The 144,179-nt window shown below is 36.4% G+C and overlaps 1 long non-coding RNA gene across 1 annotated transcript; it reads right to left on the bottom strand.

Moving 5' to 3' along the window:
* Positions 1–27,726: 27,726 nt before the first annotated feature.
* Positions 27,727–98,968, bottom strand: LOC107308483. The gene is made up of 3 exons (XR_001552817.2): positions 98,917–98,968; positions 42,962–43,032; positions 27,727–29,546 (listed from the first exon to the last, which is right to left on the bottom strand). It is a non-coding gene; the product is annotated as an uncharacterized LOC107308483 (long non-coding RNA).
* Positions 98,969–144,179: the final 45,211 nt, after the last annotated feature.

Below are 144,179 nucleotides of genomic sequence, written 5' to 3'. Positions count from 1 at the left end.
AACAAATATCCACATTCCATGAAAATGCATAAATTGTCATCATTCCTATAAAATACTTCTAGGATTCTTTTCTCCAATGCTTTTCCTTCTCTAAGTGAAGACTGCTTTAAAGGAAATGATAAGTATGAGAGTAACAAATGTAGTATCACATTTAGCAAATCGACAGGACTAAACATCTATCTTAAGGACTTTATTGTATTTGATAATGAAATGCTCAGCTTATAATATTTTTGTGCAAATGTGAAACAGACATCTCATTAAAGGACAAATAAATAACCCTTTACCACATGCATTCCATCTCTACACTGAATAATGGTTACTTATAGAAAAGTTGTAGGAAAAACACTGAAATTGAAAAGTATTATGGATACACAGTAATCACTAGAGTAGCTGCAATGCTCGTTAATTTAAACCGGTGTTCAAATCTAGATGGAAGATCACTTAAGACAGAGAGATATATATGATGAAATATAACAGGGGAAATGCTTCAGTTTTGTTATTTGCAGTGTATCATAGACATATTATATGAGAACAAACATGATGGCTTAGCGATATGGGAATTAGGGAAAGGAAAGGTCTGAAATCAACACCAATTTTTCTGTCTCAGTTACTCTCATCTCCCTGAAAGAGATCACATAAGTAGTTCATTCTTTCTTTTGTCTCCATCGTTTGTCAGATCAAGAGTTTTGTTGCTCTGCATGGTGTTGAAATTAAAAAACAAAAACAAGAACATATAGTTATAAAATTATATTCACAGGTCTTTTGTTGATGCAGTAACATCTATCACAAATCATAATAAGAAAGCTGAAACTAATGAACAACAGCATATTTATTCTAGTACATTTCCTAGTTTATGCAGATGTCATATCGGACCACAGAAACATATCACTTTGGTTGAAATGATGTAATCACTTAAAAAAATCTAATTATTTTGATTCTCAATTTAATATGTCACAACTTTGTATAAAGATATTAAAAAGATATGTGATGCAACATATTAGAAATTCACTCTCTCATTCTACATCACTCAGAATCGACAGATCAGAAATTCATACCAGTACTCAGCAGCAGAAGTATCCAGATAAGAATATCATCCCATCCGAGATGGATTCAGTTATTATGTACAAGTAATGAATTCATTCATTCTGTGATTCTGTGATTATCATACAGAGAGCCCCTTCTGGTGTCTTCAAAAGGTATTCACAGCCACTTCTCCAGGCCTATCTTTTTCCTTTTCCCAATGATCTTCTACTTACCACTATTTTCATTTGTATGGCCAAGCTTAGCTTTTTCTCACACCTCTTACTGTGTTGGGAGTATGACATCCTATTATACATTTGTTTGTGAAATTTCATGAATTCTATTTTTTACAGTTTGAATGATTCTACATCAATAGTTAGCATTAACCTCTGGGAACTACTGGTTCTGTTAGTACAGTTCTTATGGAAAACATATTAGAATCATAGAATCCAAGAATCCTAGTATCGCAAGGTTGGAAAGGACCTACAAGATCATCCAGTCCAATCATCCTCCCATTACCAGTGCTACCACAAGCCACTAAACCATATCTCATAGCTCCTCATCCAGACGCCTCTTGAACACTGCCAGGGACGGTGACTCCACCCAACTCCACCACCTCCCTGAGCAGCCGTTCCAGTGCCTGGCCACTCTCTGAGAGAAACGGTTTTTCCCTATGTCTAATCTAAATCTCCTCTGTTACAACTTGATGCCATTTCCTCAGGTCCTGTTTGTTGCCTGGGAGAAGAGGCCAAAACCTTCAGGAAGTTGTAGAGTGCAATGAGGTCTATTCTCAAGGCAATCCCAAGCACAGATACAGGTTGGACAGAGAATGGCTTGAGAGCAGCCCTGAGAAGAAAGATTTGGGGGTGTCAGTTGATGAACAACTCAACGTGGGCCAGCAACATGTGCCTACAGTCCAGAAGGCCAACCAACAATCAGAGAACTGGAGCAGTTCCCCTCTGGGGAAAGCCCGAGAGAGCGAGGGCTCTTGGCATGGTGAAGATAAGACTCCGAAGAGACCTTAAAGTGGACTTTCAGTAACTGAAGAGATTATGGAAAAAAGCTGGGGAGGAATGTTTTAACAGGACATGTAACAACAGAATGAGGAAGAGCATTTAAATTGCCTAAATTTGTCTTGAGAGTGTCCAGCAAATTCCATCTTCCCTTCATTTCTAGTACCTGTGCTTGAATCACCTCAGATTCAAGGAGGTGATTCTGAGGGAGCAGATGCTACAGTTATAACAAGGTCTTGATCTTTCTTCCTCCTTTTCTCTGTTCCGGATAAATAATTTTTTTCTCCTTTTGGGGTATGCCATAACCCACAAGCCCTATGGGAACAGAACAGAATTGAGACATTTGTAAGATCCTAGGCATGTCTTTTACAGGCTGCTGAATTCTGCTTTATGGTTTAGAATTTAAGTTTAATATTTCCAGAGTTATACCATGTTTTCTACTGATTAATAAAAATACATGAAGTCTTTCCTTTTGGCTGAGTGTAACACTCTCTCTGTGAAGGGTCTAAGCAAAGGTTTTGTGGGGAGCAACTGAAGGAAATGGAATTGTTTAGTTTGGAGAGGAGGAGGCTCAGGGCAGACCTTATTGCTCTCTATAACTCCATGAGGTGGTGAGGGGGGTGTTGGCCTTTTTTCCTAACTATCAGCAACAGGACAAGAGGGAATGGAAGTTTGGTGGCCCTGCCAGGCAGGGGGTTTGGAGTTTCATGATCCTTGAGGTCCCTTCCAACCTGGGTTATTCTGTGATTCTGTGATCATTCTGTATGAATGGCCTCAGGTTGTGCCAAGGCAGTTTCATGATGGATGTTAGGAAAAATTTCTTCTCCGAAACAGTGGTGAGGCAGTAGAACAGGCTTCTCAGGTAGGTGGAGTCACTGTTCCCTGGGGGTGTTTATGGAAAGAATAGGTGTAGTATTAGGAACATGGTTTAGTGGACATGGTGGGGTTGACTGTTGGCCTAGATGATCTTAGAGGTCTCTTCCAACCTTAAGGACTATATGATTCTACCTTTCTAAAACATAATAATAAGGATTTTACATAGCGTAGCTGTGAGATTTAGTGTTGTATTTCTTTTTGAAAATTTGTAACAGAAGAAAATCTTGTTTGCACAAAAATTTAAAGGCAGTACTGGATATGTTGAACCTGAAGTATTTGACCAGTCCATCTTTGTCTCAGCATATTCTTAGACCCAAACAGCAAACACTTGCAGCCCCAATTAAAACAGTGCAATACAGTAGGGCTCTTCGTAATGCATATAATCCTGCATAACTTTTACCTTCATCAGAACACATCGTTTAACTCCGTTCTTTTACCCCCTTCTGTCCCACTCTGCAGGTGATGTGGAGGTTAATAGAAAGATGAGTCAGTTGCGTCTGATGCTCAAAAAAAAACAGCTTTGGTTGGTTGTTTTTTTCATTATCTCAGTGAGTTCTAAAACCACTTTGCAGGATTGCTAATAGTAGTGCCAGATAAATGGATGAAAGATACACCCAAAAGAGAGTGAATGGAAAAGGTTTAGAAGAAACACCTCTGAAGTGCAGCAGAGTTAGTATATACAAATTTACCCCCCAATTGATGTTCATCAGAAGCTAACCCGTGGAGGGCAGAGCCAGAGCCCTGCAGAACTATATATCCACTTGTCCTCATATGCCTTCCTACACTATCTTTGGCTTCTTTGAACAGTCATGTTTTCTTTCCTCTTTATGTATTCCCAGTTTGAGATGAATTGAGCCATCAGCATTCAAAATCTGCATTCACAGGCAGCTTATGATATGTCACATTATGTTAGTCACCCAGAAACTCAATTGTGAGTCACTGCTGTGGAGCTTGGTGTTACTGGCTTTTAAGCTGTTTCCCTTTTGTGGTAGTAAAGAGACTCCAGTGATAAGAAGCAAAACCTAATCTTTTGCATAATACACCCTGCCAATGACCTCAAAAAAGGAACATGCACTTTTTTTGCATTTTTATTTTTTCTTTCTATTTGGTAGTTATCTTGCTGTCTTCTACAGCTTTTTCACCTTGTACTGTGTGAGATGGATCCTAGTTCTATGCTAAAACTTGCAGTTGTGGTCTTAAACAAGATGATGAAACATGAGCAGTTAAGCAGTTTTCAGACTCTCTGAGTACTTTGTTCCTATGCTCTGTGATCCTCAAAATATGTAGATACTCTGAAAATAATGCTTCCTTTTTAATGGAAATGGAGTTCTCTCCATTGTGGAAAAGTTGTTCTCTCACATAATGAGCATCTTCATCACCCCATCTTGGTATTCTGTCTTTCCTAAAAAGCACATGACCACCATGATAGAATTCCAGTAATGAGAGCCATCCCACCCTGCCTCTGTGATCACAATGAGATCACGGCCCTTTGACTGCACACTAATCTTTAGTTCTTATTTATTTCCCATACTGTGTGCATTGATGTACAAGCACTTCAGAGAAGAAAAGGGAGCAGAAGATGTAGGTTTGCCTATAGGGATGTAGAAAGGTACCCCACAACTATACACACCTGGTTTTCTGGCTCATGTCATAGGAGGTGTGTAAGGAGATCTTAATAATTGAGCAATGCTGGTTAAGACCATTTTTCTCTGAAGGTAAAGGCCTTATTTCTCTGTCTGTAAACACAGAAGGATCATAATGCTGGAAGATCGGAAATGTTAACGCAAAGCAAAAATTGTGTTGGCGTGAAATTTGAAAGCATTGTATTTCAGTTTAGTTACTTTGCCTGCAGCTCTACTTATGTCTCCCACATAAGGACTCAGGAGTAAAGCAAACCCAGAGGAGCCAGACTGCCTTGAAATTCTGTCTGCTTGACATCAAGGTCTTGCATTCAGCTTCAATAATCATTAGCAGAATTTGCCCGTGATTCCCTGAACTAATTGCTAATAGATAACAGTAGATTTTTACATATAAAGAACTTAAGAGAAAGATTGATTTTTTCAGAGAATACTAAAACAAAGGGTTTAAATGTAAGTCAGGATGAATCAGGACAAGGCAGGGCACAACAAGCTGAGGAAGGAGAATTTTCCCTAACCCATTTGTATAAAATACCCTTACTATGTCATGCAAACTGGAGCTTTCTTACAGATATCCCTGCAAGGATGGGCCCAAATCTGTTTTCTTCTTACTGCTAAATTTAAATCTATATTAAACCTTAAATTAAAATTATTATTTTTAAAAAAAAAAAAAAAGATCAATTTATTGCAATAAAAAAAAATGCAATAGTTGATATACTAAAAGTACATTTTGACGGACATTTCATGATTCAGTGACTGACGTGGACTGCAGAAAAACTCATGTCTGTTTCTACATCTTTATGAAGAGATCTGATATACTGCTATCTCCTGAATCCCTAAATATAAGTATGGAGGAGCAAGCTAGCCTTTCAGAAAGGATAAGGGTGCACAATTTCAGACATAATCTGACAGCAATGTTAGATTAGTTCAGAATATAGAAGTTCATACATAGATACTTTAGCACAGCCTTCAAGGCTTCTACCTCTATCTTCAAGCATCCAAGCAGCTGTAATAATCAGACACCTGCCACCAATATTTCCCCACTAAACCATGTCTCATAGTACCATTTCTTTGTGTTTCCTGAAATCCTCCAGGGACAGTGACATCACCTCCCTAGGCACCCTGTTCTAATACATGACCACTCTGTCTGAGAAGAAATTATTCCTAATATTTAATCTGAACCTCCCTTGGCAGAAATTGAGGCCATTCCTTCTAGAACAATTGTGAGAAAAAGCTGACATAGACCCCACCACAACCTCCTTTCAGATAGTTGTAAGAGAATTCTAAGGTTTACCCTGAGATTCCTCTTCTCCAAGCTGAACAATTCCAGTTCCCTGAATCGCTCCCCATAAGATTTGTGGTCCAGTCCTTTCATCATCTTCACTGCTCATCTCTGGACATGGCCCAGGGTCTCTGTCTTTCGTACAGTGAAAGACATAAAACTGAATACAGTACAGATGGCATTCTTAGTATTTCTGAAGAAGAAAAATAACAATAACATTTTTCTAACTTTTCATATACATTAGTAGCAAGCAAAAAGAGAACTATGTTATGTGTAGATGGAAATACAAATTTGTTGCCAGCAGCAGTGAGGACAAATGATGTAGAAAGGTTAGATGTCTAAGCAAGAAACCTCAGAATGAAATGTAATGAGGAAACACAGAATTGTAGGGATTGGAAGGTACCTATGGAGATAATCAAGCCCAATCCTCTGCTAAAGCATGTTACCTAGAGTAGGAAGGCATCCAAATGGGTCTTGAATATCTCCAGAGAAAACTGCATGATCAACCTGAATGGAATGTTCTTTCTCATGTTTGTGTGGAACTTCCTGTGTTCCACTTTGTGCCCTTGTTCTGTCACTGAGGACTACTGAGCAAGTTAAATGCAAAAGAGAAATAAAATAATAATGAAAAAAGGAGTAAATTTACTCAAAAGGGGTAAATTTCAGAGTGGTAGAGCTATGGGTGACTATTAGAAGACAGGAATCAGCCAATAAGACCTGAAATAGCAGTGTGATTGTAGTGTGCAATACAAGATCTGCGAAGGTTTTTGTCTCTGAAAGACAGCTATTCTTCAGTATCATCACATGAAGATGTGATCATATTTCTCTCTATGACACAGGAAAATCTGCAACAGCAGAACTTCCCTTAAAAGAATGAGGGAAATGATAGGGTATTTTTTTTTTGTTGTTTGGTTGTTTTGGTTGTTTTTTTTTTGTTTTTTTTTTTTGTAGTGAAGATTTTAAGATTTCATTTGATATACATGCTCTGTATTATTATGCCCTTCAAAAAGGAATAGTCTATTATATCTGAAGAATAGCTTTTTTATCCAGGAAGAGCAGAACACTAGTCAATAACTGCAGAGAACTACAAGAACTCATTCATTTCATATTGCCACTGGCCCAAGTACATTGGGAATAACCTTGATGAGCATTAGTCTCAAGAATTCTATGGAAACTTGATGCTCCATAAGGCTTGTATGAATGACCATACATCCTACTGAAATATCATATGAGAATTACTTTTTGGAAATTCCCTTCCTTGAATTTTTGGAATGGAATGAATAATCTTTATCCCACAGACTTAGTTTCATGATCCTTAGTGACTGAGTTGGAGGACAGAGGAAATAGCTGATTCTTTAATATCCTACTTATGTCGAACACGTTTTTGTAGAGCTCTGCATCTCCCTGGATCGGTTCCTTTTCATGTTGAAGAGAGCAGGGTTTACTTCAGCATCACTTGTATGAACAGCATGAAAGCTTTGATCATCTTTGCTTCTCTTCCCTGAACATTTTCCAGTTCAAATGCATCAGGTTTTTTTTTCTTATATCAGGGAATAATAAAAGCCACACAGTGTTCAGTGTTTGGCAAAACATGATTCTATATAGCTATCTTTTGTTCTGTTCTCTGTTCCTTTCTCTCAGAGTCCTAAGACTTTATGTTAACTTGTGTAGATTAAAAACTGATACTTTATTTATCCCAGAATCAAGGTTTCATTCCCCAGTGACTGGAGTTAGTTCAGAGTCCATCATTTTGGATGTGAATCAGTGATTGCTTATTCATACCACGTGTACCTTTTTTTACAGTTATCTACTTTTAACTTCAATTGATATTTTCTTTTCCAGCCTCTGAGTCTTCTGGTCCATTTGGTCTTTCCAGTTTCTCACAACAGGCACTCTTTTTACCTTCTTTTGTATGCAACTTTCAGATTTTTGGTTGATCTTTGCTCATAAATAAATAAATGAATACTTGTTTTTCTTCTTAGCAGTTTCTACTTTCTCCCACTTACATCATGATAGGTGGTGCACACAGGCAATACATTTTCCATGAAGTCTGTATGTTACGCGCTAAAAGTTTTAATTTTCATCTTCATCATTTTTACTTTCTTTATTATGAAGTGCCTCATTTTTATATAAAAGCATTTTTGTGGTTTATTTGGGAAGTCCCAATGGTCCTCCAATACTTTTTTTTTTTTTTTTTCCCCTAGAAAATAAGATAAGATAGCACTTTATTAACAATAATAAGTAGAATTACTTGGTTAGAATACAGGGAGATGTGAAAGCTACAGACCTTAGCAAGCTGAGTAGAGAAGTGGAGCAGTTAAAAAGTCCAACAGGTTAAAAAGTACACAAGCTGCAGGCAAAGGAGACCCTTGCCACACTCTTTGACCCAGAGAATAAGTAAAACCGGAGTCCTACCCTTCAAACCATCTTGAAAGCAGCTATTTCAATAGGACAGCTTATAAAAAGAGTGAAAAGAGTCCTGTTGAAATGAGACCCTGTTGTCTCACAGGAGCCACCATTCAGTCTTTTCTTTTCACAGAGAAGTAGTCTATTTTTAACACTGCCAAATCTACAGACTTTTTATGTTGATTAATATTCTATTCATGAGTTAGTTAATTTTCAGGTACAGAAAAAATCTTGACTCCACGCCATTTATATATCCCCAGAAAAGTCCTTCTATTTGAATATAAGGAAAACAAATATTATTCAAAAAATCTATGTTACCATAATACACAATCATAACATTAAGTTATCATTCTTCCTACGTTTGGTAAGTCAAAATCATTTATATTCATGATGTGTTCCCTTTTGAAAAAATACAATGGGCTCCAATTTCAGCTGATCCTGTTACTGTGGATATAAACTCCTTTTAAGTAGCCCAAAATAAAAATCAAAACACAGAGTAAAAAAATATATAATTGTTGGGCCTTAAAGTAATTTTCTCTTTTTGAAAAGACCCATACTGAACAAACAAAAGCAACAATATCTGTTGATGGAACATTTATCACTCAAATCAGCAATGTTGCAATGATCAATGAAAATATACTTACCAGTGCAGTCTTAATACAGATGTCATTTGAGGAACAGTAAAATATGGAAACCTGAATACAATTTTAATGCATTATACTCTTTTGACAACAGCTGCACCCTGTTATAATTCTAGTTGAAATGAAAATATTAATGTAAGGACCAAAAACAGTTCTGAAAGAATATTCTTTCCCAAATAATAATTAAAAAATAAAAAATATTGGGGATTAAGCAACATTATGTTTTCATGACATTCAGCAATTCCTGTGCTGTGACAAAACAACAGCTTCTTTGAATACTTCGAATACTAACTTTAATTTTACACAATCAAAAATGAATCAGCACTTACTAAAGAATAAGAAACTGCTGAAGGACACATTCAGTTCCTGATTCTCCATGGTAGATAAGCCTCAACAAACTCTTCAATTATTTTCTTCTGTACTTCAAACACCTTTTCCAGAGGAGATAAGTGCACATTCATTTATTTCTATTGCTTTTACAACCATTATCGAATATGTGGATACATACATAGTCAAGGTGTGAAGAGGAAATGTCAGTTTTGCCTCAACTTATTTTGAAGTATCGGAGGCAAGTTTTTTTTACAAATCTGCATTAGCAATTGGGGTTATTTTATCAGCTGAACTGCTGATAGTCTTAAAGCTGGTATCTGGTGAGAGCAAGAGGGGATAAAGCTGTGAATGAGAAATTGAACCTGCTCTGAGTAATATTTATTGTTTTTGTTTTCCAGCAATAAACAGATTTTTTCATTATTTTTTTTACTGAAATCCTGCTATCTTGAATTACACCTATACTTAAATGACCCATCTAAATTGTTATCTTCTGTCTCAAGTTGTCACTTTTCCCACCTTTGTGTCATGCAATCATTGTGCTTTTTATCTCTTAAATATATATATATATAATTAAATGTATATATATATATATAATTAAATTTATATTAATGTATATATATAATTAAATAATTAAATAATATATATATATAGTTATATATACATAACTATAGAGAAAATTTGGCTGCAGATTTGACTTTCAATCTTAGGTCACAAGTCGAAAACATTGAGGCAGCTTCATTGGAAGTACACAGAGGTGCTAACTGAGAAAATATGTTCTCTGTGCAGGAATTACTGATGCTTTCCAGCTGTAAGGCTGAATGACCCATCATTTCAAGCAAGACCCAAAGGCACCATTGCAAAGACATCAGCCTAGAGATCAGGGATTTTTTAATCTGAGAACAATTTAGGATATCTCATGTTTTCTTCCTAGTTACAGTAAGACAGCAATTTATTGCTGAATTTCACTAGCAGAAAACTGTTTTCCAGTTTTATTATTACTAATGATTATACCATTGAACCCAGGGATCTGGAGCCAGGGATTTGGTCATACTGCTGCCTCTTCTTGTTTTCATTTCAAATAAAGAGTAAGGATGCTTCTATGCTTGTCAAGCGAAGACCCAAGATTCACAAAGGTTTTCTGAGTTCTAATTCTCACTGGTATTGTTGACAGAAGTTTTTCTTCAGTCAAAGGCAAGCGTTCAAGTATCCAAAAAGCAATTCAGCTTACCTATAGATTGTTACTTTAACCATTATTGAAAAAGTTATGACTACCAGTCAAAATGCCATCTCAGTCCAAAGGATTTGAAACAATTTCATATCTGCTACAACAGAAATATTCATTCTGCCCATAATTACATTTAATATTTTTCTTTTTCTCTAATAATTGTATCTATATTTTGTCATCTCTCTTTGAGTGAATATTTTTTGAGTTTTTCAAGGATATTTTCATCTTGTAATAGTTGCATAACCTTAATCTTCAAATATTTTTCCTTTTTCTTCCAGATAATACCAAAATCTAATATTTGACCTTACATGGATTGTACAGACATGATTAATTTCCTATAAAAAATAGTGAGAGTAGGATGGCCTTATTCTGACTTCAGTTGGTTTCTTACAAATTTTCTCTAACAAAAAACCTAAAATTGGCTTCATACACTTTAATTACATGAAAATACACTAATAACTATATCGCTATAGACATGGTGGATTTGCATTTATGTATATAGTCTTTGCAGTCCTCCTGAGGAGCACCATTCTGGAGGGGTAACTTATGAAAGGATAAAAACTCTCTTAAATGTACACACAAAGTCTGTACTATAGTATGTTCTTTATCCCTCAGATCCTTAAGCCTGAACTAGAAACCTACCCATACATTCTGCCTTAGTTGTATACATGGCATGAATAAAGAAAATAGACTGTCATGGAACATACAGGCCTACAGCAAACAATGATATTGTTAAATATATATATCTTTAATATATATTATTCAATATATATTATATATTAGTAAAGATACATGTATATAGAGAGATATAAAGATTATATATAAGATATATATATATATAAACATGCATATATGAAAAACTTTGTTTGTTTTTTTTCTATATTTGTGATTCCATTTCCAGCTGACATAAATTCATTACATCTAATAAAAAATTCATGGTGTCCCTTTATTAGACTCTATAAGGTATCATAAGATCTGTTTTACCAAGAAAAAAATATATAGCTCTCTTCACAGTCATACCTTATTCATGTCATCAATTCTGGCAGCATGTCCCTTTGTGAACAACTGTTTTCAAGGATGAAGAACAGGAAGAGCATAACTTCATCAAAATCTCTAACAACCAACTTGAGAATGCGCTAAAAATTGCAACCACTTTCACTGAACTGGGCATTGGTGCATTAGTTTCATAAAAACATCTGAAGAATCCAAGCTCAGTCAATAGAATGTAGTAAATGTTTCTGTAGAGAAGCACATGGCAATGAAGAAAGAATCGACTTACTGGACCAGTCTTTGAGCAAGCTCTCAGCAGCACACTTCTAAGTCAATTCATGGAAAGGAATTCTTAGAGTGTATCAAAACACATATACATGAAGGATAAGTAGTCATTTAATGATCCACAGTAGTGACATTATTTCATCCTCCTTCCTGAGCTCCAATGCAGATTTAGCAGTCACTGCATTGGAGAACGTTATCAAAGTATCAGGCATTTCATGCTGTACACTTCACTGCTGAGGAAGCAGTAGCTTCCCTCAGTTCTCCCTTGATCTTAGATGTCTGAAGAAAGAACATTTTATAAATCCCTGAACAGGGATTAAAATTGAGCTTTTTTTAAAAAAAAAATTAAAAAAAAAATGGTAGTTTTGTTCTGAGAGGAAAAAAAAAATGCATGTGAAGACTGAATAGAATTTGTTCCAAATCCCAAATTTTAGTTTTAATTTTCATTTCCAAATGACAAATTTGTAGTATTTCTGAAGAGTGAAATTCACTTTTAAGCTGAATTGACTGACTGCACCCAATGCAAAGAGAAAAAAAAAAAAAAATTTATTTGTGCTTTGATCATTTAAACTGAAGGCAAAAATCATTTGTGGTCAACTGGAAATTAAATTCTTTAGTGCTTCCTCACATTGTTCCTTAAAAAGTAGAAAAGTGAGTTTACACTAATTCTTCCTCTTCTTCAAGATTCATCCCTTTTGCTGCTTTTCTTGACTTCCCTCACATACCACTGCAGCTTTTTGAATGCAGACAGCAACTAAGCAATGTCTCAATTCAGTCTAATCTAGATATCAGGAAAAATGGTCTGTCTACTCCTTCAAGCACTTCATTGCTGCTGCTGTACAATTACATTATGTAACTGCATTAGTAAAAAAGCAGTTAACACTAGAAGTTTCTGAAAAGTAACAGATACAGAACGACATTGTACTGACAGATCCTGGTTGAAAGGATGAGAGAGGTCTTTTCATTAAGGGAAAACATGAAAGCATGAAAGCTAGTGAGGATGGCAGTGTTAATAATAACATAAGGCTGAGTTTCAAGCCCTCTGAATTTTGGAAATGATAAAAAAAATATACTGTCACAGAATTTTATAATATATATATATTCGTGAAACATTTAATCTAATTAACTGCTTACTTCTCAAAAGAAGTTGTATTAAAGCTTTATTCAGTCTATTTTCACCTGCTTTACTGAAGTAATAGAATATCCTGGAGAAAAGAGGGGCAGAAGAAAGCCAGTCAATCTGGCTTCAAAAATCTAAGCAGATCTTCCTACCAGACCTCAGAAGAGACCTAACAAATATCTAGAATCCCAAATCAAGACTGCTTTAGAATGCTTTAAAAAGCATTATAAAGCATAAAGAACATACATTTAAGCATGTATGTTCTTTATGTAGATATGTGCACACATTACAAAAAGCACTACGTAAACGAGCATCGTGACTCTGATCACTCATATACTTACATTTACATGAAAACTGTTGACTCTGTGTACTCTCATCTGCTGATGATAGGGGGAAAAAAAATAAAAATGTTTAGCTGCTGGAAAAGTGCCATTCTTACACTTCCTAAATTAAATATTCCGATTTTTCAAGATGAGGCAACACTTCATTTCTATATTGAGCTAGTTTTAAACAAACAAATGATAAATTGGATGCCCTCTGCATCTTATTGATAAATTTTACTCACATCTGCCCACAATTTATGCATAGTATTATTTCTGTCATAGTATGATTACATTGCGCTATAATAAATACTGTCCTAGGCTGATTGTAGGAACACCGGGTTCAACTCTTAGCTCTACTCCTATCAGGATGGGTAGGTACATTATTCCTTTCTGTCTTGGTTTCCCCTTTCCCAGTTAAGAGCACACTCCTGAAATTGCAGGTTAATTCTCAGTATGTATTTGAATAACAGCTGTCACTAAAATAGCTTACTTTACTGATACTAATAGACCCATTAATTTCTGATATCCTCATAATAATACTGAATATTCCAAACCTCCAAAAGAGAGCTATCAACAATAAGGCTCCAAGTATTTATTTCATAAATGAAAATTATATGATAAGTAAAGAGCTTACAACAAATACACTCATCTCTGCTTCCCTCCTTCCTCAACAACAAAAGAGAGGAGAAAATATTGCCTTCACAATATGCTCAGAGTGCCAATAAATCTAAGTAGTGTGAATCCAGCTGGGGTCTGAATTACAAACCTGAAAAGGCCCTTCCAACAGCTGCATCTTGTTAGAATTGATGGAGCACCAACATTTCCTTGATCATCATTGGTCCATCGTGTAACTACAGCTGGATATCTGTCCTGCTGTGACACTTTCAATTACACTTACAGAACCTGCTTGAGTTAGGTACAGCCTCCCATTATTCTTCAGAGAAACTAAAAGCAAATGCAAGAGAAATTTGTTTGAAACTTGGCATGTAGGCTGGATCTGGTGCTATGTGTCAGTGCTCAGAGGTTCTCAGCATTCAAGTTCTACCCTCAAAATGTTTTGGAGCACATTTGAAGCTCAGCCCTCCTCCTGGGACAGCTAATGATGTCTCTGAAGGCATACAGGGAACAATCTACAAGCCAAGGTCAGGAGTTCTTCTCTCTAGCAATACCTAAGTCTATCAGTTAGCTTCAATAGGCAACCCAGACTTGATTTTAGGAAAAAATTCTTCTCAGAAAGAATGGTGAGGTATTGGAACAGGTCTGCCCAGGGGGGTGGTGGAGTACCTGAAAGTGTTCAGGAGCTGTGAAGATGCGGCACTGAATAACATGGTTAGTGGGCACTGTGGGAATATGTTCGTGGTTAGAGTATATGATCCTAGAGGTCTTTCCAAACTTAATGATTCCAAGATTATATGATCGATGTGGTAGTGTAGCTGCTCCATTCCTCACACATATAGATTTTCAGTGCTCTTTGCAGGATTTTCATTAATAAAAGTTTTACACATTTATATGAATTAATTATTTGGGACCTGCACTGTGACCATAACAACCCCAGGCAATGCTACAGGTTTGGGACAGAGTGGCTGGAAAACTGTGCATAGGAAATGGACCTGGGGGTATTGATTGATGCTGAGCTGAACTTGAGAGAGGGGTGTGCCCAGGTGGCCATAAGGCCATTGGCATCCTGGCTTGTATCAGCAGTAATGCAGCCAGCAAAAGCAGGGATGTGATTGTCCCCCGTACTCAGCCTTTGTGAGGCCACATCTCAAATGCTATGTTCACTTTTGGGCCTCTCACTACAAGAAAGACATCAAGGCCCTAGAGTGTGTCCAGAGAAGAGAAACAGCTGTGAGGGGTCTGAAACACAAATCTTACAAGTAGTGTCTGAGGGAACTAGGACTGTTAAGTTTGGAGAAGAGAAGGCTCAGGGGAGACCTTATCACTCTCTACAGCTCCCTGAAAGGAGGCTGTGGTGAGGTGAGAGTCAGCCTCTTCTCCCAGGTAACAGCAATAGGATGAGAAGGAGTGGTCTCAAGTTGTGTCTAGGGAGCTTCACGTTGGATGTTAGGAAATTCCTATTTTCCAAGAGAGTGATCTGGCACTGGAACAGGCTGCCCAGGGTGGTGATGGAGTCACCATCCCTGGAGGTGTTCAAGAGATGTTTAGAGGTCATATTGAGGAACATGGTTTAGTGCAGAAATATTGGTGAAAGCTGGATGGTTGGGCTGGATGATCTTAGAGGTCTTTTCCAACCTTGGTGATTCTATGATTTTATGATTTCAATCACAAGATAGAAATAAGAAGATTAGAGGTGACTCACTTCTATTCAAAAGTGATCACAATCTTGGGTGTTCTTGAGGTGGCCCTGCTTGAACAGAGAGGTTTGATAAGCTGATCACCAGAGGTCACTTCCAACTTCAATTATTCTGATTCTGTAAAGAAAAGAAAGACTAAGTTTATTTTCTGCACGCTGAAGTATACATACTACAGGAATAGAGTCAGTCTCTCTTATATCTTGTCCTGCATCCCGGAATTGCTAGCTGCAATTCTTCAGCATTAAAAAACCACACATCTAACCCAAACAACTTACATTGTTAGTAGTTCAGGATTTAACTGTGTTGGAAGGGACCTCAAGGATCATGAAGCTCCAACCACCCTGCCTGGCAGAAAAGATGCGAAGGGACTCTTTATCAGGGACTATATTAATACCAGAAGGAGTAATATATTTAAACTGAAAAATAATAGATTTTCATTTAATATAAGGAATAAATTCTTCATTTTGTGGGTGGTGGCAACCAGTCCATTGCAGGGTGATTGTAACCAGATGATCATTATGGTCCCTTCCATCCTATGCTATCATATGATTTTGTGACTCAATGATACTATACAGTTTTCTCTCTCTTCTTATTTGGGAAATTACCAAAATCAAGGAAGGAAAAAATATCACAAATATTCACCTCCTCCATGTTGCAATGATATCACCATTAGCTCCCTCTCTTGTGAGCATTTCAGGGCTCAACTGGCAGCAAACAATTAATAGCTACTGATATTAATAGAGCTACTGTTTCTAATTAGGATCTTGAAGTTCCTCCAGGAACTTTTCCTAAGTTCCTGGCAATTAATTTGTTACTGTCTAATAAATCTGGGATGAAAGAAAAGCAAATATACAGAATGTTTTTGGAACTTACCTCATTGAGCTCTCCGCTCTTATCAAAATTTTGCTTCATTTATTCAGGTTCATAGACTTCCCAGTATAGAGAGTCAGAGGGCTGTGATGGTGGCTCCCAAACTCAAAGGATTAAGTGTATTAGAATCTTCCAGAATGGCTAACCATTTTGACTATAAAACACAGTTGTTTCCTTAGAATGAGTTTAACTGAACCAGCATAAGTTGTGGGAGAAGACTATTGCACAGAATGGCATAGCTAGGAATTTTTACTCTTCTGTATCTGATCCAATTCTCATTCAGAAGGAGTCCTTTCAATTAGTTTAACAGAAGATGGGTTGGACCCACAGGGCAGATCCAAATCGAAATGAAGTGCCAGGAAATTTTTTTCTACATTCTGTAAGCAGTAAATAAGCTTCTTATTTAGCATTTAAAAAATTGATCCTGAAATGACTCGAAGTGGTGGACAGATTCTTTGCTCATCTGTGGAGAAAAATTAATTCTCTTCTAGATTTCTTTCTAGGCTGATAAGAGTTACATGAAAATGAGTACGATTGTTTAGATATCAATTTCTTTTTGTAGCAAACCCCAGCAATATAGATATGTTTTTATTGGAAAGAAAATTTATTTTCCAATTTGAAAGAAAAAATCCAATAATTGATGAAAATGCAAATGGAAAAAGTTTAGTGATCTTTCCCTTACATAGCCATCAGTTTAAAATTAATTAGGAAACTACTTTTTTCCTTTCTATTTTGGAATAACTAACAGATACATAAAAGAGGATAAGGCTGGTTGGAAGGGTCAGTGGACAGTGAGGTGGACTCTGAGCTCATCCTTGTCTTTGACACATTTTGACACTGAGCAATAAGTAGTCTGTAACAGGCTTAGATGTCTACATTAGTTGTGCCTTCAAGGAGAAGTCTGAGGTACTCAACAATGTTTTGCCTTGGTCTTCTTTGGTAACTATTTATCACACAGCCTTCAAATGATTGGTTTGGAAGAATTATCTTCTTTACTAGAAGAGTGGTTAGGTCCTGGAACAGGCTGCCCAGTGAGGTTGTGGATGCCCCGTCCTTGGAGGTGTTCAAGGCCAGGTTGGACGGGGCCCTGGGCAACCTGATCTAGTAAAGGTGTATGTTTGGTGGCCCTGCTAGGCAGGGGGGTTGGAACTACATGATCCTTGAGGTCCCTTCCAACCCGGGTAATTCTGTGATTCTGTGATTCTGTGATCTGTGAAGAAGGAGACTGGGGAATGAGCGTGCTGTCTGCTGTAAGCAAAGATTGAGTTAGTAACTACCTGAGGAACCTGAACATCCACAAGTCTATGTGTGCTGATGAGAGGCACCTCAGAGTCCTGAGGGAAATGGCTGATGTGGTCTGCAAGACACTCTCAATGATATTTGAAAAGCCATGGTAATCAGGTGAATTCCCCAGTGACCGAGAAAAAGGTAACATCATGCCCATTGTTAGGAAGGGTAAAAAGGATGATGCTAAGAACAGCCTAGCTGTAAGTCTCACCCCTGTGCTGGGAAAGATCATGGAGCAGATACTCCTGGACACTATATTAAGGCACATGGAAGCCATGGAGCTGTTATGGGAGAACCAGCATGGCTTCATCAAGGGCAACTCCTGCTTGATCAACCTTGCAGCCTACTGTGATGATGTCACTGCAACAGTTAACATGGGAAGACATATTGATGTTCAGACACCGGAACAGGTTGTTCAGAGATGTTGTGGATGCCCTGTCCCTGGAGACCAGGCCAGGCTGGATGGGTCTCTGAGCCACCTGATCTAGCTGCTGATGTCTCTGTTCATTGCAGGAGAGTTGGACTGGATGACTTGTAAAGGGCCTTTCCATCTCTAAGGATGTTATGATTCTGTGATTCTATGCTTTTGGTCCCCAAGACTTTACCAAAATAGTTCCAGTAATCTTTTGGCTGTCTTGCAGTAAAAGACTTTGCTGATCATTATAGCTGAATCAGTGATATTGCCTACGAATTAGAGCTGGCAATTACAAAGACTGTGTTTTCTTCTGTTGTATATATAATTAACTGTTACAGGGGAAGGAAGGAGGTGTTCTTATATCTCCTTTTCTGTCAAAACATTTTATAGGAACATAATTTATTTGTTCAGACTCTTTCACACCACATCAGATTAAGCCTCCCCTGACCACCTAATAGATCTTTTTCACCTCTAAGATTTATTTATTTGCCTATAGCAAAGGAGGAGCAAAAGAGTAAGACTGTTAAGCATTGTATTTCGATGCTGGTCATGTTTGAGCATTTTATTGCTGTGTAGTAATAACTTTTTATGAATGTTTGGAGATAACATATGTCTCATCACCTTGCTTCTGAGAGGGTGGAACTGTAAACAAAATATTTTATATGAGTGCTTGCTATAAAATTTTAAATAAATCAAGTTCTCCTCACTCTGGTTAAACATACCCTTGCCAAAGGTTGATTCTGGTGCTCCAGGACTAAGATCCCATATCACTGCCAGTTCCATAAGCTTCACACTCAGTCTTACCTCTTAGACTGTACATGAGGAGAGGTCTTAAAGCCACTAAAAGTTTCCTTGGTAAGCAAAGCTTATTAAAACAGGATCAGAAATGTTCTAATATACAGCTCTTGCACAGGAGTGGGCAAAAGAGCTCTTATCTGTTTGCACTTGTCTGAGTAGCCATCTGTGATCAGAATTCATTTTCTGGCCTGGCTATCAGGAAGTGCAGTGAAGCAAAGCAAATTCCATACCAAGTCAATTATAACGTTCCAGTGTAGCCAAAAGATCTGAATACAAAGCTCTTTGAAGTCCAAATTCAGCGTCCCTCAGCTTTGATGACATCTTAATCAAAGCTCTAAGAATTTCACTGCATTTACTTATACTGAGTCCCCTCAGATCCTCTGTTTAATTCTATGAAAATGGACACAAATGTATAATTCATCTCTAACAGTACAAACTCTTCCTGTTTCCTTCTTAAAAAGAAATATAAATTTTGACTCCTTTCAGCTGAAAGGATAAAGAGTTGACTTTGAGAGCTACCACATGAGCCCTAGAACCAAGACATTAGTCAGTGGATATCAGTCAGTATTCAGGATGCTTTTGCTCTGAAGGAGCCCAACAGCGGCCTGAAGAAAAATAAATAAACAAATAAAAGTGTTCCTGACTTAATTCTTTCTGCCCTGCTCTCCTATATTGTAAACTGAACTGTCAATAATGAAAGATGAAGTGCATCATTGTAACACACACATTGTCTGAGAATGAATCCTGTAGAGAAGAGGAAGGTAGGATTCCATGGCTACAATTCATAGTGAGATCAGTAGAACAATCTAACACTGATTTTTTTGTTTAGTTGTGATACGTTTTCTTTTCTTTTTTTCTTTTTTTCTTTTTTTTTAATGAGATATCTTTCAAATTTGAAATGTTCTGCCACTGTTTCATTTTATTTTCTCTCTTGCCGGGAGCTGTATGCATCTGCTGAGAGAATCCTCCTGTCAATTTGGTCAAAAGGATTTCTGTATCCAAAGAAACATTTCTGTTGTTCCTGACTCCCACTTGGGGAATTAACAAGAGTAAGAAAATGGATTTCTATGTATGCATAATGCCATTCTTCTTATAAAAATGCATTTATGGTACACTGCTTCTAGCTCTCCAACAGCTGCAAAATATTTCAACACTGATATCCTAATATATTCTCAGAATTTTTCACCAGTTCTCAACAAGCTATGACCCAGACTGATGTTGTTATGCTTTCATCTCTGCTGGGAGCAAAGATGTAAGGCCTCTGTTCTGTCTGTTTCCACATTAAAATCCCATTCCAACACTGTCAAAAATCTAAGAAAATTATGGATAGCTGTATACTGAAAGATGGGCAATTCAAGGCCAGGGAGTATGGAGAAACATTTTTGTGAACTTCATTTTTAGCTGTGTTCCTTAATCACATCTAGAATTGTGATGTTTGTAATGTTGTAATATTGTAAATCACTTACTCATAGGAAATTCAAGACCAGGTATATCAGGGTAAGAATATGTGCATATGCTCTTTATTTAAGTCTCAGTGCAATCTGGAATCCATAGCATATTAAAAAAAAATTTAAAAAAATTAGTTCAGTACAGATGGCAAAATCTGCATCTTATTTTCTTTTCTCACTAGATACCGTACCATAAAGCCAGGAAAGTTGGAATGAGGAAAAACTGAAGAGGTTCTCCCATGTTATTTCTCATGACATCCTGCATTCACTAAAGGTTTCTGAAGCCACCATGCTCTGTGCATCTAAACATACAGTCTCATGCCTGTCACAGGTAAGCTAATCTATGGGCCAATAAATCCTCTCCCTGTACATGTTATCACTGTCCTGGATAACACAGAATTATAGAATCATAGAATCACAAAGTTGGAAAGGATCTACATGATCATCTAGTCCAACAGTCCTGCCATTACCATTTCTGCTACAAGCCACTAAATCAGACCTCATAGCTGCTCATCCAGACACCTCTTGAACACTGCCAGGGATAGCAACTCCACCATCTCCCTGGGCAGGCCATTGCAGTGCCTGATCACTGTCTGACAGAAACAGTTTTTCCTTGTGTCTAATCTAAACCTCTTCCGGTACAACATGAAGCCATTTCCTTGGGTCTTGTTTATTGCCCTGGGAGAAGTGGCCAAACCCCTCCTCATCACAGCCTCCCTTCAGGAAGTTGTAGAGTGCAATGAGGTCTCCCTTGAGCCTCCTCTTCTCCAGGCTAAACAATCCCAGCTCCCTCAGCCTCTCCTCATAAGACTTGTTCTCCAGACCCCTCACCAGTTTTGCTGCCCTTCTATGGACACACCCCAGGGCCTCAATATTTTTCTTGTATTGAGGGGCCCAAAACTGAACACAGTACTTGAGATGCGGCCTCAGTAGTGCTGGGTACAGGGGGATGATTACTTCCCTGCTCCTGCTGGCCACACTATTTCTCATACAGTCCAGGATGCTTTTGGCCCTCTTGGCCACCTGGGCACACTGTTGGCTCATGTTCAGCTGAGCACCAACCAACACCCTCAGGTCCCTTTCCTCTTCACAGTCATCCAGCCACTCAACCCCAAGCCTATAGTGCTGCATGGGGTTATTGTGGCCAAAGTGCAGAATCCAGCACTTAGCCTTGTTATACCTCATCCAGTTAACCTCAGCCCAGCAATCCAGCCCATCCTGATCCCTCTGAAGGGCCTCGCTGCCCTCAGGCAGATCAACACCACCTCCCAACTTGGTGTCATCTGCAAACTTACTGAAGGTACACTCAATCCCCTCATCTAAGTCATCAGTGAAGAAATTAAAAAACATGGGCCCCAGTACCAACCCCTGTGGGACACCACTTGTAACTGATCACCAACTGTGCTTAACTTTGTTAATCACTACCCACTGGACATGGCCCTCTAGCCAGTTCCTTATCCAATGGAGGGTATACCTGTCCAGGCCATGTGCAGCCAGTTTCCCCAGGAGAATACAGTGAGAGACAGTGTCAAAGGCTTTGATGAATTCTAGGTAGACTACATCAACAGCCTTTCCCTCGCCTATTAGTCTGGTCACCCATTCATAGAAGGAGATGAGGTTGGTCAAGCATGACCTGCATTTTATGAACCCATGCTGGTTTGTCTGATCCCTTGGATACCGTGCATGTGCTGTGTGAACTCACCCAAGACAATTTGCTCCATAACTTTCCCTGGTACTGAGGTCAGGCTGACAGGCCTGTAGTTCCCCAGATCCTCCTTATGGCCCTTCTTGTAGATGGGAGTCACATCAGCAAGCCTCCAATCCTCTGGGACCTCTCCAGTTAACCAGGAGTACTCAGCAATCACCCCCACCAGCTCCCTCAGCACCCAAGGGTGGATCCCATCTGGTCCCATGGGCTTGTGGCAGTCCAGGTGGAGGAGGATCTCTCTAACTGTCTCCACCTGAGTCACCAGGGGTGTATTCTGAGTACCATCCCAGACTTCCAGATCAGGGTGTAAAGTGTTCTGAGGATCACTGATCTTCCCATTAAAGGCATATGTAAAGAAGGCACTGAGGACCTCAGCTTTATCCTCAGTGGTCATATTCCCTGCTGCATCAAGTAAATGATGGAAATTCTCCTTGGTTCTTCTCTTACCACTGATATATTTGTAAAACGATTCCTCATTCTCTTTTACTGCGGTGACCAATCTGAGTTTGATTTGGGCTTTTACCTTCCTAACTTCCTCTCTGAATACTTTAACAACTTCCTTGTAATCTCCTCAAACAGCCTGTCCCTTCTTCCAGAGGACACATACTCTCTTTTTCTTCCGGAGTCTCAACAATTCCCGGTTCATCCACACTGGCCTTCTTCCCCTACAGCTCGCCTTACAGAATTCACGAACAACCTGTTCTCGTGCCTTTAAGATTTCCATCTTGAGGAGCACCCAGGCTTCCTTGGACCCCTTTACCCTCAAGAAGCGAGTGCCTAGGGATCCCCACAACAAGTGTTCTGAATAGGTCAAATCCACCCCCTTGAAGTTCAAGATAGCAGATTTGCTAGTCACCCTTCTGACATCTCTAAGAGCAGAGAATTCTACAATTTCATGATCTCTTTGCTCAGGACATTCCCCAACCTTCACATCTCCCACCAGTCCTTCTCTGTTAGTGAAGAGCAGGTCTAGCAGGGCACCACCCCTGGTAGGCTCTCTTACTAGCAAATCAAACATCTGAGGTGTCCTGAGGACTTTTGCATTTCCCCTAGTGAATTCTTTAATTTGTCCAAAGTTTCTCTGTTTTTACTTTCACCTAATTATTATAATAAAGATAGCTGCAGTGGAAGACATGTATTCTACATTTGCGTAAGACATTTACCCCATTTCTCCCCAAAGTTTTGATTTTATGCTTCACATAATGGGCGTCATCATCTCTTCATTATGCAGGTGAGCATACTTTATTGGGTGCAGAAGTACACTGGCAGCACAGCTGTGCTGGTTTATATCAACTAAAGAATTGGACCAATAAGTCCAATCATGACACAAATTTCATGAGGCTAATACAATACATGCCTTGTACAACAACAGTTCCGGTCTTCCAGCATATGCATATATATTGCAGTTTTTCTTGTTTGCACAACAATCATAATAACTCACGGTACTTCATCAGACTTTATTACTTGATGCATTTGAAAGTATATGTAGTACGTTTTCATTAGAAACAATTGATGATTCTGTTCAGGTTTTCTATTTCCAACAGCACTGCAAGGGAAAAGACAGAAAAATCAACAGAGCTTATGTCAGAAAGAAACAAAAATATCTCTACTGCTGAATAAACTATTCTTATGTGAGCTGTCTGGTAAAGCTGAAGAAGCTTATAAGCGATTGTAATGAGCAACCTTTGTTGCTAGAATTTTCTATCGAAGTCAAACAGGATTTGTGAAGCTTACAGTTTTCATACTATTCCATCCGCTGTTGGATGAACAGTGTAAATGACCTTTCAGGGAGACTAGTATGATTCTGTGACAATCACACCAGCCAGAGAACATTTCTCCTGTATATGAGTTGAGCAATATCAAGTTACCTCTAATCCTGACCTGTCATTAATCACCGCAGAGCCAGCCACAGAAAAAAAAAATAAAAAAATAAAAAAAAATTAGCAATTGGATAGAAAGGTCTGGAAAGAAAGAGGCTCCATTGCTTTACAGAAGCAGAAGTAAGTGCTCTGGCAGGCTGTTCAGATCTGGAAAACCCTCATTGTCTAGCCATGCTCTCACAGCAAAGAGGATCAATAGAAAAAAATCAAATGCATTATCTTTGTTTACATCCTAGGCACAACAGTGTGAAAATCCTCACCAGGCTAAGGAGCCTGACGGAGTGTGATGGATGCTCTGTTTAAATGATGCCTTTGAAAGCTTTCACAATGCTCTGGCAGAGGACTCACTGGAGAATAAATGACTTTCCTCTAAGTTACAAGAGCCTAGGTTGAGAGACAGACAGTGTGAATGTCACACTATAAATTCAATATATTCAACTGCTTCTGGTGCTAAAGCGCAATTGCTAGTGGTGAAAATACATCCAAGATTGTCTTTGACCCAACAAAGTTGTGGCTAACAGAAATGAGAAAGTCATGATTTATTTTTTTTAAAATATATATTTTTTCTTCTACTTACAGAATATGCTTACAGTAAACAAAAAGGAATGTACTTTAGGCTTGAATTTGCTATGCTGGCAATTCATACAGAAATAATTCATAAAAATCCAACGGAAGCACTTAAGTGTACATTGAGTATTATTTTTAAGTGTATACTGACAGTGTAGCAGTATAGATACTTGGTATATTAAAACTGTTATGAAGCCTTGGAATAAGTTGTAAAATATCTGGACATGTTAGCACATAAACAAAACCTTTGTTTAGATGAAGTATCTATGTTTCCTGCAAAAATGTCTAATCATATTGATAAAAAAAGTGTTCTATCTTTGTCTAATGTAGGTACACTTTTCTGTATATTCTCTTCCCTGAGTTAAGAATAAGGAAAACTTAGCTGGGACAGAGTAGTTGGACTGGCACAAACATGTTTTTGTCTCCATTGGATAAGTAAACTAAAACAGTGTCATTCTTCTCCACACAGGACATAGATGCTCACATATTCAGACAACCCAATGCCAGATATGGAAAACACATCTTAAGAGACCTCAACTACTACGTGCACGTAAAAATAAATAGACTATTTAGCAGAGAAGCCATAAATCCAAAGCATTTGGCATCATATTTATGCTTCCTGGTGAGATCTCATACATCTTAAAGACTATGCTGAATAGAGTGGAAACAATGCCTTTTGCTACAGTAGGATTCCAAAGACCAGGCTCTGTGAAAGACTGGTGAGAACCTCATCAAGAAGAAGACAGCAAGTCAGACGGAATTCACTTGTCTTCAGGATTATCCAAACTCTCCAGGAGTTCTAAAGAGTTTTATTCTTATGTTTGGTTGGTTTTGTTGCTTTTACATTTAGGAAAATCCATATATTCAAATTCCTACAGAGATTTGCTAAAAGTAGCTCAGTGGTAGGTTGTCAAACTGAAAGATATAAAGGTTCTCCTAGAGAACCATAATCCATGAAATGAATATCCAGTTGCCATACCTGTCATGTATCACCCAGGTTGCTACTTTATATAACAGGAACTGGGGAGCAAAGAATGACACTGAGAACCTGTGAATATTTCAAGAAAATGGGGAATACTACCTTCAAACATGAAACAGAAATGAAATATATCTGTGGATATACAAAGTCATTCATCACCAGTGTGAATTTATACTCTGGTAACCTTCTAGGAAAGGGAGCAATACAATTACTTGAAATTGATTTAGTGACAAATTGCAATTTCCAAATCCAGATTTCTCTTTTCTCTTTTTGTTGGATTTTCTCTGATTTCCCACATGAGTTTCTCTGTGTCACCACAGAAAATTGTCAGACAGGAAACACCCCCCCCCCCCCCCCCCCCCCCCCCCCCCCCCAAAAAAAAAAAAAAAAAAAAAAAAAAAAAAAAAAGGAGAAAAAACTGTCTGCATTTTTAAAGGTTGAAAATTTGACATAATTTGACATAAACAACCATGGAATATTATGTATCCAAAAAAGGAAAATTCAGCTTTTCCTTTGGACTGTTCTTATCTTACTCTCTTCTCCACAATGAGAAGTACCCTGATTAGATTGCATGATATTCACTGAACTCATACTTCCATTCTATTTTTTAAGTAATCTGTAGACTTGAACAATGGTTACTATAAAACAATGGAATTTAATTCAGCTCGTACCATCTTTGGTCAGTAAACGATTTTGTCCTGAGAAAAAGACAACGAAATAATGAGAATAAATGAGACTTTTTTTTCCTCTAATCATTTTCTACCTTGCCTGAAACCATCTAAGCAAGATTAAAAATGCTTAGTGAATTTAAGAGACCGTGAATAAACCCAAAAATCAGATTCTTTTTCAAAATATTAATCAAATTAGGTAAAAATGCATTTCACATAGAGCTCATAAACAATGGTCAGTCACTAACTACATGGGTATTAATGATCTAATCTTTGTTCAGCTCTGTATGCTGGTGTGCAAACAACTTTAATTGTACTCAGAAATTTATCTCAGTTAAGCACATGCCCTGAAGACTGGAAATGTTTTTCTAAAATTCAGGTTTTATTTAGGTCACCGGGTCGACCAGGTCCCTGATTTTAACGTCATTATTGGACCTCACTGCTCACTTTGGTGTTGAAATCAGCATCCTAAACCCTCATGGAAGTAAGCCTAAGTAGGTGATATGCTGACTCTAGCAACCTTTTATACCTTACAGTTCTGATAGTTATTGAAAATAGAATTGGGCTATCTCCACTTTAATCAAGGGAGAAAGCAAGACAAGTTAGAAAGGAGTGGGAATGAGCTGTGCGATTTGTTGACTACTGCAAATCCTGCTCCATAATTATATTTCTTTCTATGGTAGTTATTTGAATTCACTTAGTAGTCAGAGCACATCATTTTTTTTTTTAAGAAGAAATTTACAATTGAAGGTAATGGGGTGGTAATAAAATATAAATCTGCAGGCTGTTGAGGCTCTTGGGTAGTAAAGCAGACAATTATTGTTCTGAGTGTTCCACTGAAAAACAAAAATCCGTTTTCTTCGGAGGTATTTGCTCAAATCATATTAATTGGTTTGCTCAAAATTTATAGTTGTATTATTGGATTTTCTTAAATTTATTTATTTTTTAGCAGAGAGTTGAAAAGGTTCAAGCCCTAACTTATGGAAAAGAAAGGGGGAAAAAAAAAAAAAAAAAAAAAGTGTTTATCCAGAAATAGAATTTACTCTGCCTATCTTTTGCACTCCCTGTGTTGTAATGATAGTAGTTTTAGGCAGTAAATACCTTTGAAAACTATTTTATCAAAATTTCCCTGTGGGATTAATGATGAAATGAGGAGATTAAGCTTTCTGATCTTTTTTCTTTTTTTTTTTCTTTTCTTTTTTTTTTTTTTTTTTTTTCTCAGTAATTGGCCAGTGCAATGTCAGCAAGATACATAGTGCTTAAGATTGAGAATCCAAATGTTGTTTTAATCTGAGGACTTTGCCTGTCAGTTTTCTCCCACCCATCATGGAGCACTTGTATGATCTTAATTTACTCTTAAGTGCCTCACCCTATTTTTCTTGGACTTTCATTCAGTTTTCTGTCAAAACATGCTAAAGCCACCATAACCTGTGAAAAGGAAACACATTCCTTCAGACACCATTGGTAAATATAACTATATTTGTTTGTTTAAATATATTTGTTTGTTAAAATATATTTTATTTTTTTATATTATTATATAAAAAAAATATATTTGTTTGTTAAAACTCATCTCTAAAAATATTTTTTCCTAACTCAGTAGTTGAGGAACATAAGCTGTGCCAAGAGTATTTCCATCCTGAGAATCCTTATGCATCACTGTTTTGGTGTATATCAATGAGTAAAACAGAAAGAATTTTTCATACAACTGCATAAAATTGCTATATTGTCAACAGTTTTACGGAGTATGAAATTGTATGTGTCAACACAACAGTAGTAAGAAGGGTATTGCAAAATTAAAATCAATACATACATACAACACTTGAAATGCATCATAAAAGTAGGGAGTTCATAATGGCTGCCTCTCTACACCAAGATAAAATGAACCAGAGAATAGAAGACAAGAATAGAAGATTTTTACATGCTCAATATCAGACAGCCAGAATACACATTCTTCAGTTCTCCACCAGGATCAAACACACATGCAAATAACAGAATACTCTAAGGTGGGCAATGCTCCAAACTTCTGTTTTACCAGGATGTATTTACGTACTTAACTTCAAGGAGATCTCACCTCAAATAGAAAGAACTCACTCAAATGGGTTATAATTGGAATAACACAAGCTCCTCAGTGTGCAAGGGCCCATTTCTTGTTGTGTCATGGGTGTAATTAAACTTACATAGGCAATTTTCTCATACCATTTTTCCCCATCTAACTACTACCCTCAGATAAATTGAAAATATCTTTGCTTAGGAGTTTGAAATTCAAACATGGTATAAGCTGATAAATCTTTCCCTGCTGGTGCATAAAGATGGAGAAATGGTATTCGCCCATTGTCTTTAACAGAATTAATTTTAGGATGAATCTAAAACACAGGAACTCAAATGTATTATTTGTTCATGTATGCCACATTATTGAAGCAGCTTTCTAAAATCTGTGCAGAAAAGTTCTTATGCAGAACTGCTGCGAAAAATCGCATTCACAGCTACTCTACTTCTAGTGCCAAAATAAATAACAAATATTTTCCTCACCAAAGAATTCAAAAGCAGAATTTCAAATACTCTGTATAGGGCTCCACAAATGAAACTGCTCAGTTCTGAGTCTTTCACTGGTGATTTCTGCCTTTACATCTGGGCAGGAGCTGTTAAGGTTTGTTTAATTATTACTTACACTATAATATTGTCCACAGAGAAAAATTAATTGCAAATTGTATCCATCTTATAGGGAAAGTAATATCAGCTAGGATAAAAGCTGAAGCTTTTCCAATTAAAGCTGCTGTCAGTAAAGTGCAGAATGTGATTGCAAATGCAAAAAAGCAGTTTAACTTTAGCTCTCCTGCAAATACACCATGGATTGGGTATGTGAACACCATCTGTCCAAATACTGGCCAAACTGATCTTTTTAATAATTATATAGATTCAAACACAGTCACTATGACACACAGTGTAATCATGCTTCATCGTTCTTTGAAGAAAAGCAAAATCTCTGTTTACCCATGGAGGGCAAAGTCATGAGTCCTTTTCTGAGTATTTATTCATCCCATTTTCAATTCACTCGTGTCTGAATATGCACTCAATTCAGCCTGGGTAAAAGGAAGAGCAGAATTAAACCCACAATTCTGTCAAACTGTAATCCTATGTTACTGCCCTACAAAAGGACAGGTTCTATGCTCACCTGATGCTAATTGCCCTAAACTGCACTTTTCACATCATAAATATTGCATGATTAATTTGTTAGTAAATGTATTTATTTTTAATTAATTCTCTCCTACAGAATGTTGGTATGTGCATAACTGCTCTTCTGAATAAGGGTGTCCTTTAGAGTAAAAGAACTGACTTTTTTTTTTGTAGAATTCTGTTGTAATTGATGATTGCTACTTCTGTGTGTCCATTTCCAGATGGGGAATCTTGTTCCAGTGTACGTTGTGTCGATCAAGTATTTCATCTAATATTTTGAAGCATGGACCTAAAGAAGAGACAAATAAAACATGCAGCAAAATGTAGTTGTAATCATTTTTTATAGGAAAGGTTTCCACATGATCCACTATCAACACCATTCCCCTAGCAAGCAACACATCGTCAAGCATAAATCACAAACAGCAGATAAGCTTTAATTCACTAGGAGGAGCAGAGATCTCTTCCCAGAAATCTTTAAGTATTTACTGGCTGCACATCAGTTTAACATTTTAATCAAAAACTATCTGCACAATACCTAAATCATCTTACAAACTTGATGGTATAAATTCTGCAACAAAAGCAGATTAATCAGATGAAGTTTCCAGATGTGCATCTGATCCATGCATAATGCAACTGGACTGCTAAGAGAAAAATTATTGGTATCACTCTCTGAGGGGGAAACAGCAACTCTGGATTAAGATACTATTTATTCATAATAAAATTTTGAAACAGAATTTAGCTGAAAAGGCTGAAGTTGCCACTAACCTATCTGCTGTCTTCATATATCTTTTAATGAGAAAACTACACAGCAGCAGCAGTAATAACCCTTCTCTTGCTGAGCCTGCAAACCCAAGAATTTTACCTGTTAAAACATTTTGCTTTTGTATAAAATCAGGGAGAAGTAAGTACTATGATGATTATCTGCCAGGTGAGGCCATTATACAGCTGTAATAAGAATCTCTGTTAACTCTGTCCATTGTGCTGTAAAGAAAAAAAAAAAAAAAAAAAAGGAAAGAGCATCACAGTTCACTACTTACTTGTCCAATACTGTCTTGATTATGTTAATAAAATGATCCAGATATCCAGATGCAATGCTAAGTTTTTTTCACTCACAATTAAAAGCTCACAATGTAGGTGTTGTTCGTCTATATTAACAAGGTGCTTAAGTAGTATCACACATCTTTCTTCCCAATGCATCTCTGTTATATCCATGGACATAAAGTAACAAAAACGGCCTGGATATAACCTCAATTCCTTTGTATGATTTATATGGCTCCATTATTAATAGCTGTGTCTGAGACACAAATTATTCATTTTAAGTAATGAAACTTTACTTAGGAAAAAGGTATTTTTTCTCACATCAATGCATAGGTTGTTTGGAGGTATTTATTTCTTTCAAATGGACAGTGTATAAAAGCATTTCATAAATGCCATCATCTTTTTATCCCTTTAAGATTACTTTTATATTCTTGTTTTCATGTGTGACGATTCCATTTTTCTTTTGTTGGTCATTTTTATTGCAAATAAAAATATGTTTGGGTAAATTGTACATAAGGTTGTTTATTGCTGCTTAAATTTGCTGGAAGTTCAAGAAGAACATGCCCTGCAGAAATTCTCCTTTAAAGTGGGTGAAGACCCATCATCTGATAACAACTTTTCTGCTCTGAAAGAAGCATGATTATAGTTATGGAGAAAATACTCTGGTATCAGTCACGAGTACTAATTCATCTCATATTAAGTGGCAAACTTTTATGACTAGGGATTGGGGTTGGTTTCTGGATGTGCATCAGAACTGCACTAACATTTAAACACTTTCTGAAGAGTACTGCTCATGGGAAGGGTTTGAGCTGGGTCACTGAAATTACCAATCACTTTTGGAAACTTCAGGCAATATCTGGACTAAATATTACAGATAATTATTTGATGACCCATTACCTTCTAAATGCTTTGTTCTTCCACTGCTGAATGATAAAAATTCAACAACACCAAGTAAACAAAATTACTATTTTCAAGAGCTTTTTCCATCTTATGTGATTGTTTTACCCATTGAAGTCAATGTCAAAATTATCTTAGATTTAAAGGGCACAGGATTAGGTCATTAGTGTCTCCTAATCCATTTGTCCTAAACCTCCTCGAGAGAGACAAGCACTGTAACTGTAGAAGGGAAGACATTTGTTTTAATTTTGCTTATTTGAGGTAACAAAATCTGGCACCAAATGCATTTGTGTGTCTGGGTATAATTATTCTCCTTTCAAAGAACTGCTATTTCTTTCTCGCCTCAGGACCATTAAGGTGTTAAGTACAAAGACACCACTTGATGGAAGTAGGCTCCAGACAGTCTGAGATGTGAAGAATCAGCCTTGGGGAGAGTTACCACATTGGGTTGTTGATTAAACAAATGTAACTCAGTACCATATCACCAACAGGGAGTGTGAGGGAGGAGTGGGGGCAGAGGAAAAAAAAATGAGAAGAGTGGAAAGAGACTGAAAATCCTACTCATCATATTTAAAAAATAGGATGTTTCTGTTTCTCGATCTTTTTTTTTTTTTTTTTCTTTAACCTCTCTCAAGTCTGAAATTTAATATTTCTACTGAATGTAAGCACAGATTTATTTACTACTGCAGTTCATAAAGGAGTAATTGGCAAAGTGTTAGCTAGTCAGTAAGTGTGACCATAGGTTTACAGCACTGCTACCTACACCCTACCTCCCTGTTAGTCATCAGGGACAATCGGTCATCTCATAACAGAAACAGAAGCTCAAGAAAGATGCAAGATATCTTCAAACCAAATTGACCTGGATATTAAAATGCAAATCCATTATCGCAAAGTTCTGGAAATTCACTTGGATAATAACAACAAATGTGAATCTAGCTGTAGGCTTTGAATAATGAATTTGAAATAACCAAAAGTAAAAGGTTTTCCTTTAACCTTCTTTACCTGCTTTTCACTAATTTCATGAGCCCTTATTTTTCTATATTTTTAACAATATCTTCAGGCCAACATTTGTCAAGAGGACAGAGAAGAAAGAAAAGAAAGCCAGATGTTCAGATGCTCTGGAGTTGTAAATCAGCATAATATGAATTAGACAGACACAACTGGAGCAGTCTAATGTGACTTTGCCTACTTGAACTGGATATTTGCACTGTCCTGTGCAAATTGTTTTTTATTGTCTTTTATTTAGAGTAGTAGAGGCTTGAACATGGCAGCCAGATGTGCATAATGTCTGATACATTCCATCAATCAGCTCTGGAAAGTGTCAAACAGGCTGTATAGGTCTAAATGAAAGTGTTTGAAATGTAAGGAAAATTTAAGTTTCTCAAAGGCTCTCAGTATTAAAAACAAAATCAAATAATTTGAAAATACAAGTTTTTTATTCAATACAGCTGTGCTGACCAGGGCTGATAAGGACATTTTGTTAAGAATAGTATATAGTTTTCTCAGAAGCACAGCTGAAGGGAACAGAGTCATCTTTTGTGTTGGAACTTGTCTGACATCGTGTGTATGTGAGAGAGCATGAGAGAGATACATTGCAAAGGGTGATTTTTGGCTTAAATATGGCTGTTGACTTTGAAGGGCTGGTAGTAAGCAGCTGTGTCTACTCTTTTATGGGGTACTCATAAAAGACAAAGCACATATAAGTAGAGGTCACAAAGCTACTTCCAAGACCACATTAGACATTCCATTTAAAAGTTTATAACCCTGAGAAAATATATGATTTTACCATGATTAAACTTGGTTGTACAGATGTCATACCCATAGTTCCTGTCTGAAAATATTTGAATGCACCTATCCATCTAGAATAATTTCATCAGGCCTCAAATACTGAAAGAATTTGTATTCATGGGGTATGGGTATTTTTTGCAGGATTTGTCTCTAAATCAAGGAAGTTCTTTTGATTCTTTTGATTTCAGGGGAAATTATATTATAGGAAACAATACAATAAATTCTGAAGTCACATTCAGAGAAATTAACCCCTTTCTGGTTGTTCTTCATTTTATTGTTTATTGTATATTTTATTGTTTATTGTAGATCTTCAATTTGTCATTAATTGTTGTACCAGTAGTTATACAAGATACCATTTAAACTAATTTTGTACATTATATTGAGATACAATCATATCTCATTAGCTACAGCAATTCCCACATTTACATCATCAGATTATAGGTTTTTTCATGCCAGAAACATTCCTAGAAGGAAGCAAATAAGAAAATAGCCCAGGCATAGCCAGGAGCCTGTGAAAAATATCAATTGTGAGAATCGAAATAGCACATAGATCAAGCAATGTCAGCATTCAATCACTGCCTTTCTAATTGATCCCAATGAGCCTCCAAAACAGTCTAAGGTCTTTGTACTTACAAAGTTCGCTTGCCAAAGGAAATAAAATGGGAATTTGTGGGAAAAGTATGGAATGGAAGAGAATGAGATCAGGATGAAAGAAGAAAGAAAACAAAAACTAAGACAGGGGGAGAGCTCTCGCACAGAAGCCAGAAATGTTGGTTCTCACTGTGATTGGCAGCAATAGATACTTTTGGCCTCAACCAACAACTACTTGTTCTTTGTAACAGCAAGTCTGGAATAAGGAAAACAATAAATATTTTATTTATGAAATTTTATTTTCATTGATTCCTCAGGAAATCGGCTCTACAAAGTTTCCATGGGTTCATGGATGAAAATACTTATCGGTAGTTTTTCATCAAGTAAAAGTCATATTTTCTCCTTAGCACTTCACATCATTAAATCATCAGCCCATCATTACAAGGACAATGTGATGTGCTGAATGATGGAATACAGGCAGGGATCCCACGAACAAGAAGTGTATTCTCAACAGGCTGCTGGGCGAGCCAGTGAAGCAAAGACTGGCAGCGTAGCTGTCCTGCTGAAAGCTGATTGATAACAAGAGTAGATTATTTATAGCAAGCTTTGTGATATGACTTTTTATAGAACATCATGCATGAGAGTATGAACTCAGCTCATTATTTTTTCTCATCCTGAACCAGGACTCCACATCTGAAATGCTATTGTTAGTGCAGATAAAGAGACGATTCTAAAGAAGTAGCATCCTCTTACAAACTTGTTTCTCCCTCTGCAGGCAAGATCTTATTCCTCTTGACTTCTGAAGTCATCACTGACCAATATGATATTTTAAAATAGATAAGAACACACAGCTCTGCCAAACCAGCAAAAAAGAATGTGGTTTGACTGAGCATAAATACAAAAGCTGCTGTGTTAGCTGACATGATGGAGACATAGGGGTTGTATGAAAGGTGAATTTCTATAGCCTACGCTAAACAAACAAACAAACAAACAAAGATATTTAGGTAGTCTGACAACGTTAGGAAAGAGTGGATGACAGGTTATTCCATTTTTCTCTAATTGCTAAGATGATCTCCTGAGCTCTGTGTGAAAATACATGAAGAGATTGCTGGACCACACTGTTAAATAGCTATGACGGTTTTTCTCACAAGCTAGGCAGAAGTGAATTGGAAAAGGCCTTAAGTACCAAGGACCTGGCCAAACATGTCTGGCTAGCAGAGATAGGAAGAAATAATACCCTTCACAAATAAATAACTGGCCCCAACCTTCTAGCTGTAACTTGATTAACCTATCAAAGCCTTTCCATTATTTCCTATGAGCATAAGCTAAGATCTATAATCTGTACCATGACCTATGCAAAACTTTGCTCATAAAGTCAAATTTATGAATAACTACAATAAGCAAAGCTGATTATCTTGATTCGTATTGTCATACACAGCTAGGTTGCCATTTGAAAATGTTTGAAAAATTGAAAAAAAGGTTTGAAAAATTTAGTCTAATTTTCCATTTTTATTTATTTACTTTTACTACTACTTTTATTTATTTATTTTTACTGTTAGTCAATTGCCTATCTCCAGAAAAAAAACAAAAAAAAAAAAGAAATAAAAAAAAGAAAAAAAAAAAAGAAAAAAGAAAGTGAATTAGTCAAAGTGATGAAAACAAAAAAATCTTATGTGCTGTGTTTCCTTTCAAACAGTTTTAGACACTTTGCATTACATGAAGAGGGAGTCTTTTGCAGAAAGCAGCTCTTCCATTCATCTTTGGGTGCTTTGTTACAGAGAATTTCAGATCTGCACTCCACCTAAACTTAAAAGTAAGAAAGATCTACATGTTTTCATCTATATGTGTAGGATCTTCACACTTTGTTTCTTCTATTTTTCTTTCTTTCCCCTTTTTTGGAGAAAAAACTCCTTAATTCTTTTTAAATGCTCCCCTTGAATTTCACACTTGCTTTATTCTGTTGTCTCTACAGCCCCTGGTTCATTGTAAGATTTCAAGTGTGCTGCAGTGTTGCCAGCACATCTCAGGGCAGCAGGTTGAAGACCTCCACTAGCACCTAGTCCTTCTAATCTCAATTCTGTACCTTCTCTTAAAGGAGGAGCATCTCAGCAAGTCACGTATAATAATTATTCCGCATAATCCACCCTAAGACTGTAGTCACTGAAACTTCACAATATTTTGGAGCGGGGGAGGTAACCTGCCGTTTATTTCAAGGATTAGATTTCAAAAAGCAGAGACTACATAAAAACCTCATGTAGATATCAGCCCAGATATCTACTCGGGTATGAACTCAAGAGCTCAAAACTTGATCCCATGAAAATACCTATGTTTGAGTGGATCCTTAAATATACTAGTTTTCTGTGTTTGTGTGCTACGTGGATAAAGACTGCTTTTAAATAAATGGTCCTCCAAATACACTGCTATTAGACAAAGAATATAAACAGAATTTAGGGGCATTTTTAATATTTGTATGCACGGTGAGCTTTTGTTTTGTTATTGTTTTTAATGAGACTACAAACATACTACAAACATCTTTAAAACTTCAATTAAATTCACTCTGAGAATTATCAGAAATTCAAGTCTCAACCCTAGTGATTCTATATAAATTCCAACTGTAGTTTAATATGAAAACAGAACAACTAAAAATAACTAAATAGGATTTTAATATAACATCAGTGCAAACATTACATCTGATGCTAGATCTTCAATAGAGATTATGTTGGTAATTAAAAAAATCTATAGGTCATGAGTGATGAAAATAACTGAAAGAGTTATTTTGCTGGATACATATGTATTTTAAAAATGCTTTATATAGAAATCTGGATGATACATGGCACTAATTCTAGCTGCATCGCCTCATTTTTAACATCCAGTTTAGAGCTAATGTGATATAATAAGTACATATACAAATATGAGCTACTATAAATAAAAAAGACATGTTAATCTTAATTTAAATAAGTAAAGCACAACAAAGTCACAGTGTTTTTCTACAAACAGCCTTCTTTTTATACTTTTTTATTTATTTTGCCAATCAAAACTGGACAATTGTGATGTTTCTTCTGCCACTATATTTTACAGATAATTTATTTTCCAAGTGTTAGAACTAGGCCCCATCAAGATCTCAAATCTGATATGTGTTATCTATAAGCATTTCTGTTCAGACTTCTTTTCTCACACTATAAATATCTTAAGCATGAAGTGTTCTTTTTTGTCTATTTTCTTTTTACTTTATATTTTCATCCAGAATTCTCAGAGAATCTTTCAAAGTATTTATTCAATCACAACTGAGAAGTTATTTTAATCTTCACTGCAGATAGATATTCTTATTGGTCTCTTTCCATGCTAGCAATGTATATATACACTTATCTCGCCTATTTCCTCAGTACTCACAGAGCATACTCATTATCTTTCTGATCATTCAAGAATATCAGAATCAAGACCCATGTCAAATGATGACAAATCACACCAAGAAAAAAGAAAAAAAGAACTTGTAAGTGTCATTGAAATAAAGGAGTAAATCTTTCCAGACATTTTTCAATTAAAAAGTTTATATATATATATATATGTATATGTACATAGTAGCCATTTGCCAAACTTGAAACATTTCATTTCATTTGACATGTCTACATTTTGACAGACTTTCACTTACTTCCAAGTAGGATGTGGAGGGACTTGGTTTTTTGCCTTCCCAGTGAAACAGAGTCAACACTTAAGACCTTGAAAACTTGGTAACAATGATAAATTTGTCAATTGCTGAAGTTTTGAAACTTGTAATGAAAAAAGAAAAAAAAAAAAATTAAAAAAACAGTATTCCTGAAGTGCTGGAAGATTCGGGAAATTTCCAATTCACCAGATATTGATAAAACAAAAGTAATTTTTAAAAAACCAGATCAATTCTGAAACTGAACTATACCCAAATATATTTCTTTGGCAAACAGGAAGTCTAGATTCTCACCCCATCCTCCTCTGAGAAGAAAAGAAATTGTAAAATAGTGCTCATTTAAAGGAGTTTTGGAAATCTTAGGGTAACTTTTGGAACTGTAGCATTAGATAGAAGCTATAGAGAAATAAATAAGAAGAAAGGATTAGATGAAAGTGAAGGAGTGAATTTCATTGATTTCAGCTGAAAGATGCTTCCATAGCCCTTTGAACACACTAAAAATGCAGAAGCTCTACCAGGAGAAACATTCTATTAGATTACGAAAGAAAGAAAGGCTGCAGATAGATATAAAAAATAACAATGGTGTAAATGATGAAAGACTTGAAATATAAAGACAAAAGACAGAATGAATATGAGTATGGTAACAGTAACAAGAGCATGCCCTTGTTATGAGTTCTGAGAGAGAAGACATTGAAAAGAACAAATTTCAGGAGATGATGCATTTGTACAAAAGTAGTTCACAGTGCAGTAGCAGTAAGATAAGGAAGTTTTGTATGAGAAAGGTGAAAAACAGACATAAAGAAGGAGATTTTAATTCATTTTCAAAAACCTATGACATTATGAATAACATTGGTGTGAAGTTTCAGAAACACAGCTCTGAAATGTACTTCAAGGTGTGAAAGAACCATCTCAAAAACAGAATGCTGTTACTTATGATCAAAGAGAAACTGTGTGAGCTAATAGTATTCTTGCAAATAAGAAAGAGATTATCAGAGCTCAGACAGTCAAAATTCTGGCCCATATTTTGCATTCAGATACACTGATCTAACCAGGAAGATACAATTGCTCACCCTTCCAGGTCACTCACCCATTCTGGTAAAAACTTGTAGAATTGAATATATGTAAAATGCTTTCAAAGTTTCAAAGTACTTATCCACATCTCTCATATGTGTTCCAGTTACATTAACCACTTTAAATATTAATATTGGAAGTGAATATGAGATATAAAATGCAGGAAAATCATCTTAATTATAAGACTTCAGAAATATTTTATGAGACAGTCCCATGAACCACTGCTGAAGTATTGGCTTCTCTGTATTTAATGAGGTTGGGTTATTTTTCTGGTGTGAGATGGGATGTGTTGTCTAAGGAAAGAAAAAAATGTCTTGCATATTTTAATTTAATGGCATCAGGCTATGGAGAAAATGATAGAGAATTGGTGGCATATTAAGTTTACACCTGACACCTGAGCTTCTGCTGCTCTTTGCATGTGCTCTCATGGCCTTTTCCAGTGCTGAGTTAGAGAAGTTTTACTTCATATCTTTTACCTTGCAATTGAATTTCATTAAGTATAAAGGTAATTATAGTAATTCATCTACTGGGGGATAAAGTAGCATGTCACCAAAGCTCTTTAAATTTACATTTCCATGTGATTTCAGGCACATGCCTGTAACAGAAGCAAAAATATATGAGCAAAAAGACTATGAATCTAGTCTTTATATGTTCATATTGTTTTAGTTCCATAGAAGAAATTATAGTTTGGAGACAAAAAAATATAGTTTGGTAACAAAGCAGAAAAACTAATGAACTTTAGACCAGACTATACTAGAATAGTTCAATTGGAATCGACCTTCAAAGATCATAAAATCCAGCTGTCTGACCATTTCAGGGTTAACAAGAAGTTAAAGCATATTACTGCAAATACTGAGAGTATCATCCAAGTACCACTTAAATACTGACGGGCATGAAGCATCAACCAACTCTCTAGGTTTGAGCACCCTTATAGTAAAGACATTCTTCCTTACATCTAGTCTGAACTTCCCTTGGCACACTTTGTTTCATTTCCTCTCATCCTGGTACCTTCCTCTTCATTTCCACTCTTCAATAAGCTGTAGAGAGCAACGTCACCTCTCAGCCTTCTCTTGGTCTAGACAACTCAAAAGACTTCAGACTTTCCTTTTAGAACATTCCTTCTAGGCCCCTTATTAGCTTTGTTGCCCTCTTCTGGATGATTTCTGGTGTCTTAACATCCCTTTCAGATTGTGGAGCCCAGAACTGAACAAAGCTTTTAAGGTGAGACAATAACAGTGCTAAATACGGTGGGAGAATCACCTCTCTTAGCCATCTGGGTATCCTGTGTTTAATGTATATCAGTATTCCTTGCTAAAGATACATCCCACTCTTATATCCAGATCAATGATAAAAACGTTAAACAGGACTGGCCCTAGAACTAAGCCCTGGAGAACACTATTAGTGACAGTCTGCCAGATACATATAGCTCCATTTACTACAACACTTTGAGCTCTACCACTGAGCCAGTTTATCACCCAGTGTATCATGAATCTGTTTATCTTACAGATGGACAATTTATTCAGAAGAACACCATGAGGAATAGAATCAAAAGCCTTAGTAAAATCTAGAAAGACTATGTCTCCCTCCTTCTCCTCATCCACCAACTGGGTGACCTTATCAAAGGAGGAGATAAAATCACCAACAGAATAATTTCCTTCAATAAAGTCATGTTAACTATTCCTGATAATAACTTTGTTTTTAATATGCCTTTTAGTATTCCCAAGGACAATCTTCCCCATAATTTCTCCAGGCACTGAGGTTAAACTAACAGCTCTGTATTTTCCTTGGGTATTCTGTTATGCTCTTGTTTGTTCATGGTTGTACTGTTGATTACCTCCCAGTCAGCAGGGACTTCCCCAAACTTCCAAGAACTCCAGAAAATTGTCGAGAGGGGTTCAGCTTCAGTGCTCTGGTATAAATCCCATCTGGCACCATGGACTTACAAAGACTGAGTTAATACAGCCATTTTCTTACAATTTTGGTGATCACGGATGGAAAGTCACTACTCCTCCATCTCTGATGTGTAGACCTCCATCTGTTGCTTCTCTTTGTTGCATGACCATACACTTCAAGTACCAATCCAATATTTTCCTTTAACATCCCTGAAGTGACCTCAAAGTGATTCTTTAACCTCTTTGAAATGGCAGGATTTTTTATTTTGAAATCTGGTTGACCATTCTGGAACTATTGTTGGCTCCAACATTGTTTGTCCACTTTGTAATGTTAACCTCTCTCATTTAAAATTCTTCTAGCAAATTTCTCCTTTATTTATAGTGGGGTTTTATTTAGGTTTTGTTTTGTTTCATTTGTTGTTTTTAGTAAGGAAAAACGAGTATAAAACTGCTGTGGAAGATTAGAGAATTAAAATCCACTCACAAAAAACTGACTGAATAATAATTACATACATTTATTTTTTTTTTCAGCCTGTACTTGTATAAAACAGAAATGCAAAATCATTCCGTTTCCCTGGAAGATACTTTATTGTATATTGTAAGCATGAAATTTCTGATTATTATGTTTGGATAGGATTTTCACATGCACTTTCTATATATTACTGCATAAAGCTTTACCCAGCAGAAGTACATAATTAATTGTATTCAACAAGCATTCAGAAAATGTATATAGGAGTTAAAGTTTGTCTAAGTGAAAAATTGATTGTTCATCCAGAAGGTTTCACTTTTTTTCTTTGTCTTCAAAGTAAAATCTCTCAGGACAGCTGATAAAAAGAACTTGGAGTGTCTAATCTATATACTTACAAGAACTGCAAATAAGCTGCACAAGAAGCCATAACTCACAGAGGAAAAGGAAAATGGTCCACACATTAGGTAATGAAACAGATTCTTTAAGGGAAAAAACAAACAAACAAACAAAAAAAAACCACTTTTATTTAAGTTTGTCGGGATTACAGAATTTCAAAACACACAATGTTTTGAACATTGCACAAATTCATTTGATTTTTTTATTTTACTAAGTCTTGTAGAAATTTTGATCTAGTCTAAAAAATTGTCATGATTGCAAGCAGAATGATGTATGTTCATTAGTGTTTTTTCATAATGTTCTGTAGTGGGGACCATTCATTTGTCTTCTAAAGATGACAAGCCATGTTGCAGAAAGGAAGTGAAGCCTACTTCATTTCAAGCTGAGCTTTAATCCAGCATTTCAAGTCAACGTTTTCTTTACACTTCGTCTCTCTTATTCAAAGCATTGACTTTGAATGCAAATGTGCTTTCAGTCACCAGAAGCATTTATTTTCTGAAATCCACTGAATTCATTTTCAATTGATCACAGTATCAGCTTAGGTCCAGTCTTTCAGGGGATTCTCTCAGACTCTGTGACAAACATCTAAATTTTAGATATTCATCTCTGGAAATGGGACTCCTAATTGGAGTGGAGACCTCAGCCCCTTATATACAGAAGTGTTCACTGCTTAGATTCACAATCAATTACGCAGTTAACAACACCCAACAGTCAACACTGAAAGGGAGACATTGCCTGGAAGTCAGTACTATTCTCATCTTGATGGCTCAGATGAGAACCATCATTCCATAGGATGTTTTTTACACAGATGACTGTCTCAGATCATAATCAGGTCTGTCACCTCCTCTTTCTGTGATAGGCTACTGATCTGAATTGTCATTCTGGAGAAGATGGCAAAGATCTAGTTTTTTCCATAGACTTCAACCTCTCTTCCTACATGAGTATTTTAGTCAAACATAGTAAGATCATACTGGGACAGTACATCCTTCTTGACATTCTAAAAACATCATCTAGAGCACTCAAGAAATTTTATTAAATTAGAGATAAGTAATAAAACATTCACTGATTAACTTCCTGTAAAAGACCAGTTGCTGGAAGTAGATCCATCATTCTTTGTTTTCATTTCTATGCAAGGAAACAAACAAACAAACAGAAAAAGAGCGTAGCCAATGAAGGTACTTTATTTTTATATATCCAAGTATATATGCCTTGAATTTGAACATATATATTCAGAATTGGATCCAATGCCCTGTAAATATGATACTATTATTGATTGTCTGTCAAGATCCAAATTTATACCTTTTATGAGTTTCAATGTCATAAAAAACAAATTCAGAAAATTTCCAGTATTTATCTTTCTAAAACAAAGCATTCTCTTTTTTCTGTACAGTTTGGGAAGGTATACTAGTTAAGGTTTCATTTTGCTTACATCCGTAGTATGAATTTGCTGGCATACTGAAGGCTCATCTCAAATATTTAACTCCTAGTCAAATATATCCTGCTATGAAAGCCTTTGATATGCTAATACAGCAATGTAAATTTCAGACTTGAATTCAGATTAATGTACAGTAATTACACACAAACACAGGTGAAGCTCTTTGAGTTTTACTGCCCCTATTTACAGATCAAAGACAGAGCTCAACCTTGACATCAAAGACATGATTTAACCTTTTGAATTTTATCACAAAGAACAAACCTGAGTTACAATTAAAATCATTTTTAATTGTCAATTAAAAAATACAAACAAACACCTCACATTCAAGTCGTCAAAGGCACTTCTGCTCTGCAGAAGAGTTCAAGATGAAGCATTTTATGTGAACTATGGAGGTTTAAGGCTATTAAATAGAATAATTACATTCTGTTCTGCAAGTAGAAAAACACAGATTTTTAGTAGAGCTTACCAAAATCTCTGCTGTGAGTGTGGAGCTGAATTTACAGATTTGTATCATCAAGAGTATCCCACCAAACAAACCTGAGGATATAAAAGGTACTACTTTCAGAGAAAATAACATTCTGTTCTAATGCTGCCATAACCCTTTCTATAATTTCTTATTTTATGGGATGATCTTAAGCAGTTTTATAGATACATGTCAATATACTAAAGAGTATTTTCATATAAATCAGTTGAGATTACTGAGTGCAAACATAAGATCAGAGATTAGTTTCAATTTTCAGTTTAATAAGTAGTTTAAGAACAGTCTTCAGTTAACCTATCTTCAGTACTGGCTAAGTAGTCGAAAGAAGCAGCCTTTTATTTTTCTCCATAAATACTTCATTTAAAATGTTCAGCACTTATGTTGCACACAGTCACACACCAACAACATATTGTTTCTATTCCTCAGTCAGGTCTCAAAGGTTTTAAAAAGAAAATTAATGAATTGTAATGTACAATTTATTGTACATTCAGTGTGTTGGTGCTTTTATTCAATCAGTATGAATTCTTGCAGACTCATTCCTTCTGGCATGGGGCTTTGTACACTGTCAGTCATATTTTCCATCTCATATATACACACCAAGTCACATGACTGGGTTGCAGACATCTGTCCAGAGACAACTGTGTTTTCCTGCAACATCTCAGGTTGGACATTAGGAAGAATTTATTCTCAGAAATAGTGGCTAGGCATTGCAACAAGCTGTCCAGAGAGGTGGTGTAGTTAGTGTACTTGGAAGTGTTTAAGTAAGGGGTAGGTATAGTACTTAGCAATGTGGTTTAGGGGGCAACATCAACAATAGGTGGACTGTTGGACTAGATTATCTTAGAGGTCTTCTCCAGCTTTAGTGCTTCTATGATTCTATGTATGTTCTGTGATCTATGGACTTTGACCTTTCCCATCCTAATCACACATAAAATATTCTGCAAGTGATCACTATGATCACTGTGATCAGTGCAACCCCCTTTCTCTGCCCTGACATAGATTTGCTCTAGTCATGCCTTTTAAGTAGGCTGAAAGAAAGATTATTTTTCTTACCCAATTGCTTTGATGAAGCGAGCTCCTTTGCATGACTATAAGTTCCTGTTTCCTACCATAGCAAACACAAGTTGTTTTCATTCTATTCAAAGCTTCTCATCTTTTAGTCCATTTTCTGTTGTTCCTCAGGTGATAATGCAGTCAGTTTCCAGCACAGACCTGCAGGTGAAGTCTGTCTCTATCATTTGTTATGTGTGTCTTTGTCCTTTTACCCTCTTACATTTTTCTACATCTTTGCTGCAACTTCCCCCCGATGCCCAGAAAATCTTTCAAAAAATAATGATATAGAACTCCACATGGTATAAAAACATTTGCACTGTTTTTATGCATGTTGCTCTGTCTCTGTGCACCCCTGTGTTTTCTCCTGCTTCACACTGTGAAATTTCTTGATCTTTTTCTTTAACCACAACTAGTGGCATCAGCAGGGTCCTGAAAAACAGCTAGGACACACTACCATATTACAATATTAACTATAAAGCATTGTAGTAACTAGTCATAATGTTTGGAGTTATTAGGGAGCTGTGTTCTATTTTCAAAACAAAAGGACTAATTTCTGCTTCCATAGCAGTTAGTGGCTTTAGATACTGTATGATAGAGTGCTTTGCTTCATCTGAGTCATTTTCTTTCCCTGCTTTGGGAATATTTCAGTCCTAATATGAGCATTTCTTCACAGCCTCATTGCTTTGCAAAAGCTGTCACTGGTTGCCAAGCAAATAGTTTTTAAATCTTTCTTTTCCAAGACAAAAATTTGTTTGTTTATTCCACCCAAGAAAAGTATAGTAAATAACATCCCAAGCTATCCAGGCAAGGCAACATTTTTACCTTTCTCATTCAGCATGGAGCAAGAAAGCTATTACATATCTCCATTCAGCTTGTGTCAAAGATATTGGTATTGCTATATTAGATGCCAAACATTATTTGTTGCTTTGACACGCAGAGTACTGACATTGGTTATGCTCTTAGTTTGTTCTAAAAGAACCATATTATCCTCTATGCACTTTTCTAGGGAGATTTGTACAGTAATAACAACTGTCATAGTCCTCATTTCTGACTACAGTCAATATCTGTGTACAGAAATACTGCAACTTAAATTTGGCAAGTCAGAAAAGATACCAAGATTATTTAGGTTTATATTTTGTAATGAAAATAATTCTTCATTAATGAAAAACTTGCTAGATGAAATACCTTCTTCTATTCAAAAGAAAGATCTTGACTTTTAAAAAACTTCAATAGGATCTTTAGGTACTCAGTCACACACATCTTATGCAGAGAGTCTTAAGCTTCAAAACTATCATTTCTTATGACCTATGAGAATTTTTGTACAATGTCTTTGGAAAAAGCAACTAGTAGGTCTAAAATAAAGTTTATTTATGAATTATAGGATAAGGTTTACATATCATCACAAAGCCCTCTTCTGACAAAAGGACATCAAGACAACACTGAAAAATTGGTACCAAAACAGTGAAAACCTATGTACAATTTCAATAGGAATTCACCACTGACAAATATAGGAGATCGATCAAACCTCTTGCCTATGCAGACCACTCATGACCTGGTCACTCATATCTGAAAGAAGCCCATTTTACCTTCACTATATGCTTGGTGTGTTTCCTGGAGAGTGGAATGATTAACATTGGTAATTCCAGTGCTCCCTAATGTCAGAGCTCAACATAAAAAATATCAGTCCCCCATTTCAATTTGAGTTCTTAGAACATGCAAGAATATTTGCTGAAAGGACAGGGTTTGGTTAGCACTCTGCAGCAAACTATGGCAGTGCAAAAATTTGATACAGGATGAGCTGAAAACCTGTGAGACATTTAGACTAGCTGTATGGGCTACTCAGATACCATAGAAGCCCTCTGAGATGCTATTTAAAACTAATAACAATAATAAAATTCAACATAACAATAAAAAAATTCAAAAAGTCTTCTTTCCAAAGAGGAACACAGTTACTGGAACTAGAAATAATTATTCAGTTGTAGTGGTTAACAGGCAATGGAAGAAAATACATGTCAATAGGCACAGAGTACTGGGAAAATCTTTTTCCTTAAAGTTGGGATTTTCTGCAGAAGAAATGCCAAGGACTCCTTTGTGATAGGTTTTACAATTATTTCTATCTAGGAAGTGGTGTAGCACTTGATCAATCTGAATAGGAAACTATCCACTGTGTTAAGGGAGATCAAGCCATGAAAACAAGTACGTGTCTGACTGTTTTTACCACACTTCTTTTTTGATTCATTTATTTTTAATGTAAAACATGCATGTTATTAATGTCAATTTTCTCATCCAGCTGATTTGAAATGTTGATGTTATCAGGATCGTGCTAATAAAAACAACTTATTAGTAGTGCATACTTGTGAAAAGTAACCTACTTTGACAGGTGTATCATAAGAACATATCAGATTTTCCACAAAGGCTTCTAAAATACAGAGCTCATTCCCTATGAGATTGCAGAAGAATATGGTCATTTGAGAACAGCATTTATAATAAAGCTGAGTTTGTGTGTTTCTTTTGGTGAAATCTTCTAAAAAACAAGACAACAAATCCAATCTGATTTAAAAAGAAAGTAAAAATCTAATGAGTTTGCATGAAAAATCTCTTCAAAGATACAGGATTACAGGTCATGTATCAACTTTGCTTTCAGGTTTTAGGTTACAGTGTCTGTGATTTTTATTTGCCGAATGGAGATTGCATAAAATGTAAAACTTACCAACAAGAAGAACCAACCGTAGTTACAAAAATGGTATCACCCCACCAATCATGTAAAGTGTCTCCATCACAACATACAATAACCCTACTGAACCAGAAAGGAGACTGCTAGTTATCTCTACAAAAATGGCTGCACACAAGTAAGTTTGACAATGTAAAGTGAATCCTGAGAGCATGCTATGTTAGACCACATATGAAATCAGCCAGCTTAGAGTCAATAGAAACATAGCTCTGGTAAGAATCCAAATCCTAAATCAATTGCTCAGTGATTAATATCACTTAACATATGTCCCTCTTCACTCCTAGATGAATGTGAACCAGCTTACCTTTCTACTTCTGTTTATAGGACAGTTCTACTAACAGCTGTAGCACGTAGGTTAACAACATGTTACCCTGTTCACTCCTAATCCATCTCCACCATGTTTTGATGGCTCTAGGAAAACACCTTTTAACTCACCTGTGAACTAATCTGTGTTTTGAAATTGAAGGGAGGAAGAAGATTTAGGTTGGATATCAGGGGGAAGTTCTTTAGCATGAGAGTGGTGAGGTGGTGGAACAGGCTTCCCAGAAAGGTTGTGGATGCCCTGTTCCTGGAAGTGTTCAAGGCCAGGTTGGATGGGGCCCTGGGCAGGATGGTCTAGTATTAATTGAGGAGGTTGGTGGCCCTGCCTGTGGCGGGGAAGGGGTGGGAGGTTGGGGGGGGGGCTGGAAATTCATGATCCTTGAGGTCCCTTCTAACCCAAGAAATTCTATGATTCTATGATTCCATGATTATGTAATTCTATGTTCAATACATCCTACAAAAACACTTTGACCAAAGCAAATGCAATGTCATTTGACTTAAGCTAGGAGATTCAATTGGTATGATGTAAGATGTATAATGTTAATCAGGTGTCTATGTTGCTATCATGCATGGCTCTCTGGGAGATTAAGCACTTATGCCTATGAAATGCAGAAGACTGGATTCAGTCCAACATCTCTCAGCAGAGCAGTGAGAAGACAGAACAAAGAATCTTTCTGAATCTTTACACATATAGGTTCTGGTGAAGTTTAGCACATTTAAAACAAACAAACAATCATAGAGCAATAACAACAATAACAACAACAACAATAATAAACAGAAAAATAAATGGAAGAAAAGACACCTCACTACATTTACATTGTGTGCCCCGGTGGCGCAGTGGTAGGAATGCCGCGTTGCAACACCAGAGGCCCAGGTTCAAATCCCCTGTGGCGCAAGTGGTAGAAGTGCCGCTCTGCTACACAGGAGGCTCGAAGCCCAGGGGTTGGACTTGATGATCTCTAAGGTCCCTTCTAACCCGCATGAGACTATGATACTATGATTTCCTAGTATGCTTCTAGTTTCTCATGTAACTCTTCAGCAGTTTCAACCTCTTTTTTTTAGAATTTCACCTCAGTTTTAATCTGTAAAAATAGCACTAAATCATTTTCTTCACAGGGGGATGTTGACACTTCTAAAGCAGACAGAAAGCATTAAAATACTTAGATAAAAGTGGCAGAGACATGCAAATTACTGTTAGCAGAATAGTTTCCCTTTTTGGCTCCCTTCTTGTCTTTGCTTCTGCCATTGTTTTCTGTTTTCTTCACCAGAATGAAACTATGCAGCATATGAAATCTTCCCTCACAGGTTGCATCTTGTGAATATGGAGTGCTTGATTTGTTTGTTTATTCACTTGGGCAGAATGCTTTTGATGGAAATCAAGTCCAGGCTTTTCCTCCTTGACATGGTGGCTCTGCAGTGCATTTTTTAGTGTCTTTGTCATGCAAGAAACGTGGACTTGAAAAGAGCTGCCATTGGTCTGATTGAATTGTCTGCAATGGAGTTAAAATGTGTCCTGAGCTGATTAGGCCAGCCAGTGTCAATGACAGAGTAAGAGCAAAAGATTTAGCATAAGAGAAATTGCAAGGTTTATCTAGGAGAAGTGGAGTGCTCAGCATTATTTGCTTTTAGGCAACAAATATTTTGCTGCAAGACTGCTGAGCACATCATACATTTACTGTTGTACTACGCTGGGGCATGCACATGTATTTTTCATGCTGCATGCTCTGACTTACTTGCAATGTTTGTAATAACCTGAACTTTCAGGCTAGATTGAAACAAAGCCACAAGATTGACAGTGAGAAAGCCCATCAAAAGAATAGCTTATGGAGCAATTCCGGAATAGGTTCTGTCCTCACAGAGGTCACCAGTGTCAAATGACAAACCCTCAGAGCATCACTTGGGCACGACATACTAAGACACTATAACAGCAAAGAAAACCATATTTGTGCTTTAATGCAATTGTAGCTAAGACAGATGTCCCTGAGTCTGCAGAGTTTGCTCAAAACTATAATTCTTAGCAGAAGGCAGACACAAGGAGCATTATCACTGTCCAACTTCAGATTTCAATAGTCACAGTCCTCTGTGTCTTTTGAACCATGCTCTGGAGGACAATACTGTCAACTCTAGAGAGACTGTAGAATCCTAGAATCACAGAACGGTTTGGGTTGGGAGAGACTTTAAAGCCCATACTGTTCCAACTTCCCTTCTGTGGGCTGGTTGTCACCCATCGGATCAGACTGCCCAGGACTCCATACAGCCATGGGGCATCCACAGCTTCTCTGAGATCATGGGATATTTTTGGAAACATTTTGCTAGGATGGAAATTTTTAATGGCTTTGGTATCCAGAAACTGAATATCAGTAATGTACCTCAAAAATATATGTTTTTAATATCTCATAGTTAAGACAACCATTGGCAGTTCCCCTTCCACTGCAGGAACAGGAAACAAAAGATGTGTGGGACAGCACACTGTCACAGCCACAAAACAACCAACACTGGGGCAATGACATCTTTAGGCCACCCAGCATGCTGGTTTCTCTTCTCTTTATTACCTCCTTCCTGAGTCTTTTTTACACATGGATGCAAAGGAAATTCCATTTCCTCAAGACAGACAAGGAAGGTGGCTGAATGCATCACTTATCTACCAATGAGAAAGAGCGTTGAAAGTGTTAGTCATGAAGCTTGTTGCTGCAGTTTGGTGCCAATTGCCAGTAAATGACAGAGGCATGGACACTTACAGTCACTCCTTGCAGCTGTGAGAATTCTACGTGTGGTCCGTGACCACCCAATATCATTTTATGATATTGTAGGAAAGAAAGAGAGTCATAAAGATGAGATGGCTGTGATGGAGAAAAAAGCATTTCCAGGTGTAAGAACACTGTCAACTCAGATTTCTTCAGCCCTTGCTCTCATTTTGTCTTAAGAAACACTCCACTGTACATACAATAATAAAATCATAGTATGTCTTAGGTTGGAAGGGACCTAAAAGGTCATTGAGCTCCAAGCTCCTGCTGTGAACAGGGTTGCCCAGGTTGTAAATGTGGTACACTGAAGCTGGAAGATGCTTTTGATCAATAATCATGTACTTCTTTCCTAGAAGGTAGTCCTAGGACAGGTCTACCTGGATTAGCTGTTGCTTCTTGTTTGCATATCGTTTTCAGTACCATGAGGCACTGCCTCTTTCTGCTTAGGTGCGACACACTGAGCAGGGTGGAATTCTTATCAAAATCACTTCAAATGGATGTACAGATTTGACCTATTTAGAAAATTAATATATCTGTGTTCAAAAACATTTGCGGGAACACATGAACACAACCTATCTTATCACAACATTCATGGCTTTTAGTACAAACAGAACATGTAATTTCTAATTACAACATTCACAATTAATGTTACGTGCAACTGTGACTTATTTTTAATACTACTGCATTGAAACACAGCAAAGAAGACAGCATGCTTTACTTCTGCATGCACTGAATGAAAAGACTACAACTGGCAGACAGGCTGAACACCGAATTTCATTATTTACAGTGTAAATTTATAATGTCCTGCATAGTTTACAGTCTATGTGGACAGGACAGACCAAGGATAGGAGAATAACTGTCACAGAAAGGTGAAATATGTTGTGAAAAGTGATGTGTAAGGTGAGTGGTTAAGCCAGAAATAGAACTCAAATGATGATTTGCTTGAAGAAAGGCACTGACAGAGCCTATAAGTCCTGCTTCTTCCAGTTCCTTTTAGTTCCATACAGCAACATCCAATAACATCCTCCCTTCACCCCAAATTCAAATGAAAATCTTACGCACCCCAAAATTAGTCTGCTGTTATTTGTATATTATGCCCGACATGTAAGCCCACATCAGCATCTTTCTTTGAGAGTTGCAGAGTTTGGAAAGATCATCAAGTCCAACTCTCCTGCCAAAGCTGGCATTCTATAGTAGGTTGCACAGGTGAACAGACGGGTCTTGAATAATCTCCGTAGAGGGAGACTCCACAATCTCTCTGGGCCAGCTGTTTCATTGCTCTCTCAGCATTATCATAAGGTTCTTCCACATCTTTGTATGGAGCTTCCAATATTCAACTTTTAGGCCATTATTCCTCATCTCATATCTTCATTTCCGTAATATGGGCTATAAAGTATGTGTTGATCCATTTCCGTAAGAGCCTGAATGAATTTATTAAGGATGATACTTGCATCAGAGTGTTTTATTAAGACATTAGGTTTGCTCCCCAGTACCTGACCTACCTTGTGAAAACTGCATGGCACTGCCACTACACAGCACATATCCTAAATAACAACAATGAAATGTGCTGAAAATTAAGAGTGACAGAATAATTTAGTAGCAATGTGGGATGTGATTAACTGTAATGAAATGACACTGACTAAAATGAAATTCTGAATTGAATGATTTTCTAATAACAGAAAGAATATTTGAATGCAGAGCAAATCCTTCATACGAAATGCTTTACTTTTTGAACTATTTCCATGTTATCACCCAAGTGCAAGCTGGGGCAAGAACAGAAGTTGCAGAAAATAAGTGTTTGGTAGTGTGAACATAGCTGGTATGTACCATGGTGAGTATGAATGTCTTAAAAAAATTGTTTTAAGAAGTAACTAATGTGTTTAAAAATGTGGTGCCTTTTCACTTTACAGCCACACCATTTATAAATGTCGTGGCAATGTCCACTTAATGAGGCTGAATGGGAAAAAAAATGAGAACTGACAAATGCAGCAAACTAAAACTGCTCAGATAGATAGATTCCAAGAAGCACTACCTACTTCTATTTTCAAATATGAGCCCTCAATAATCATGGGTGCAAAGCAACAAAAATGAATTGGTTGGTGATCGGCAAAAATGAGGAGTATCCAGTGCCTCTTATGGCTAACGATGTAAGATTTTAAAGAGATATGACTAGTTAGTTTCATTCCAAGACCAAAAGTAAATGAAGGAAATTGAAACTCCAACTTCTAGATTTAAATTTGGAAACATTAGAGATGCTCCATTAATTGACAGGTTGGGCTGTAGGATGTCTGACCTTACATGACTGGAGAGACAGCTGAGAGAAAGATTTCACCCTGGAGAAATGCATCTTAGGAGTAAGGACAGCAAAGCTGCTTGGGGAAAGGCTCCAAATGATGTCAATCACTAGTTCAGAACAAATACGGTCAAGCAAAAGGTCGGAGACAAAGTAATAAGCAGAAGAAGCTTGTCAGAGGACAGAAACTAATGCCCAGCTTATTTCTAATGGAATGCAATGCAGAGAGAGAACGAAAATGCCTGGTTGGAAGGGAGCCATGTGGAGGGAACAGACCACAGCAACCTGGCCAAAGGAAGCAGAATATGTCACAGTTCAAAATGAAAAATACCTGTGGAAGAGAAGAATGGTGTCAGTGTGTGATAGGGTGCTGTGGTGTATGAGATGAGTGGCAAGTTTACTCAGGCTAAGAATAAAAATGAGAGCAACATCAGAGATAGAAGTACAGAAATATCACTTGGGAGAAATAGCACTTGGAAAATAGTTTTTAATAGTTGGGAAATCGTTGGGAAATAGTTTTTAATTATCTAATGAAAGCTTTCAGGGGAAAAAGTCCCCCTCTATTCAGCTCTTGTGAGGTCCCTACTGCATCCAGTCCTGGGACCCCCAGACCCAGAAAGACATGGAGCTCTTGGAGCATGTCCAGAGGAGGGCCACTAAGATGATCAGAGGGCTGGAGCACCTCTCCTACGAGGAAAGGTTGAGGGAACTGGGCTTGTTTAGCTTGGAGAAGAGAAAGCTCTGGGGAGATCTCATTGCGGCCTCCCAGTACTTGAAGGGAGCATATAAACAGGAGAGGGAATGGCTCTTTACAGGGGTGGATAGTGATAGGACAAGAAGGATGATGGTTTGAAACTGAGACAGGGGAGGTTTAAGTTAGAAATTAGGAGGAAGTTTTTCACACAGAGGGTGATGATGCACTGGAACAGGTTGCCTGCAGTGTTTAAGGCACGGACTCAGATGTGAATGATCCAAATTGTTTATTACAAGTTCTCACATCCCTTATATACGTTCACAAGTTTTTGTTTTATAACTTTCCCATCTGCCCTTACAACTTTCCCAACCACCTTTACATGTCAACAAAGCATTCTACAAACACTTTTCAACTGTCCATGCAGGCACATATCCAATCAGAGTTTGAGTCCTTTCTTCTCCTTCCAGAGGTGCCCTTGGTTCTCATGCTGTTTATCTTGCTCCACAGCTGCTGCTCTGAACAGCTTTTCTTGTATTCCCACAGTTCCCCAAGGAGGTTGTGTATGCTCCATCCCTGGAGGCCTAAAGATCATCGCCTCCAACCACAGGCTCCACATAAGACCACCCAAAATCTAAACCCTATTTCTGAGAGCATTGTCCTGACAATTCTTTTACACTGGAAGCTCAAGATGGTGCCCACTGCCCTGTGCAGGCTGTTCTATGCCCACTGCCCTCTGGTGCAGACCCTTTCCCTCACCGCCATCTGCCCCTCCCCTGACAGCTCCAAGCCCTTCCCTTGGCTCTGTCGATGCCACAGAGAGGAGAGCTCAGTGCTGCCCTTCCACTCCCTGTGAGGAGATGCAGCATCCATGAAACCTCCCTTCAGCTCCTCTCCTCTGGGCTGAGCACACCAGGGGAACTCATCTGCTCTTCACACTGCCCTCCAGACCCTTCACCATCTTTTTAGCCCTTTGTAGCTGACTTTGGCATATTGAGGCTGATCTGATCGACTTTGAAATCTTAATGACCATTGAAAGTTGCTGAATTTGTGAGAACAGTGCTAAACCAAAAACTTTTTTTCTCTAGAAAGCTAGAAAAGAAGTGTTAGAATGAGTCTGAAGACGAGGGAGAATCTAGGAGGAGGTTTAGCAGAAGAGAAAAAAAAAGAAAAAAAAAAAAGCACAGAAAATTGAAAAAAATAATTAAAAGTAAAAAATAAAATCAAATGTGATTACGAAATTTAATGTACTTTCTTTACACATAAAACATACTTAGAGGAGCACATGGAACTTCATCTGCTATAGATTGCCTTTATTAAACTGAAGAAGCAAACCAATGCTATTGTCAAGTAGAAACTGCAAAAAGAGAGAAAGAACAAAGAAGGATGAAAGTATTTAATGATGAAACGGGTTTAGCTTAAACCTAAAAATGTCAGTACTCTGTGTTAATTAAATCTTTAAAAGTAATTTGTTTTTAAAGACAATATTAATTAGAGAGTCCTCGTGAAAGAAGACACAAAGAGTCGTACCTCAAATGATAGAGAATTTCATTTTACAGCTGATTCTCAGATCTTACTGACACAATGAAACTCAAGGAAAAACATTCTCAAAAAAACAGATTCACTCAGCAGATATAATTGTAAACAGGGCCACAGTATCTCAAAGCATATACACAAAATTGGAGCAGAGGGAGAATGGGAAACATGGGAAAAGGAACTGCCACCAAACTCCTTCATGTCCATCAATCTGACTTTCAAGAAGTTAGGATTCAGGATCAGGATTGTTCACTTGCCACAGGCAATGCCAGCATAACTGCTGCTGTGTGATCCTCTCTACAATTGCATTTTGAACTTTCTCTTATTGTTGTTGTTTTTATTTTTTCCTATTTTGCCTTGCATAAATAGTTCTATCTGGAAGCTTACTCAGTCACAAGATCCTTCCCACTAATACATAATAATACTATTTGCTGCCTTGTATTTTTTTCCTACACAAGATTTTTTGGCTATATGTGGTGATATCCTAGACTTATTGCATTTGTAAATATCATCGCATGGAACATCACCACGTTTGCTTGTCCACAGACTTTACTATGTCTGACACCTTGAGTGGAATAGCTGTTGTAGGTGAGAGTTTTTACCATCTTTGCCTTTTAGGAATACTTCACAAACCTCTTGGGCATTTTGGTCCATCTACTACAAGAGGACACTGTTAGTATAAATTATTTTATGAAAACAGGTTTTAATCAAGCAATATTTCTCCACAACATTTCATGTAAAAACAACACCAAATTTCTGATTTATTTCAACCTATATTGTTTCCCTTCTATTGACTGAATGGCTGGTTGGTTGATGCAGATAAATTTTGAAGAAACTTGTTATTTGTCCTCTTTTTCCTCTTTAGGTTTTTTCAGGTTGTTATAAACTACTTAATGATATTACTACTACTTACAACAGAGCAGAGTCTTTCTTATCACTTTCAGTATATTTCACTAAATCATGTGCCATTTAGACATCTCTTCTAAACCCAGAGGGATCACAGACTCACCAAGGATGGAAAAGACCTAAAAGATCATCCAGTCCAAATGTTCACCTATTACCAATAGCTCCCAGGATGCGTATTCCGACACCATTCTTGGCAATCCATTGCAATGCTTGATGGAACAGACCTCAGATTTTATGTTAAACAAAAGTTGTCAAAAATCTTGGGAATTGTGCAGTGTTGATTCTTATGTGAAATCAGTTTTAATCAACACATTGCAGAAAATCTGTAATGATATGACTGGCAGACCTTTAATGTGGCAAAGCAGATGGGTGTCACTGAAATAAATTTTTGCTGAGGTGGAAAGTAAGATGCTTACAATTGGCTTCCTTATTTTATATATTTATTTACTGCATTTTCATATTCCTGTTGTTTCATAGCTCTAATTTCACACTTGACTCCACTGGCTTTGTGCTCTGTCTGTAACTTGAAATTTCAGTAATCTGTTTTTCTACTTCCTTGGGTACCAATAAAACCTCCATCTGTGTTAAGAAATTAATATTGATGTGCAGATTGAGTATAAAAATGTACCTAGACCAGCTTCAAACAAGTCCTGGTGATTTCATTAAATCTTTTTAATAGCCGCTGTCAGAGGGAACTCTGTGTTCTCAGTGAAAATGAGTCGCTGTATTTCTTCCAAATCATTATTTGCTAGTTTTGTTGTTGCTGCTGTTGTTGTTTTTAAAGCAAAACAGCCCCAAACTAAAATAATAGACAATTAGTTTGCCTACAGTCAAATTAATTAACATTTATCGTCTAAGATCCCTTATGGGACATGCAGCTCATGTAGCATGTCTTACTTTAAAACAAGAAATTCCACTTTGTATGTTACTTTTAACAATTGTCCTATTACAAGAGATTTGTACATTAACTGGTTAAATCATTGCTTTTAAAGGTTTTATCTCAGAGTGGGAAAAGAATTATTCTGGTCCAAGTTCATTTATGGCTCATTTTTTACCTTATTATGAATATTAACAGAACTTTGATTACAGTAACCAAACATTACAAACACAGTAACAGGGCCGTCATAAAATGCAATCTGGAAAACTCTCATGATTTATTCAGAGTGCTTTCCCTAATATGTGTGCCTGATCAGGATATAAATTCAGATTGCTTCCTCTCCATTTCAGGTTGGGAAATATGTATTATAGATTCCAGTACATAATCGAATATGTAATATTTCAAACTGCAGGTTAGGAAGGAAATTCAAAAAGTTTCCTCTGAAGTCTTCAGAATAACTTAAATGTATCATTTTTCTTCCTATGAATGGGAAAGCTCTCTCTTAGCTAGGATGGTATGCATAGCTTATGAAATGAGGCAAGGTGTGGATTTATACATACAACAGCTTCCTGAAATCACTCTTTTATCCTGGAACAAGCCATGTGGCTCTCTGTACAAAGAAAGTGTGAGGTAGCTCAGAGTCTTTAATGTGAAGTAAAGTAAAGCACCTGAATTTATTCATGGCAACTTGTTGGGGTTGCTATTGTCAAGTGGACAAGTAGAAACTGAATACATTTTTTATCCTTTTCTCTATATTACCTCTATTGCAGGTGTTTATTTGAATAAAGCTGAATAATGCGTAGCCCTTAATATCCATTGTGCTGAATGTATGACTACAAGAAAAACTGTCACATCTAATTTTATTCATGTGCAGGTGAGGCATCCAGTCTAAACCAGTCCTTGCATCATATAGGTGAGACCTATTATACTATCACAACAAAAGACCACCTCTTTTAATATCTTATTTTTTCCACTGCTCACAACAGAATAGTATGGACAGAGGAAACTTGTGGTAACATTTCCTCAGAATATTTTCCCAAAGATTTCTGTCTCAGTGACTGATCTCCTCATATTTGCATCCTGCATGTGTTTCTCTTCCAGGACTACATCCAATATGTCAGCAAACCCACATTAACTTTTAATGTCCCAAATATCTCACAGTACAGAATTCCAATTCATGACCACCTACTGTGTGAAGAATTTAAATGTCGTCTGTGGTTTAGAGGTCAAAGATATGTGGAGAACTGCTGAGAAAACTCTTTTCCTGGCCTGACCAGCTTAGGTCGTCCACCAGTGAAAGCCAATCCACAACTCCATCCAACATACACATAATCTTGATCTGAACTTCCCCTAGATCTCTTACATCAGTTCTGAGGCAGAAAGGAAAACAACAGAAAAGACAGAGATGAGCAGTGAGTGTATTAATACAGTGAACAACTGAACCATCTGTCTATCAAGATATTACCCATATCATCATTTTCAAAGCATGTGATACTACTGGGCTCTGATCTACACTCTCACAAAGCACATTATTGTAATATAAGCAGTAATAATGAAATTCAACAGTTTTTATGATACACACTTTGTTGTGATACTGAATTTATGTCTGTAAATGTCCATAAATGTTAGATAGACATAATGAAAAGCACATCCATTTTAATTAACATATATTACAAGTGGTTAGGCCGTGTTTACAAGCACTTTTCTAAGTTTCAAGTGATTATGTTAGAGGAACTTCTACTTCTAAAGGCATTATTTTTATTTGTTATTCTTAGGTATACATTTAGTAAATGACTCTGCAAAGAAATTTTGCATTCACCTTTCCAGTACAGGACCTGGTTATTCCTGAGTGACCTCTGCAGAAGTATAAAAAAAATTCACAAGCGTTATTGTATTGACAGTGCATTAAATCCAAGGGCAAGCCTGAAGGTTTCATAGCTTGTAAGAGCATAAGAAATTTGCACTGTTTATATGCATGAGTGCACCTGGCTTCTCTTAGACCTCTGCAAGTTTTCCTTGTGAATTGGGATGATAGTAAGAAGAATAAAGCTGATACACAAAACCCACCAGTTCATTCATGAGTGTGCATAAATCCTCTGAAGTTAAAGTGAAGTGATTAAAGTTGATGAATCCAAGCATTACCATGAAAATCTGAAGCATATGCATACTGATAAACATGGCAGCTGTAATAAAACTGTAAGTAGAATATTGGAAAGGAAAAAGATGGAAGCACTGGAACCTTTATATACTTCTGAACAAGAATATTTCTATCCTTTTTAAAGGTTGCTCAAGGGTATGTTTTAAACTGTATTTTCTGTATTTTTGAAAAGAGTGAAGAATACATGGACTGAGAGATTACTTCTCATCATTCTAAGGAAGAGATGAACCAGGAATTAGGAAAGCTGTCCACAGAGGGTGAAATTGTGGTTCAAAGGACCTATGTTATATAGTTTACAGTAAAAAGAAAGACAAGAAACTATATTTAATAGTGTTTGTACCTTACCAGGACTAACAAAATACACACATCATCTATGTTCATCCTTATTCCATGTGAACAATATATATATACACACATATATATATATTATCATATAGCTATATGTATATCATAGAAGTATAGATTCATACAATGTTTTAGGTTGGAAGCAAAGCTAAAAATCATCAATTTCAAACACACTACCATTTCAGGGTTGCTAAATCAGATGGGTCTACGCATACACACATATATATATACATATATTCGTATCTATGTAAAGTCTTAAATTCAAACATAATTTTCTCTATGAGGTCTCATCAGTGTGAAACACTGCACAGTCTTCTGCTAACTTGAGATTGACCAGACCACAGGAAACTTATTTTTTAATTAGACAAGAAAGAATGTTAGCCAAAAGCAGACTTGGTGATTTCACTGCTGCCTTTCAATATAGCAGGAGCATGTCCAAGAATAACTGGATGCCTAGAAGGAGATATTTTAACTGCTACTATTCAATAGTTGTAAACACATCCATCCCAGTACTTTTCTTTCACCATGTTATTTCCACTATAGCATTTGTTGTTTAATACAATGGAGAAGATTAAGTGCTTTGGTAGTGTTACTAGGCTTTTTGTCTGGACTGGTTTAGTTTATTTAAATGGTGTTTACAATCCAGGAAAGAAAACATTTAGCCCAAAAGTAAGACTTTTAGATAACACTTGTACAGGAGATTTGAGGTGACAGGAAACAAGCCTTGATATCTATTTATTTCTGTTTATTTGGACTTTAATAGAACATACATTTCATTATTGCAATCCAGATGAAAATTCTTGGAGTCACCACAAGCCCTCAGTAATGAATCAAGGCTTGCTTTGTTGATGCTGTCAGAAAGGGTCAACACCGAATCTGAAAAGTGAGAGTTCAGATCAGCTGTTGGTTTTCGTCCCCTCTCTAAGAAACACTGGAGAAGTAAGTCAGACAAAGCAGACACCATCTCAGCATATTTTACTTCCCATTCAGCCCTGTCTTCAGTCACCTTAGTTTATATGATCTAACTTGAAATTCGAGGTAGAATTAAATTTTCCATATTTAACAAAGGCAGTGGGTAAGTTTGTCAATAGGTACATTTAGGAGCTGTCATGACAGTACAAAATTATCTGTCACAAGCACTTTATTCACTTGTGTATTTGCTTAAAATGTCTTACTTAGATTTTTTTTTTCACTAGGAGGTACAAAAGATATTACTGGCAGTCTTCAGCTCATCATCAGCGTGTCTTCAATTTCTCATTTCCAAATTTATCTTTTATGGAATTTATTCTGAGATCATACATTTTTTCTTGTTTTTAATTTAAAAAAGCAGGTAATTCTGCCTGCCTTTCATAATTGGATTATTTTAGCATCCCATCTGAGAGATTTTATTTTCCAGAGAGTAAAGTGTTTAATTTACGCGTAGCACAATTTAATTTCTTATAAATCCTTGAGGATCTTAGTGCTTTTATGAATCTTATCTAGAGTAGATATATCAATCAGTATGGCATCACTAACTAGACTGATATTTTTAAAAAATTATTAGCAGTCAGGGAAATCAAATGCTCTCTAGCTATCTTTTTAAGGGCACCCCATTTTCTATTAGGAGTATCATTAGGTTTATTAAATGGCTTCTCCAAACTTTTGATGTAAAGAATTTCCTTCATTAAGAAAGGGTTAGAGTGTCCTTTATCAGGGGAAGCACAGTATTGTAGATGATATGTTAAATATTGCATGTGATCTAACCATGTTCAATGGCTACAACTTTCCTTGGCTTAAAGTAAATCTTTTTCTATAACTCAGAAATATGAAGTTCTTAGGTAAACATTAGCAGATTGATTCATTAGTATTTCAAAGGAGTTATTTCAGCAAAAGATTGACATGTAGAAAGGGTGCCTTTACAGAAAGTGTACAGTACAGTAAACAAAATCTCATCACTAAGAAAATTTACAATAAATTTCAATAAAGATAGTTTTGACTGGCTGAGTTTCATACTGAATAGACAAGCAAAACCACTTATACAGAGGTAGCTTTTCTAAACTCTAGAAGAAAGAATATTCCTGAATTATTATTTAGAAATTTCCTTGTTTGTCTAATGAATTCTTAACATAAAAAGTATAACCATTTTCCCTGTTAAATGCAGGAAATTTGGACTAGGTGACTTTTAAGATCCCTTCCAACTCAAATGATTTCCAATTAGCATGTCGAAGTCCTTTACAGGATCTCACCCAAAATCATGATTAGCTCTGCATTGTACAGGAACATCCCACTCAGACAGAAGTGAATTAAGCTGAATTTTAAAACTCAGGAGAAATATTTGTGTTACTGAATTAGCAGTCTTCTCCTCAAGGTCATAATTCGTCAGTGAGATTTACCTCAGTATCTTTAGCAACTGGTAACGTAGATCTGTCCACTGGAGATAGTCACTCTGGGATCCTCCAGGAGAGAATCAAAATGCTATAAAAACATGATTCACTTGAACCATTTTACACATTCTTGTTTTGGTAAGTGAAAACACTTTCTAGAATTGCTTATTTTTTTCCCCATTGACTATAAAGTAGTTCTATAAATTTTAGTTCTTGCAAGCTGAATAAACATCTAACAACAGAAGCCTACTTTGTCCTATGGGATATAAAAGAGCAGAAGAATCCTTTGCATATAAAAGAATGCAAAGAATCCTTTGCATTCTCATATAATGTTTGCTTGATAGTAGAACAGTTTTGCAATATTATTTGCATAAATTCATATCTCATATTCTTGCTGGTAGGCTTATAATTTGCAGAAATGAGTTAGGATATTCTCAGCAGACAACTCCAAGAAAAGACTTTATGGACATCTGTGTTCCAAATCAAAGAAAGGGAAAAAAAAGTATTACTACAACAGAAATACATATTATATATTTTACATTTCCAGTAATGTCACTGGAAGTGGGAAAGGAACCCTGGAAAGCCAAATTCAAAATCCTTGTGTACCTTATCTTAGTTAAATAATTATACTGGATATTTGAGCTACTTTCCATTAAATATGGAAATAAATATAATGAATAAAAGTTACAGTAGATGTAAAGTAGGAATTCAGAGTAGATGTAAGTCTTAGGCTAAGTATACGAACAATAAAGAATCTTTCTTAATATGTAATGGAAGCAGAACGAGGTCAGTATTAGCAGTACCTGGTTTTTCTAACAGATACCAGGTACTCCCAAAGAAAGGTGTTTCTCTGTATTAAGTGATTTTTCCATTTAGTTCCTAATGTTCTCCATCAAACCATAACTTTTAAATGAATTCATTTTCACTGACTTTGATTTCTGTACGCTGAAGTTTTTGTTTTAATTTTGCTTCTCTCTGGAACACCAAATTTGCTATTCTTCCATCAGTCGACAATAAACAGCTTTGAAGCAATTGCACAACAAAGACAGACCATCGAAAGGAAGCATCTTAAATGCAAAAGTTCTGCAAAGAATGATCTCTGATAATAGAAACAAGCACTGGAGGCAATTAAAAACTGAAAGCATTTGGGAAAAAGCAAATTAACTGAGCTTCTAGAGTGAACAGACGTGATCTTTAGAGTTTAGAAATATGATTTCCCCCTTCTCACTCCCTAATGAAACACAGAGGCGGGGCACCATAGCCCAGTATTTTCCATATCTTTTGTTCTGAGCTTTATATCAAAGTTATTGAAGGGTCTTATGCACAATAATAGTAATAATAGTAATAATAAAAATAAGAATAGAATAGAGCATTCTGAACACTCTTGACATGAACAGGAGTCAAAAAAAAAAAAAGTACTTTTGGATCATTTTAATTAATTCAAAATGGAATCTAGTAATAAGAAAGAGTGTACAAAAGTGGAGAATGACATTAACTTAGTGAAAATATTTTCACTAGCTGCTCAACTGTAATCTTCTTAACAAATGTTTTCATCAAGTGAAGTGTTTAGCTGACCCATCTTTTGCAAGCCTGATAGCAAATGCTGACCTTGAGGACATATTTGAAGCCAAGGAGAAAATGGAATGGAACTGTTTAACCTGGAGGTAGAGATTGTTTCTATTCCTGCCTTCAGTCAAGCCTGAGAAATTCAGTATGTAGTACAAGGTCAGAGCAAAAGGTCATGTTAATTCTCAGACCACAAGTTAGAAGTTGTGAAAACTAGGCGAGGTCAGGGTTATATGTTCAGTAATGTATGGCTTCGGTTGAAAGGGATATCAAAAATCATCTAGTTCCACCCTATAGCAGAGTTGGAACTAGATTATCTTTAAGGTCTTTTTCAGGTCAAGCCATTGTAAGATTCTATCAGTTTGTGATTCAGTTCTATGATTTTATGATGCTGCCTACAACCCTCTGTATGGTTCATTCTCAAAGTACCACACAACAAATTGTGTAATCCTAAAATGCTCTTCCCAGCACCCAACAATGCATCTCACTACAGTCACACCCCTACACACTTTATAAAGTGCCCTTCCATTGACCCACAGAGCTGAATGTCACTTCTGGCCCACTGCTCCCATGAGAGAGACCTGGTGGGATCATATCTATGAAAGGGTTATTCGGGTTTTCCTACATGCTCTGTGCTCTTTCATGTGTGCGGATATGTGCCTTTCATCTAGTAACCTTACAATATGTTTTTTTGCAAGGGAGAGCTAGAAGTGCATAATTTATTATCCAAACTTCTGCAGGCTTTTCCTAAATAACACATAAAATCTAAGGGCTAGAACCCAAGCTAATACAAATTAGAGCAGCTCTCCTCTGGCCTTTAATAATTTCAGCATATCATCACTTTAAACACCTGTTTCATCAGCTTTGCCACATTATTAAACTTTCATTTTTTATTCCATTTTTCAGGCATTAGACATGGCTACGTGGTAATATTGTCAATATATATAAAACAGTGTGAGAGTTATTTCTTCTTTACTCATTAAAAACTTTCTAAAACACTGCAATTCTACATTAATGTTAGGTTAGATACATTATATTGTAATGCAGCATCCATAAGGTTTTTTGCAGGTTTTTAAATATTTTTCCCCATTATTTCACAATAAAGAATACACTTATGTTTCATATTTCCACGAGATCACAAAAGACAGAGTAAAAGACATGCTTTTTATGAAAAGACAATAAAATGTGTCTGGAAAGCTTTAATCTTTACTATTTTATTTTTGTCATTTTTCTCTTCTTTTCCTTTTTACCTTCAATTTACCAACAGTTCAATGCATTACTTCTGAAGATGACATTTCTTTCTTCCCCACCACACAAATCTGAAGCACTAACAACATAAATTTATTTTTCTCCTTGTCTTGAATTCACTTGCAACTTTGCTGTCTAAGAGTTGTGCCTCCCTCACTGCTGATGATTTTGTGGTATTTCTTTGCATCTGCCTTTGTTCTAACACATTAGATAAGAAAACCCTGAGTCTAAATGCCTAAGTAACAAATTTTAACTGTCCTTCAGTTAAGATGCTTCCTGAAGACTGTTCTCCATTTTGTGATTTGTAGATGTTGTGGTTTGTTTTTTTTTCCCCACTCCTATTACATTGCTCTCTAGAAATGCTGACAAAGGTTGGCTGCATGAGTTCACCCCATGTCAGCTTTTCATACTCTTCCAAGCTGAAATGTTTCTGTTGTCGTTACCAAGAAAGATTCAACATATGTAAATGCATACTCTGCACACTATTATGCTTTCAGCAGCCAAAACACTTCTTTTGTCATGTTGTCATATTTCTCAAGCCTATTGGAAAATACCACTCTTTGTGTGTAAGACCCAACTTCACATGCACTCAACATGGGCTGCAGTGAGAAGGGCTTCTCAGACCCCAGAACGTTCCTGGCTGCTGAAAACTGACTTCACTGGTGAACCTGCAGCATAAATATTGTGTTCCGTTTGTGGCCCCTCACCACAAGAAACAAAAAATCGAGGTGTGGAGTATGTGCAGAGAAGAGCAATGAATCTCTGAGGGGTCTGGAGCACAAGTCTTATGGGGAGTGGCCATGGAACCTAGAATTGTTCAGTCAGGAGAAGAGGAGGCTCAGGGGAGATTTAATTGCTCTTTACAATTCCTTGAAAGGAGGCTGTGGCATGTTGGGGGTTGGATTTTTCTCCCAGCTAACAGACACAGCATAAGAGGTAATGGAGAGGTAGAGTAGGAGAGGTTCACTTTGGATATTAGGAGGAATTTCAACACAGGAAGAGTGGTGATGCATTGGAACAGGATACCCAGGGAGGTGGTTGAGTCACCATCCCTGGAGGTGTTCAATAAATGCGTAGATGTGGCACTGAGGGACATGGTTTAGTGAGCATGGTAGGCGTGGGTTGATGTTTGGACTAGTGATATTTTCCAACTTTAATGATTCTCTGATTCTAAGATATACATTTTATGAAATGTGGGTGAGCTGTGTAATTTCTTGAATTGGTCTTACGTGGCAAAGTTTTGGTAGTGGAGGGAAGCACAGGGTGTTACGTTTGTGCCCTCTGTGAGCAATGTCCAGGACTGCTCCACATCAAATCAGAGCAGCTCCAGCTGTTCCAACAGGGACCCACTGCCAGACAAGAGGAAGGAAATGAACAGGAGACCTTAACTTTGTAATAGATAAATAAATAAAATAAATAAAAAGGGTAACGTAAGAAGTAAGTGAAGAGAAAGGAATACTGAATACTCAGATACAGGAACACATTGTCTTTTTTGAAATAATCTTTGAAAACTGAAGAAATGGAATATGTGGACAGAAGTGTATCCCAGTTGACTTTCAGAAGTGATCTTAATATGAATGTTGTATCTATTTGTGATGTGGTAGCAGGCAAGAACATCACTGAGAATCAGTTACTGTCTGATGCTATAAATAATGCAGATAAAGTAACAAAACCGTCAGAGATGCCACAGATAGCTGCAGGCTGGCAAGGTAGACCAAGAGAATAGAACAAATGAAACTAAGAGACTTGAGCAGGAAAGCAGGAGTCACAACTGCTTCTGCATCGAGTGACTCAGAGGGAAATTCTATTCATTCTAGGAGAACTTTCACAGGAAGTTGTATAATTGGATGTTGTGTTTCCTTATCCTACTTATTTCTTACAGTCTAGCTTCCCTTCTCTTTCCTTTTTTAGAGCTGCAGACCATTTGTTAATTAATGGTAGAATTTCTATTTAACTTATGAATTTCTGAATCATATCTGAAAATAGTAAAAACTTTGGATTACTTTGTAACAAGCCAGCTGAATTCCCAAGTAAATAGTGCTTGCCGTCTCTGATGGAGGTATTTGACTACTCATTTGAGTTCTTGCTGCGCTACAAGGCACTCTTCATTTTCAAAGGGAGTACTGAATTATTATTTTTTTAAAGTATTTCTCTGCTCCTGAAGGAATGGAAGCATATGAGACATCAGGCATTTTCAGCTCCTTATGAAGATTCCTATATTTACATATATCTTAAGTTGGAAAATATTTGCACAAGTCTGATTTCTGTGGAAATAGGATGAAATATTTACAGGTTTTACGGAATACTGCTTTTAATTTAAGATCATTTCTTTTCATTTTCAAATGCTACAATCATGGGAGCAAAAACTATCCCCCTTGGACACCACAAACTGAAATCTTTTATCCTCCCATGTTCTTAGCCATTAAAAGCAGTAAATTAAAATTGGGGCAGAGTTTTACAAGAGGGAGATACTGCTTCCATTGTCACCTAACATACCATTTCACAGAATCACAGAATCACAGAATTGTAGGGGTTGGAAGGGACCTCTAGAGATCATCGAGTCCAACCCCCCTGCCAAAGCAGGCTCCCTACACCATGTCACACAGGAAGGCGTCCAGGCAGGTCTTAAATATCTCCAGAGAAGGAGACTCCACCACCTCCCTTGGCAGCCTGTTCCAGTGCTCCGTCACCCTCACTGTAAAGAAGTTCTTGCGCACATTTAAACCAACTAATTCTTGCCAATGCTCATGATATTGCCTCTGAGCAACTGATCCCCATGTCTAAATTTACAGCCTGGCACATTAACCTTAGACCTCATTTTACCTCAGAGAATCTTCTTCATTTCCTCTAAAAAGTATGGAAACCTTTTAAGGCCACTCACTCTTGTAATGTCACTTTGCTTTGTGATGATGAATGCATGAAAACTGTTTATACTGTGCAGATTTAAATAGCTTTTCCAGGTGGTTTCATTGAAAACTCATGGAGATCAATGTCATTTCTTTATGAAAGCACATTAAGGCAAATTCTTGGTTGATGTTTGAATGTTTGAATGTCTGAAAGTGACTGTTTGAATGTCAAGGTTTACTGCATGTAGATCTAGTCAATTATCCTTCATTTCTATTAATATGAAAAATAATAATAAAAGAATGACATATAGTCATGGAATAATAGAATCACAGAATGGTTTTGGTTGCAAGGGACCTTCAGGATCATCCAGTTCCAACCCCTCTACTATAGACATGTACACCTTGCTCTACACCAGGTTGCTCAAGGACTCTAGCTAAGTATTTACAGACTATGATTGTTTATCAGCTTGAATCTGGAGCAACTGTATGACTTAGGAATTCAAACACACAAGTCTGCAATTTCCTGGCAGCTGAAGCATGGCTTCCAGTTAAGGTTTTTTGGTATCATAATGTTAAACAAAGCTCTCATAGGTCTAGCCTTCATACTTGATGATTAAAGCAGTGTAATACATTTTCAGAATATAATGTGATGTAAACAGAAATGCAAGTTTGGTATGAAATTATGTGACAGAAAGAATCCTGTGATGAACAAAGTGCTATATGTTTCTTAAGGTCTGAAGTGGCACATTTGCAAAGGATCAGATTGTGATCTTGTCCAGACAGTGATACAATAAATGTTTTCTTCATTATCTGAAAGGCAGAAAGTATGATGTGTTTTCTCTATTCAATTGGGAACAAACATTTTTACAAAATATTCAGTACCATCAAAAACATGCAGTGTCTAGGTTACCAAGCACAGAGGTACTTAACTCACATTTATACGAAGTTGCATCCATAGTACACAGACTTTCCTAATTGCCTCCCTAAGCTCAAGATGTATGTTGCAGAAGAATATAACCTGTGAGACTACAGGAGTCAAACAGAGCATCACAGTAAGGCTGTGGTGTTTTTCCTATACATTCACTCCCCTAAATTTTAACCTTGGTGGTAGAGCATTTTAACATCTTCCAAAAAATCTCAGTATATACCTTATTTTTGGGTCTGCAGTTTGGAAGTATGCACTGAAATATGAAGATCATAGAATCATAGAATCATAGAATCATAGAATGGCCTGGGTTGAAAAGGACCATAATTATCATCTAGTTTCAACCCCCCTGCTGTGTGCAGACCAGGCTGCCAAGAGTCACATCCAGCCTGACCTTGAATGCCTCCAGGGATGGGGCATCCACAACCTCCTTGGACAACGTGTTCCAGTGAAGATGCCATTCCCCAGAAGGAAGAAATAATCATCTGACCTATTCAATGAAGCAGTCCCCATTTTAGAAGATAGATTTGATTAGAAATGCTGATATTTTTCATCAAAGCAAATTCCCTTAGAAGTCAAGGGAAATTCTGCAGGTGAAGAACTAAATTAACAAGCAAAACCAACCAAACAACAAAGATCACAGGTTATGTCCCCTCGTGCTTATGACGTGATGTATGTGCTACATTTTTACCAAATGATGCACTTAATGGATTCTTTGATTCAACACTGTATGTGTCTTATTTCAGGTATTTTAAGAAGCAATCTGTGTAATGCTACCATAGTGAACCTGCACTGCAAAAACACCATGTCTCTGCCAAGATTTTGAAGAGGAAAGCACTGTGCTACACTTTTACTGACTTGTACTGAGTTTGTACATTGGAAACTCAGAGACGTGTTTTCCCAGTTATTTTAGAAAAAGAACAAAAGCTTTGATTTGTAAATACTTGTAACAAAAGGGAAAACACTGTTTTCATGTTCTTACTGTATTGTACGAAATCTGTTTTTCTTGTAATTGGTCACATTTTGTTCATCAATTTATTGAAGAAAATGTGACTACCTATTGGAAAAACTTTCTGGAAAACCAAAAGCTTGTGAACAGTGTGCCCTCACAGCCCAGAAATCCAACTGAATCCTGGACTGCATCAGAAGAAGCTGGGCCAGCAGGGCAAGGGAGGGGATTCTGCCCCTCTGCTTTCAACAGGTTGCCCATAGGTGGTAGATGCCCCATCCCTGAAAAACTTCAAGTTCAGGCTTGATGGGACTCAGCACTTAGTCTGTCAGTGGATGTCCCTGTTCATTGTGGGGGAGATGGATCAGATGACCTTTAAAAGTCCCTTCCAAATCTAAAGATTATGTGATTCTATTCTGTGACTTTTAGATAGACATATTTTTTTTTACTTTAACTCAAGGTGCTGTCAAAATAAAATATTACAAAGTTACCGATTTTTTTTAAAAATATATAGTAATATTACTGTTTTTCAATGCTGAAATAAATTCATTTACTTTAAAAATATTATTATTAGGTAATATTTTAATACCAGCTTTAATTTGTTAATTTTAAAATGCCATAAAATGGAAAAAAAAAATAAAAAATAAAAAAAAATAAAACACAACAATTTGTAAAATCAAAAGTATTTTCACAAAGCATTCTAGAAATAATAAACTCTTTCACCAGTGATATGAAAATATGTCATCCAGTTCAGACAAATAAGATTATTATTAACTGAAATAATTGAATTGGAATAGACAGTGAATTGGAATTCAAGTTAGCCAACAGAGATGTGGAAGATCTGGATTTGTATTTGGATTTTTCATGTGGCCAGATAACACTTCTAGAGACAGTTCTCCCAGTTTCCTCCATCTTCAAAGAACTGCCAATGATGCTGACTTCATTTTAAAGCACTTCCAATTTTTCAGGTTATATGTGCTCTACAGAACTGAAGTCTGAGGTTGTTCACATTACGGTCAAATTCCAGGACTTCAGGACACCACTGAAGTCACTTACATTAATTCATAGAGTTATTCATTCAATATGCAGAAGAGATATCAGAATCTGTCACGTGGCAACACAAGGTAATGAAATAGATATACCACTTCTTTCCTACAACTGGTTAAAATATTTTAATAGCAATATCTATACACAACGTTCCTTTAGAGAATTTGAAGAGGAGCCCATTGAAATTCTTCTCAAGTTACTACTGAGAGTTTTATCCACTTTTGTCTATTATATCTTCATGAGAAGATTTAAATAAAATGGCTGTCTAGAATAAAAAGTTTCTCCGAATACAATGACATTTCATAACTGTGACTTATTCTAAAATCAAGACAGCGGACAGAGAACTGAAAAGAAGTTAGAAATTGTAGTATTTATTCTATCCATGAATCAGGAGACAGATTAATAAATAAATAAATAAAAGCCTTTAATTAGTATCAGTTAATTATGAACTTTGTTAAAGCTTGGTGATATTAAATAAAGTATACTTGGTCTTCTTCTAAGGCTAATGAAAAATAAAATCAATTGCCACTGAAATACAGTAAGGAAAATGAAGTATAATGAGAACCTAATAGATCTTCAGGATGTCTTTGAGCAAGTATTTATGAAAAAATGCACTGTTCTCCCAGTAGTTCTGGAAGGAGGACATGTATTTAGACTAGCAGATGAGAAACTAGCTATCTTTCAGTTGGGAGAGTATTTCAATGCTTTTCAAATCCATGGTCAAAAATACCAAAGAAGGATTATACTGAGCAAGCTCAAGGAGCTTAATTAACATAAGTTATGAAGAATCGAGAAAATATGTTCTTTTTATAGAAAAATGTGACGACTTTGGAACGGGAAAAATTTGATAGTCTAAGATAAGATACTAATACTACTATCATAAGCAGCTAATCAATTACTGCCATCTACAGAGCTAACCTCACAAAACTGCACTCATGAGAAAGTTTTATAAATGTATTAGCATGGGGTTACTGTACAGGTCAGATCTCGTTCCTTCAAATACCAGAGGGAATCTTAACCACTGACTTTGGAAAATACAAAAACATCCTGCCAAATTTATGATGCATTCCTCTGGCCCCGTACAATAGAGTTCACCTGCTGTATTATTACTTTCAATTCCAGAAATCCTCAAAGAAAGGTAAAAGAAAGTTTCATGTTTATATGTAAATTTAATTTAATTTAATAAAGGATATATTTTCTTGGTTTTTTGTTTTTTTTTTTTATTCTTAACTTTCATTTTTTAAGTAGAAAATACTGAGGGAGTTACACATGCAAGACATCTCTGTCAAAATACCCACATACTACCTGTGAATTCTGCTTGAATTTTCAGAGAGTCTGGAGCAACACTTCTATTCACTGTGTGAGGATGAAGTAGTGGTGACATCAGTATATAGTGGATTTTTACAGTCCACTAAAGCATGCAAGAAAGGCTCTAAATGATCTGAACCTGCATATGTATGTTTTAAGTGAAATTGTTTGGGGAGGGCAGGGACTAAATCTAACTAACTTGCAGATTATGCAGAAATAAAATTGTATAATAAAACCTATGCAAACTGAAAGATTGAATGTAGAGAGACAACGTCATCATTTTCATTTTCTTCAAAGAAGCATATTCAAATATTTGGTAATGTGATTCCCATCAATATTAAATGCCTACAGTATATTACCCCAGATGGTTGTACTGTGTTGAAATAAATGGCATTGAAATGTAACCACATTTGGAGTGGAGCTGTCCTGATAAAATTACACAGAACAATGGCATTTTCTACTCAGAAGTGGAGTTGAAGAACATGTTATATGTCAACTACAACCTTTGACTAAGTCAAGGTTGGGAAATATGTCATGTAACTTCCAAAGCAGACATTTACTTAGGTTGTTGGATCTAATGCTGCTGAAAAGCACTTTGTCAATTTTAGTTGCAGAGTAAAGGATTCTTGTACTGTCCCGTTTAGCTGGGAAAATGTACTTCAATGCAAAAGAAAGGCAGGAGCAGCTGCCATTTCAGTGAGGGTGTGCTGAGCTTCACAGTACCACCTGACAACACAGCAGAGCAGCATACTTCACTGAACTGAGTGGTAGAAAAAACAAGGAGATAAAGGACTACAGTCCACCTAACTTACAGTTTTAAATTTACATGCAAAACTTTGCATTACTAAACAATACTATTATTTAGAATCATACTGTCATAGAATCATAGAATCACAAGGTTGGAAAGGACCTACAAGATCATCAAGTCCAACCATCATCCCATCATCGTAGCCAAACTAACTACTAAACCAGATCTTGTAGCTCCTCATCCAGACACCTCTTGAACTCTGCCAGGGATGGCAAATCCACCACCTTCCTGGGCAGCTATCCCAGTGCCCGACCACTCTCTGAGATAGAGTGAGAGTGAGTTCCCAAGAGTGAGCAGTTATTTGCACACTGAGGCATTATGAAAAATATATATACCAGCACCACCTAGTGACGTCTGCCAAACCACTGGTGCCTTGATACTCAGGACCCAGAAGAAAACTCCTGGTTCTATGCATATCTGCTCCAGCAAAGCCATGAACAGTACTAGATTATCTTGAGATGTCTTTGAATTTCATATCGTAACAACTTCTGTACAACACACATTTGTTTTCAGTGAAGATATTTCATAGAAATACGGGCAAAAATATCTGAATTAACTGAAACGTGATTGATGGGTTGATTATACAGCTTAGAATGGTATAGCATTGTATCCAACAATATAAAATAGTTGGCTATGTATCTCTAAGGATTTTTTCTTGGAATATGATTACTGAAATATTTATTCATGTGTTGTTCATTAGCAAAAGCCACTGAAAGTTGTTTGAGGCTTATGATGTCCTTGAACATTCATTCTGATCAATAATGAAATTTTGGACCTTTATGTTGATTCACCTGACATTACTTCTACAGTCACAGCTGTGATATTATATAGGGCAATCTTAATTTATTTTTATTCCATAGTGGTGTTATATGAAAACAGAAGCCAGCCTCTATTTGCTCAGGCAGAAAAATATGAAGTATTTAAAAACACGGGCTCATCACAAACAGGGACATCGTATTTCACATTTCAGAAGGCTCAGTGAGCATGCCGCCAACATGAGAGGTGAAATATGTAAATCGGACCAGATACATCAATGTGACCATTGCAGCAAAAATTTTCTGAGGACATAGGGATGCCAGTGTGGTAGAGACTAATATTCAAATATAAGAACTTTACCTTAGGTATGAAAGAATACGACAAGTGAAAGAACTCTGCCACAACAGATGAAATACAAAGATTTCCATGACAGCACCATGAGGAAACAGCTAGCCCAAACACAAAACTTAACAAGACTACAGCAACATAGAAGAGAAAATAATAACATTTTTTTTAAAAAAAACAGTAAGGGGCCAAAGTCTTGTTTTCTTTAGACAGCAGTTATTTCAAAGTAGATTGAAGAGATCAATGAGCTCTTGGCGGGCCTGTAATATGGACACTGAAAATTCACATCCAGCCACAAAGTAAGTTATACTAGTCAGCAGAGATTACCATAATTTCTTTGAATAGATGGCTACTGAAAGCACACACAGGTACTAAAGTAATTAGTAAAAATAAAATAAAATAAAATAAAATAAAATAAAATAAAATAAAATAAAATAAAATAAAATAAAATAAATAAAATGCTCTAATATATTAATCTACACTCTTTGAATTCACACAAAACTGCCTACTTCATTGAAGATCCTTCTGTCTTCCACTGCAAAGAATTCAAAATTCAAGGAATTCAAAATTCTTTCTATAGCAATTTTGGTTTTGATTTTCTGCTCTCGTTGAACTCAAGGATGTACTGTACTGATCTGCTTTTGTAGAAGAGTACAGATGCTGTTATACATATATTAATATTAGTTTTTTTAAGTTTTGGTTCTTAAAAACCTCACAACTGCACCATAGCATAAACATAATTTCTACTGAAATCATGTAATGAAGGAAGCTTTATAATGTTTTATCACTGACAATAAGCCTCCTCTTTCTGTCCAAATATCCACTGTCTCTTACTGTCTAGAGTTCCTGTCATACATGAATGTTTTCCCAAAATTCATACTCCGGTTGATTGGGGTACTGGTTATGTACTTAGTGTGTATAATCTTTGTGGATCACAGAATCACAGAATTATCAAGGTTGGAAAAGACCTAGAAGATCATCTAGTCCAACCATTACCAATACTTCCCGGCTAAATCATATTCATCAACACAACATCCATACGTTTCTTGAACAGAAAGAAAGAGTCTGAAAGCTTCATCTACTCTTTATACATATGTTCATATAAATAGACATGTACACGAGTCCCTGGTCTGTCCTGAGGAATACCAAAGAACAAGACTATAACCCACTGTTCACGTTATCTAGGTTTGAGTCTGTTCAGTTCACCCAACGTAGGGAGCATATATAGAGGACAAATATTGTGCATACCCTAACCTTTTCTCTCATATGCAATAAGCGTAATATTTTATTATTATTTCACCCTTGCACTCAAGTCTATGCATCATTTCTCCGCAAATACCTTCATCAAATGAGAAGCAAAAAGCTTTCTAGGGAAGAGTGTCACTAGATAACTAATATTATTTACTATGCTTTCAGTCACTTTTGAATATAGATGAATGAGCAAGGTGGACTTGTGGTCTGGTCCTGTAGACATACTCTCAGTATTACACCATCCCTGAGTCTCCTGCCCTTTTTCTTGCATTAGGGAAGTCAAAGAATTACATCTCCATCTATATGCCGAGGAAAGGAGAGGAGCTTCAGAATTTTTAACTTCTTTTTCATTCTTTCTGTGGAAGTAACTCGAAACCAGATGGGATCATAAAGATAAAAGAATTCCCATTAAGTATCAGCACAGATGCTATTAGTATGCTAATGGACAGATGTTTTCTTAAAGAAAAGATAAAAGATATAAAAGGTCTCAGGAGAATAAATAGACCCTTTTTTTCTTCTTCTTCTTTTCCTGTGCAAAATTGAACACAGAAATGACCAGTGTGAAATAACGATTCAGCAAAGAAAGAAGCTTATGGAGTCATTTTAGAAGTCTTGGGAACACTGAGTCAGGGATTACAGAAAAAAGTTGTTATTAAAAGTTTCCTTAATAGCCCTATATTTTATGGTGTTCCTGAGTGAAGAAGAGATGTTAGGTAGATAATGTTTTTTCACAATATAACTACATTCAAAAATTACAGTCAGTAAAGTAGTTTCCAAAAAATAAAGTGCACAATACTTCATGTATGTTCAATCAGCAGAGAACGAATTTGGTCACTAATATCTTAAAACAGCTTTTTAATTTACAAATAACAGTAAAATATACCTTTATAACAGACATTCCTTAAAACCACAAGTGAATTTATTTATTTTAATCCAGATATATGTCAAAAAGCCATTACCATGTCTATTTCTCAAATACCGAAATGCTGACTGATCTTTCTGTTTGTTTTTAATTAAAACCACTCAAGTCTGAATTTGGAAAAAGCAAAGTCTTATTACCTTGAATTCCCTGAAAGGAACTTCCTATATATGAGGTGATAACTGTACCAAGATGAAGACACTCAGAAGATTTATAGGTTATTGAGCATAGCATTATTACTCTGTATGAAAGAAAGGGTGCTTTTTTTTCTGCTTGAGAAAGCAAGAAGCACCATGTAACTGTGTGTCTGATGTCATGTAACTGCTTGGCTTTGATTCTGATTCTACAGATGCAGAATGCACATTTTTGTTTCATTTTACCCACAAGAGTAGAAACCACGTGCTAAGTCATTAGCATGATCACTGCAATGACTACACAGTGATAATCTATTGATATGTATTAAAAGCCCATCAATAAAAGCACTGCTCTGAAAGTAATGCCTTCTATTTTATGATGTTGGCCCATGGTATCAGAGGCAAATGTTGATGGTATGCAGGTAGAGTTTGAACCCTCCTAGCAATATTCCATTACATTTTGTTGCGATGTGACAGATAGCAGGAGTGGAGCAGTCTGACAAATGGCATCTGACATGGGAGTATGTTATGAAGCAAATGTGTGTCACTGAATTCCTTTATTAAATAAAAAAAATAAATAAAAACTTTTTTAAAAAGGCACCTGTTTATATTCATCAACACTTGATGAATGTTTATGGAGACCAAACAGTGGCCATCAGCACAGTTAAGCAGTGGGTGATGTGTTTCATTGGTGGCAACAGCGAAGTGAAAGACAAGAAATATTCTGGACAGCTATGCAGGTATTTATAAGCACAGAATGAATGTTCTTGTTCATCACTGGCAAAAATGTATAGCTAATAGTGATGACTGTATTGAAAAGTAGTGTTTTATAAGTGAGAATTTGCTCTAGCAAATAGTGCTACTGTGCTCCTTGTAGTGATTGTAGTTTCCATGGAAATAAATAGGAGACATCACTTCTGGAGCAAACTATATAGTTCAGCAAAAGTAAAAACTGCACAGTAATCTACTAATCTTTGTAGGTTCTATGAACTGATGGACAGGATTCTCAAGTTAAGGAAGTATACATGGGATGATCCCAAGGAATTCATAAATACACATTACAGTTTTGTTCAAAAAGTACAAGGTGCATCTTTGATGCTGATATTCAGACACTGCTTTTGCAACACATTTAAGTCATTAACAATGATATAATTTCTCTTTTCTTTTTTTTTTTTTTTTTTTTGACAAATTCATGTACTCTCTTTGTCTTACTGAATATAAGTCTTTAGGCAGTTTATTTGAATGTGATCAAAAATGTAAGACTGGATCTCAGAAGATCTTACTGGACAAACTGGATAAAAATAGCATGGTCAGAATAATTTATTCAATAAGCTAAAATGATGTCATTTGGAAAATTCCTTTGACTTCATTTTTCAACTTCGAGACAAGAGGAAAGAAAGGAATGAAAAATCTGATAAAAAAATTCTGATAGTATTTTTTTCTGTTGTATTCTGTTGAATTTACAGCCTGGGCTTATGACCCTGCATTAGTTGATCAGATGGAGAATCAGGCAGCTACATTGTGCCATTCACTGTAAACATGGTGGGCAGAGTTACAGAAGTAGTCTCCTGATATAGAGCTACCAGTGACTTCAGACTTGATCTTTCTGCTGGATAACTCATGAAAGACAATAGAAGTTAAGGAGAGGGAGTGAACTATGGAAGAAAAAGAAAAGGGGCACACTGAAGATCTTTTAAAGTTATCCAGTCAAGATTAAAGAAAAAATAAATAAATAAATAAATAATCTATCTTGAATAACAATATCATCAGTAGAATTAGAGAATTTCTTTTTATAAAGGAGATCTTTGTCTGCTTCAATTTTTATACTAATTCCCACGAGGATGGTATCTTAACACAACAGGGAACAGCAAAAAGAAAGTTGGAAAAAACACACATAATTCTGTGAAACTTAGAGGTATATTTCATGAATGAAAATGGACAGAACACAGGGTGGTGAAATAGCTCAGCTTGAAGGAAGAACAAAAACAGTGGCTCAGCATCAGTTTATCTTTATTTACTGACACTACTCACAGGCAGAAATCAAGGGAAGGCAAGGCTTCCTTGGAAAGATAAAAGGAGCTGCTGATGGTAGGGAATGATCGATAAAAGGATATCCTCATCAGCCCTGAGAAAAAAGGATTTGAACTGGCACATGTCAATGTGTACCAACACATACCAGTTCAGTGCAAAGAAACTACTAGAGGGAGTATGAAAAATGCATCGAGATCTCTCTTTGCTAATTCCTAAAGATGTACAATATCACTTCTCAGGTGAGTTCATTTTAAGCAAGAAAATCCTTCTGAACAGCTGAAAATTCAATGCTGTTGTCAGTGGCGTGATAGCACAAGTAGAAATTTCTGATTTACCACCAGTGAGCATTGTGAGTGTAATAAAAAGTAGGAAATAAGATAGGAGCTTTATCTAATACCAGATGTTGTCACATCAGTCAGGAAGCTGCAGCCTACTGGGAAACACATCGACCACCTCAGTTCCAAGAGCACATGCAGTAGTAATAAGTCTGTAAAAATAAGTCCTGTGAGAAAGTAGTGGGAGCAGTTGAGATACTTAACTCAGAAAAGAGTGTGGAGCATACATCAGTAGTCTTCAAATACGTGAAGGTTGTACTGTATGTGTAGGGTAGCTGGGACAAATGATGGTAATGTGTTTCAGCTACAGAAACTTAGATCAGAGTAAAATTAAAAAAGAATTCAAACAATAACAAGGTTGATTGTAAAGACTTTTTAAAGCTCCATTTCCTAGATAGAGAGCTGGGTCGCAAAGAGAAGAAGGTTGCCTATTCTGTTGTAACCATTGCAATAGACTAGTGACTAAAAAGCAGATAAGGTCAATAGAGACAACCAGGCCTTTCCAAAGAGCCATTTAAATCTTCAAATTTGCAACTGTGTTTCCTAGAAAGGAAGGAGCAAATGGTTTGATTTCTATTCCTAATATTGGCCATTTTATCTAATCTCAATTAAATGCAAAGTACACAAATAAATAAAAGCCAAATTCAGGATTTTCATCATTTTCCATTCAATCTTGCTTGATCTTTGTCCTGTGATCTTTGCATTCTTTACTCAGCAGCCGCCCAGCTTACACTGAAAGCATCAAAATCTTCCTTTTGTCTTGCTCTTCCTTTGCAATCTGCTAATCTAGTGACTGGGACATTCTCCTAAAGAAATGGCTTTAATTCCAATTGATCTCATGAATAATGGGTATCTGAGCCCATTTCTCACATTTTTTTTCCTAGGAACTGTAACCCAGAGCTGCCAATAGGAATGATCTGGGCAGCACACTACCAGATTTACTAACAAATGGAACTAACTTGGAACAGGGGAAACCTGCTGCTTCTGGACCTGACCATATTGACAGGTCCTCTCTAACAAGTAGAAGTTATGCAAATCGAGGTCGCTTTTAACACCCCTTTCCCTCATGATGCATTTTTGAATGAAAATGACTATGTATTCAACCTCAGTGCTTCTCCAGAGATATTATGCATGGTCTAAGCACATGAGATAAAACACGACTTTTGGGGACCCACTCTCTCTGATGTGTGTTAAAATTTGGCATCCATGTTGCTCACAATAGAACATCTAGGATCATGTCTGTGTTTCTCTCCTTAGACAGTGAATTACCACTAAATGATCTGGTCCTGTCTTTAAGCACTCATCAGCATTAGATGCTGATCTTGTTACACCAAACTACAAATGTTTTTTCAGTGTTCTTCTTAAGTGTTTCTCTTCTTTCACTAACACATCAGTCAAAAGTATATTTAAATTAGATGACACTGAGGCAAACATAATGACACGCAATGCTCACACCTCAACCCTACACCACATATTTGAGCCTCAACTGTGAAGCCAAGCTTTAGCTGTAAAGCTAAGCAGATCTATTCTAATCTTCTATCTTCTAAACACTAACAACATAGAGTTGTGTAGAAGCACCATGCACTTCTGACAGATAATTAACCAGGGGGCAATTGCTGCTGGATCTCCTACTAAAATATAGATAAGTGTCTTTGCATCAGATAAATAGTCTGTTATACTCCAAATTATGTTCAGGTACATATTTCAGATGGTTTCACTGTGACTTAGATAGCTGAAATTCAATAAGCAATGTGAACTTTGAGATCAGCATGTTACTTACAGTGTCCAGATGAAATGGTATAAATTTGTTATTAAAAAACAAAACAAAACAAAACAAAACCAAAACATTTTAAGGTGGAGCTCACAGCTGTTTTTGAATTCTTTTGGAAAACAAAATATTTTAAGAAAAGATCATTCGGCTTTCAATATGATATATGTTTTTATAGGAAGTATAAGAATTTATTTTTTATTCAAAAAGATGCCCCGAATATTTTATGACAGGGTACTTGTGGGAAGTCTGGAGTACAGAGACAACAGATATAAAGCCCTAGTAAACTCATATTCATATTGTACCAGTGTCCAAGTCTCTGAATTGTAAACATTCATTTTTGCAAATGTCCTTGTCTTTTAGCAAAAATGACTCAAAATAAATTATTCTATTCAGAGGTAAATGGCAAATTAATTTAAATCAGCTCAACTTGCTTGCATTCTATTTTTGTAGTACTCCCAGGACATGGTGGAGGTAGTTAAAACATATTTCAACCGTATCTAAACTAGTAAAAGAAAGCATATCCTTGTTAGATATTGGCACGTTTTCTGTCTTATGTCTATATAAATGTGTTCCAGTTGACATCAAAGACTCAAACATCCTACAGCATTTGAAATATAGTTATTAAACCTTTTATTTTCCAGTGTAGAGTAGGCTTTTTCTGTAAGATATTTTATGTGTTTGTTGAAGAGTAGTACTCTAAAATGTTGAAAGTTAAATAATCACAAAGATGTATTTTGTTAAGTATGAATGATACTTCACTGTCATGGCTTTGTGCTGTTGCAATATTGACAGCAACAGCACAAAACTATGACATTCACTTTAACTAAAGATTTATTTTTTACCTATATAGAGAGAATCTGTTTATAAAGATAGGCAAATCTTGAATAGAATGATGCTTATTCTGAAATTCTGGTTGAAACACTTGTATTCACACAAAAGGTCAGACAAATTATATACTATTAAAATCTCACAGAACTGTGTAAGCTTTAAATTGTCCTGGCTTCAACATTCCTGCGTTCAAGAAACATTTAGATGTTGTACTAAGGTACATGATTTAGTGGGGAAATTTATGATAGGTAGACAGTTGGACCAGTTGGACTTAGAGGTCTTTTGCAACCTTGGTGATTCTACAATTGAATGATTTTTGCACAGGGAAGTCTTGTTAGTCCTGCTGCTCATCTCAGATGATGTACTTTACAATGTTAACTGCAAGAGAAGATACTAAAAATAAAAAAATGCATGAAAAGTAGCAATATAAAAAGGATTTATGGACATTTTTCTTAATATGTTCTGGAAGGTGAAATTAAAAGGTGATTGTTTTACAAAAAAAAGTAAAAAGATTTTTCTTCTTTCTAAAAAAGGATTTGAAAACAAAGATCCCACTGGTAAACTGGAGAAAGGAGGAAGTTTTTCACACAGAGGGTGGTGAAGCACTGGAACAGGTTGCCCAAGGAGGTTGTGGATACCCCATCCCTGGAGGCATTCAAGGCCAGGCTGGATATGGCTCTGGGCAGCCTGGTCTGGTGCCTGGCAACCCTGCACGTAGCAAGGAGATTGAAACTAAATGATCACTGTAGTCCTTTTCAACCCGAAGCATTCTATGATGATTCTATGATGATCAAACTGGAGCTATTACATCAAATTTGATTTATGTATGCATATGACTTAGATGAAAACATTCATATTTCAGAGTGTATTGACATCACAGTAGATGATTCTGTTTACCAAGTAGTATGGGACAGTCAGTCTAAAAGAAGAATATTAAAACTTTGTAATACTGAAGAGAAAGTAGAAAGCTGTCAGGAAGAGCCCAGAACTGCAAGGCCCTGAGAATCATTGGGAATCTGGAAACCTCTCCATGAGGTACAGGAGTAATGTATGTTAAAATAACCTTCCAAACTGACATTTGTTATCTTTCACAATTTAGCTATCCATAGCACCAGAGAACTAACTCCCTAATCAGAAATTTTGTTCATGTTAATCTATGAGATTCTCTCTTGACAGGACAATTCAGCGTGTCTGTGTTGAAAACACTTAGGGATCTCCTTGATCTTAAGAATATACCTAAGCCTTCATAAAAAGACAGATTTAGATGTGTGCATAACTCATTGCTATACTAATATGTACTTTGTGAACCACAAGACATATCTAACATGGATTGGGTCAATAGATTGATTGAATGGGTCTATGTTGATTGAAATGGTTTGTAGGTCAGGTTCTAGATGCATCATGATTTTTTCTTTTCACTATTTATAGTCACTGTAGTACATTTTCTTTTTGAAAATGTGTTTTATGTGCTTCTCTTTTGAATGAGTACTTTAATTCAGAATAACCTCCTATGGTCTCTTTTTGCTGTCAAAGTCTCTCAGTACACCAGCACAGGGCTGAAAATGTTAAATTTCAATCAAGAAATTGAAACATATCAGTTTGGGATGAACCTGATTTTCAGCAGTAACCAGAATTTACTGCTGCAGGTACAGATTGGATATTTTATTATATTACTCTATTTAAACCAGTGTGGTTAACATGACGGAAGAGGCTTAGAAGTGCTTGACTTTATAAGGTAGATGCTTACTGTATACTTTGCTATGTATTTACATATGCACTAATCTATAATGTATCTGTGATAAAAAGTGTTTTTATGAGGGCTACGAACACTGAAAAGTAGTTTTTATTCTAATAGCAACTTGAAACAAACAAACAAACCCCTATTCACTAATTATATTTCCATATCCCCTACATTTTCATAGTGGAAATCAACAGTAAATCCAAAGAAAAAGAAAAGGTCTATGGCCAAAGTTCTTAAAGTTACTGGACCATTTTCCCTCCTGAACTGGTTTCGGGTGAAGTTCTCAGTGCTGAATGTGCAATTGAATTCTGCACTGCAGAGAAACAATTTGCATCCATGGACAGATTGAAAAAGAATGTTTTGGCATGAGTTTCTAATTAGTTTTCCTTGGGTCAAATTTGTTTTCAGTTGCACTGCTCATCAATTTCACTATTCTCAATTTATACTGGAGAAAGTGAAAGAGGAAATCTGCCCTCTTAATTCTGTCCTCATTTTCATACTTTATTGACAAATAACCTGCAAGAATCTAGACGTTATCGAGCTTCCCCTGCCTTTGATTTCCCAAGTTTTATTAGTAGCACTTTTTTGTAGGAGTAGATTTGATTTCTTTCAGCATAAATCTACCACTCTGAAATTCAAGGAGAGATGGAAATCCCCTCAGAAGCAGTTTCTAGTTGTTCTTCTATGATGCTGAGTTCCCACAGAGGTTTGAGAACATATTTTCATCTTAGCCTCACAACTCTACATCTCCTTGGAGTTGAGAAAGATAGCAGGCTTCCACTAGACCTCTGCAACACTTGCAGTGTGATTTAAGAACAGTTTTCATTTTAGGCCTGCAGACTTAATACTCACAGGAATTAGGAAATATGACAGGCCTAGCACTATGCCTGCAGCTCCAGCTCCCAGTTATTTATATTTTGCTTGTTTGTTTTACAGAAGCTTTTAATTTCTTCTTTTAGTGCAGTTAAGATTTAAAAAAATATAAAGCACACAAACTTCCATTAAATGCTTGTATATTCATAATTAGCCTAGTGATGGAATTAGAGCTACCATTCTAATTCTAAGGCTTGGAGACTTAAAGGCCATCAGAATAGAAAAAAAAAATCATTCTTGAAAATGTAATGTGGTAAGTAGATCATGTCACCCACAGGCAAGTAAAGGAATGAGTAAGAATTGTCACTGGTGTGAAACTTGATGTGGCTACAAATAAAAGGAAAAACACAAGTCAGAAAGAGTCAGAGGAAGAAAGCACTATGATTTCTACATATTTAGGATGTGATAAAATCTTGAGCTGAACAGTGCTTTATAATTGAATGCAGTGAGCAAAATATTCATTGCTCTAGTTCAGTTCAAGTAGAAACACAAGAATGTGTTTGGCTTTATCTTCAACTAAAGCAGAGAAGTCAGACACTTCATAGAACACAGGAGGAAAGGCCAGATTAGAAAGTAAAATTGACCACCAACTGTAGGCCCATGAAACTCCAAGAATCCCAGGCACAGTAGCACTGAAATTAGAGCTTTAGGTCTGCAACATATTTTTGGATGTTTGCTCGTGCACCCTACACTCGAGTTTCAACTAGAACTCAAAAAAAGGAGACAAGAAGAGTTCATTAGTGATCTTGACAGCCACCACACTAGAAGGTCTACCCCTGAAATCTTTTGTCTTCAACCTCCATACAATAATTTTCTGTTAAGCATTCATTGATAACACTTTTGTTTGAAGCACGTACTATTAGCCATGGCTTCAAAGCACAGAGGAATTCATATGTCAACAAAGAGACGTGGAGAACGACTTCACTCAAGTATTTTCTGACCCTGCATTTGGGTTGTAGTTAAACAAGAATATTTTATTTGCCTTCACATGCACAATACATGTCTATATCCTTGAACCTGCAGTAGAAGATTTACAGATTGGAAGGCACCTTTGGAGGTGACAAGGACATACAACCCACAGCACTTCTGAGAAATCTCATACAAAATCTGACTACTCTCACTGTTGAGAATGCCTTCGTAATCTAATCTGAATTTTCTATCTGTTGCCTGTATAGAATTCTGATTCTATCTTCCCCCCCCAAAAAACCCTCTCATTATGAAGCTGAAGACAGCAAAGAAACATTCCATCTGCATTCTCTTCTCTGTACTGACTGAATCTAAATCCCTTTGTCTCCTCTCACATGCCATATATTTTCATCTCTGAACTATCTTGTTTGTCATTCTTCTGGATTCCCTCTAGTTTGTCAGCATCTTTCCTGTATTTCTGAGCCCCAAATAATACACAAGGTATGTCCAACCCATGGTACATGGGCCACATGCAGTCTGGGATGGTTTGCAATGCTGCCCTTCCCCTGCCCTGTCCTATGCAAGATGCAGCTCTTCACTGCAGAGTGGTCCCAGCCATGCACCCATTGCTCAACAACAATCAAATTGACTGAAACCAGGGCACAGGGAGGGCAGTGCTGTGCAGTGCTGACTCAAGTGATGGCAAATAATTGTATGCATTTTGATACACTGGCTAAACACAGTGCTCTGAACAGTGAAGAATATGCAGCTGTGCTTTTCATTTTGATAAAGGAATTTGAGAAGAGGTTTCAAGATTGCAAAAAATAAAAAAATAAAAAATCATCAATTGATGTTTGTAACACCATTTTTAGTTTATACATATACCTTATCTGCACATTTTCAAATGGAATATATAGAGTTGCAAACAGATACTCAAAAATTTGATCATATTTCTTTACTTTCAAAAGACTTATTTTACCAGAGAAAAATATCCATGGCTTCACAGCCCCGCATTACTCGTGTCATTGCTTTTTGGCAGTATGCACATTTATGAAGAACTGTCAAGGATGAAGTACAAGAAAAGTAAAATTTCATCAAAAATCTCTGATGAACACTTTGAGAGCTCACTAAGAATTGCAGTCACTTCCATTGAACAAGACCAATGCATTAGTTTCACAAAAACAGGGTCAAATATCCCACTAGTTTTATGGTTTTGTTCCTCTCTCATTTTTAATGTTTTAAGAAAGATGTTATTAAAATGTTTTATTACATATATAGTAGTAATATTGTATGTTTTATGAAGACTGTTCTGAATATAATGCTTTCTCTTTTATTATGTTGGCCTATGTGGTCAGAAGTGCATGTTGGTGGTATGGCAGTCTAGGTTGAACCTTCCCAAAATATTCCATTACATTTTGTTGTGTTGCAACAGGTGACAGCAGAGGGGCAGTTGGGCAATATGATGCCTGACATGGAAATGTCTGAAGCAAAAGTGTGCCATTCAGTTCCTCCATGCATAAGAAATAGCACACAGTGATATTCACTGATGCTTACTGAATGTTTATGGAGACTGAGTAATGGATATGAGCACAGTGGGGTGGTGGTTGTTGCATTTCAGCTGTGGCAATAGTGAGTCACCTCCATTGGTGCAGATTCCTGTGAGCTCAGCATGAAAGCTCTTGTTCATTGCTAACAAAAGTGCATTGCTAATGGTAGTGACTGTGTTGAAAAGTAATGTTTTGTAATTAAGAATTTGCACAATCAAATGGTGTTGTGATTTTTGTATCTCTTGTAGTTACCCCGGAAATAAACAAGATACTTTCAGAGTAACTGATATACATGCAGGACAAGGCAATTCCTCTTTACTCAGTACTGCCCAGGCAAGCCAAAAGGTTGGACACCCATACCAGACAAAATGTTCTACATATATTCTTTCCAATGACGTATTAAGGACTAATGACTTCTCTCAACCTGCTGTCTATGTTCGTACTATTGCATTCTGGTATGTACTTTGCCCTCATGGCTGCAAAGGCATAGTATGGAACAAGTTGGATTCCTTTCAATCTGTTGAGTGCTGGAAGCCCACTGCTTGTGTTTTGGCATAGGTTTATTCTATTTTATAACTTTTTTCTATTTTTTCTTTTTTCCCCTTTTTTTCCTTTTTTTCCTTTTTTTTTTTTGTTGTTGTTGTTGTTGTTAAAATTTCCACCATTTGTTGACACTCCTTTCTCTAGAACACTGACCAAGCTAAAATCAAGTAAATGGCATTCACTGATTTCCTGTCTTCTGCACAGTCAACTATTACATTATAAAAGGCATAACCAGCCTTTGGTCAAGCCATGCTGAATGTCCACTGTCACTGTGTTGTCCTTTACATTCCTGGATCATCCTGGAAGATTTGGTCAATAACCTTCCCAAGGGCTAAAGTGAGACTCATTTCCCAGATCTTTCTTTTTGTCTTTTTTAATTATTGGCATCACATTTACCTTTTTCCAGTTTTTATAAATCTGCTTTGACTACTTTAACCACTACAAGATGATAGAAAGTGACCTTGAAATGACACTGGTCTGCTCCCTCAGCATTCTTGGATGCACCTCATCTGATTCAATTATCTGATTAATTTGAAGTCCTGAACTAGGATAGGCAGACTAATATCAGGTTGACATTTTCCTCAGCAGACCCACATCTATAAATTTAGCATATGACCTCAGCCTTCACCACATTGCTCTTCCTGAGATGTATCTATTCCACCCTATTAATATGTTTCAATTTCTGTTCTAGTTGTTTACATTTCTTCAAAATTGCCATTACCTGACCACTTGTTTAGAGGTAGGATTACTTACCAGGCTTCAGAAATGTGCAACTCATCTAAAAATGGGACTGGAAATTTCTGTATTCCCTCTCCACATTATACCAAAGCTGCACACTTGCAAATAAGATAAACCACAGCAAAAAGTCTTTCCCCTTCCTAGTAATGTGACTATGCCCTTTATTGTCCTCTGAGGCCCAAAAACACCATCTAATATGCAGTTCACTGAGCCATTAAACTTCACAATTAGTGAGGCTCTGATTCTTTCCTTCCTTTATTTTAACTGTTAATGCCACTCCACAAATACTCTTGCATTGGAGCTAAGTTTATTCACTCAACTGAAAAATCAATGTGTTCTTATCTAATTGACAAGCATAATTTGAGCAATCATATATATCTAGTAATATCCTTTTTCGTATAGTACTTTCCACACCTGAATCTCAGCTTCCTCCAGAAAAAAATTAGTATCATCTTTACCTTTCAGATAGTTAACATGAGCCACAGATGCATAATCAAGTATGCCAACAGGCCAGAAGAAAAGTGAGAATGGTAGCACAGCTCAACTAAATACTCCACTCTTATGGTACGTAAGAGGTTTTGATTTATAATCCAGATACTGTGAAGCTGATGGATTTCGGTCTTCTACATCAATTACTTAAACTGACATTTGAAAGCTATTTGGAACAGAGTGTCTCTATTTCTACCATTTCCAAAGCACTTAGATAATCATTGGGCATTATACAATGAACTGGATGCAATAAGAGTAATAATCAACTTCCTTGAGAGTTGTACTTCTATTACCAGTAACCACCAGAATGGATCAAAACATTAACCAATGAATTGTTACTTTAACTACACTAGTCAAAAAAATATCAGTTATTTCCATGATTGAAAGCTTTCCTTTTCTGTTAGATTTGGGAATATACAAAACAAATTAACTTTAATTTATACTACATTGTACATTATACTGCAGAAACACATCCTGTCATTTTCCACTGGAGTCAACTATACGGGTAGGTAAACAACACACCAAGAAAATTCACAGATTTTAAAATGAGCAATGGTATGTGAAATCCACACCTTTCCTGCAATTGAAAAGTCATGTACCAGAAGAGCAACACACAGCATTGTCTACCTAGAATTTTAGGACAGGTTAAGAAGAACTGAAAGAGATAAGCCAATAAAATATTATCAGGACCTGCTCTAGGCAGACATATGAAGTGGTTTTACGAGATGTTTGCAAAGCCTAGGAACAAGAATGAACTGAAATCTACCAGCAGAGAAAGCTGAGAAATAAAATAAAAGGTATTGAAATTGAAAGATTTGTGCTACATTATTAACTGTATTACATCAGAATTACTAAGTCTTCAAGAATAAAAAATAAAGTTTCATCCATGCTGCCTTCTCACTTGCTTGTATGGCAATACAAATTTCTTTTTTGCACATTTCATTCAGTCTCAGCTATATTTGCACCTCCTGTGGTTCAAATCTGCTCAAGACCATTGATTCTGTATATACATATTAAATACATTCCATGCCTTGTTTTATTCAAAATGTTTCTAAGAAAAATAATCTTAACATTTTCTAGCTAAATAGTCTGGAAATAATAAATTAGGGCATGTATATATATATATATATATATATATATATATATATACAAAAATTGAGGACGTCTGAATGCTTCTCCTGAAGATATGGAGAGCTTTATGGTGTCTTTTTTTTTTCCATTTTTTCATTTTATTTACTATCTCATGAGCAGGAATTTGACAGCTATGAAAACACATTCTACAAATTAGATGTATTAAAGGCCACTCACTGGCTGCCCTGCCTGTCTCTTTATTTGACTTTTCATTCCCACTTATCTCATAATAACAGAGTATGTGAATTACTTTTGGAAGAGTTTATTGTAGAAGGTAATGAGACTATAAATCTGCAAGCTGTTTGCTAAGTTCCCTGGATGAAAAGGACTCAAACAACTGTCACTCTGACTATGCCACAGAAAAATGCCAAACCTTTGTTTTTCAGATTATATACCTGATTGTGCCATAGATACTTGCAAATTTTATGTTACAGAATCACAGAATTATCAAGGTTGGAAAAGACCTAGAAGGTCATCCAGTCCAACCATCACCCATACTTCCCAGCTAAATCATATTCCTCAATACAACATCCAAAAATGTTAATGGCTATACACCTGCAAATTATATACGAAAATTTTAATGAGAAAACTTAATGATAAATTATGTCCAATTCTTACTTAATTTGTATGCATTTAATTCTTCTTTTAAATAAAGCTGCCTTTGATGAGACCTAGGTAAAAGCTGGACTTAATATCCATTGATTGTACAGAGGTTCTCCAAATGTAATTCCTCCTATTTATTTCCATGGAAACTACAATAAATACTAAGAGCATAATAGACCATTTGATTGAGCAACAAAACACAGTTTCTGAAACAGTGCGAAGATATCATAGAGGTCATAAGCCCACAGGGACCCAATTCATTTAAGAATGAGATTTCAATCTGAGGTGCTGTCACATACATGAAAGATCTTCTTAATTTCACCTTCAAAAACACTTCAACTAAAGACCTGTCTAAGTCAGAAAGAAGGAAAGAATTGTATATTTCTTCCCCTACCTCATTTGCCCTCCTTGTCTTTGGCCTGACAACACAACCAGGCTTCCAGTAAGGTGTCAATTCACTTTCACTGAAGAGGCCAAGGACTGAAAACAAAGTCCTGACTAACTTCCCACATTTGGTTGTCCCTTCCAGATTTGTGCTGTGACACAATGGAAGGATGAAGATCTTCTACTGTCTTAGTGTATCTTTCTCTGCAGATTAAGAAATAATCTTGCTTTTCTGCACTAGTGTACTGAATTGAATTCAGAGTAGTGTAAAACAAAGTTCTGAATACAACATTTCAAAGAATACTTCTTCTCCCACAGTCTACGCACACATGTAGTATTCTGAAAGGCATATATTTGATCTTAAAATACAACTCAAATACGTAACCCACAGAAGGAAGAACATGATCTGATTTGAGGTGATTAATCAGTTGCATACACTTCACGGAGTGTAGCACAATCAGTGATAAAAGGAGGATGGGGAAAGAAGAGGGACCTCCTGTCTTCAGCTGTTTCCAGTTAAATAAAGCATATCTATTAATTATGTCTACTGTTTTAGTCATCACACAGACAAAACAGAATATTATCACTGAAACTTGTTTTCAGCTTTCTTCCTCTATACATTCAATACCACACCTCAGTGTTATGTCAGTAGATTCTAAACTAATTAAAATGAGTTTTTTAAAACCAGATAAAATAAATTTGCACTTAATAAATAGTCTTTACGGCTGCTGCTAGTGACACTGACATACCTATTCTCAGGGTTTGATAGTATGATCCCACATAAGCATTTTTGATTTAGCAGAGGGTTGTTAGATTTAGGGTGCTATGGTAGTAAGGCTGTGGTTGGTCTTTTCCAACCTGGGTAATTCTATGATTCTATGATTTTATCATTTTTGAAAAGACATACGCAGCATTGAATCAAAATACTTTAAAAATATCCATAGACATCCAGTAGGAACATTTAACAATTATGCTTCTCTTCTTTACAGTCTCAGCAATCCATGATGTTAGTTTAATTTACAAGAATAAAGAGTTAGATTGTAGGCTACTTAATGGTTGTGTCAATGCACACAAACGAACATGGCAATATTTGAAGTGAAAAGTGTATGACATACCAGCCACCAGAGGCACATACAAGTACAAGGAGAAACAATTTGTTCCTGGAAGAGCAACATGGCTTAACTGATTTTCTGTATCCCTTCCATATTGCGGGACTACTCGGAATGGATAACAAGGTTACACGTATCATGAAGAGCTAACACATGTGGTACAACCTCAGTTTCAGTTGTAATTCCTAACAAAGGCCTCCAGACATAATCTGAATATTAGCGTTTAATAAAGTTTAACACTGATCAAAAGTCAAAAGGGATGCAATACATAGTGAATGGCTATTTTGAGGTCTATAGAGGAAGGTGACCTTCTGCTTGGATATGTATTGCTGTAGATAGAAATGTCCATGCAATTCATGACTTTCTGCTTTCAGACTTTTTTTTTCATCTTCCTCCGAGATTCCAAATGTAACCAAATGGCAAAAAACAAACAAACAAGTATTCTTTGCACTCAACTGTATGCGCAGGAATATTTCAGTCACTTGGAAATTGTAATAGTTATATATCCAGCTAAAGTAAAAAATATATTTTTCTATGATTGCTTTGACCCATTTCTGCTAATTAGGCTCTGGATTTACAGCTGGATTCCCCAGATGGTAAGAATCAAAAGATACCAAGAGAAAGCAAAAAATAGATAAAAATCAAAACTATCAAATTTGGTAGCAAAGTTCAAAATTATCATTAGTCACATTTTTTCTCATATTATCCTAGAATAATATGGTGAAATTCTTATATTTTAGCTTTTACTCAAATGTAATGGAGATGCGATGATATTTGTATTATATGGAAGCTCATTCTTTCCTGCTACAGCAACTTTTGCTTAAATCTTTGATAGAAAAACTGAAGGAACAACAGCAACCATAGTACTCTTGGAAGCTGTTGTGGCGTTTCTTCCTTGATGAACAGCTGTTATAGCACTTTATGCCATTAAAATTGTTCATTTATTTTCTTAAATGCTGAAAGCAATTTTTGCAAGGAATTAATTGCCTCTCTAAAAGCTTTAATGATTTTTACTTATTTTACATTTCAGAAATAATTTCACCACCAATAGATTAAAGGCCAGTTCTTATAGTATCAAAATTATACATTGACAATGATAGGTCAGTAAAATTCTGCTTATCCAGCAAGATGAATTTCATTGCAATAGCTCTAATTCCTGTTAAAGGCTTGCTCCTCTGCAGACAGGAGAGTAATCAAGTTGGGACTGGGGAGGCAGAAGGGGGAGAAATCTAACCCTGCCATCTCACTGACGAAATTTACCTTTGTGAAGAGGAAGGACAGGATGTTCGGCACAGTTTTTGTTAAGGGATGAACCCATGAACAGTTCATTAGCTGTGTTCTGCCACAATATATACCTGCTCTGAAAATGCTAGGGTTTGCTTTTCTGGGTCAAATAGAATCACGGTTTTGACCAGCTCTATTTTAGAAGAAACTTCTGTCTCATGCTTGAAGGAGTGTAATGATAAACTCTCTCTCCATTCAGCACAGTTCTTGGCAAGTTCACGGCAGTCCTCAAGGTCTTTATTTTTAATTATCTGAGCTGCAGCTAATGTTTCCCTAGGAACCAAGCTGGAAGAAACACCTGAGAACTGAAATAAAATATAGATAAACTAAAAGAAAAACTCATATATTGTTCTATAATTATTTGAATTGCAGTACTGCAGGACTTAGAAATTAATATTAAGAGTTAATAACCTCTTGTGAAAGGTGCTTTTTGAACATATTTTCTGCTTCCAAATGCATTGTAAAAGACACAAGATGGATTCAGACAGAAAGACATGCTGGGAAAAGCATCTCAGCAGCAGGGATACTGTCCTACTGACATCAGTGATAGGACTATGAAGTAGTCAGGATTTTAGTAGACACAATAGTAAATAAATTCATTTACAGAAAAAAATTAAACAGGAGCAAAAGATTAGCTTTGAAACACCACCTTTCTCAAGCATGATGTATTTATTAATAGGTAATAAACTGGAGATGAAGAATAGCATTATAGAGAAAAAAATGAGACAATTCAGTCTTAAAAACCAAACACAGAACTGCAGAATCACAGAAGGGCCCTCAAAGGATCATCGAGTCCAATCCCCTTGCTAAAGTAGGTACCCTACAATAGGTCACACAGGTAGGCATCTGAATGGGCCTTGAATATCTCCAGTGGAGACTCCACAGCCTGTCTGAGCAACCTGTTCCAGTGCTCCATCACCTTTACTGTATAGAAGAGCATCTGCATGTTGGTGCACCCAGGTCCTTCTCCACAGGGCTGCCCTCCAAGCAGGTCATCCCCTAACCTGTACTGATGCATGTGATTATTACTCCCCAGGTGCAAGTCTCCACACTTGCTCTTGTTCAACTTCATCAGATTCCTCCCTGTCCAACTCTCCAGTCTATCCAGGTCTTGTTGAATGGTAGCACAGCCTTCTGGTTTGTCAGCTACTCCTCCAAGCTTTGCATTAACAAACTTGCTGAGGGTGGACTCCATCCCTTCACCCAGGTCACTGATGAAGATGTTGAACAAGACTGGACCCAACACCGACCCCTGGGGGACATTGCTAGTTACAGGCCTCCAACAAGACTCTGCACTGGAAATGACAAACTTCTGAGCTCTACCAGTCAGCAAGTTCTCAGTCTATTTAACTATCCATTCATCGTTCCCACACTTCCTAATTTTCATAGCAAGGATGTTGTGGGAGACAATGTCAAGCACCTTGCTGAAGTCAAGGTATACAACATCCCCTCATCTACCCAGCCAGTGATGACAAATCAGAGAAGATTAGCAAGAACAGCTATTGCTCGTGAGGAGATCTGTGCAGGAGTAGGTCTGAAGTCCAGGATTAAAGGTTGTAGTTTAAAGAACTCAAGGCTTTTGCAACAAAAGCTATTGTGAACTGATTTCTGGCACAGAAAATATCCTCTCCTAAAAATAAATAAATAAATAAGAGTAGATTCACAAGGTTTACTGGAAACAGCTAGGAGAGAAGGATTAAATTCTAATGGCAAGTTCCACTAGGCATTCTGTGTAATCTTTCCTATAATTTTCATGTATTATTTTGTAATCAGCTGCCTTGTCTTAAATATATCTTCAGGATTTCAATGTACTACATTTACAAAGTCCACTTGTCAGTAACAGTTTGTAGAAAGGAAGAACTTCTATTCATAAATACATTCAGACTGAACAGTGAGAAATGGGGAGTAAAGTTCGATTTACCTTGAAGAGATCCAGACATATCTCCCAAGATGTATAAGACACACCTAAATTTGAAATACAGTCAACAGAGATCTGTACAGTCCTGGAATCTACAGACCATACCAGTTAACATGTATGGGACTTATTTCCTTGCCTTTAGGCACTCTGGACAGTCTAAATCTCTTTAGACTACCAATACTGGAATAGTAAGATACTTCAGCAGTCTGGGAAATATTGCATAGGAACTATGGTAGGCGCAAATCCCTGGGGATCTGGATAGTTCTTGAGCTCAATTACACATCTGAGGTGTTTGCTTGAATGAAAATCATACACTCATAGAATGACAGAATCATAGAATGGCTTAGCTTGGAAGGGACCTCAAAGATCATCACGTTCTTACATCCATGCTGCAGGTGAGTTGCTAGCCACAAGATCAAGTACAAGATCAGGTTGCCCAGAGCCCCATCAAAACTGGCCTTGAGCACCTCCAGGTGCAGAGCATTCACGGCTTCTCTGAAGAACCTGTTCCAGCACTTCACCACCTTTTCAGTGAAAAAGTAGTATCTCTCAAAGTGTAACAACAGTCTGGTAATAGTGACCTCACTGGAAAAAATAAAAAAAATAATTAAAAAAAAATGCTGCCCTCCTTGAATTTCTTCTGTTTTTTTCTTTCCACCTTCAGCTGGACAAGGGTGAGCATTTAACAAATTCAGATTCGCAGTGTTAAAAGCAAAGCTATGAAATCAGTTCAGGAAAATTATTTCTATACAATTACATGCTGTGCAGCCACTTGTGAAAGAGTAAAGTCAGCTAAAAGCAGAGAAATTGATATGTCACCATCTAGTGATAGTGGCCTAAAAGAAGGTAAAGGACAAAAATCAGCTTTATGTAAATGCTACCATTATCATCCCAGATATAAAGTGAAACTAACATAACTTCATATTTGTTTTTTATTTTTATATTTATACTGAGTAAATACTTTTGTACCACACGGTCCAGAAACTGCAGCTAAAAATGACAAAAAATTGGGTAGTATCTTCAAATCAAATACCTACTGATTATTCAGTTCATAAAGAATTATTAATTAGCATAGCTACACACAAAACTCATACTTCTTTCCATCTCACTGAACTTAATATCAAAGCAATTAGATCACAGATTACTCTTTTTTGTTAATTTTTTCAGTGATGAAATATTTAATTTATACCTCCCAAATGATGTATAGTTTATATCTCCAGGATACTTTGACTTCTTTTCTCACCTTGAAGAGTATATTACTTTGTAAGTCTCTGCTTGAAACAAAAGGGAATATAGGGCAGACTTATTGCTATACACATCACAACTATGCCCATTAATGTATGATATTATGTAATAATTTTGGCAGTCAGCATTCTGAAAACATTGTTCTCCAGAGGGGTGAAATCCACCCCCATGTGAAACAGCAGAGCAAGGTCTGACTGTGATTTTACTCCTATTTTATGACACTCATTTTCTCTGATAGTCTAATATTCCAGACAAGTATTCTCTTTTATCCTATAAAAAAGGTGTAGCTACTAAAACTTCATCACATTCATTTGTAAAATTTAGATCTAGTTGTCTATTTGAGAACAAGGCAAGAAAAAACTATAATAGTATTCTTAACAGCTGTTTGCCTAAATCATTCTTTAAATTCCCAAATGATGCAGATTCTGCAACTTCTAATAACAGTTCATGAATACCTCTGCAGGAGCAGTCTGGTGGGATGGAGCAGTTCTCAGAGAGCTGTGAACTGTGGGAAGCTCACCTGGGATCAGTTGGGGAAAGACAGCACCTTGTGGGACAGAGCCACACAGAGCAGAGAGTGACCATCAAGGAGCAGCCGAGATAAAGCATTATGGACTGACCTCAACCTCCTTTAACCATTCTTTCATGCTGCTCATGGGGTGGAGGCATGAGAGGATGGGTGACGGAAAGGTGTTTGTAGTTTGATTTTAGTTCTCACTGCTCCACACTGTTAGTAGTGAGCTAACACTTAATATCTCATAATAATATAATAGCGAGCTATTACACTTAATATCCTTTACTCCAAGTCTCTTTTACCTATGAAAATAATCACTGAGTGATGTCTCTGACTTTGTGTCAACCCTTTAACCCTTTTCCATCTCATTTTCTTCCCTCTTCCTTTGAGGAGAGGAAGTGAGTGAATAGTTGTGCTGGAGTTTAGCTTCCCATCAGAGTGAAATAACTGTAGGATCCTTAAAGTCCATTCCAAACAAAGACATTCTATGATTCTGAGATTAGTTCAGTTATTACTATTAGAATCACAGAATGTTTGAGGTTAATAAAGACCTCTGGGTGCATCTGGTGCTACCCCAGATCCAGCGGGGACACCAAGAGCAGGGTGATCTGGACCATGTCCAGGCAGATTTTGGAAATCTTCCAGGAGGAGACTCCACAACCTCTCTGCACAATCTGTGACAGTGCTCAGTCACCTGCACAGTACAGGAGTACCCTTGATGTTCAGGGATAGCATCTTGTTTCCCATTTTCTACTCATTGTCTCTTGAAGACGCTGCTGGAAAGAACATGTTCTCAACTTCTTTGTACCCTCCTATTTTACAAGCCCCCTGAGACTCCTCCAGGCTGAAAAGATCCAACCCTCTCTGCTTCTCCTAATAGGAGAGATGCTGTGGTTAACTGATGACTGTGCTCAGGTTTTCTTGTGCCCTAGAACTGGACATCATTCTCCAGTTATGACCTTACCAATGCCAAGTAGAGAAGAAGCATTTAACTTCATTATCACTTAATTCAAGGTGAGATACATTATATAAGATGATATTTTTCTCTAAAGCTTTTTTTTTTTTTTTAACAATACTCCTCTACTTTATTATATTTCAGGAGAAAAAAAAGAAAAAAAAAATTAGAAAAAAAAAATTCCGTTCTTGAATTGTAAATTTAAAAACTGTATTCCCCTGTTTGTAATCCAAGTCAGTTAACAAAAATGTTGAAAAATACTGAAAAAAACCCAACCACCCTAGGAACCAGATAAGGTTCTATTCTATTCCAAGAAGTTAATTTCAGCTGCTTTTATCTGTTCACCTTAGTAGTTATATCTCTTCTATGTTGCTCTAACATGATACCAACAATATAGTGCGAAGCAGTATCTATATCTATAATATAAAATGATACTTTAGATTGCACCTGTATGTAGATCTTAATTTCTCACTGTTACTTATTCTGAGACTGTCACTATCAGATGGCTGTGCATTGGCAGCTGGCCTATAGGATGACAAAACTTCTGTAAAGTGCAAAAAATAATTTCTTTGTGTGCAGGCAATAAATATTCCTAATAGCCATTAGATTAATTTGAATATGGATCAAGGAATAAATGATAATGTCAGTTTCAAATCATACTAACTACTTTAATTAACGCTTCCCCTTCTCACAAATCTGACACAGACATTCTGGTCTTGAACTGTAATGTATATGTGCAGAGGTGATACAACTGATCACCACTAAAAGTGAAATTTATATAAATTTTGTGCACCTGTTACTAAGTAGGTGGCATTAATTTGTCAGAAACATCTGAAATGTCCTTTTAAAAGCCAATCAAATAACCTTTTGATATGTCCATTTAATTAGAAGCTGAAAAATTTGATCCTTAAACCATTGTCTGGAGCATATTGCATGCAGGGATTGAAATTTATTTGATAGGCTGCTCAATGTGTAGCTTCACTTCAAGGAACAAATCTACTGCACAGATAATTGGTGCCCTGCAGCTTTCCCCACTGAAAATCAATTGAATTTCCATTACATTTCAATTGTCTTGCAGTGGGAAACCTACAGGGTTTCGTTGGTTGGTGTTTTTTTATTACCTTCTGCACTAGAGAATAAAAGTTTTTAATGCTTTTCCCTAGGTAATCTACTGGCAACATAAGAAAATAATCAATTCAAACAATCTGCTCTCCATGAAACTCTCTTCCCAAAAGTACAAGTAATCTCCTCCTATATTGTACTAATTTTCTCATACTTCTAAACCTGATGTCAGTCACCAGGATCTGAAATTATTTTTGCAATTGCTCTTCAACTACCACTTCATCTGTAAATGTTTTTACAGAATCAGAGAATGACTGAAGTTGAAAGGGAGCAGAGTGAACAGCACCACATCCAGGTGGCTTTTGAAGATCTCCAAGAAGCAAGCTCCATAGCTTCTCTGGTCATCCTGTGCCAGTGCTGTTACAAAGCAGTAAAGAAGTGTTTCCTGATGTTCAGACAGAATTTCTTATGCTTCAGGTTGTGCTCATTTCCTTTGTCCTGGCACTGGACACCAATGGAAAGAGCCTGGCTCCCTCCTCTTTATGTCCTCCTTTAAAAATAAGCCTTTTTTTCAGTCTGAACAGTCTCAGTTTATTCTGCCTCTGCTCTTAGGAGAGGTTCTCCAGGCCCTTGATCACCTTTGCAGCCCTTTTTTGGACTCTCTTCAGTATGCCCATGTGTCTCTTACAGGGCTCACTGCTGACTTCTGTTCAACTTCATGTACACCTGGACACCCAACTCCTTTCTGCAAAGCTGCTTTCTAGCTGGATGTGCTCCTCCTGCTAAGAGGGCTAATGGTATCTTTGTCTGTATTAGGCAAAGTATTGTCAGCAGATGGACAGAAGTGATCTTTCCCCTCTACTATTGATAAGGTTGCACCTAGACTCCTGTGTTCAGTTCTGGGCCCACCAATATGAGAGTAATCTGGACATACTGGTGAGAGTCCAGTAGAGGGACACTAAGATGATCAAAGGACTTGGAGAAGTCTCCTCTGCTTGCTCTGATATTGCTACGTGAGTTCAATAAGTTCGGGGAAAAAGGAAAGCATTATTTCAAGCTTTAGGAAGGTGCCAGAGCAGAAGATTCACATACAAAAAGAAGTATATAATCTTGAACAGAAAATTCAAAAAATGTGGTTCTGAAACTAAGTTTATTTTTGATGTTTACTTATTCAACATAGATTGTATCCATAAATTCTTTCGATTTCTATTAAATTCTTAACATTAGCCTTTTTCTAAAAAAGCATATATTTTTTTTTAACTTGGTCACTGATTAAGTTTATTATTTGATTTGTCACTGAATGTTGATATTTTAGGAGAATATTGACTTGTGTTATTTACAATCTCTAAACAGTTTTTACATTTCAAGAAATGCAGAGTTGAGAAGCTAAAGATCTTCTCAGCCTTTCAATGAAATTCTGATCAAAAGTATTTCAGTTCAAACATCTGTCAACCTATTCTTGCTATTCAATATGAAGTGACACTGCCTGTGACTCTAAAAACTTTACTTAATATTTTCACATTGAAAGCTGTTCTAAATGATCTTCCCAACCCCCCACCCCCCCACCCCACCCCCCATGTAATGCTGAATATTTTGAACAAACTTTTGCTTCCACAAACATCAGATACGTGCCAAAATCCAAATTTAATTCACATAGTGTAACCAATGACATACTAATGGATGGTACATTAATATAGCTATAGAAACAACATTACATTAATTAGAACTTTGTAAATGCTGCAATTAAGATATTCAGTGACAGCTGCCTTTCGTGTCCCTTAGCTTCACCAAGAAATCTCTCAGCACTACTTACTTTGGAATCATCAGCTGTGCGGATGCAGGAAGAGCCATCTGTTGGCATTTTTTAAATGTTAACTGACAGAGGTTCCAAACAATCACTTCTAACAGTAAAAAATCTAAAATCTAAAGTACCGTTACTTTAAAAAATTCTGAATCTGACTTTGACAAAATTTATGTCATTAGTTCTCAAAACCTGTATGCATCTTTGGATTCAGATCTGAGCAATTAACTCTCTTAGCTGTATAGTTCCCAACTAGGATAAGAATAGTGTTATTGTTTTGCCATAGGCAGATAAGGTACTTTAATGTTTCATCCTTGGTCACATCACAGAAAGGGTAGTTAAGCACTGGAATAGGCTCCCCAGGGAGGTGGTTGAGTCACCGTCCCTGGCTGTATTTAAGAGCCACTTGGATGTGGTGCTCAGAGATATGATTTAACAGAGGGTTGTTAGAGTTAGGGTACTATGGTTAGGCTGTGGTTGGACTTGATGATCTTTGAGGTCTTTTCCAACCTGGGTAATTCTATGTTTCTATGATATAAGGGAAGCATTTTACCCATAGGAGATACAGGCATCTACTGTAGGTATACAAAGTTACTCTGTGGATGCTTGTTCTTCCATTTTATCAAGATTTCTATTTCCTTACATGTGGGACTTCCATGGGTTAAATTCAGAAATCATTTGGATATCAGTCTTATACTGTATGTCTTTCTTCTTATAATTTTAATATCTCCTTAACCAGACTGTTCTTTTGCTTAGTAAAATGGGAAATGCAGAAAGTTACCAACACCTTTGCGTGCTATAATTTTTGCTTTCATATTCTAATTTCTTGATTAAATCAATGGACTTGCTTTTCAGCACAGTCCGTGTCCCCTCAAATGTTGTAGTGAACCTGCTCTAGCAGGGTGTTGGACTTGATGACCTCAAGATGTCCCTTTCAACTCTTATGATTCTGTGAAATCTAGCATTTGTACTCTATGCACTTATTGCCACCATACAAAACCATTTCCTTGTGAATAACATTTCTTCTTCCTCGATGTTTACACTTTCCAAACAATCTGTTGCTGCTATGAGACCTGAAGAAATAATGAATTCAGTGAATTACACATTTTTCCCTGTGTCAGCAAGCAGATGGCAAAATTCTCAAACTCATTCATCATTTGAAATTATACTGGAAGAGGCTTCACTTTTGCTGTGTGGGTGCTATATGAATGACAGACATTCTGTGTATCCACATTTTCAAGTAAGTTGAAGCCACATTTAACTCCCATGTTTCAGTTCACTAGTCATTGACATCAGTGTTCTCCTGAAATCTTCTGCAAAGTAAACTAGCTCTCCCCTAAGTAAAATTATGGTAGTTTTGTAATAGTTTATTGCAAGGGCAACTTGCAAAGGCCAGATATGGTCAAGAACGCATGTGATTTCCCACACCCTACATAGTTCTCGATCACTACAAAACCAGGCTTTGCCTGCCAGCTCTTTTAACCAAAGTGCTGTAAACTGGCATCCGAGACAAAGCACTCAGAACGATGCAAGATAAAACAGTGCTCTGGTAGACTGCAGCTCAGCTCTTGTGCCTTTTCAGACACAGTAATGAAAACCAAAATGGCAAACAAAGTATTTATATACCTGTCATGGTATTGTAATTTTGCTATCAGTATTCCACATCATAACATCATGTAAAGTATGGATACTTCTATTGAATGTGCAGTCCACAGAAGACTACATATCCCAGAGAACAACAGGGGTAATGATAAGTCACGGGACCAGGACGCTATAGAATCTTGTTCCCAGGCTGGAGTGCCCTCCTTCTTCTCTCGAACTTCTCGGAGAGTGGGAAGCGTTCCAGCCGTGTCGTCTAGAGTACACAATAGGCCTCTCGGTTTTCGGGGACTCTCTCTCACAGTTTCGTTCGATTTGTTAGCCTCAATTATATTATATTGTGTTATCTTGTATTTCAATATCATATTTAGTAAAATAAGTTTTTCCTCCATAGATTGCCGCTGTTTTTATCCCATTCCCCTTTTCCCCCTCCTTTCCGAGCCCCGGGGGGTGCCTACGGGGTGGCTTCCCCTGTCACGGGCATAGGCAAATCTAAGTAACCCATGACAATACCAATATATTTATATACCAAACAAAAATAAAATAAAATAAAATAAAATAAAATAAAATAAAATAAAATAAAATAAAATAAAATAAAATATAAAATATAAAATAAAATAAAATAAAATAAAATAAAATAAAATAAAATAAAATAAAATAAAATAAAATAAAATAAAATAAAATAAAATAAAATAAAAGATTTAAGGCAGTGTTATTTAGGGCATACATGGCTGCGATCCTCTTAAGTTTACCGTTTGAAGCAGAGTGGATAAAACTCTTTGCACCTCTTCACCTTGAGTGAAATCATTTTATATTGTAGCCAGTAAGCCTCAAAGACAAGAATCTTTTCCCTCATTCAGGGAAACATTCTGTTTAATTTGACAGTGTGCCTCCTCAGGTGGAACAAGAGCAACTTCCCCAGCTCTTCCACTGACAGTAAGTAGTAGGGACATGAATGAAAGCCTGGATAGTGGTCTAAGTGATGATTTAGATTTCCACACTGAGAATGTGATGCTATGGTGTTTATAGTAATCCCTGATTTCTAGCAGCCCGGGCACTCTAGCAAAAATTTTTTTAAAGAGACTAGTTGCTAGAACTGAGATGAGATCAATACTTTCCTGGGCCTATATTTTCAGCCTTGTCTCCTGTACAATAAACTCAAACCATAAATTGTGAGATGGTGAGATTCTGGGGGAAAAAAAAAAAAAAAAAAAAAAAATTAAGAAATTTCTTCATCATGGAACAGATGTGTGGTAAGGACCCACTGGACAAGGATGCAGTACATCCTGCATCTTTTCAGAAACAAAACAAATCAAAAAACAAACAGTACTTAGGTTATTTGCTAAAATACTTCTTTCTCTTACTTTAAACTACCCTTCATGCTCTATGCCGTTTTTTAGTGCAATCCCTTAAGAAGAAGAAAATGCAAGCTTAGTTCTTTTCTTTCACTGAGGAGTTTGAAACAAGTGAACTTACTCCTATAGAAGTTGCAGATCTGTTGTAGATCACATAGGAGTTCGACTATTCATAAATATTTCTTTGTACAATGACCTTCTACCATAAAACATGGAAATCTTTGCTTAAAAAATAAATAAATAGATAAAATAAAATAAAATAAAATAAAATAAAATAAAATAAAATAAAATAAAATAAAATAACATAATATTAGAACTTGGTCAAAATATAAACCCTACTTTAAATATGGGGCATTTTTCTTTGGCCTGATGAATCCTATAAAACAGTAGAGAGTGGAATTGCTTCTCATATGTATCCATAATCCCTCTCTGCTGATTTATATAGCCTCCTATTGCCACAAGTGAAGCTGAGTTGAGAAAGAAAGCATTCTTTCTCCGTTCGTAGTCTACGTTCTGTACCTGAGCTGGCTCTAATGTGATTAAGAGTAATATTTAATGACAGTTATCAGAGCTTGTGGTTGAGCATGAATATATCAACTGCAAAACCTCCAGTTCTGATTATGAGCAAATTAATTGAATCCTTCTCTTTTCCATTAACATCTAATGTATCAATAGCATTGCATTTGAACTACAGAGCAATGAAAAATGTTTTAATTGCCCCAATGATCACTTTTGAAGTTACAGATTTAAAAATTCATTTTTAAATAATCCTAGAAATAAATCCTCTAACCTTTGTCATGTATCTCTTGTTAGCAGCACTACAAATACACACAAAAGACATCATCAAATTGCTTGCCTTTGCATCAAAATAGTAAATCAATAAACCACTGTTTTAAAAAGGAGAAAATTCTTCAGTAAAATTTATGTCAAAGAGTCAGTAATGTTTCCATCAAAACAAGCAGTGAAATGAACGTAACAAATATAACACAAATTTTATAAGCCTACATTTACAACTGATTTATTCATGTTTCAAAACGGAATTTGGCTATATAACGCTATTATATCCTAAAAGGTATTGGTAAATCAACAACTCACAGCAGTAATAAAAACAAAGATTTTATCTATTTGAGAAACTTTTCCCATATGTTTTAACATAGCTTTTAAACTTTTGTTTTTTAGACTTTCTGTCCATCTGCATTCTAAGTATCAGAAAAAGAAAATCAATGTCATTAATAAAAAATGTTTTTTGTTTATTTTTTTCCTGGTCAATAGCATAACAAGGAGAGAGGAGTGTAATTTAATGGGAAAAGTCAGTACCCAATCAATTAAAGGAATTCAGGAAAGTCTGAGCATAAGTGTAAACACTAACACAATCTAATCATTAGATGTTGACTTGGTTGAGTATTTTTCAGCAGGATGGTTTGGGATTTAAGCTTGGAAAGCTTTATAAACAGCAGGGAAGGGAAAAAAAAAAAAGAAAAAAAGAAAAGAAAAAAAAGTTGAAATCATCTTTCTACTGAGAAATTCTTCCATACAGAAGACAGAAATACTCGTATAATGAGGTTTTCGGATTCTATATTTTCATACATATTAATGATGTTCTTATAGGTCTAAATCTCCCCGCCTTGTTTCCTTGCAGAAACTGGCTATCTCGGAAATAAACCTGAAAATAATATTCTCTTCTAATTGTTCTCTTCCACGTTTGTTCCTCAGAGGAAACCTGAGGACATTTGTACTGATGAAAGAGATTAAATGTGTTCAGTTTGACTTTGCATAGCAATTGTTAGGGATTCCAGGTTTTACTGTCAGTATTAAACATATTCCAATGAAACAAGAAGGTGACAGATCATTGTCCTTGAGGGATTAACAGATACTTTCAGAATAATTATCCTTCCAATTCACAAGGGTGAAGGAAAAAAGCATCTTTTAATCAAATAAGGAGAACATGATTAGTTATTTAATAGTGTTCTCTGTTGATTTAGGACAGACTGCAATCTGTAATAATAAAAGACTACAAAATCCAGAATCCTTGTTTTGACTGCAGCCAGAGAACAACCTAACATAGAGAGCTGTTTGTCCCAGGAAAGCTGCATTTAATCCCTTGTTCCTCAGCTCAGTGATACTTGCATAACCCTACCCAATCACATCCTTCCCCGGGGGAAGAGCTTAGAGAGCATATAGGTTTTACAGCTCTTATGCTCCAACATATAAGATGAAAGGATATGGAGCATGGCAAGCTGCATTCTGGTTTCACTGTCGTTGAGATTAAAAACTTTTCAGGTACAAATGCACTTAGCCATATACAGTGCCCCATATAACAGGGATGGAATAATAGGAACAAGCGGGTGCTACTAAAATGGTAACTAAAAAGGAGAAGTAAATATTTGTGATATCTCTGAACATATTATACCTTATAAAATAAACTATTGAAGTCCGGGAGGTAAAAACATCACTTAGATCTGGTTAAAGATCTGAAAATTAAATAATAATAATAATAATAATAATAATAATAATAATAATAATAATAATAATAATAATAATAATAATAATAAATTAATAAATTAATAAATAAAAATTAAAAAATAAAGAAATTTAAATACCCAACAAATGCTATTCCAGGAACAGAGAACTATTCTATTTCACTGTGGGTTTTGGTTATCATTTTTACATTTTATGCGACTTAGAAGAATGCTTTTCTATTGCCTTCTCTTTAGATAGGCCATAAGTCAAAAAGATATTCTTTATTAACATTTCACTTTATTTCTGCATAGCTGATGCTCGGAGAAAATGTTTCATGATTCTCCATACAATGGAAAAGTCTTCTATTAGAAAATGTCATCAGCTTTACTTAATTGACACAGAACTGTTCTGTACAGCTCTGCTAGACTGAATTAAACTCTTACTTACTGCACATTTTTATATTTTGCTTCTTTCTGTTAGTTTGTTTTAATTCTTTAACTACAATGGGGAACATTTATGAGGAAAATCGGTAATTTTTATTATTTTCTTTTTTTTCTAAATTGCTTGATGCATTCTCTGATTTCGAATTCATTGATTTACTTTACACTTTTTTCTCTTTCTGAAATACTGTTCTATAGCAAAAGTGACAAGAAAGAAATAGTGCACTTTTTCCTCAAGGCAGTTGTTATATACTTCTCAATACAATTGGGTCATAGCTTTCAACAGATTTCAGCTCCTTTCATCACAGAGTAAAGAAAATCAAACTGTTTGAGTTTTCAATAGTAAATGAAGCATTCACATGAATACTCAAAATGACAGTTAGTGCAACAATTACCATTCAACTTAATTATGGTTGTCAAATAGTTAACACAAATCCAAAGGCCTTTAGGTCGAAAATCATTAACTCTTACTCCAGGCAGCTCAAAATTCTATGTTAGGGGAAAGTTCTTTACTAGAAGAGTGGTTAGGTCCTGGAACAGGCTGCCCAGTGAGGTTGTGGATGCCCCATCCTTGGAGGTGTTCAAGGCCAGGTTGGACGGGGCCCTGGGCAACCTGATCTAGTAAAGGTGTATGTTTGGTGGCCCTGCTAGGCAGGGGGGTTGGAACTACATGATCCTTGAGGTCCCTTCCAACCCGGGTAATTCTGTGATTCTGTGATTTCTTTTACAATTCAGGAAATGAATAGTGTATAGGAAGCTATGTGTCGTGCTGTACTAGGGTGAGATGGGGAGGAACATTTGCTTTCTCTTAATTTAAGACAGCCCCAGATCAGCTTTAAATCCCCACCACCAGCTGGGAGAAGAAGAAAAATTACGTACAGTTACTTTTGATTCTCATTTTAAAGATACACTAATTGTAGCTAATGCCCAAAAGAAAGTGTTTACCCAATTAACTGGGTCACCAATCCAATAAAGGAGAAAGCAGAACCCATCCATTGTCGTGATGAAGGGTTCAGCGAGTTCATGGCTCACATTTATACACTAGCATCTAACCACAGTTAAAACTTTTGATCTTCATTTCTTTAGAGCTCAATTACCATCACTAAAGATGTGTGAAGTCTGGTCTTAAATATATATTGGAATAAATGTATAATGACTGTGAGGTCTCTAGACACTATGATAATGAAAGCCATAAAAATATGGAGTCCACATAAGTGACTCTTTGCTATTTTCTCTCCTAACAGAACTTCATTAATAAATATTAATGTTATTTTAATACTTAAACATGTTCCACCATGTATTTCACATACTTTTTACTTTGGCACCTAAGCTTCCTATGAGAAATTACAATGAATTTCAAAAGACTTCCTCAGCCTATCCTCTCAGACCAAACAAACTATCATTATTTTACTCTTCCTTACCCTGTTTTGGTAATAGTCATCTACATCATTCTGAGTACGGATGAGTGATAGGTGGTTCTCTCATTTAAAGGAGTGCAGTTATCTGAATGATATTTTATAATTCTGTCTCTCACTGAGAAGCAAGAAGCAAAATAGAAAAATCCTTTTTTTTATGTATTCCTATAAAACTAACAACCTACTCCTTAGAATTTATAGATACTATTGATTTCTGGAAGCAGCTTTCTCTAAACAACTCTTAAGACCTTTCACTTTATAGAAGGACCTAAAAACTATTTTTTTTTCTCATCAATTACTTAGTTTCTAGCAGTTTGAAAATTTTACTGCCTCTGTTTCTGAAGTATTATAAAAAATGCAGAGCCCCATTTCCATCTTGGCATGAGTATGTAAATAAATAAGATAAATGTGTGCTCAGAAAATACTTTATTTGTGTTCATTATGTTACAGATATTTTTAACATTTATTTTTTGGAATAAGTAATTATGATAGCCCAGCTGTTCAGTGATTTAACTGAGAGTTTAATGGAGGAATAATTTTACAATAGTTTATTTCAAACACATAAACATTCTACTGTAACAGTCCTTTGTTATTGAGCATTTCTGAATCTCTCAATTCATTATGATTCCTATTGACACAGGTAGTCTACTATAAATCTACAGAAGACTGTTAAATCTTTCATATATTGATAGCATGAGATATATATTGCATACAAGCATATCTCATAGGCTATAACAATATGAACTTTGGTAGACATTTGCTTCACTTCCATTAACTGGAAGTAAACACCTTCCTGCTGCAACTGTACAAATAAATAACACAGGAAAATACATAGAAATTAAACTTGGGAGATGGGTAGTAGCACTACTGAACTGCAGGAAGGCTTCCTCTGCCTCCTTGAAAAGGACAGATGCATTCTTCCATGACTCCCTGAAAAATAATTCACAGCTACGTATTGTTGTAAAGTACTGAAGAATAAGAATACAGGGTTTTAAGCCAGCATATACAGAAGGCACAAGGAAAACGTATCCAGAGATCTCAGCACAGAACAAAATAAAGAAAAATCTGACTTGAGATCGAGGATGAGGACATACAGTCTCAGGAAATTTGGCCAGAAAGTCCTGAATACAAAATAAAAGAAGCACAATGGCAAAGAATAACAGACAAGTAACAGAAATTAGCAGGCAATTTATATGAATACAGAAAAAACCTTTTCCATGATGAGAGCTGATTATTTTATACAGGTCTTGAAAATATCAAGTGTCAGCAGTGAAGTAGAGCAAATTGATACTGATATCACATAGCCTTTGCAATTAACTTAAGTAGATCAACAGGTTGCAAACAGTTTTTGTCTTCTAAGCACCCAGCTTTCTGGACAAAACAATATCTGCTTATCTAAAACAGATAATAAAATTTTTGAATAGATTTTATTGGATTTGCAAAATTACCTGAGCATACTAATAGCATTAGGAATTCTGGCCAAGGACTCTTTTCTATCTCTTCAATTTAGAGATAAGAATGTCATGTGGGACCACACCCACTCACTCCAGTCTGGTTGGCTTAATTTACTGAGCTTCACTCATTCTGTAAATGATCTAAAGAAAATGAGTACAAGCAGGACGCACAATACCAAGCTGAAGCAGGACGAATTATTTTCAGGACAAAGCTGAAAGCAGAGGTAATGAAGTATCTAATGTGAAAACACAGTTCATGGGAGATGTCAAATGTAAGCAGCCTGGATGGGCTTCTAAAGTGTCTCCAAGACTGAGGATGCATTTCATTTTTATTAATATTTTACTTTATTTGTTAGGAAAAAATGTCATTTAAAAAAGATGCACAGAATCAAATCAGTAGTTATAAAGAATATACAGGTGAACAAGAGACTGAATGAAATACCCAGAACCTTAAGGCAGAGCTGGATGCATCTGGGGAATTCTATGACTGAACCTGCTCAAAATAAACAAACAAACAAATAAATAAATAAATAAATAAAAATAATAATTAAAAAAGCACTATACATATCTGTTTGCCTAGAATCATTAGTGCTAAATACTTCAGAAAACACAGAAAACAAAGTTTATAGTAGTAGCTCACAGGTTGTCTAGAACTAATGCAACCTGGCCTCTGATAGTGAGCATCAGAGAATCAAAAAACAGCAATTTCTTATTTTGAAGAAGGGGTGCAATAAAATATCTGGAAGAATGTGATCCAAAATCCTAAAATCACCTGAAGTTTGTGACTTTCCGCAGGACTAGTAGCAAAGTACTAGGATTTAACTTCAAGGGTAGATTTATCATGAGGGAAGGTAACTAATGGTCCATAGCACCTCTTTCATTATATATTCATATGTAGTATAGTGCATAACTTCTATCAGAGCACTCACCATACAGTCTTCCTGTCCCTATTACAGAGACAGCCTTCCTATGCACGTCCAAAATTATTAATTGTTTTCAGGTGTCTCTAATGAAATCTATTCATTCTTTTTCAGGACAACAAAAGGATATGAGAGAAGTTATTATTTTAGGTCTGAATATAGTCAGATAGAATAGATATCCATAGATTTCACTTTGATTCTGTGACTGTAGTGCTAAAAACAGTCTCATTTCAGGAAGATTTTACTCAACTGAATTATTTTTAGCCTTACAAAACAAACAAAAAACTACACACACACACACACACACACACACACACACACAAACTACTCACTCATATGAGTATTGAGAAAAATAAAATTTAAGTAATTAAATATTTAAGGAAGCATCTTTTCACAGAATCATAGAATCATGGAATTGTAGGGGTTGGAAGGGACCTCTGGAGACCATCTAGTTCAACCTCTCTGCTAATGTCAGTTCTCCAGTATATTTTACAAATGCATCTAAGAAGGTTTTAAATATCTCCAGAGAAGGAAATATTTTCCTTCACCAGGTTCAACATAAGCCCAAGCCTTGTCCTTGCTCTTACAAGCTTAGACTTTCCTCTTTTTTTTGTGTGGGTTGCACTTGACAAATCTCAATCACATTGGAAATGTAGAGGCTTGGGCAGGACAGAATAATTAAGTGCATAATGGTTTCTTTCTACTGATCCCTAGTTCTCCCCAACTTTCCTCTACTCTGTCTTATGCTGTCATGGTTTTCCTCTGCTTCTCAGAGTTCCATTCCCAGCACGGGTTCCCCGAGGCGACTGTTCCTCAGAGCTGAGCTGAAAGCTTCTCCACCACACCAAAATTTTGTCTTCCTGTAGACTGAGTTCTGTTTTAACAACTGCTTGGCATGGATTCTTTCATAGCAAGAGCATCCAAACTCTGTCATTTAGAGATTAATGATAACGAAAAACTGCAACCTAAACCTTGTTTCTTTCACCCGAGTCACAATAAAAATGAGTCTGAGCATAAGTATAATAGTAATCCAAGGCTGAAATGGATGCAAAATATTATGGCAAGCCTTTCATCTCCTCAAAAAATATCAGAACCCACAAGAAGGTATGTAAGAAGCTAAACAAGAAGCTACTCTTCTCATACACACCATTCTGTGCCTGGTTACTCTGTTACTTCATATAATTTGACAATGAATGGACATATTTCACATGATGTGCCAACTCAGATGGAAGGATGAAGTGCTACCAGTCCTTCCAGTCTCAATATGTCTTTAGGAAACTTAAAAGACTGAGTGCTACAGACAAATTACAGCTTCTGTGAATGTTTTATTATTTATATTCAAGTACAACATTCCAAATAAGGGGCAACACTATTGTTTGTCTATTCTCATGCTAGTGCGATTCACCAGGATCAATTTCATTTTCACTCAGTTTTTATTTTTGCTGGAATATTTCACTGAATTCAGAAGGAATGGAACCTCACATGGGTAAGAAAGGAAATTTATAACTTTGGGTTTCTACATCAGATGATTTGCAGTACTGAGGAGGTAGAAAAGTAGAGAGAAATCTGCTCTGGGAAAACTCCTAGGAGGCCTAGTGTAAGAGTGATTGAGTCACACTGTGTGGTTCTACATAGTGGGATGTTAGCAGATCTAACTCCCTAACCTAATCTATTAAATTCCTAGAACACTGAAAATAAATATGGAACTCTGACACACTCACAAGTTTAGATAACCAGAAGCTGAGCAGAAGACTGCCACTGGAGACTGAGTACATCGCTGATAGATTTTGAAATACAGAGAAATTTCAAAATGCAGCCGCCGACTAAAAATTCTTTAAAGAGAAGGTAGATTCTTAGCAGTCTTTCGTTCTTCTGGGAATTGGAGTGAGTCAATAAAATGCATTTATAATTCAGGTTCCTTGAGTACGAGTCATATTTTCTCTTACTCTACCAATTTTTTGCTCAATTTTTAATAACTCATTGGACTTTGATCAATTTCAAGGTCATTTCTCCCAAATGGTCGGAACATTTTACTACCAGCTTTCCTGGGTGTCATTATATTTGGCCTCAGAAAAAACAGTTTCTCAGTTAGCATGTGAAATGCTAAGTATCATTCAAATATTCAGGGTCTCGTGCAATCAGAATGATTTGTGTCAGGTCAAATTGTTCTCCCAGAGAGAGAACCATTAGAAAAGGTCGTGCTCATGTGACTTTTCTAACTCCTGGAACTTCTGAGCCACATTCCTCTATAGTTTCTGTAACACTGAGTATGAGAAAGAAAGGAAGAATGTGCAGGTTCACTTAATATAATGCTAGAAGACATCAAATACCACATTTAAGTGGCATCCACAAACAATTTGAACTAAGGAGCTGATGCCATTCAGCAAGGAGTATACATGACCAGGGAACGAAAGAAAAGAGCTTTTCAGATCTTTATTCCTTCTGCTGCCGGAGAAGACTTCATGAAATTCTAAAATGAACTTCAAGTATAGTCCTAAGAGTTGTTTTCACAAAGAGGCAACTTCCTTGCAAAAGTCAACATTAAGAAATATAATAGGAACTCCAGAAATATAATACTGACTCCAGTATTTTGAAAGCCTTGCACTTGCCACAGTCTGTCAGAGAAGTCCTGCACTGTGGGTATATCAGCAATAGGGCTAATCATGGTTTTGTGTGTATGAGTCCAGTGAAACCCCACATTACAACTATATCTATGCATAATCTGCCTCCTCTCTCAGATGAGTATGTACAGAAAGCAAGCTAGGAATGCAGGTCAGAAGAGAGTTGCGTTATGTGTAAGCAAATTCTCATACCTAATTATCAGAAGATTAGAAACTTTAGATGCTCTTATATGTGGACATTTAACTCAGTCAAGACATGACCCAAAGGGCCCTCTTATAACAATGACAGTGTATTTGTATTTACACAGTAGTATAGAAGACAGTAAAGATAAAACAACAAGAAAAGGCAGATCACAGTGAACTTGCATTCAGTTTTTTTGCTGTTAATACAGAAATGTAAAATGGTATCTTGGGCTGCATCAAAAGTAGCACAGCCAGCAAGTTGAGGGAGGTGATCCTGCCTTTCTGCTCTGTGTTATGAGACCTCACTGTGTCCAAGCATGGAGTCCTCAACAAAGGAGAGACATGAAGCTGCTGGAGCATATCCAGAGAAGGGCAGCAAAAATTACCCAAGGGATGGAACATCTCTCCTGTGAGGACAGGCTGAGAGAGCTAGGATTGTTCAACCTGGAGAAGAGAAGGCTCTGGGGAAACCAGATAGCTTTCTTTCAGTAACTAAAGAGGAGCTACAGAAAAAAAGGGGACAGACTCTTCAGCGGGGTCTGTTCTGATAGGACAAAGGGAAAAGGTTTCAAACTAAAAGAGGGGAGATGTAGATTGGATATATGGAAGAAATGTTTTACAATAACATTAGTGAAGCACTGGCACAGGTTCCTGAGAGAGTTCTTCTCTAAGGCGGAAGCCCCATCCTTAGAGACATTCAAGGTTAGGGTGGACAAAGCTCTAAGCACCCTGATCTAGCATCACAGAATCATAGAATGGTTTATATTGGAAGAGAAATTCAATACTATCCACCTCCAAATCCCCTGCCATGGGCTGGTTGCCAGCTCAGGCCGCTCAGGATCCCATCCCACCTGACCTTGAGTGCCTCCAGGGATGGAGGGCATTCTTTGGGCATTCTGTTCAACTGCCTTATCACCTCCTGAGTAAATAATTGTTTTCCTAATGTCTAACCTAAATTTCCCCCCTCTTGGTTTAAAGCCATTCCTCATTGAAGGTGTTTCTGTTCATTGCAGGGAAGTTAGACTAGATGGCCTTTAAAGGTCCCTTCCAACTCAGACAATTTTACAAAAGTACACTGGACAGCCACTAAATATCACAATCCCTGATCTTTATTTTCTGATTCTAAACAGTCTGATTTCATTCAGGACAAGAAAATTATTTGATACAATATCCACCTTCTGCTTTCTATGCTAGCTCACATAAAATAATCCAGCAAGTTTTCCAAGCTTTTCAGATAAGAAAGAAACAATTAACCAAAAATCCATTCTTTTTTGTGTGCTTTTCAAACATATACTCTGTATCCATGGTTACATTCTTATCAATCTTTCTCTAGTAGTATTCAACTTTCTAGTTGAATATGTCTAGTTTGACTTATTCAGAGCCGTGCTTCTCACAAGAACCAAGGAGATATGATGCATTTCCTTGAGCTTAAAAGCTCAGTGCTCTAGTATTTCAAAATAAAATGCTTCAGTGAATTGTGCTTACTTTCATCTCAAGGATATGCATTCTGCATTGAAGACATGGAACAGTAAATTAATGCACAGCCATGATTTCCAGCATCTTTGTCCATTAATTAGGGTTACTGACAAATTAAATACCTTGCTAAGAAACAGTACAAAGCTCTTCTTAAAATAAATCTTTTTTTTTTTTTTTTTTTTTTTTTTTTTTGTTTCCTTCACATAGTGATGCATTGCTTTATTGACTAAAATGTGTTACACTCCAAAGCCTAACTGTTTTCTTCAGGACACAGAGTTCTGGCAAACAGACAAAGAAAATTAATTCCATGTTCAGAATTTCTCGCACACTTAGTGGTTCACTTGCTCTTCAGAAAATCATTTTTACACATTTTTCTTTCATTTCTCCACAATTAACCCCAGAAAAAAGAAATTAAGTTCAGTGAACTAATGAATTGAACTTCACACAATCCCATATAATCCTGAAGTTCCCCTTTGAGTGTATCAATTTTATGCTTTAACTATAGATAGATATCACTATCCCCAGCAGTGCAATAACTTAATACTTCTGCTTTTTGAAGACGGATTGTGTTAAGAAAGTGAAAGATCCAGGAAATAATTTGGTTGCTTAGCATAGAACACAGGCACCCAAATTCAGACTACAGTCAGAATTATAAGGCTGAAAATCTCTTGTGAAGGACTGCTTAACTGTGGGTGCATCCAAACTCAGAAGGAGCCTCCTGGTTTTACCTTCACATTTATATGTTTTCAGAATACTATTTATGCACATACTCATAAATTCTGCATTACTGCTCTTGCTGACTGAGTTGCTTGTCTCCTCATACCTAATCTAAGGATGGGGGAACAAAAGTTACTGTATTCCAGTTTCCAGAAAATATATGATCTATAAACCACATATTGCTAGGAACAGGTAATTCAGCAGTGTGATCTGTGAGGTCCCTTTCAGCCCAAGCCATTCTATGATTCTCTAATTCTATAATTCTGTGATATGCTTTTTTTTAAATAATATATAATATTTCATGCTATCTTTCCTCTCATTAAGCAACAGTTTATTTTGCAGGCTGCTACAGGGAAACTGCTTTTAAATGTTTTCTGTACATGACAGTTTTGCAAATACTTGTCTACAGATGGAAAATAGGAAGACAGCCATTCCATTCATGGTAGTATTGATCATAGAATCCTAGAATCACCAAGGTTGGAAAAGACCTAAAAGATCATCCAGTCCAACCGTTCACCTATCACCAATAGCTCCCACTAAACCATGTCCATCAATACAACAACAAATCATTCCTTGAACATCATGGAACATTTGAGGTTGGAAGAGACTTCTGGGTTCATCTGGACCAATTCTGTTCCACCAGGGACACCCAAAGCAGGGTGCCCAACACTTTGGTGATCCTCCATGGAAAAGAGCCTATCACCTCTCAAATAAAACAGGATAACCTGTTTCAGAAGTCCATCACACACAGCACAGTAGTGCTGCTTGCTGTTCAGAGGAAACTTCTTGTCTTCCAGTTTGTGATCATTGCCTCTTGTCCTGGCACTGGGCATCACTGAAAAGAGCTTGGCTTCATCCTCTTTACACTCTCCTTTCAGGTATATGTAGACATTCATAAGATTCCTGAGTCTCCTCTTCTCCAAGCTAAGAAATGCCTGAGCCTCTTCTCACAAAATTGCTCCAGTCCTTTCAGTATTTCAGTATCCCTCCACTATCCTCCTTCCAGTATACCCACTTTAAAAAGTATGTATATTTAAAAATGAAGTGGTGTCTCACTTAGAAATTTGATGCACTAATCAGAGGTAAAATACATTAGGTTCCTTAAACTACCTTAGAAAATCTTAACAAGAACAACTGATTTGACCAGAAAGCTATCTAAATGTAAAGATGTATGTTTTATTTTTAATGTAACCACAGGAGCAATCAATCATTAAAATAAACAGCCAGGGAATATGATGTGGCTGCCATCCAGTGTTGTAAGATCAAGACTATCCATGATTTCATGAGATGGATCAAAAATTTTGGGTTTTCATACAGGATTAAACAAGTTTGTGTTCAGAAACTGGAGTTTTTTAGGAGAGCAGAACTAGTATTCTGTTCTTCTCCACACAATCTACAGAACTGTGCATATAGTGGAGACCTGTGATGACACTGAATGGAAGTTTTTTCTGTGAATTTTTGTGTCAATTTAGTTGAAAGTAATGTTTTAAACTGAATTAAAATGATTGACAGTCTTTATCCGAATTGAGTTTTTTATTTAATCAAGAGTGCAAATGAATTATATAGCTCCACCTACATCAATTCTTGTTTCCTTACACCTCAAACATCAAACATCTCCATAACATTTTTAGAAGCACGGCTAAAAAACCATAAATGACTGATTAAGTACAGTATCTTCTCTTGGGTTTACACTGTAGATAAGGACAATAAAAATTTGGGGGGATCTGAGAACAAATATCCGTTTTACAGATATCACAGTCAAGACGAGGGTTCTGTTATAATGACTAATAATTACTTTACAAAAATAAAAAATATCTTAAAGTGAAAAAAAAAGGAAAAAAAAAAAAAAAGGAGAGAGAGAGAAGTTACTACATATACTGCATGAAAAATTTTGAGATATAACCCATATTTGAAAACCTTTCCAAATGGAGCAGAATACTTTTTGTGTCATAGCATGGTGCTAATGTTGTGACAGCTGAGTTATTTAAATATCTTTTGGTAGAAACAAAACTGATTTTGAAATGCTTGAAGCCTGAGCATGAACATGAATCAGTTGTTTAAAAACACAGAATGGCCTGGTTTGAAAAGGACCTCAAATATCATTTAGTTTCACCAACCACCAGACCAGGCTGCCTAGAAACACATCCATCCTGGCCTTGAATGTCTATAGGAATGGGGCATCCACAGCCTCCTTGGGGTAACCTGTTCCATGCGTCACCACCCTGTGTGTGAAAATGCTCCATACCTTTTTTTTTTTTTTTTTTTTTTTTTTTTTTTGAGAGCTATGGTTCTAAAAATAGTTCTAGCAATTAGAGGTAAGAATATTCAGTGACTTTTTTTCTTAGTTTTAAGCTGCTTGAATTATAGTTTTGATAAATGCCCTGACAAATTACATAAAAATTGGTCACTTAAATTATTGGTTCACCATAGTAGTATCTAAGTGATTAAATATAAAATAGAATATAACTGGAATCCATAATACATCACTGTATTGAAATGTAAAACTTGTTGTTAATAACTAAAATACTTAAAAGGATATATTAATTTTTAAAATAAAAAGAATAACCAACTCTGAAACTTTATTTGTGTTATAAAACCACGTTACACCTTATTAGTAATAAATTTTAATACTCTATGGTTATCTATAGAGTAATAAAATGATGCAGAGAAACTACACTTCTGAAAGTAACTATGGTTAATAAATATAATTTTTCTGTGAAAATCTGCATAAAGCTAGCAAAGAGGAAAGAGAATCTCAATGTTAGTTCTAGTTTTTCAGCTCTTGTTGCAGCATACTTTATATGTGCATGTTTATAGATTAGTTGCACCATAAGACACAAAGTGAAGTGAGATGGGAATCGGTTATTTCATCTGAACTAACTTACAGTTTTTACCAATAATAAAGGCTGAATATGAGATGTGATTATGTTTTCACAATATGTGTATTTGCTTGGAGCATATTAGTCTTCCAAACACCTGAAACAAAATTGTATGAGTTGAGAAAGATTTTTACTTTATATCTGGCAGTGAAAATGTTCAGTTTGTTTATGTTTGATATTAATTATGAAATGGTGGATAGTCAGATTAGTTTTGATTGGCAGTATTTTGGTAATCATGAATCTTTTTGGGCATAACTTCATTTTTGCAGTAAAATAAAACCTCTTAAAGGTGTTTTCTGATAAGCACACATAAACAGTAAAGGGTGTGGGAGAGAAATCAATGAAATAAATATTTACAAAGGATTAAGGTCTGTAAATTATGTATCTTTCAAAGAATGTAACTTTCCTGTCAAACATCCTATTGATTTTTTTCTAGACTCTTTAACACTTCTTCATCTCTGGAGAATTCATATTAATAAAAAATAGTACATCGCTAAGTTTCAGAGATAACTGACCTCTTCATTCACTGTTTCACTTCTGTACAGATATCAAGGAGAACTTGTGAAAATGCATAAAAATGTAGGAGTGACAATACCTATACTATTCTGAATACATCAGGAGTGATCAGTCTCACTGATACTCCAACCCAAGTAAAAACCTCATTATATAACCAAGAGCCATAAGATTCATAGTGCATACTTTGGGAAGGTGAAAAAAATCAGTTCTGGACAACATTTACAAATATAAGAACACTTCCAAGGGTCTCATCATTACATTGCAGAATGAGTTTCAAATGGCTGTACAATCTGGGAGATCAAGTAAAGTCAACTTTTCCTACTGACCCAATATAATGCAAGAATGACTTAATTTCCCCAACTTGTATAACAGCAGATGTTAAGGAAGAATAAGAAGAGATCAAATACACATAATACTTTTTCCAGGTCCTGGCTCCTGGAAGTGGAGCTGGGAATATGTACTAAAGAATATTATCCTCATGCCACTTAAGACTTACAGCAAAAACATGGACTGTTTCAGGCCTCAGTAGCTAATTAATAGCAGAATGTGTTTAAATAGGTTAAATAGTTGTTGTACATGCTTTGGAATTCAATGAAACAGAAAAATCTAATAAGCAAAATCATGGTCTTTTATGTAAACTAATCACCAACATTTAAGCTCTCTTTGTAACATCTTCACTGCATTATTCCACAGACAATAAATTGCTCCTTTCAGTGAAGGCAATATTTCTCAACTCTTATGCACTATAAATTATGTTCTCAATCTGCCATGCCAGTTTTATTTTAAACAACTGCAGTGAAGTGAGTGCCACAATTCACATGCCATATATTACTTTAAATCAATTTAACAGCCATAATCATTGTTTTCTAGTTTCAGTTTCATATTTATGTGTCTTGTCAGCTGGGAAAACAGATATCTTGAATTCACTTGTACACCCCACGAAAAGCAGAATATTATATTTGATAAGGCTGTCAGTAGCACCTGGGGATTTTCAACATTATTTTGATTGGCCAGCACTTATAACAATTGTTAATGATTTTGATAACTGGTAATAGATCATATTTCTAAGGCCTAATAAAATGTATTTATTTATTATTGTCACGGGTTACCTAGATTTACCTGTGCCCGTGACAGGGGCCACTGCCCTGGAAATGAAGGGAAAGAGGGGAATGGACAAAAACAGTGGCAGCATTCTAAGGAGGAAACTTATTTTACTAAATACGATATTGGAATACAAGATAACACAATATAATACAATATAATTGAGGCTAACAAATCACAGTATCATAGTCACAGTCTCATGCAGGTTGGAAGGGACCTTAGAGATCATCGAGTCCAACTCCCGGGATTCGAGCCTCCTGTGTAGCAGAGTGACACTTCTACCACTTGCGCCACAGGGGGATTCAAACCAGACACACTCTAGGCGAAAGGGCTGGAACGCAGAGAGAGAGCGAGAGAAGAAGAAAGCGTTCCAGCCTGGGAGCAAGATTATATATGTCCTCCTCCAGTGACTTATCTCTGGCCGCAACATCCTCTGGGATGTGTAATTCTCCTCCGAGAGCTGAGTACTCGGGACGCTGCCATTCCACAGAACAAGAGCTCATGCTTCCACCTTCCACACTTCCACATACCCTTAATTACACTTCCACATAGCTTTAATTACACTTTCACATACCCTCTATTGCACTTTCACATACCCTCAATTACACTTTCTTATACCATCAAAACAGTTTGTCCCATTCAAACACCCTTAATACCATATAAATTTCCCTTAGCAATCCATATTGTTCAGTTATAAACATAAACTTACTTTCTCTTTAACCCTTTTTCCTTTGTACACAATTCCACTATTTATACCCCCAGCTAATGATTCATACTGCACATGATGTTATGATGTAGAATATTGACAGCAACAGCACAAAACCATGACAATTATTACACACTGTTTACTTTGAAATACTTTGAAGTAATTGCTGTTAAAACAGATTACAGGATGCTGAATGCTTTATGATGGAATGTTCTTGCTTCTTATTTTTGTTTCTCATCAGACCACAATTTTGGTTATTTTGGTATCCCCGAAAATAAAAAATAAAAAATAAAATTAAAAAAAAAATTGTTTTAATTATATTAATTGCTCAGTATTATAGTTCAAAAGGCATTAATTTCCAAGCAATTTGATATGTAATACATGAAAAAAAAATGACTGGACATTCAAAACTAATGAGCAACCATGCTCAGTTTTAAAGGTGAAACCAAGAACTCACTTTTCTTGAAGTCCAATAAAATTTTTCTCCGTGAGGAAGTGAGGACAAACCTTATTTGTTAATGCTGTAGGGAGGTGAAGAGTCTTAACCTTATTGCTGTATGTTATACATGGAGAATAAAGAGGATCACATGGTAGTTTTATTGTCGTTAAGTCATATAGGCGAACAACAAAGTTTAGCAGTAGTCAGTTCTGTGACTGTTAAAAAAGTATAATTTTCGTATTTTGGCCTGCAGAAAAGTTGTAGGAGTAGCACCAGCACCTGGGTGCCCTGGTGGACAAAAGCTTGGCTGTGAACCACCAGTTTTCCATTGTGGCAAAGAAGGCCAATAGTATCCTATGCTGCATTTCAAGGGAAGTTATCCTCCCACTCTACTTCGCCCTATTGAGACCACATCTGGAGTACTGTGTCCAGTTCCAGAGTCCTGGAGCATCTCTTGTATGTAGAAAGGCTAACATATCTGAGGCTGTTCAGATGGGGAAAAACAAAACAAAACAAAACAAAACAAAAATGAGAGGGGAACTTACCAATTTTTATAAAGATCTAAAGATTAGAGGTACCAACTGTTGTACTACTTCAGTTGAAAAGTTGCTCCTTGAAGTCTGCATTTTTTCTTCTTTTGACTACAGATCACCCTAACATATTGTTTACAAATTTACAACTCAAACTTCCATCATGAAAATGATGAGTGACCAAATACTGTCACAGTTCTTCAGGAAGAACATGTGTATTAAAAATGCAACATCCAACATCAGTAATGGAATTCCCAGTCCTTGGAAATCCTCTTAGAAATATAGCAAAGTTTAAGTCCCAAAGAAATAAAACTTATTCCTAATGGAGTATCAATATTCACCTATATTTTTCTTTCATTTGTATATAAAGAAATTTTATCTTTAATGAGTATTCAAAGTGACGATGAATTGACAGTTTCCTGTGATAATGTCTTCCCATGATTATTTATTCCCATTGTCATCATATATTTTCCTTCAGTGTGAAAATGTGTAGCCCTAGCTTTCAGTCACTGGAACTGAAAGATTGCTCAAATCACCCCTAAAATTTTGTAAATTGTAATGCAATACTTGGTACATTCACAGTACATCATACACATTTAAATTGTTTGTGTTAATCCTATCTCAGTTTTCCTTTATTTTGAGCTCTGATATGTCTGTAAAAGTCTATGAGCAAAATTGGACGTCATCTTCCAGTATCAGTCTCACACATATGCCATATAAAAGCAATACGACCTACAACATGGTGCTCCTGGTTTTAACAGGAATTCATTTCTTTCTGACAGTTTGTATCCTGACTTTTGGGGTATCAGTTCTCTGAAAAATAAAGGAAAATTTTTCTCCCTGAAGCAGCACTGAAGAACAGAATAGACATCCCAGGGCACTTGGCTTCTTGACTTTGTGGTGAAAGTGGGCAGAGACATAACAGGGCCTTATTTCATAAGGCACCCATAAGAGTGGAGTACTATCCCAGTGTAACTGAAAATCTTGTCATACTTTTTTCCAGTTCATTCTTTATAAAAAACAGGTGTTTGAGGGAGAAAGTTCAAAGGTAGAATCAGATAATCTGTAGAGCAGGAAAAATGTTAGCAGGTAGATAAGGTGACTTTTAGTTGATTGCTGGAATGATCTTGTAAATTACCAGCATAACGTTAAAAAAAAAAAAAAAAAAAAAAGTGTGCAACCTTGAGAGCAAGGAACATTGTCACAGCATCTCTCCTAAGCAAATGTATTGTGGAATGTCTAGTCCATCACCTTTTCCAAAGCAAGATCAGCTAGAGAAGGCTGCCCTTGAATGTGTCTAATTTTGGAGATCACAGCTTGTCTTTTCGAGTGCTTGATTGCCCTTTCTATAAATTAACCAAATAAAAGAAAATGTTTTTCTGATCTTTAAATGGGATTTTACGTATTCCCATTTATGACTATCAATCACCTCTTTCCTTCCAATGACTATAGCAAAAAGACTTGGTCCACCTTAACACACCAATAAGGTCTGCCCTGAACCTTCTTCATGCTAAAATTCCCAGCTCTTTCAGTCTCTTTTTGTACGGTATCTGCTCCAGTCCTGTTCTCTAATCCACCATCTCAATGATCCTAGTGATGTTAAGTATCCAGGTAGTAGCTCTTGATCCTTGTGCTGGACCTGACAGATGCCTATATGTGGTCATGTATCTGGTCCACCATGTCCTTATCAAAATGAGCCACAGCAGCTCTGAAGTCAGTGCTGAATACATAAGAAACTCTTTGACTATTTGGGAAGTGTTTTTTGAGCTTTATTGGAAAAATAAAAAATAACTTTAAAATAAAATCTTAAAATCGTGGAACTGGTTTATTCATCCACCAGATATTCAGTGTTATTTTGTATAGCAGTTGGCATGAGAATCCCCAGCATCTACTGCTTACTCAAAACCCCCCTAACCTCTGTTTTTATTGCTGAGTATAACATTATATAGCATGGAATATATCTTTTTACATTGTGTGTCAGTTGCCCTGGTTGTGTCCCTACTGCAGCAGCTTTCTCTTAGGGAAGCAGTGAGAAACAGACAAGGCCTTGGGACTGTACAAACATGGTTCAACAAAAATTAAAACACTGTGTTATCAACACTGCTTCCAACATAAATCTAAAATAAATCATGAATTAACTCCATCCCACACAGATACAATACAGGGAGCCTCTGAATTTTGACAAGTCTCAGGAGCTCAAACAGATGTTTTTGAAAGACTATTATTTTTGGATAGTCACTTTAAAACTACTTTTCAGTAAATACATTCTTGATTTCTCTTAATTAGTTCCTCTGAAGATACCTCAAATTTTAGAACTGAATTCTAAAAAACAGCCTGTACAACATTGTCAAAAATCTTTTCAAAAACCCGATTCTTATCTGCTAAATGCTGAGTTATGTGGACAGACTGAAAATCCAGCAAAACTTTCATATAAAAATAAAATAAAATAAACTTATAATTAAATAAAATTAAATAATTATAATAATTATATTTATTGTTAATTAAATTCATTCCTAAGAAAACCATTTGGAGGCTAATATCCCACATACATCTTATTCAGGCTTAATTCTGCAATTCTGCACAAGATAAATTTCACTCATTATTGCAATTTTATCAGTGATTTCTGCTCTTAATCATTACATCAGGATGCCAAAAAGAAAAAAAAAAAAAGAAAAATCTTGAACATCAATTTGGTTGCAATATTGTGCTGTATTTATAAAAGACTCAGATGATCTTAGCCAGAAATTGACGATAATGGAAGGACTGGAAAAAGAAAAAAGCATATTCTGATATCCAAAGTATTAAAATATCTTAAAATATTACTAAATTCAGTTAGAAGGCCATAATCCAAGAATTCTCTTGCTAAAAGACCAGCCTTGCACATGCTGTCAAATCAAGAACTTAGAAAGCCATATCCCTTCGCAAAGACATCTCTAAAACATAGAGATAAAACATAATACACAGGCACTGTAAAAGGAAAAATGAAAAACTGAGACCCATACAAGCCTTTTGTAAAGGCTCTTTGGTTGATCTCGCAGAGGTTTATGCACATTCCCTGCTCCCAGAGGACTATTCCACAGGCTGTTTTTATGTGCCCCTATCACACATCCCCACTCAGGTGTGACTTCAGTGAGGCAGATTGTCTAATTTTCAATTACAATCATTCTCTCATTCACAGAGATGAATATATACAAATATGTTTTGCATATATTGACTGGTCCAGTAAGATCAGACACACAAAACCTGACCTCTCATCAGCTTCTAATAGTGAGGGAAAACTCCAAAGACTAGCCTAATGGAGTATATCTTGTGGGGCTTTTTGTTTTGTTTTGTTTTGTTTTGTTGTTGTTTTTTACTTTATCATAGTAAGAACTTTCCCCATTTTTCTTCTTCCTCTTTTATTTATTCTTTCTTATTGTTATTTTTGTTGTGGGAGCCCACAGCTCTGAACTATACATCTACTTCTTGCCAAGCTAAATCTTCAAGTTCCATTAAAAAACAGCCTGCTTAAGATAACAATAACAATTCTTCGTTCACATCAAAAGGTGTCATAGTTACATCAAAGTTGCATGCTCTCCTCACTGCAGTACTTAAAGAGGAGGAATCACAAACAAATCAGATCATGTCCATATAATATCTAGATGCTTCTTAGAGAGAGTCTACTAGAACTCCTCCCAAACTTTTGTTCCAAATAGAACATGACCCACATCCTAGACAAGCTGAGATTTCACCACAGTTTAGCCCAGATTAACAGTTCTACCAGAAAGTATCTTGATAACTTACATATAAAAGCAATTGATAAGTCTTGTTGAATTCAGAACTTTTTTGAAAATATTTTTCATCCTATTTTGTTCAAAAATACCCATAAGGGAGAAATAATTTTGGTTGTAATTTTTATAACAAAATAATATGTACACTTCTTGACCTCTTCAGGTCACAGTTAATTTATTATCACGATTAATGCAGACAGTATTGCCTTCCTTCTACGCACTCCCGAGATTTACCACATGAGGTATTTTTAAGTATAAATCCCTTAACATCTGCCTTAATTTAGTAGATAAGATCATTAACAGCCATTATATCTAATCAACATCTAATCCTTGTAGAAGGGATTCATTAGCGGATGAAAAGGGAGCAGAAGCCCACTAATGATAAATGTTTATTTTCCTTGAATAAATTTCCACAAGGGAAGAGCTGGAAACACTTTAAAAAAACTCTTCCAGAACAACACTGAGCTGCAGACTGAGCTATCACCCTCAAGCAGCCGATCATTAAGAACACAGTTCTTGCTTTTCTATCTTTTTCACAAAATGGAGAAAGAGGTTGAAGTTAACAAAGTATTGTTAGAACAATATCTTGCTTGTGGTGACATCTGTACCCACTGGAGTAAAAAACTCTTTCTTGAAAGAAGGTAAAATTATCATGCTTTCAAAGCTTTTCACTGTATGGAGAGATATTAAACAGCATATCACAGCAACAAATTTTCTGAGGTCCGTACAAGAGGAAAAGGAGTGTGACTGTTATTAAAATTATTCTCATCCTAAATCCAAAATACAACACCATACCAGCTATTAGGAAGAAAAATAGCTATATTCCAGCCAAAACCAGAACAATTTGGAAGGCCAGAGTGATTTGAGAACATTCAGCAGCTGAAGGGGAACATAGTGATTACATGCATTTCTGCCTACAGACCTCAAAATCTTTTTGTAATATTTTTTCCTTTTGGATTAGAAAAGAAAATTGCAAGGTTTTAAACCAGTAGTCCTAATAAAATCTCTAAATAATTCAATACTTGCTGACAATTGGTTTATTTCAAGCTATTCTCCTCCTTTCTGTATTTTTTTTAAAAGGCAGATTTTGGCTGCACTCATAAATAGTAAAGCACCTCCAAATTATTTAAAAGGCTTTCAGTGTAGCATAAGAATTTGTCCACCATTCAGATTCTAATTGGAGGATGTTCAAGCATTTATTTTTCATATATTTGTCATACCACTTCTGTTGATTTATACAAATGTGGAAATTAGTCATGTGCTTTAAGCACTTGTATATTCAGCCCTTTGCTAAATCTTTGTTCATCCTTTGGTTGAACAGGGAGGATTTGAAGAATCTGTGTTAAAAACCTATTGATCCTCAAATAATCTATGCAATTTTTTCATTATTTTTTTCATGTTTAACCTCAAACATACACTTAGAGTAATTTTATTTCTAGATTTCAGTTAATTTTTGCATTAAAACTACATTGAATGAAACTCATGCATATTGTTCAAAAGTATGCATTTCTTGAAAAGTATTTATATCTCTGTGTTACATAGCAAGGCTATTCCTTTCCAACTTCTCTAATGCAAGACTAGCTGTAATTGTAGCTGTATGATGTTCTGAACCTAAGACTTAGAACTTTCAAGCTCTCTAGGCAAACTTATTAGGACGGTACTTTCAAGCAATTTGTGAGCAGGTACAATAAATATGGGAAAAGAGCACATGGTAGGAAAAAGATGAGTCATAGCTCTGCAGCAAGACATCTCTGGATATCAGCAGGACAGGAGAAAGGATTCTGAAGTACTGGCCAACCAACACTGGGCTCTTCCAATGAATTAATCCTAAACTCATGCAGTTGTTGATCACTTAACTTGTCCAACCCAAGTTCATCAAAATGTCCTAACTTTGAGAAATAATATTTGATTACTTTTAGAAAAATATTGTCATTCAGCCTACAAAACCTCTACAATTCTGATTAACATGATATCCAGTCAGTGGCACTAGTATTCACTACCTACATAGTAACATCTATAATAGTTGTCTATGTTCTGAATTCAAGGACAGTGCAACCATCTGGTATCTATTTTGTCATGTAAGCAGCCTGCTCCAACCTAAAAGTTCAGACTGCCTACAAATTACATCTGTCCTTATTGCAGGTTATGTCAAAACAAAATTTCTGTTCACCTTCCTGCCTGAGCTTGTCAGTGTAAGACTTTATGGGTCTGCTTGAGAATGAAGGCAAAATGTGGCACTCTGCATTGAGCATGAACAATTGGTCTTCCCAGGGGAATAAGCTAAGAGCTACAAAAGCTAATTAATGGTAGACAAGGAATGTAAGTGTTTATGCTGGCCTAAAATTGGCCTTGGTGACACTCTGAACAGAACTGTAGATGCCACATTTGGTCCCACTCCAGGTTAGATTTTTTTAAAAAATATTTGTTTTCAGCAGATTTTTAGAGTTCAACAAATTCAAATTAATATCAATCTTCAGAATTCCGTTATGAAATCCAGAAGACACACCTATTTCATATTTGCTCTTTGTATTTGTCCTTGCACATCAAGTCAGTTTACCAATACCTCTCATTTTGCATACATTTTGTTATTAAAATATAAAATCCATACAGAAGTTTCACTGATGTGAGGTTTGACACACTCTAAGAAGTCCAGTCAATCTGAGGGATATTTTATTAATTTATGTTTTCAGCTGTGATAACACTCAAGAAACAAGATGAGCAGCTCCAGAGATAGTTTTCACAGTGATGTATGCAGCTACAGATAGGACTTAACACCAAGGTCAGGAAAATTCACACAATCTGTTTGAGAACATAATGTTACAAAACTGAACTCATAAATAGACTTTGAGGGGGAAAAAATGAACAGAGATGAATAGTGAGAAGTGTGTGTTCATTTGCCACTTACCACCTACTTGATATTAACCCCTATCCAGAAAATACTGCACATGAGGTGAGTCTCCATCAGACTGATCAGATTGTTCCATTTGGAATTTAGTGTCTGCTCTTTCCCCAAGCTAGAAGCATTTACCTACACTGATTCTTGAAAGCTGAGTTAAAATCTTGTCAGTAAATGTCTATGTATATTTTTGCCACTTTTCGTATGACTGTCCTAAAGTCTAAATGCTGTTATGGGAGAATGCACAGTACATAAAAGGAGCAAGTGGAAAGAATCAGCAAGGATCACTCCAAGACAAAGTGAAAGATTCCAAAACAGAGGTCTTGAATAGACAGTAACCAACATTTTCTTGAACATTATATCTTTGTCTGTGCAAAGATCATCATATCATCAAAACATCCAAACTGCCATCTCCCACATTTGGTTTGTTAGTGGGTCAGGATATCATGCCTTCTTTCCAAGACACAAAATAAGGATTCTTCAGGCTGGTATCAAAGTTTCATGAGAAGAGACAGAGACATATCCACAACATATTGAACTCTGAAACCTGGAATGTATCAGAGTGAAGAGCAAAAACTCTTAGTATACATCAAGGCAGGATTTCACTCTGGGTAGAATACAGTGGATATTCCGGATGGTGGATAAAACACTCACATATGGTCACCAACTTCACTTCTGTGCATTGCGTTCTGGGGTAACTGGTAGCTAGTACACATTCTAGTACGCATTTCAGTAATGAAATGCAGCAGAGACTTCTACACATATGACAGGGAACACCCGCATCTGAACAAAGCCAATGGGGAAATCATGTGCTGCAACATCAAAAAATAATGATGGTGGAAAAAAAACTCAATAAGAACAAGTGTTAAGAGAAGACTGTAAATTTAGCAAAAATAAGCTGCAAGTCAGCATCATTTGGAGTATATTGAGAGTTTCAATCACTTTCAAGGAGTTCCTACCTCTTACCTGTTTTATTTCATTCATGTTGTATGCCTAACAGGTTAATCCGCTGTATTGTTTTTGCACCTACTTCATTGTTCCGCCGAATCAATTTCTGTCAGTAAGGTTTGTTTCACTCTCATGCCTCTAGGTCCTTACTTATACTTGGGATTTGTGCTTTTTGTTGTTATTGTTGTTTTTGCCCTGAGCAAGTTATTTTGGTTGCTGAAGCAATGCACCACTACACACAGTGCTAAAACACAGAATGCAGATGAAGGAACAGGTGCACTGCATACTGCAGTTCAGAAATTAACACAAGTTCTGTGGATACCTTTTATTTTCTGGAGAGAGAGGTGTAATTCAAGCAAAAACACTATTTTCTGCAAACAAGTCCCCAAAGCTCTGCCATCCTTAGTCTTCTGCAGCAAGTCTGATTAAGTACAGAGGGTTCACCAAAGGAGGTAGGTTAGGTTATGCCTTTAGGCACAGCCCTGAGCAAAGAGTGCAAATGAGGGATCCAAAGGCTAAGAACTGCTCTGAGAAGGTTAATTATTTCTTTCTCTCCCTCATTTACTTGCTCCATTATTTTTAGTTTTCAGACAGTGTATAGCATAAAACAGATCTATATTTTCACTGAAAAATCAAATGAGGTGGAGTTGGAGGAAATGGTTTTAATTCTGCCATTGTGGGGAACTGTGGCTGGTCACCAGGCCCCAACCTGCCATTCTCTCACTCCCTCTCCTCAGTTGGACACAGGGAGATAGTAAGACAAAAAAGAAGAAAAAGGACCTGGGTAAAAGATGGTAAGGACAGGAATAATACCAATCAATTACAATCAACAGAGAACATTGTCAACATAGAGAAGATTAATTTAATTTGCGGCCAATTAAAATTAAAAGTGAATGTTGAGAAACAAAAGCAAAACTAGAACCTGCCTCTCTGCTATCCATCCTCTTTCTTGCAAGGCTCAGCTTCACTCCCTCCTCAACCCTTCTCCTTCCTCCACCATGAGCAATGCATGGGATGAGGAACAGGGGTTGCAGTCAGTCTGTAACATTTAATCTTTACCATTCCTGCTTTCCTACATTTTTCTCCTGCTTCATCAGTAGTCCTTCCCATGGGCTGGAGTACTACAGGACCTGCTCCAGCATGGTTCTTAACCACAAGGTGAGAGCAGCTGTAAGGTGACCATGGATGGCTCCATCATGCATTTGGTTTGGCCAGCTAGCACTCTGCCAGACAATTTCAGCCCATAGCCAGGGCACCAGCTTGTGCCAAGAACCACTACCAATAGACAGTTTAATTGGAAAGAGGTCTGAAGGGAAAGAGTACTTAAAAGTATAAATTAAACGCATTATGTCAGTTGGCCTCAGTTCCAGAGACAAGTCCCAGGACAGTATTATAGTAATACAAAACAGAATTATAGAATCACAGAATTATAGAATTGCTTGGGTTGTAAAGGGCATTAAAGTCATCTAGTTTTAACTCCCCATCCACTAGATTGGGTTGCCTAGGGAAACTTCCAGCCATAGCTACTAACAGGTGAAAGAAGATAATGACTGAGTACACCCCTTGAATGGCTGACCATTCAAATGCATTTCATTCACATGCTTTTCATCAGTCAAGATCACCACAGCATATTTACTGCTTTTCTCTCAGATTTCATGGGGAATATGAAAATTTGTGCTTCCTACATTCAGCTTACTCATAGAGATCTCTTCAGGATTCAGGGCCTTCCAGATTTTGTGCTTCCCTGGCTGGCTGCTCTTAAACAGGAAAAGGCAGAGCAGAAACTGGATACCTATAGCTTGTGTCATCAAGCTAACACTACTTACACTGGCATATCTAGAAAACTCACCTGAGGCCGTTGCACAGTTGAAGGTTTGGAAGCTGTCCTCCCCACACAAAACTTTCTGGTTAAAAAATGTCTCTGAGGCTGAAGAGCAGAAAGTAGGCCACGCAGGACTGCAATAAACAGCCTTTTTTCTACAGGGTTGGATGTACTTAGCAGTCCTGAATTGTTCATAGCAATCCAATTCTAGAGAGATAAATTTTGGGCCCTGGCATTACAGCATTTAACACTTTTTGAACAGGAATACATTCACTCTGTGTTTGTTCTTACCAGGATTTATAGGAATCCATGTTTAATTACTGCAGTACTGGCAGTCCTCCAACTCACATTCCACATTATCTCGCTTCCTACCATGCTGGTATTAACGGATATATTCTAATATACAAAGAAAAGAATCACAACCTCTAAAGCTTAGTTCAACTATTTTAGCATATCTTGCACCAAAATAGATGAAATTCTTTACATTCACATCATAGAAAATAAAAAACCAATGCCTGTTGCATTGGATCACAGTCCAATTGTTAGCTTGTAAATATCACCTTCGCACTGTGTTGAGAGAGCTGGTTAGCACCATGTGTTCTGACATTAATGTTAATGTCATTTTAATATTAATACATATTAATATAGATAAACTTTGCTCCTGAGACATTTGGTGACATGTTAACTTTGCATAGTGACCAACATAACAGCATTGCAGTGGATCAGCTTGGAGGGATCTTGCAATGAATGCAGGAAGGTTGAAAGACCTGCAGATGTACGCCAAAACTATACACTACAGGCACTATACACAGTGCAGGCAGTGCTATTTTCTGTTAGTCCTGAGCCAAAAAAAAAAAAAAAAAAAAAAAGAGTAACGTGCTGAAAGAAAATAACCTAATGATACCTAATGATAATCATGATTTCTAAGGAAGACCTTCTGAATTATCCCCCTTATGTGATTTGTAAAAAAAAAAAAAAAAAAAAAGAGTAACGTGCTGAAAGAAAATAACCTAATGATACCTAATGATAATCATGATTTCTAAGGAAGACCTTCTGAATTATACCCCTTATGTGATTTGTACAGAACTAAGATGTTCTCTTCTGGTCAGAAAATTATACTTAGTTCTAAAATGACTTTTTAGATTACATTTTTTTTTTAAATCATTTTTCTTCCAGAGAGACCTGGGTCCCATAAATTGCTCATTTTAGACATATTTGAGGACATTATAAAAAACCATTTTCTCAGTATACTTATATATGCTAAATGTTAATCAGATCCTCAGTCTCAAGAAATGTACTTGACTATTTTAATCTTGGAAGAATTTTCTTATTCTCTTTGAGACAGAAAATTATAATTGCAGATAGATTTCAGTAACACATTGCTGTCCAGTGCTCTGTTACTCTTCCTTTCATTTAAGCTTTTGGTGGAAAGGAAATAAAAGTTACCAAACCCTAATTAAAGAAATTTACCTCCTAATATAGTCATATGCCATTCTAATTTAAAAAAAAAAAAAAAAAAAAAGTTTTATTCAGTAAGAGCTGATGATTTGAGGAGGTAGCAGCACCTTTTTAATCACAATACAAAGCTGCAACTGCTTAGATAACTCTTGAGTGTGCTTCTAAATTATACTTCAGTTAAAGAAGCAAGAATTGAAGGCTGACATTTTAAAACTCAAATTGTTAGATGCTTTCTTTACTAGCATTTTACTTGACTGCTTCTAATTCTGAAAAGTTGATTTATGATAGCGAAGTCTAGCACACAATAAATTTCACTTTGAGTGGATAGAGGTGCTGTCAAGTCTTATCATCTTTAGAATGAAGGCAGAAGACCCTGGCACAACTCACTTCTAATTAAATTTTACTCTCCATTGAACACTTTGCTGAAGTTCACAGTTGCTGGCAGCACAGGAGAGCCTGGGGCTGTGGTGCTGTGCTTGGTGCATTCACTGGTCTTTCTGCGTTTCTGTAAACACTCTTATATTTTATCACCTCATCAAAGCTCCAAGCTTCATTCTTAATACACTGAGTAAAACAGGCATGTTGCATGTTGCTTCTGGATCTAGATAAATGTCAAGTGCAGAGTGAACCTTTATAAATCCAAGACTTATTTTCTTTAAATTATGGATGATGACAGAAACCTTGAGGACAAGTATATCAAATTAAAGATTTACACAACTTCTCCAGCTGCTATAAATAAATGTTTTAAAACTCCAATTTGTTCTATTTTTCAAAAATAGGAGAATATGTATCTCATTGAAAGGGCAAGAAAGAAGTAAATGTACTTCCCATAGGGAAGGAATGGTAAAATAAACATTTATAAATCCTTCTACCTAGTGCTTTGTTAAAATTGAGCTCTAATCTGATGCTTATGATAAATAAATAGGAAGTTGGCTGTGATATTCTCAGCGTTCTTAATCTTCTCACTGCTATAGTGTGTTGCCATTGTCTTGTACACCTGTTTTAACTTCATGTCATATTTTATTCAGGACAGGAAATGCTGTAGCTATGGATTTTGTGCAGCACCTTGAACAAACTGACAACAAATTCCCTGGGTTATTGCAATTAACAAAACAAGACAAAGAACTGTTACCCATGATAGAGAAGCTGGCACGCCCCTTCCAGTTCACAGACAAGGGTCAAGTATCCAAGAACTCTATCCTATGAAGAAGATGACTGTTCAGAATACAGAATAGGCAATGTGTGGAGAGTGAGAAGCCCTACAGAAAACAGCATAGAGGGACTTGTATGAAAAGCTTAGCATGAGCTAGTTATGTGTGCTTGCAGCCCAGAAAGACAACTGAGTACTGGGCTACATGAAAGGAAGTGTAGATATCAGTTTGAGGGAAGCCAAAAAGATTATTAAAGGGCAAGAGCATCACTTCTACAAAGATAAGCTAAGGGAGTTGATGTTGTTTGGACTAGGGAAGAGAAAGCTCCTTATACAGCAGACTTCCAGTACCTGAAGAGTATCTACAGGGAATCTGAGGAGGGTCTTTTCGTTAGTCAGAGCAGTGGCAGGACAAGGGGTAACAGTTTTAAGTGATAAGGAAGAAGTGCATTATTACAAGTATGGTGAAGCAGTGAAACAGGCTCCCTGGAGCAGTGATGGCTGTCCAACATCTGCTGTTGCTCAAGGCCAGGTTGAATGGAGCTTTGGGCAACCTTTGGGCAACCAAGTGGAAGATGTCTCTGCTCATGGCAGGGAAGTCGGAATCAGAGCCATTCTACGATTCTATGAAGAGCGTACTGAAAAATAATCATTTGTATAAAATAGCTACCCTAGACGAGCATAATCATAGAATCCTTTGAGTTGGAACAGACCCTTAAATGTGATAGTAAGAATATTTTTACGTGCTTACTAATAGGCTCCTCTCCTCCTCATCTTATATCTTTTTGTGACTGTCTTCTAAATTTTATCAACAAATACATCATTTGTTTCTACTACAAGTGTGCAATTTCCCTTACTCAGTGGAAGTGAGGCCTTAGGGCATTCTGTATATATCACTCAAGAATTTCTACATTAAAAAATTGAGATTTTTGGAGATGAGGTCTCATGAAGAAGCCACTGATTTTAGGAGTTAAAAGTTTTGTCCATCTCACTGAATGTATAAGATCAAGGGTTTCCACATGCATGAAAACAGGCTTCAGCAGCATCAACATGAAGTACTGATTTGAAAGAAAAGTAAACTGCTATATTCAATGGATAAAGAATTTTGAGGGAAAATTAGTTTTCACTTGTTTTTTTCACTGGTGATGTAAACACAGTCTTCACACCATAGCTTCTTCTTTCCTTGCTCCCACTCTTTAAATCACACTGCACTCCCTGTGTATATAATTAATTTAAATTCATAGAAGTAATACAAACAAGTTTCATTTTGAGTGAAGTTCTGACAGATGTTGAGGATTCTTAATTTCTATCGATGTCAATAGGACTGAAGGACAACTCAGCATTTGGCAGCAAGTACTCATCACCAACCACTCTACTGTGCCTCTGGCACTACATGTTCAAATGCATCGTCTCCAAGGATGTAATTAATGCTGGTACACAGAGTCAGGAATTGGCCCATTCACCTCCAAAGATTCATTTTGGCTGTATCAGTCACCATCCTGCCAAGTTCCAAGCTCCTTTCAAAGGAATTGGTCATGGATATCAACATATGCAACTGGTGATCTGAGGGTTGTCAGACACAATCAATGTATGGTCAGAGTTAAACCTCAGAAATGATGATATTTTTTAAAGTGCTCAGTAAGGTACGTTTATCATACATCAGCTGTTGTTAAAAGTTTGGGTCACAGGATAAGTTCTTCACAGAGAAAACTTCATTAGTTCAAATGTCTTACTCGGACATGGAGAGAGCATGCACAAACAAAATGATATCAGAGTTTAAGATCAATAAGGGACATTTTCTCCTGTCCAAGAGTATTTGTAGGATTAGAAGAATTTCCATTCTGCAAACAAAGACCTTTTCAAAATGTCATTACAACGAGACAAGCTCTTTAACCCTAGAACAGTCTAGCAATTTAACACATCAGCTTCCACAGCCCAGGAAAAGCTATTATCTACTGAGGCATGGAGCTGATCTCTCTTTAGCCCAAAGACTTGGCAATTTGCACAAAACCTCGAGTACTGTGTCCAGTTTTGGGCCCCTTACTGCAAGAAGGACACTGAGGCCCTGGAGTGTGTCCAAAGAAGGGTAACAAAGCTGGTCTAGAGCACAAGTCTTATGAGGAGCAACAAAAGAAGCTGGGATTGTTCAGTCCAGAGAAGAGCAGGCTAAGGGAAGACCTTATTGCTCTCTATAACTACCTAAAGGGAGGTTGTTGTGAGCTGGAGTTGGCCTCTTCACTTGTGTAACTGGTGATAGAACTAGAGGGAATGGCTTCAAACAAGGGGAGGTTCAGGTTGGCCATTAGGTAATACTACCCTGAAAGAGTGGTCAGGCACTGGAATGGGCTGCTCAGGGAGGTCAGAGCAGCCTCTGCTCTATCTATCAAATGTTCAAGGATGATAGCATTTATCTTTGTGATATATAAACATGTCTTCCCCTTTGGCCTAAGAAAAGATTCATCTAAGTAAGAGAGCAAAACAGAGGTCATACTTTTTTTTTTTTTCCTTCTGAAGATCAAAACTTTTGAAGGAAAAAAATTTTAAAAATTCAGGGCAAATGTGGAATGTGGGTGTTATCAACTGCCACTGTTTCCTGTACATTAAAACATCTTGCTAAATTCAATAGTTCTTACACATATTTTTAGTCTATACATTACCAGTCCATTGTTTAAATCATATTTACTCTCTAGACTTTTGTTTGCAGTACGTTTTATTAAGAATACATAGTGAACAATACTATGTGGGGAACTTTTGCTACAGCAGATAGCTGATTTCATAAAGGAATTGTCACGTATCTGAAGCCTAAATAAGTGTACAGTGTTGCTAAATTTAACATAACTCTCCAGAGATTAAATACAGATCCATTAAGTTGCTGCACGCTTTTATCCATTCTCATTTTCCTGAAAGATTTCTCATTTATTAACATGGCTAATTGTTAATTAGGAAGCGCATACAAATGTGATAAGATTTAATTCACTCAAACAAATACAATGCAAATCTTTAATGAAAGGATTTGGTTGCTCTTTTTTGTCTTTTTTCTTTGCTGTTGTTTTTTTTTCCTCTGTTTTGATTACCTGATAAAAAAGTTTTAGTCTGGATTCACCAGTCTTGTTTAACACCTGAGTTACCGTGGAGGGTTTGATCTCCAAATTCACTAATTCAAAACATAAAAACAAACAAACAAACAAAGCAAAAGCAAATAAAGAAATGAAAATAAAAACTTTACAATACTTTGCTGGAAAAATTCTAACTGAAGTCTTTCCAGTGTTCTCTGGACAAGAGAAATATATCATGAAGAAAAGTCAATACTTATGAAATTCACAACAGGAAAAAAAAAAAAAAAAAAAAAAAAAAAAAAAAAAAAAAAAAAGCAAAACTCTTCTATCCTGGAAATGCTGAAAATTTACTTTTGGAAGAAAATGTTCCATTTCAAAATAATTTTATTTTAAATTAGTTTTGTTGTGTAGGCTATATCCTGACTCAGCAGCAGACATGTTGTATAGAATCTCTGTCAAGGGAAGTTAATATCAAATTTGCTCTTTGCTCCCACTGACATCTGAATATTCAGGAACATGAAGGATCAGGATGTAAAGTGGAGTAGGCAATAGCATCTTAGCATTTGAGACTCAAAGCTCCCAGCTTACATTACTAGTAAATTCAGTTTGTGAGGTGCAGCTACAGCCTAATTAATAGATTTTGAAAGCAGCATTAAAGATAAATTACCATTTTACTTAAGAGATAAAAAATCACAGTTATAACTCAGTGTACCACTTAGGCTTAAATGAATTTATGTGAAATATGAGAAGCAGCAAAATATATATATATATATGAATTTCCCATAAAATCTGAAGGGTTTTGAAAGACTTCAGATTGATGGATGCAATAAAATGAAAACATCCTTTATTCCACACTGTTCAAATAAAAATTACTGATTCCTCCTGGCAGGTCTCAGATGATAGTCTAGGAGGAGGCATATATTTTCTTTGTAACAGGGATCTTGAAAAATAACATCATGTGAAGGATTTATAGAAAAGCCTCTCATAGTCTTTCATAGATTTTGCTTTCTCATGGAAATGTTGGGGCTTTTTGTTTGTGAAAGTTATGTTGTATTAAATTTTCCTGTATCTACTATTTAATAATTATAAAGTATATCCAAGTGCTCAGACTGTACAGTATAGGTATAGGAACAACTGCTAAGTTAAGGATACAAAATTATCCGATGATTCAGTTCATATCAAGCAATTCTACGACAACATTAGACATCTGCAGTTTTGTAGTACATTCTGAGAAAGAAAAGCAACAGTAAACAGTTCAATCCCAAATGGCAGTAGAGATTAGAAAAAGCAAAGGGTGAGCAAGCAGTTCTGGGCTTTGCAGTGGCGTATTTATTCCTTGTAGGCAGGTGTTGGACCCAGAAGTAGTTTTAAAATCTGTAAAGTGTGCTAATAATGCACCAAGAAGTGCAATATTTTGCTCATCATTTCTGGAGACTGAAGAAGTGTCTTTTCTTCATTGATAAAAATATAGAGAGACAGAAAATGAAGAACAGCACAAGCCAAAATTTGTGTTCAGTCTTCCATTACTTCCCCATGTGCATTCCAGTATTTCAGTTTGTGTAGTCTGTTAAATGTCTATAACCAGCCAGCTTTGTTGAAAAAATAAACTGGATTTAACACGAAGGCTTGAGTATAGGACTCACTACTTTCAACATGACCCTAATAACTAATGTGACTTTGAACACCACAATACAAAACATCTGTGTCCACTCCCACAGTGACCAATGAGAGCTAATTTTCTACAGGCAGGACAAATTATCATCTTCAAGGATGATAGCATTTATCTTTGTGATATATAAACATGTCTTCCCCTTTGGCCTAAGAAAAGATTCATCTAAGTAAGAGAGCAAGAACAGAGGCATTACAGCAAAGATACCCCTTGTGGAAAACCAGCTGTTACCTATTTATCTTTGTAGGGCCAATGAGCCTTTATCCAACATACAGCTGTTCCTTCCTTTCCTCCTTATTAGGTACACCTGCCTCAAGTAGATGTGTGTGATTGTTAAATGCTTTTTCTGAGCAATTAAAGTTTTATACCTGTTCCTAGTATACTCTGACAGGTAGTAGTTTAAAGACTTTGTTAATTTATCTTCACCATAAAAAAGAGACAGCCTTATTTTTATTTTCATAGGGATGAAAGAATTAAATATTCCTTGTTTTTAAGGTATCACAAATTCAGGTGAGACAGCTACGTTCTTCTCTCCCTCTGTGAATTCTTAATGCAGTAGTAACGTTGTGTGACCTCAAAATCTTTATAGGGACTGAAATTTCCCAGAGGAAACATGTTTCTCTAAGCACATGTCACATAATTCTTCTTCTTTGCGTAAGATGCCACTAACCATTTAGTGGCCAGTTAATCTAATTACAGTGCCATTTTTCCTTTCAGGTTATAGCACTAGTTTTAGAAGCACAAAGGCAGAATTATATTTCCTACCCATTTATATGCAGTGTTTCCACACTTGCTTCTCATCCTACCCTTCAAAACATTTGAGTCAGAAGGAACATTTAGAGGTCGTCCAGTCCAACATTCCTGCAATGAACAGGGACACCTACAGCTTGATCAGGTGCTCAGAGCCCCACTCAGCCTACCTTCAGTGTCTATAAGCGTGGGGCATCTACTACATCTCTGGACAACCTATTCCAATGTCACACCAACCTTACTGTAAAAGACTTCTTCAATATATCATATCTAAATCTCCCCTCTTTTCATTTGAAACCATTTCCCTTTGTCCTGTCACAACAGATCCTGCTAAAGAGTCTGTCTCCTTTCCTGTAGCTCCTCTTTAAATACTGAAAAGCCACTCTCACATTACCTCTGATCCTTCTCCAGGCTGAACAGCCCCAGCTCTCCCAGCCTGTTCTCATTAGGGAAGGTGTTCCATTCCTTGGATCATTTTTTCATCCCTCCACTGGATGCGCTCCAATAGGTCTATGACTGTCCTGTTCTGAAGACTCTACATCTGGATACAGTACTCTAGATGATGTCTCACAGCACAAAGCAGAGGGGCAAAATCACATGCTAGCCCTGTTGGCCACACTTATTAGGATGCAGCCCAGGATACAGTTGGCTTTCTGGGCTGCAAGGGCACATTGCTGGCTCATGTCCAGCTGTCATTCACCAGTACTCCCAAGGCCTTTTTGGCAGGGCTGTGCTCTATCTTTTCATACCCCATCTTGTACTAACAGTGGGGATTGCCATGACCCAGCCATAAGACCTTGCACTTGGATTTATTAAACTTTCTAAACTTCACCTGGGCCCACTGCTGGAGTCTACTTAGGTCCCTGTGCATGGCATCCTGTCCCTCAAATATGTCAACTGCACCCCACAGCTTGGTGTCATTTGCAAACTGCTAAGCATGCACTTGACCCCACTGTAGATGTCACTGATGAAGATACTAAAGAGCACCTGTACTAATACTGAACCTTGAGGAATACCACCCTTCCACTGAAGTGTCCTTAATTCCATGCTTCTCTGCCAGGAACGCTCATATCATGTAGCCAGTTTTCTTGCAGAATCAACTAAAGACCCCATCTGAAAACTAGATTTTGCATATAAATATGCCATTGTGAGTTACGCAGAATGAAGCTGAGAATGGACCAATCAGGTAATACAACAAAGGCATCCCAAATTTCCACTTAGTGTCTTAAATTCTGTCTTAAAAAATGACTGATGGGTTGATGGTTAGACTAGATAATCTTAGAGGTCTTTTCCAGTCCTAATGATTCTGTGATTCATGATTTCACATTTACATCTAAAGCCATCAAATCACTTTTGGGAAAATGGCTGCACAGAATATATATATATATATATATATATATATATATATATATATATATATATATATGTATGTATGTATGTATGTATGTATGTATATGTATATGTATATATGTATATGTATATATGTATATATATAAAATAAAAGGTCTAATGTCACAAAACACAAAACCACAGACTTTTCAGTAATTTCAGCTTTGTCTTGTCACTTGATCAGCAGCCACACAGTGTCTGAAATTTCATCCAAACTAGAATCACAGAATAACAGATTGGCTTAGTTTGGAACAAGGCTTAAAGATTAACAAGCTCCAACCCTCTGCCATGGGCTGGTTGCTACACACCAGCTCAGACTGCCCAGGGCCCCATCCAACCTGGCAGAGAGTGCCTCCAGGAATGGGACACGGCTGTGTAGTATTTGAGAGTAAGTGCACTATAGTCAAAATTCATGTGACATGAAAGCTTCTCTCAGATTGCAAGCAGATGAGTGAGAGCAGTCCCAGAACACAGCTGAGGTTTCCATTCATTTTATGCCAGGCAAGTACATATCTGCTGTATTCTCAAGCACGGCTGCCCGTAGCCATAAACTGGAGATTGCAGGAGCACAGAAACCTACTCAGAGTAACAGCAGTGCCCATGAAATACAGTTTCCATCCAGACACTATTTCATTCTATCTGGAACAGTCTGCTTGCCTGAGTTCCCAAGAGCTGCAAGACTTCATCTGCATATGATTCCTGTTGTACTCAGGAGGAAAAAAAAAGAAAAAAAAAGAAAAAAAGAAAAAAAAATAGAAATGATAATTGCAAATCATTCCAATAGATAAGCAGGACAAATAAAGTAGTGTCTGCTAATTCATCTACCCCACTTCTTGGAATTATAAGGGCTTTCTCGTAGATTGAGAATAAATTAATCATGATTCTATAAACCAGAGAACACTAGTAAACTCAAAGAGAATAGCAAGTACATGACAGGAAGCAGAGCATATCATATGCAAGGATGTATTTGCTCATTAAGCACTACACATAAATATGCAGTCTCCTATTCTCAAGGATGTTAAGGATGGGTGTAGGTGGAAGGCACTAAAGAGTAACAAATAAACATTAGCTCCTATTCAACCACACAGTCTTGTAAAAATTGATACATGCAGACAGAAACAAACCAAAAATGGGGGCAGAAAGATATGCAGAGAATATTCACAAAGATTTAAATAAAGAATGTTTGGCCTTTTGGGAGTTTGAGGTTTTCTGAACTTCTCCATCTAATTGGGGAGGAATTTCAGTTGTAATTCAATTATTTAATGCAGTTTGCATTTGTTTTTCTGCAAGAGTAATTGCTAGGGAGAAGGGAGAAAAAAGAGAAACTACTGGTTTTCTTCCCTCTACCACTTGTCTCTGGATGCAGTGCAGTAGGACTACTGAGGATGCCTTTTCTCTTTGGCCACATACTAAATTTTTATCATGAACTTTGTTCTTTCTGGTTATTTCCTGTCTGTTGGCTTTCAGTATTGGACTTGTTCCAGAATGCTTTTACTTAGAAACCTGAATGACATAATCTAGGGAGACTGGCTTCTGTACTGAATTTCTTCTTATTCTCAAGAATAATCTGCTTCTTTTTACATCAGCCGCTGAAGGCTGTGCACTTGGCTTCCTACAGTCTGAAACTGGTATCGTTTTAGAGTCTGATGTAGGATTGAGTGACAATCAGTTAATGAGTTTATCTCCTCCAGAGCCTTGCTCATCTCTTGAGAGCCCCAGAAGTATAATAGGTTGTAGAAGGTGGTTGTGAAATCATTTGCTGTTCTACCTTACTCTTGTGCAAATGAAAATCTCACTGTACAGCAGTATAAAATGCTTATCAAAATATTTTCTATTCTGAAGAGCAATGCAACTTCTGGAAAATAAAAAAAGCCAAGCTCTATGCCTCACTGTATAGGGTAAAGTGTGCTTTTCTTCTCCTTGCTGATGTTAAGTAAAAGCCTTATAGTGTCTTTGGAATCTGTTTTCTCAGAATTATCGTCTCTTAGAGTCCCAGAGACCACAGTGTGATAGCAGAGTTGTTAGATTAAGCTTTATAAGACATAGCTATTTCTTATTGTTTTAACATACTCTGCCTCCATTCTTTCCAATCTAGGTTTCTTTCGTTCAAAATTAAGCTTTTTAAAAGGCAGAACTGTAATGTCCATGGTGAACTTAAAACCAGCTTCAGCTTTTTGACTTCTTAAGCTCTGATGAGCAGTAACTCATCTCAGCAAGTTTCTTCAAGAGCCATCTTTTTTTTTTTTTTTTTTTTTTTTTTTAATACCTCTTCCTGATATAATCTGTAGCCTTAAACAAATCTACCTGATTTGGGTGCTGTCTTCAGTTTTTTACAGGGATATCGTTGAGAGAGTTAAGAGAAAAGGAAAGGACAGGAGAGGAAAAGGAAGAACAGTTAACAGAGTACTTCTCCTGGTCTCTGGGCTCTTTCAAACATGTACGTGGTGACTGCACTTACTGGACGAACTAAGCTGCATGAAAAGCAATATAATTGTTTCAAAGAAGCTGAAAAATAATCCAAGATTTATCTTTTCAAGTGGTGTAAATAAGAAGTTTTTTCAATCTCAGACAAGCATGCATAGTGTGAAAATCAATCAATCAAGACTGTTTCTAACACATGGATGTTAGTCTTCTGTGTTTAATTATAAGAAAATTTTCTGTTTCATCATTTAAAGGATAAATTCAATATTTTGTATCTATAATGTAATAGGTATGTTGCAGCACAGAGAAACAGAACATTTACTAAATCAGGAAATCTTTGTTTGAGATTTTATTCTATTCTTTCAAGCCTATGAAGACATTAATTTAACTCATTTCAATAGGGAAATAGCTTTTCCGTTATCATCAATAAGGCAGTACTGCCATTTACCCTAAAAATATATTTTCACAACCATTAGGAAGAAGGACTAAGCATAAAACCCACCAGTCTTCTTTGGGTTCAATGACATTTGTAACAGAGCAGAAGCATCTTGTAAGTTGTAAGGCAGAGGTGTCTTGAATGAAATACACCTTGATACTGCACTGGGTTTACATGGCAAAGTTGTGTGGCTGCAGGGTCAACCAATGTGAGCAGAGCCCAGCGATGACCCATGTCAGATCAGCCAGCTCCAGCTGCTCCAACAGGGACTCTCTGCTGGGCGGAGCTGAGCTGTGAGCCACTCTGTGTGCATTTGGAAGCAACATAAATACATGGACCAAAGTTACCTATATCATCCCTCACAAAAAGCTTGGCTATCCCAGAAAGAACTAAGCAAAAATACAGCCATCCTGTTCACCTTTCACCTTCCCATATCAGGAGATACATGGACCAGAGTTAGAAATATTCTTTGCTGAAAAAAATTGGGATGTTTGTGCCAGCACCTGAGAAATTTTTTTCTGGATATAATTCAAGAATTCATTCCATTGGCTACTTGGGCTAACTGCATATATTTATTCTTACACCTCTGTTACACACACTGGAAGATTTAGAAGATCATGTTGCTTGTAGCTGATTTAATTGGTATCTGGGGAATTAGGTCTGGCAAGCTGCACAACTGCTTGCCGGGTGGAAATTCTCAATTAGCAGAATGCTAATGAAGGCACAGAAGTCATGTTTTCTCATTGTCACCTTTTACCCTTTGCCCAGTTTTGGAGGATAAAACAGACCAGTTATAATTTTTGTTAGAACAGGATTAATAGCTTGAGTTCATACATTCAATGTAGGTCTGCTTTTGGCATCTCATAGAGCAGCAGTAGGGACAAATCATTTAGATACATGTCTGGTATTTCATATGTGTTAAACATCTGAATTTTTTAATATATTTTAATGGGTCATTGCATTTCCACAGTTTAGTAGATTCATTTTTGCTGATTCATTGTACAAGATTCATTGTTCTTTATAAATCCAATGTTTTTTTCATTGGAATCAAAATTTATCTTCCAACTTTGCAAAATTGGCATATATGTCTGCAGAAATCCTCATAGAATCACAGAATCATTTGAGTTGGAAGGAACCTTTAAAGGACATCTTGTCCAGCTTTACTGCAATGAACATCATAGAATCGCCAAGGCTGGAAAAGACCTAAAAGATCGTCCAGTCCAACCATTCACCTATTACCAATAGCTCCCACTAAGCCATGTCCCTCAATACAACATGCAAACATTCCTTGGTTGATCCATCTACAGTTTGATCATATGCTCAGAGAGCTAGATCAGGTCTTTCAGTCATCTTGCAAGTCAGAATAGGACTTTTTTAATCCCCCCCCCCTTTTTTTTTTTTTGGTATTATTTTTTTAAAGTAATGTTTTAATGTATCAATATAACGCAGATATGAAACACAAACTGAATTGTGTTAAATGCTACCACTGATAAAACTCAGCAGGTTTTGGTTATTGCGTTGGGCACCAGGAAGTGGTGTGTGATTTCTGCATATAATAATGCATTCAGCAATAAAATATGAGGTAGAAAAATGTTGTACATTTGAACAACAGGCAGATTCTCAATGTCTCTAGGTAAAGCAAAAGTTGTATTTTACAAGCTTACTGTTTTTGCTCTTGTTTTAATCTGGCATCCACTATTACATGGCTCTATGATCATGGTGCTAGAGACATTCATAATACAAACAAACTTCCACTTAAATGACACAAAGCTTATGAATATATTAGAAGGGGAGAGGGGTGATTCTTTTCCTTTCTCTATAGATGTGGAATCTGTCACTGCGATAGAAGTGATGAGATTAAAATTAATTTATTTATCTGCTATGGACATTCAAGCCTATTTAAAAAAAAAAAAAAAAAAAAAGGATTGTGGTCAAATATTATTTTCATGTAAGTGATATTTCAAGAAGCCTCTTTCCTGCCTGTCTCAGTAGAAATTATTATCCAAGGCTATTACAATAAAATTAATTGGAAAAAGAAAAAATGATTACAAAAAGAGAACATCCTTAACTGACTGACTGTAAAGTGATGACTTATTTTTAACCTAAAAATGTTTGTCTTTGATGAACAATGTGCACAGAAGCTGATGAACAATGTTTCACTTCTGTTTCATTTTCCAAACAAGTTTTTCAAAGAAGCTTCCTGCTGTTTTAAAGTAATGCAGAACATCAAACTAAATAATTATTAATAAAAAGTTAATAACTATTTCTGCAACTGCAGCATAATTTGTAAAGAACTCTATGGAAAAAACAGAGAAACTTGCATAAAAGTGTAGAAGTTGTATTAGTGAAAAGGTTCAAAACAAAACGGAATCTATAGTTGCCTTCTACACATTCTTCTTAGTGAATGTTTCATGTGCCCATTAAAAGAGAGATATCTAAGAGTTAGGAACCATTAAGAGAAGATGGAAATGATTTTTTTTGTGCATGTAATAGTAATGGAAGAATTTTATTCTTATAGATTTTGGCATGAGTTTTAATTCACCTTAGGACTTTATCAAGCATTCCTACCTTTCCATTTAGAAGGCATACATTAAGCACATTTCACTTACATTATGTTTTTCAGAGGAGCAAAATAGCTGCTGTTCACATCTGTGATTGCACACCTCTACTAGGATTCACCTGAGAGTCACAGCCAAAGG

The sequence above is a fragment of the Coturnix japonica genome, chromosome 1 (genome assembly GCF_001577835.2).
Source record: "Coturnix japonica isolate 7356 chromosome 1, Coturnix japonica 2.1, whole genome shotgun sequence".
Taxonomy (NCBI): domain Eukaryota; kingdom Metazoa; phylum Chordata; class Aves; order Galliformes; family Phasianidae; genus Coturnix; species Coturnix japonica.
This window is presented reverse-complemented; position numbering and strand designations above follow the sequence as displayed.